The 129,230-nt window shown below is 40.7% G+C and overlaps 1 protein-coding gene across 9 annotated transcripts; it reads right to left on the bottom strand.

Moving 5' to 3' along the window:
• Window positions 1-8,443: 8,443 nt before the first annotated feature.
• Window positions 8,444-125,479, bottom strand: adgrb3 (adhesion G protein-coupled receptor B3). 9 transcript variants are annotated; one of them, XM_079560068.1, is made up of 31 exons: window positions 124,804-125,478; window positions 122,676-123,444; window positions 77,027-77,137; window positions 74,483-74,644; window positions 71,284-71,448; window positions 69,404-69,568; window positions 67,037-67,201; window positions 66,588-66,689; window positions 60,416-60,522; window positions 59,281-59,484; window positions 56,671-56,739; window positions 53,754-53,862; window positions 46,974-47,120; window positions 45,010-45,085; window positions 41,781-41,883; window positions 41,268-41,311; window positions 29,695-29,821; window positions 27,997-28,100; window positions 27,580-27,682; window positions 18,513-18,663; window positions 16,587-16,656; window positions 16,137-16,203; window positions 14,799-14,884; window positions 14,345-14,443; window positions 13,865-14,036; window positions 13,297-13,392; window positions 12,585-12,624; window positions 10,875-11,551; window positions 10,757-10,792; window positions 9,811-9,915; window positions 8,444-8,836 (listed from the first exon to the last, which is right to left on the bottom strand). In XM_079560068.1, exons 2-31 carry the CDS (start codon window positions 123,427-123,429, stop codon window positions 8,648-8,650), a joined length of 4,605 nt encoding a protein of 1,534 aa, XP_079416194.1. In that variant the 5' UTR covers window positions 123,430-123,444; window positions 124,804-125,478; the 3' UTR covers window positions 8,444-8,647. The 9 variants fall into 9 exon arrangements, with proteins under 9 accessions (XP_079416194.1, XP_079416192.1, XP_079416191.1 ...); XM_079560066.1 differs by having other exon boundaries at window positions 14,781-14,884; window positions 59,281-59,467; window positions 60,405-60,522; window positions 124,804-125,477; XM_079560065.1 differs by having other exon boundaries at window positions 14,781-14,884; window positions 124,804-125,477.
• Between the last annotated feature and the right edge of the window lie 3,751 nt (window positions 125,480-129,230).

The following is a 129,230-nucleotide window of genomic DNA, read 5'->3' as shown; positions in this document are numbered from 1 at the left end:
TAAATAAAATATGTACCAGTAGTCATCACCATGAAGATTTGAACTGTGAAACAGGACTGTGGTAAACTCAAAAGGCCAAACTCAACTAGTTCCCACTGTCATGGTTTGAAAGAGAGAGAGAGAACTGGGAAGAAAATCGGGTACAGGGCCTTTAAGCTTTTTCCTGGTGTTAAATTTTGATTCCAAAGCGTTGAGCACTGATATTTTGCATTCTTTGTTTGTGTTTGCTTTTAAAGCAGTACTAAGTCATAACTAGCTCATGCCCCTAGAGGCCACAAGTGCCACTGCAGGTGTCGTAGCATGTTATAGCTTTTTACTCATTAATTGTCCGTGAGAGTAAATACTATGCTGAGAGGGAGAGGGGGATTTTGTACATCCAATTACACGATGGAGATACTTTTTTTCACTCCAACTTGGCTGTAAAGTAAGTGGCGCTAGCCCACAGTTAGCTTTGCCCACTAGCCTGTTGGCTTCTTCGTGATTCCTTACCTGGTGCAGGGAAAGTTGCTATTGTGTATTTTTGGTCAGAGACACCAGGGGGAGATGAAAGACCCCCCAATCATCCCATCAACTTGAATTAGCCCCAGAGGGACTACGAACAGGATTTATTAAGGTAAACAAGTGACTTAGTACTGCTTTAAGCTAGTTGTCCCAATGCATTTCTGTAAGTTATTAAGAAACTCTATAGGACCAACTCTATCAACTTACTGTAAATGGTTATGCTTTGATTTAATGCTGTGCTTGTTAAGAACGTGGGTGTCCTTGTGGGATTGCTTGTTCAACCAATAAGGTACATACTATATTTTTTGCTGTCGCCTGTGAACATGGAAATAAATTGCCCTGTGAATGTGACAACATGATGGGCACTAACTTAAATGCACACTACTTAAATCTGTATCATCAAAATTACAAATTACTGGAACTACTACTGACACATTTGTGGATAGATGCATGAGGCATTTTCAAAAGAATAAAGTCTATGTATTATTACAGGTTGTACAACTTGTATGCCTTTTTTTTTTAACCATGCAACATTTTGTGAGGTTAACCAGCATTTAAATATATATATATATTATTTTTTAATTACTGTTGAAAGAGGTATTGAAGTAGTCATCTGTACTAGGTTTTTTTTTCTAATTGAACACTGCAGAAGGCTTCACTAGCTCAGATGTTTTTTAATCTGGTTGCAGGGTTATGCTCCTGCAGTAGGTAGGAGTCTGACTTGTCATAGGTTCTATCTTGTCCACTCTAAAATCTGCTCTCACATTGCTCTGATCTGAGTGTGTCAAAGTCTCATTAACACGACATTTTCCTCAATGTTGTGTTTTTGATTGGGAATGATTTAGGACAATTTGGGCCATTTAACATTTCAGAGTAAACAAGGTGGAGCCACTGATAATGACAAGTCTAACTCCTCCCTACCGCAGCAGCATCAAAGCCCAGCCTTTGGCCAGAAATAATCAATTGAGCTGACAAAGCTCCACTGAGGCAGCCATCGGTTAGAAAAGTCCTGTGCGACTGCGCTTACACAAACTTTTGCTGATTACTATATATCAACTTGAAAGCAAAAATTCAGACCTATGTGTGATTTGGGTTATGTAGACCAGTGTTTCCCAACCAGGGGTATTTGAGTACTTAGCAAGGAAAACTTGGAATTATTTCAAATTAAGAAATTAAGGTGAAACTGTTAATTTCAGTATTACTTTCAAATGAGGTTTTCCATTAAAAGGTTTGAATTTAAGAGTATTTCAGCTCTATTTTGAACAGAACACACTACTACATACTTAATAATTTAGTTGGGCAGTTTGTAATATTATATGCAGGATCCTCGATGTAGGGAGTACAGGGCCTGGACAACTTGCTATCATCGATGGAAAAGTGAATTCACAAGTTTATTAAGATATTTTGCAGAAAAACATTTTCAACAGAGTGGAATAAGTTAGTGAACCTTGTATTATATAGCTGGCTGACCCTTCTTTTGTAGCAACAAGTGCTTTCCTGTAGTTGCAGATTTCAGGATGAATCTTTCCATTCCTCTTTACAAAACTGCTGCAGTTCAGCGAGATTCCTGGGTTCACTTACTTTTTCCTCCCCGTCCTGTGAATGTTTACATGTTATGGCCATTAAAAATATGATAAAATATAATTGTTTGGGTGGTATTAGTTTAAGCAGACACTGTTGATTCATTCTTATGCTTTTGATGATGATAAGAAAACATTTTAGGACCAATTTAGGCTGAAATGTGAAAAAATTCCAAAGCGTTCACATACTTTTTCCTCCTACTTTAAATGAATTATAAAGGTTTATAAATGTATATGGTGCTTTATTTTTCATTATACAACAACTGTATAACGAGATGCAGGGACCCATTTCCAGATGTTGAGCCAGGCTGATGGTCACCTGGCTGGAGGATTCACCTATTCACTGGAGGAAGCCTACGCAGACATGGGGAGAACATGCAAACTCCACACAGAAAGGCCACGTCCAGGTGTGAATCGCACACCCGGGACCTTAGCTATGATACAGTGCCGCCGATTGACTAAAGGTTGGGAACCACTGATGCAGACCACTGATCTATTCCTCCTCTTTAATACTTCAGTCAAGTCAAAGTGTGTGATTCCTTTATTCACCTTTTAATAATGTATATATTACATCTGGTCAGTGGATATATGAAATGTTCTCTAATATTATTCTGACCCAGTGGTTTACAGTCGTGTTTCAAAGTGAAACAGCTTGTGGAGTGATGAGGGTATGTATCAAATGAAGCCGACAGTAAAACATGGATTAGCATAGAGGCGCTGACGGCTCGGTGTGAATGGATTTGCATAAAACTCTGCGCTTGTCCAATTAAGAGCCTGTAGTGCGCATACCTTGTCATAACTACTCCGCAGACCTGTTCTGAGTTAAGCCATTATGTGATATGCCACCCCCGCATGCACTAATAAACCAAATTAACTTTAAGCCAGAGAGACGCACAGGGCGAGAGCAGGAGGGAGTTACATCAGCTTCTGTAGTGTGGAGGTTCTCAAGACACACGCACAAGCACAGCTAATGGGTGACTAGGCCTTTGTCCAGATAATCGAGGCGAGACTGTAGTCCTGAGTTGTCCCATCGTATGGTCCCATCCCGTCCTTTGGTGCAATGCTTTTTTGGCTCCTCTTCCAAATGTTTTGAGAAACAAAGAAGGGATTATACAGCATAAATGACTGAGGTTAGCACAGTGTAATGCAATGTCTCATAGTGGGATCCACCCAGGGGTTATTTAGACTTAACACAAAGAAAGAACCCTGTTGAAACACTCGAGTTGCACCTGCGCACTTGTATGATTTTTCACCATCCGGGTAGTGTTTAAAATACAGCAGCCAGTGCATCTGATGGCCACGGAAAACTGCTCTGTCCTGAGGCTTCAACTTTTACTGAATGTCCTCTCCCGTCTTCACCCTGCACTGCTCTGTCTTATAAAGCCTACGGGCCAGAACATTCTTAAAAAGGAAAATACAGACTCATCCTTCATGGTAAAGTTGGCTAAACCTTATGATCTTACCTTTGTTTTGCAACCAATGCAGAAATGCCAACCGTTACTATTGCCACAAATACAGTATTACCTGCTGTGTCCAGAAATACCAAAGAAAGATACAGGCTATTTTTATTGGCTCTTTTGGGATAACTCATTGTCTCACTTAAGTAATGGAACGTAACAAAAATAAATTAATTTAGTGGATTTTTGTAAGAAAAAGACATTTAGAAAGTTGCCGTCAGGAAGGATGGTTGTGAACCTTTATTTGCTCTGTAAGAGTTGTTACACCTTTATTATAATGAACCCCTACAAGTATCTAATTAAATGTAGGATAATACATAGCCACATTTTGCTTTTTCAATTTGGCCCGAGGAGCATTACATTGCATTTGGAGGCACTTTAATACTCTTCAGAATTACACACCGCGGAAAGGTTTATTAAAGGGAATCTATCCCATTGAAAATGAGATGAGTCGGAGTCTGAAGTAGTGATTGCATGGCGCACTGGATATACCAGGGCTCACAGCAGCACAGCCATGAGGTGGTCCTGCTCCTCCACCATCACACGCTGTAAAGTATTTCGCAGCGAAAGGTAAGGCAGGGTTTCAAGCAAGTTGGTCTCCTCTCAAGTTTTCCCTCCTATTCCACAGCAACAGTCTTGCAACTCCTTCACCACTGGGGACTCTACTTTTCACAGGCACCATAAATATATGAGTATTTGTTTGGAAGTTTGGAGCATGGGCCTATTACTTGTGCTGCTTCTTGTCGGACACAATTTTTCCCCCCACTTTTTTGTTGTTGTGATTTTTGGGTTTCCCTTTAGTTTCACATCTGTTGACAGGAGTGCGTTGAACAAACATTTTGTCAAATCCTAGGAGTGCCACCCAAAGCCTCGCCGACGACTGATCAGTGTGATTACACTGATTTTGAAAATAACCCATATGCACATTCACCCTTCTGCCACTCTATTTAACCATTAAACTACATATATACTACATGGCCTGTTTTTTCCTACAAGGCTGCTCACCAATCACTTGAAATGACAGGAAAATACAATATTAAACGCTTGTTTGGAGCAAAAGGAAATCTTGATCAAATGAAGATGTATTATTAAATACTGGCATATTGGAAGCTACTTAAGCCACAGACATATTAAAAAAATATCCCTTTTCACTTGAAATGTAAGCTCTCTTTAAATCTTGAGGCCTTTAGTTTTAGCTGTGTGTTTGTCATGTCCCTCCAACAGTGAATCACCAAACTGACTTCATTCAGACAAAACCTTGTAGTCCCATAGGCAGCGGAGAGTTTAATTTAAATATCATAAGGACACAGGCCAGCCCTGTCTGGAGGGACATGTCTGTCCAAATCTCTCTCCAAATATATTAAGTATGCACCAAATCAGTTTAGAAGTCATGAATTAAGTGAACATGTTCTTGAGAATAAACATGTTCCAGGCTGAAGTCATAGACGACGCCAACTACCATATCGGGTTGAGAACATCAAAATGGCAATTGCTTTAAGATGCTTTGTAAAATATAATAGCAATGTCCAAGCAGTGATAATTATACTTCTGATGACAATTACATTTTTATTTGGAAATGTATTTGTATTGTGCTTTTCACAGACATAGTCACAAAAATTATTTATAAAGGAAGTCCGAGGCATCAACATTGTACATCTTTAAAGGCTTTTAGGTGTTTTGGGTTCCGAGCATTTTCTAAAATATGCAGTATTAAGGCAGACCCTCTAACTATGTTTCAATCCCCGGCCGGGGGACTTTCTGTCTGGAGTTTGCACATTCACGTGTTTGTGAAGGTTTTCTCCAGGTACTCCGGTTTCCCCTCCCGCTAAAAACATGTACAATAGGATGACTGTAGTCTGTGAATGAGTGGTTAGTGGTGGTCAGAGATGGCACAGATTGGCAGACTCGCTTCCAAGGGGCACCTGTGGCTACAATGGTAGCTTACCACCACAGTGTAGCGCTTTGAGAAACTCGGTAATACAGGCTTGTAAAGCGCAATACAATGCATATTTGAGACACAGCAGCATTATGGGTGGACAGCAGGACAGCTTTACTTTCCATCATGATGGCCTCAGTGACGCTCCAGGTTCAATTGACCTTTTGCATACCTCATAGCAACCATTGCTACCAGACGTTCCCTGGAAATCCTCCCATAAAAACGAATTGAGAGACTTCCGTTTCTTCACTTTGAAAGCCAATAAACGAGCTGAAAAACACTGACTGCTAACCTTTGAGCAAAGCTAATACTATCTGTCTTGTCGTTTGCCAGTTTCATGAGCTGTCGTTGCTGGACGTCACACAAAAAGCGGTTTCTCCCGTTGGAATATTTGGCACATTCACTTTTTAAATGCTACCCCGCAGTAAGAAGAGTCCGTCTTCTTGGGTGTCAGCTGCCTGTACATCTCATGTTAAATCTGCGACTAAAACTTACCAACTTATCAATAACCAGGGGCGGATCTAGAGAGGTGGCAAGACCTTTGCTGGGCCACCCTGTGCCACCCCACTGATGTCATGTGATGTCTTGCATCTGCTCTAGAAGCTACTTGGGTGCTTACAGAGGCTCACTCTCAGTTTTTGACAGGACAAAGACAAAAACTTATAGGCTATAGCTAAACTGGCTTTAAAAAAAATAAAAGTTACAATTTTACCTAAGTTAGAAATCCCCTACTTATATCATGGACATGGCTACTATTTGTATATTATTCTGGGAGGCTGAGCCTGCATGTAAAACGGAAAAAGTGCCTTGCGACAATCAAGCAAAACTTGCGTAACCACACTATAAACATCCAACGTTGTACAATGTGTTGCCACCCCAGAAATGATCCCTGACCCTGCTTGCCACCAGTGATTTTTTTTTCTAGATCCGTCAATAATTTATTATTGATATATTTCCAATGCTAGACTGGTTGCATTTGAGGTGGCTCCAGGTAGAATTAGCTATTTCCATCACACTGATTCTTTAGCCTGGGTTGTAGCGTCCTCTTCGTTGCATATTTGAATGCACATTGCAACCTATTTTGCCTCGATCTGGAGGGTATCTGTTCTAACTTGTTTTGACTGGGTTTTATTAAGGAATTTCATAGATTGTTGATGTTTATCTTATTTCTTGATGTAAAGCACTTTGGTCTGCCAAATGCTCTAACAATAAACTTTGATTGATTAACATTGTTAAAATTAAACTGTAACAAGGGTTTTACTAAATCTAACTGAGACTTAACCAGACTACAGCAAGAATCGACTAGGTCTAAACCTTCTCTACATCCAGGTCTAAAACAGGCCAGAATCAAGTGTAGATAATACTCAACAGAAGATGAACAGTTGAATGGGGAAAAATTAGGATTCAACAATAATGAAACTACGGTCATTAAGAATGCAAAACACTCCTGAGAACCACCAAACGCCTTATCGTAATGTAAATGCCACCACAGAAATCAATCCCCACACTGTATTTATCTCTGCTGTGATGCTGCTTCAGTCCTCTCATGTTTGACTTCTTCCCTTGTGGGCACTGTTCACAGGTCTCAGTCTCACCTCATGGACGTCCTGTTGGTGCCACATCTCCCTGTCCCATGGCTCACACAGGGGACACACTTTCATACCCTCAATGACAGACAGTACAATAAGACAAAACATCCTGGATATTCATTCTAGAGCCTAAAAAGATGAGATGTGGTATAGCTGGACTAATATTTAACTAAATAAACACATCAAATAAAGATTGTAAAATTAAACAACTCATATTGACAAACAGACTTGGAAGAGTAATAAAAAATTATAATAAAATATAATGTCCTGTTTCACTGCACTATGCTATACATGAAGAATTACAAAATGTTACATGACTATTTTTACATACAAGCCAAATTTGCCTTAAACAACCAAAGCTTTTTTTTTGCCATTAGCTCAATCTGAATTTCTCACAGTATGTATTTAAACCATACAAACAATAATAATCATTACATTTTTGTGTGTCTATATCAGGGGCAGGCAACGTCAAGCTCGGGTGCAAAATCCATCCCCCAAGATGATTTTGATAATTACTGTTTCTAACATCAGAGAACAAATACCTACAGTACACTATATATGATGTATCCACATTTGGCTAGTTTGGCTTCTGTTTTTGACATGGAAGGGAATTTGCCTGCCACCTCGCAAACTTGCCTACCCCTGGCCTGTATGCTTTCGTCATCAGACAAATTCAGACTCCACCTCCTCCACCTCCTCCACCAGATGAACTTGACACGACCCCTGGAGCTGTACGAACATATTTCCTCTTTTATTTACATTCCTTTTCAAATGTTAACATTTTCGCTATAACTTTTGATCAGGTTGGCATTTTTTCATTAAAATAAATTGGCACAAGTAAAACATATGTAGACAAAAGTTTATTTACACCATACAACATTTTGTTTTTAAATATTTTATACAGAGCTGCAGATGAGAGAGCTTGCTGGGATCCTTCAAGCAGATTCTGCAGTATTAAACTTGTGAAATATATTATTTATATAAAAGTGAGTATTATCTTTATTGCATTTAAAGCAATGAAGAATGTAGCTTGACAAACATTCATTTTAATATGACAGAAAAATCCTCTTTGCCTTCCATGTTTTATATTATAAAGTAAAAAGTGTAGTAATGGCCAAACTGACTGTTATAAACGTTTTTAAAAACCTGCATAAATATGTACATTGTGCTGCGTGGGTCCAGTTTTCTCCAATCAAAACTAGGCCCGACGAAGCTGGGACTGCGGCATGTCGTTTACTGTGAGGGGTTTCTTCTGGAGATGTTGGGCCAATTACTCCATGGATCATTTGAAACACATGATGGTAAATATAGTACACCAGGCCGTCCCACACTAAGTACACTAGTGAGAATACAAAAGTAACACTGATGTTTTTTTCCCTTTTTCTTTTCTCTCTCTCTCTCTCGTCAGTCAGTTCGTATATAGGATTGGCACATAATGTCCCTGCCACACACGTATAATCCAGATATGTATGCCAAGGCTGTTTTAAAAAAGTCTGTTGCTTTGTTCAGTGCAAAATACATCTGTTATCCAAGTCTTCCACAACAATTGCATTTTCTATAGGCCTCGTTCCTCCACTGCTCCCCTCACACCTCGGTCTGGAAGTCCCCCTCTTGGACGTCCAAGGGTAAGTTGACACACTTTTCCCACTCGGCTGCTGTCATCTCCAGAGAGTCCTTGGTGTTAGGTTCTAATACATTCATAGTGGCGTAATTCTGATACTCGCAGGCTGGATTGTAACTCTCCCATGGATTCTTGTTTGGCATCGCCTTGTCCTGTGCCCAGTTGGAAACAAGATTACTGACCTGAACTGCAGAGTAGCCGTGTCTACAAAGGTCCATTGTTACGCTATGCTAAAAATGTGAATACATGTTGTGGAAAGCATTAAATAATTAAAAATGGTGTTGTTAATAATAATAATGGTTAAACATGAGCATGCTTACAGTAGGCTAATATCATGAAGTGGTTTGGGGCTATTCATCTCACTGCACTCAAATTGATAATCCCAGAGAAACTAATGCAAATAAGGATATATCTGTTCTGTGAACAATGAATACTAACATCTGCAGTCAGCTCTGCAGCAAATTAATTTTAGGGAAATGTGCAGAAAAATCTACAGCAGTTGTCATCTTTCTGTACGAAAGCACTTTCTGTGGTAACTAAGCAACTGGCCTGATACTGTGGACTAGATTGAAATGTGAGTATTAGATGCAGCCAAAGACTCCTGTGAGACTGTCTGAGGCTGGATTTGGTCACCAGTCCAATTTCTGCTTGACATTCAGTACTGAAAACAATGTTCTCTTGAAAAAGAGAGTGACTATTATAAAACCAAAGGGTATTAAAACTACAGATTGACTTTGCATTTCTTGTGATAAACTGCCTCAAAACCCTTGAACAAAATTACACACAATTCCTGTGGATGTTGTAGATTATATAAGTTGCCATGCATTAATGGAAAAAACAATGGGGTTGCTAAGTAGATAAATGCATGTAAAGAAAAGTGCATTTATGGCCTTGCATTGAAATGGATGCACAGAAGTCTTTCATTTCTCAGACTGGCCTTGAGCTTCAGTGCTTTAAATGGGGCTGATGCCCCACAGCTGCTGTACGGGCCGTCACTTGAACACTAGCTACCTAACCGCTCATTTGCACAATCACATGTTATGTGTCCAGCACAAATCTAAATAGAGAACTGGGATGTTCAGCTCTAATTGGCTCACAGACTCCCCCCTGGTTTCCTGTTACTCACCATGCTGCCCATATTTGGTATGTCTCGAAATCGGTCCAGGGTTTGAAATTTCTGATTCAGTTCCTGGAACAGCTCCATGTGTCTTTTCCTGGTGTGCATGACTTTCTGCAATGGCAAGGGTTTTTTCTTTGGTATTGACAGCCAATAATGGAAATGCATCCCTCTCCACCCCTTCAATGCTAATCAATTAGTCAGTGTCATGGTAGTTTAAATAAAGGCCAGATTTAAAACAAATTTGCATAACTGCATATATATATCATTTAGCTTCCAAAATAAAGGACATTTTGGCTTATTTTGTTTAGAATTCTGGGGCTTAGAAAGCTAATCTGTCTAAATATTCATTAGCTGGAATACTTGGAACAAATAGCAAACCGGCTCATTTAGTGCTTTGTTGGCGTATGGGAAATCCTTATAATTAGACCTTGGCAGAAGTTTCCCATTTAAAAAGGAGGTGTACATCTAAGCTAAAACAAAAAGCTCCCCTTGCAATGCCAAACTCCCCCAATGCCAAGCTCCTCTATTACTGTTTCCTTTACTTTGAAAGCCTGTACAATATATATGCAGCACATTCCGATATAACAATGCAAAAGAAATACTGCCACATGTCAATAATAGAGCAGTTGGGACCAGGTGATAAAATCAGATGTGAAATGTGCAGTGACTTTAAAAGCATACATTTGGATCATCAGCGTACAGCTAATGGATGTAGGAGATGGAGGAGGATAAAATGTTGATGAGAACCGTTGCCCTGTTTGTCAGTTGAGAGCCTTGCTTTTACCTTAACTACACAGAGTGTCAATAAATCTTCAGTCAAGGCTGTGTAACTCCAATAAGCTTAAGAGGCAAGTACTAATAAATCAAATGACAAACACAACTGCAAAAATGGCGTTTCCCTGCATAAAGAAGCTAGATGCATGTGCTGAAGAAAAGTAAGTACAGAACGTACCTCAAAGTCTAGATCTGAGTATCTTGATTTTCGTCTCTGTTCAAAGGAAGATAGAAGATGTTACTATCGTTTTATAATGTAAAATCTACAGTGGTTTTGTATTGCTCAAGTACTATACCTCTAATGAGCTCATAGATACTGTGGACCCTGTTTCACTTCGCGACAGGCCAGCAGACTCCTCCATCTCGGCAAGGAAATTCTTGACTGCAGTGCGTGGCTCAAAGGGCAGGTTCTGCATCTGCTCTGGAGCCCTGGGATACTGCTGCTCCAGGTTCACATTCATGTGGTCCATTGCCTGTGGGCTGATGTTGAAGTCTGGGTTCATCTTGTAATGCATCAGCCGCTCGTGGGACAGCTTATCCATTGGGATGTTCATCTTAGTGTCGTCTTTGACCAAAGTGGGCATGTTTGAGCCAGACATCACAGCAGCGGCCGAGCCGCGAGGCATAACGATGTAGTCCGTCTCCATCATTTGCCCCTGTGCAGCGTGGGCCTCCAACTCGTGGGCCATGTCATGCTCACTCTGCCGCAGGGCGTCATCCGTACACAGGTAAACAGTGCGCCGCATGTCCGTGCTACTGTCGCCCAGGCACTGCTCCTTCAGCTCTCCCACGCCCATCGGCATGTGCAGAGCGGACGGCTGCTGGATTAACACTTTGGAGATGATGTTGCCAGGCAACGTGGAGTAGTTGAGGCCCTCAGGGGCCTTCTCATCCTCTTCATCATTCAGAGAGATGCGGGAGAGGGTGCCTGTGATAGTAGCGGCACGACAAGAGCCCATGTCTTTGTGGAGAGCTGTGGGGCAGAGATATACAAGGATTAGCTAAGAATTAAAGTGACTAAACTAGTGTCACTATTTGTGCTACATTTTCAAGACTGAAGGAGTCAGCTAATTCAAACCAATGTAAGGCAATTTTCAAGATTTACCATTGCAGACAAAACTGTAATGACAGGACAAATAAGTGAGTATGCGGTTACACAGACACAACACATAAATAAAAAGGCACGGAAAAGCAGCCGGTGAATCTCAGGAGAATGTAGGAGCGAATGGAACAGTCTGGTTTCATTTACTCCACAGCAGAACATCACACTCCAATTCAAACTTTATGATTGCTGGTGACCTTGCAATACCCCAAATATTCACCGGGAAAACTGCAGTTAGCTCCTCAGAAATACTCTGTGATTTAGAAACATATTCTGTGCCTGTCCTTGCATTCTAATGCCATCCTCATGAATCAAGAGAAATTACACTGTCTGATGACAAAGAGTCTGCAAGTGAATCTCAAGGACAAACTCTATTTTAGTCTAATTTAATATGCAGCACTGACTTGGGTTTTAAAACAAACCATGGAGTCCATAAGCTCTGTTTGTGACATGTGACTTTGAACGAGCAGAATAATCTGTAAAGTGCATATTGTGTGCCTGCTGCTCTCCTTCAGCTGAGATCATGATTTATGATTGACACCTGTCACTGCCTCTTGTTGAAGATCATCACTTTACAAGACGACACAGCCACTCATATGAGCTACAAGAGTCAGACAACAGCTCTACAACCTCTAATAAGAATGTGCTTTGAATAATACGTAACAAATCCAGTTATGGCAAACTGCAATTAGCGATTAAAACCATTACCAGAATAATGTTATCATTCAATGATTAAGGAAACATGCATGATTGTACTACCCGCACTTTCTTCACAAGAAAAATGTGTAGCTCAAAATAGTCAAGCATCTAATCATCACTAATAAGAAGAAATGTAGGAGATTCTGCAATATTTTTGTTTTTTTCGGCTTTGCAGCATTCAGACTTGTAGTGAATAGTTTCTTACCTGATCTGCAGGCAATGTCCACATCTTTCTCAAAATCAGTCTGTAGAAAAAAGAAAAAAAAGGCTTTATATTAAAGTAAACAGAATACATGTCTTTGAATTTCCTACGGCATACACACATTTAGTGTGTAACAACTTATCAATAAAACATCTATGAAATATAATCTTCTCCAGTAGCTGGTAAGGCTTCCAGGCTTGCTGCTAATGGCTGTATTGAACTTTGGGGCCAACACACCGTTTTGCAAGAAAACATTTTAGTGTGAAGGGCATTTGAATACTAATAGCAGATCATTGCTGTGATGTGCCAGTGGCGTAGCACTAGATGAATAGACTGGTGTCCTATTTGAGAGGTCAGCTGCAGACATTCCTCTATTCCCCATGAGAGGAAATGAGATGGATGCGCAGCAAACACGGGCTGCGAGTTCAATCAAACAGAAATAAAGGGACTATGCTGAGGGCATCAAGAAACTAAAGAGACCTAATGGCATTTATCACAGGGCTCAAATGTGAACCACGTGTAATTGCAGCCTCACCATATTGAGCTATTGGAAATAATGTCTTGTGTTTCAGAATGGGGATGTTAAAGAGCAAACACCTTCAGTGAGAGCAGAAGTTAAATTAAGGTCAAAGGAGTGCGGGTTGGTGAATGTGCATCATCAATAACACAGAACACTGGTTAAATTACAGATGAGAGTTGCTGCTTCTGTACGTACCATTATCTGAGCGTGCCCATTAGGGAAGGTTCCCGTTGCATCCCCACTGATAGGATCTTGGCAGTTTCTCAGCCGACATCGGAAGGCATCTTGGACCTGCAGAAATAAACAGTGTTGTCTTGACAAAGTAACAAAAGAACGTTTTGCCAGTGCTAATGTAAATATAATAAGCAGAACAATTGTTCCTGGTGTTTCATTTAGCAAAAATGAAACACCTCTTTAGACAAAAAGAGGTGCATTCTGGGAAGAAAAAAAAAACATCTTTTTGATGTGAAATTGCAGGCTAAGTTTCTAAGTTTGAGGCTGGTGTGTTATTTCAGAACAACAGGCCATGTATTTAATTATTTTTGTAAAAGAAAAAAAAGGAAAAGGGGCTGTGCAATGAAACAAATCTATGGTCAATCTCAATTATTAGCATGATGCTTGTAAATAAGCAGGTTTACAGCCCAATCCTGTGGCAGTAACAGCTCATTGTTGCCATTACTTCATTGTGGAGGAGTTGAATTTTGATGTGCAATGCACCATTGGAGTAAAACACATTCATTTGATGAAGTTTATATTCACATACCTCTCTCCTCAGAATACAGTGCACCATGACGATGACAAAGCCCTGCAGTGAGTCAAAGACGGCGAAGAGTATCTGAAACAGGATGGAGCGCTTGTCCGTCATAGCAAGAACCGCAGACATCCAGGTAAGCGCCAGCAGAGGCAACACCACACACGAACTCCACAGGGACGCCCTGAGAGCATACAGGAATCATAGGGTCAGTGTAAAGCAAACAGAGTATAGGATGCATGGCATGAAGGCTGTCTACAAAGAGGAGAGACTATCTTGTAGGTGAGACTGTTCTTGTAATAGGCACTAGAGAAAGTTGAGAAAGTGACTTATGTGAGTACTGTCAGGATATTGCTCTGTGAATACTGTAGAAAAGCCTGATACTGCAATGGACGGCAGCCTGGCCCCAAGTGCTTGAGTGGACACGACACACATGCTCAGACTCCCTGTAGCATGGTTCTTATTGATTGCGAGACACTGACAGGCACTTACATTGCGTTGCTCGCTGTAGTTGCTGATAAAGCAGTTGTTGATACCACACCACATTTGGCACACTTGAGAGTTAATCCTGTATGTGGCTCACTCATCTGTCTGTAGGACACAAATAGAGACAAGAGTATGATAGAGACAGCTAACAGACACTGCCCCGACATCCCGGACCCCCCCAACCCCCATCATTTTAGCGAGGCCAACGTGTGGCCGTTTCAATGATTTTCATCTTGCACTGATTCTGCCAAAGAGCTATGAAGCAATGCAATTCTCATGAGATCTGACCTCTTTAGGTTTATACATGTAATTTCAGTTCTAGAGAAAATTAGGTCTAAATCTCCATATGTAAAACACAAAAACAAAAGCACGAACAAGTTTACAAAGACAAGGACAACAGCACAGACGGAAATGTTAAGAAGAAAAGTAAAAAGGTACTAACAAGGATGTGCTGTCATACCCTGCACGGTGCTTCAGCTTCTTGTCCAGAATGCCATCTCTGGACACAAGCTTATTAAAAACCAGTATACCAATCACCATGTTGACCTGTGAACAAGAGCAAAGCAGAGAAGACCAGAAAAGATCATTTCTTTGCTATACGACAGTTAGCAGACAATATCTTCGCCCAGAGCCTTTCTTTTTCAAATGTCTGATGCTTTGACCTCCAGCATCTGTGTGACATGAGCCAATGGATGAGGCCAGCCCTGAACACTCAACACAACCGCCTGAAGGAAAGATCGGGATGACAAGGAACACTGGGCTACTCAAAGGCACCTTCTGCTATTAATAACACTGAAGGAGACTAGGCTGTGGTGTACATGCGCTTGGGTTAATTTAATATCTATGCGCAATATATTATATATGTTTAAAGCTTTTACGTACACACTGTATAACATTTCACCCAATAACTAATAAAACGGTTGTCTTTACTCCACAGCTTTGCTTGAACTACAGGTAAAGCTTTATTTTGATGTGACTGAACTAGAGCCCAATAACAGGGCAATACAGAAATCCATACCCATTGTTGTGTATGTAAGTGTATGGTTAAGTTTATACACATTAGGGATATTTGGAAAATTTCCCATAATACAAATAGAGGATGATTAACCCGCTCAGTTATTAGATTTGAGCAAATCTAATGCATAAATACTTAATAAGCTCACAGCCACATGGTGCAGCCCATTACAGAGAATGAAAAGGAATTACTCCAGCAGACACAGCCTGATGGGACACCATTACTGAGACTTTGAAACTCTGATTTGTTCCCTCTTGTTACTTTGATTGAAAAATGTGGAGAAGTATTGGTCTAAATGGCTAGTTTCTCCACCAATCTTCTCCCCAATCTACTGTGTAAGACATATGACCGCTTATAGAGAATGGATGATTTATGTTGGGGCCACCTGCACATTTCTATCCTCGATGTATGCTTTTTGTATTTTGCAGCTATTTCTACACATTGGATTGCACTCCTTTAAACTTTAAAGTAGTTAACACAAAGCATGTATACCAGAGTAAATATAATGTTTGGCGCAAGATGCAACTGACTCTATTCTTTCACAATCATTTAGGGGGAAAAAAACAACTGCAATACACAGTAAAATAATGTCTACGTATCTGATTAATCGAACAAAATGACTAATTTTGTATTTTAAACTAGTTTACAATGATGTGATTATGAAACATGTACTTAATTGTGTAATAGGCAAAGCATTTTTATAATTCCCTTTTAGTCTGGGCGTTCACAGTTGCATAAGTGAAGACTAAAAGTTTAAACAGGACATGTAAATTTGATACCCACCAAAACAACAGCAGCTGCAGGGCCGACAAAGGCATACAGGAGGCCACCCTCTAAAGACAACCAACAGCTGTGAGGAGACAAAACACACTTTAGTCCCGTGAAGAAGACATTAACAGTGCAGTTAACAGCGCACACCAGCATACAATAGTGTTCTGCTGCACTATCAGGGGACGTGCCATATGCTCCTCGTCTATTTCCAAAGTTTCATAGGGCAATAAAATGCTAAAGAGATTTTAAGCAGTGTTTATGCACTTGGGATCCTGCAGGGATACAACACGAGCGAAATTGGCCTCTCACTGTGCGTTTCTGAAATTTGATTGGGTTCATGGGATTGTGTTTATAGCACTGTTTGGACTAAGTAAGTCAACTGAATTGAATTACTTAAAGTACTATTGGTTTGGTGCTAAAAAAAAACCAACTTGCCGTTGTGTTGTGAAAGCAGAAACTTACTATAGCGGTGTCCCGTAGCCCTTTGTTTTAGTGAACCCCATGGAGATGGCAACCACTAAAGCTGGCAATCCTTCAAAAAGAGAGAACAATCAATAGTCAGGCAGCTCTGATTCGGGCCACTTCAATACAGAAAAGTCAGCTCCTCTGCCTCCTGGTCATTAGACAGAGTGCTGCTTGATGCACTACATTAAAGCTGGACTAGATGCTACCACCAACTGTCACAAAAACACTGTGTCTTTCAATATACCACAGTATTACAAACATTCACTCACCCACATTATTAAGCATAACAATCTTTTGACTCCCAAGCTCATTTCACTAGATCACCATTTTAGATATGCCACATTCAAAGTCAGTGCGATATCACTGTAATTGTCGTCTATGCACAGATTTAATAAGTGCATTAAAGGCATAGGTAAGCAGGTGTACTTTATAGAGTAGCTGGTAGGTTTTGATTGATGACGTCTCATTTGTTGTTGCTGTATGGCTTCATTTTATAGATTGCGATAATAGATTCAGTCCTTCCCAGCGTGTGCACGAGAATATTAATCTTTATTTATCTTCTAGGAAGCACCGACTGCAGGTACTGCTCATGTAATCACGTTCTTGGAGGCAGGAGGCAGGACTCTGTTGCTGCGCTGCGTGTGTCTGTGTGCAGTGCCGAAGAGGTGAGTGTACACAAGCGCGCCATAAATCATACTGCTACCAACGCACTGCCAAAGATGCGGCGCTACGACTTAAGAGACAAGCCCAAACTCCATGCACAATTCATCTTCCAAAAATGACCCCTTTGATTGACAGTGCATAGGTTCTTGTTCAGCACAGAGCAGGAAGCGATTCGCTAAGGCACTTTTTTCCCCCCACTGTATGATTGCAGAACTGGCTTTGTCCATTTCTTTTGCAGCCTGCAGTGCACCGCAATGACTAAGAGAGCCTTGTTTGTTGCTAGGTAACAGGAGGAATGAGTGTGGGCTCTTTCATAATCAAATTGATTTTAAAAGATAGATTTCTGGCCGTCTGAGAGATAAAAAAAAATTACTAATAAAAGAAAAAAAGAAGAAAAGATGAATTGGTCACAGTTTGTCCATCATTTATCAAACAAACTAAGAAGCTTTGTTTGTTCCTGTGTACAAAAGTCTGTTATTGCAGATTTACATATCAAATTTTACGGGTAAAATATACCCCAAATAATGGAAATGTTTCTGCTGGTTGTTCTTACCTGAATAAAGAAATGAAGTAAATGTGCTTGAGCTACCAATCAAAACATTTAATTGATTCAAAATGTACATCTTGTCTACTTTATATAAAAGAACTTCAAAATGTGGGACTCGAGATGAAAAAGTGTTTATGAAATATTTTATCTTTTTGTGCAAATGCGCTTTGGTTTTACACCTGCTTACTGTCATACCAGTTTGCGAGTGTGGGAGGCTCGAAAAACTCAATAACTAGACACACAGGGCTGTTCGAATGTGTCACAACAGCAGGTGAAAAAACATGTTTTGTAATTCAACTTGAATATACATTTTTCAGACACTTCTCTATTATGTATTGTATGCCCAGCACAGCAGCTGTAAAGCAAGACCCCTTTCATGCAGCTCCAGTAGCTCATGCACTTCTTCATACAAAAAGTAGGGTCAGTACAACCTGCTAAAGAAGAAGAATGGCATCAGTAGCTATAGCTATATATTTCTTCAGAGGCTGTCCCTTTAAAAGGCTGTACAGAGACCAGACTGGAGCACAAAAGTGTTGTGAGTGAAAGGGGAGAAAGGATGAAGATCTCGCAGCGAATGAGACGAACAGACTGAATAGGCCTCTTGCAAAAAAAATACCTTTGGCCTGAGATGTACAAAGCTGGGGCAGAAAATGGGAGCTTCTAAGGCACAGCGGTGGTTAATAGACAGGTTTTCGGGTGAAAGAGTCGCTTACCCCAGCCCAGACACAGAAAGCGTTTGCGGATCAGCCTCGTTCGAACCTTCCCTGTCACTGCCATGTAGGACTGCCAAGCCTCCGTGAGCACCCAGCAGAAAGAGGCCAGGAAGAAAAAGTGCAGGAAAGCTGTGGTCATGACACAAACACCCTGTGGGGGACAAAAGAGTGACAAAGGAACAACATCAATGAAAACGCTTGATCAGATTAACAATTATGTAGACATTATCAAAAAACCCAACTTCAGCAACCACATTGTTTTGAATTGTTAATTGCAGTGTGTATACAATTAGCCAAAGTAAACATACAAAGCATTATTTACTAATTTAATTATACCTGGCAAAACAATGCATTAGGTGGAATTACAAACCCAAGCCAAATTCAATTGTACAAGTAGTGATTTCTGTAAACAGCGAACTCCCTGCAGCTACACATCAATTTTATCGACAGTTTTTTTTTATTTGCTTGAACTCGTCTTGCAGCACCAATCACATTCAGCCGCCTAAGCCTGCCCACTGAAGCAGCCACTGAGACAGAGCATTGGAGATTGAAGCGCGAGAAAAGCGATGGCATTAGTTTGTCAGATCTAAGGAAGGGCGAGATGGCACACAATTCCATGGCGTTGCACTTCTCTGCGCTAGGGCTGATTAGTATGCTGGGAGTCCCACCTCAAGACAGGGAACCAAGGTCAGTGGCTTTACACAGACAGGAAGAGGACAACACAACAGCTGAAATGTTACAGAAGACACCTTTAAGCTTTGTGCTTGTGTTGTAGCACTTTGAGATTTTCCTTTAAAGTGCATTACAAATTAAAGGTATAATAATTATTACCTTTAAGCTTTGTTACCCTGTACATAATCATTTCATGGCAGTTGTGAAAAAAGTGATTTCATATATAGAATAGACAGGGAGTTTTCTGCAGTATTTGAGTGAAGTGGTGCAACATTATCACAGGAATGACCTCACTGCTGCTATTGGTTGGCTGGTAGGTAGGTAAGTTTGCATAGAACCTTAAGGTCATTCAGTATTTTACACACCTTAGCCTTGGTATTTTTTGTAGTATAATTTAAAATAAACTATGTTTATGTAGTTACACATAACTCCAGCAGAGGACGCTCTTTTGCTCTTGTGACCAGAGCAGCAGCGCAAAAGCATAAGTTGCGACAGTGGCGCAGACAGTAGAGCAGGTCGTCTTGTGATCAGAGGGTCGGCGGTTTGTATCCCACAGGTGCACACTGTCATTGTGTCCTTGAGCAAGACACTTCACCCTCCTTGCCTCCAGTGTCTGGTGTATGAATGAGCGAGTGAATGGGTGACTGGTTGCTTGATGTAAAGTGCCTGAAGCAGGTAGAAAGGCCCTATATAAATGTGACCATTTACCATTTAAATCATTAGCTGCTGGTAAATATGCTAATTTTAGGTTAGAGTTTAGGTTCCTAGACCTTAAAACACAGATGTATATTGGAGTTTAAGCAAAAAAAAGGGACTGAAACGCAGGAAAAAGCCACGAAAGAGCGACAAAACCGTGTAGAAAACATGACAAAAAAACAAGAAAAGCCTTAAAAAAGAAATAAGAACCAACAAAAACATGACAAAAAAACGACAAAAAATTTACAGAAATGCAGCCACAATGTGACAACAAAGCTAGTATCACTTTCGAAGATCTTAGCTTTCAAATATGAGGCATTACATTGTTGCTCTCCAGTCCAGTAGCTTTTAGATTTGTGTAAAGCTGAACTGGAGACAATGTGATGGGTTCAGGCGGGGGGTAGGGGGTTAATATGCATGTGCGAATGAGACAAAACACGTTCCAGGTATTTTTCAATTTTTACATGATATAGGCCAGAAGCCATGGACAAAAATCCCAGAGGTTCACACTGAGCCCTGGTGCAGTCCTCATCACTGCTTGCTCTAATAATCACAAAAGTTCTGGAAAGTAAATACCAATCTTGACATTGCGTATATTTAGCTGGAAGCATCCCTCCTGAGTTTGTTTAATGATGATCACATTTGCTTTTGTGAGATACACTCACAATGTGGCGCAACTAGTTATTATGAACTTGTATTTACATAGTCCAGAATTGGCCTCATTTTAAACAGAAGATTAGTAATGAGACATGAATGTTTAAGTTTAGAAGTTTTTGGGGAGGTGATCGTTGGTGTGAAGAGGTGGTGGTAATCTCAGTGGTACAAAGCCTATAAAGAAGCCGAGATAGTGGAGTGCATCATCTTTCCTGGGGCGACCGCGGCACACTGTGAAATCTCCCATACACTTGAACTTCCCCACAGAGAGTATGACAGAAAACCCATCCATCTCCTGGAGCGCCACTGGGGTTCACAGCAGACAGTAATCCTGCAGCACCTCACCACTGACACGGAGAATATTCACAAAGAATGGAGAATCATGTTGTGGAAGCTTAAGTGATTCATTCTTAATAAGACGGGTTGTGCTGCTCCTGACACGCAAGTATATTGTAATAACAAAAATTGCCACCAGGGAATTTGTGGGATTTCAACACAATGGTAATAATTTAAAAGGAAACATCAATTAAAGCAAACAAGCCTCGAATGTTAATTTAATGAGATTGCGGATAATAGTAAGAGAAGCACTTGTTTGTATGCTAAAAGATTCATTTCTGTTATATTCTATGATAAGGAGACTATCAATAGGTCGTTCTAACAACCGCTGTCTATTGTGCTGAAAAAGAGCCTCCTGTTTTTCAAAGAAACAGGTCAGTTACAACCATTATAGCTTATCCCACTAAAGCCTGCAGCCTCATTAGCAACAAGGAAAGCTAACATGAGCTTCTGAAAAGCAGGACAGGTACACAGTGATGGCACTAGTCGGACTTAGAAAAACGAGGGTAAAACCTAGAGTTTATGCTGCCCTTTAAAAAGGCAAATGCCGCCAATGTCGTGCGTTCTATGTCCGTCTCCATGGAAACAGGAGCCTAGGAAGGGACCACATTAAAACACAGAGGAGCTAATAGACGTGAAGGTGCAGGGCGCTGATACTTGTAGCCAGTTCATAATAAGGTCAGCGCATCAAATTTAGGAGTTTTCTGTCATGGGCTGACTAAGCTTTGACTGAAATGTCTGGAGCAGCCCCAGAGCTTTCTCAAAGCTTCAGAGCTAAAGGCTGAAATATGTAACGCACATGTGCTCCTTGTTGCAGTAACGGACAAGACAAGTGGAGTGGAAGGATAAGCAGTGACATTGGCATGAAATAAACCCAAAAAAGCCCTGCTCTTCTAAATCTGTTCTTTTCAAGGATTTCTAATAGAATTAAAGTCGTGTTACTGCCAGTTTTCTTCACGAAGTTGTTGCCCCTGATTATACACAGTATTTGCCTAACACAGCTTATTTTACTTTGATGCCAATTCTTTTACTTCCAATAATTTTGTAAAAGATGTGTTTGGCCTGTTTCTCTTAGGACAGTATAATTTATTGAACTACATAATGCTAATCATAACCTTCAATTTGGACAATTGGTGACAAAAGATTTGATTGGTTTTGATTGAAGCACAAGTGATCAACAAGTTCATGTATGTGCACTCTATAGTGTGCAATTCACGTTGGGCGAACACAGAATCTGTGGAGGTGAAGTCTGTTCCCTGAGACAAGCTTTGTAGGCAGCTATACGTTAAATTTACCTAAATAATCCCCCTTAATACTTGTACACTGTACACGTAAAATCCACTTGCAAACAATTTCACACATACATGACGGAAGAACAGTTGTAAATGTGCTCTGCTTCAGGTCTTGTTGCTAGGGTACAAGCTCCATTTGATTGTTTTGTCATGCTACAACAAATTCCTAGCTACTAGTGCAATAGTAAGAGATTATGGAATGAGAAATACTCAAGTTCGCGTTCACACCAAAGTCATCTGATTGTACAGATTATTAGATGTATAGAACTTGTGATTTTTGTTTACTTGTGAATAAACCGATGGAGATTTGTATAATTTATGTATATATTTGTATATAATTTGGCATGTTTACTGTAGTAGTATGGGCTTTTCTACTGGCCGATGCCGATATGCATGTCGATTTTTCCAAATGTCTGGTCTGTGTATGATGCTTCTAAACTGTATGTGTTGAACTGTGACAGCAAAGGCACTTTATTAGACGCACACGGCTGATTTATACAATTCATTTATTACATTCCTGTGTAGTAGATACTTCAGAGGGAGCTTGTTCTGAAGACAAAAATCCGCAGATTCCAAAACAAAAATCACAAGTCTTTATCTCTTGTGGTTTCGAAATGATATGCAAAAGTCTGCAACATAAAATAAAATATGATCTGAGCTGGGGTTGGGCTGGGCGATTTAGCCAAAAACAAAATCTCGATTTCTTTACTCATTATGGATAATAACGATATTTTTATTGGGAGTAAACTTGTTTCTGAAAACAGTCACTATGGAGCGATATAAAGCACACGGTGCATGCGAGGACATTGTCTGTTTTCAAAAGCATATCAAATTAATTCAATTTATCGCCCAGCTCTAATTCATCACGATGTGTCTCAATCAATCAATCAATCAATCATTGGTTTAGTATAGCCCAATATCACAACAGGAGTTGCCTCACAGGGCTGCACCAAACACGAAGGCAATAAAACAGAACAGTAAATAAGACAATGTAAAGTTCAAGCGAATTAAGTATCCAGGCAAACATGAAGTCCTAATAAGTGTCAGCAGCAGGTGGTGATGAGCCGCGTGGGTGTCCCCCGTCCTTGGACTCTCCAGCACAGCAAAGAAAAACTCAAAAACGCAGTGGAAGAACAGAGAAACCTCAGGGAGAACCACGGAAGGAGAGATCCACTCCCATAGACAGACAGGCTATAGAGACAGAATGTCCAGTCCTTGTTGGAGCTTCAGTAGGCCTCAGCTTCTCTGAGGCCAATGAAGTTGTGGGAGGGCTCATTTTAAGGCTCTGACTGAGCTCTTGCAAATCAAAAGGGGTTCCTATCACTTTCGCTTCCAGCCTTTAATCAACATTAAATAGCTGATATTGTAAAATACTCAAATATCGGCCCGATATATCGGTCGGCTGATATATCAGTCAACATCTAATTTAGAGCTCTTATAGTTGTTTCAATATGCATGTATGTGCAGTGTGTCTAACACGCAAAGACAAAGATAAATACATAAATAAATACATAAAAATATAAAATACTAATTCATTGAGTAATGACCCAGCAGCTAACAGAGTTGTTCCACAGCTCATTTCTCTACTTTTTGCTTGTCTGATTTGTTGCTAATGTTACAAACAATGTCTGTAAGTTCCCCCTAAAATGCCAAATTTCTCTAATAACAGTCAATTTATAACATTAAATCCCAAACTAAAGTCATGGCCCAGCAGTTCACACCGCTGCTCTATGGCTTTATGTGTTCACCATTGTATACTGTTCTGTACACTGCAATCAACAAACATGTCTGTAACATTCAATGTATGATGTCTGATCCTGATACCTAAACATCTACAATTACAATTACATAGAGCTAATAATACATCAAATCCCACCTAACTCACTCAGTTCTTTCATATAGTTGCACTTATAGTATGGGCCTTTTTTATGTTTTGTGGATTGTCAAAGTTGGATTTTTAACCTCTTCAAATATGCAAATATTGTCTCAGCATAATATTCAGTTCTGGCTTTTGCATTTGCTCCTTTGTTTATTCTCCCTCTTGTATCGAGCAATGAACACTGGCAACAAGGACAAAGAAAGCACTCAGACTAGGAAAGGTGACTCACTGACTTCCTGCTCCCAAAGGACCCTCCACGGCAAAGAGCAAAGAGATGATTTCAATGATGAAAATCAACACACACCGAAGCCAATTATATGGGTTTTCTTTTGGATATATGTAAGACTGAACAGGAAAGCGTGCGAGGCAGTGTCAGAAAGACTGGCAATTAAACCCACACAAAATATATTTTCTCCTGGTGTCGTCCTGGCACTCAAGCGCTGCGCTTCTACAGCAAGTCTGATCAAACACAGAGGAACGTAATCACAAGAAGAAAGCCAAGGAGCATAATGGAATGCCCTATATATTTTTCATCAGCAATAAAACCATATAACTACCTGACCCAGCAAAGGTTGCCACCGAAAAACCCTTGATAAGCTCCTATATTGTCTTGATTTATTTACATCCAGGGATACATTAGATTTCACAAAGATGTTGTATTGATGATGGGAGAGTCTGACCACTGTGCAAAGCCTTCGCCAGCAAATCTCACAGATTCTTAATGGGGTTAAAGTCTGGACTCTGTGGTGGTCTCATGCTCTGTGAATCACTCTTTCAATATTTCAGCCAGATGAATCTTGGCATTATCATCTTGAAATATGCTCATAATATCAGGGAAGAAAAAGATTAACTGATGATTTAACCAATGATAATATTACAGAGCAAAATCAAGACATAGGGCTGTCCTGATAATTACTATATCGACTTATCGTTCAATAAATAACAGAATAACAATACATTTTTGGGCTCAATATTTATCGTCACCTATTTTTTTCTTTGTCAAAGCAAATAGGGTTGCATTATATTTCTTGTTTATTGCAGCTTGTGTGGTATTTTAGGATATGTGCTTTAGAGTTAAAAGTATCTAGTGTCTTTAGAGTCAGTAGTATCGTTTATCGCTATATTTTCCTGCCTCAATAAATCAAACTTCTAATTTATCTAATATCGTTGCAGGCCTTTCAAGACATACTAGCACCATTTATGACTAATCTGTTAGATGGTCAGTCATCAGTCAAATAATCTATCTTTGTGGCTCTAGAATTAGATTGGATTTATCTAAGAAAAACAAACCATTGTCTTCTCGGCCTGTGTACTGTTTATTGTAAGAACAAGGCAACAATCTGAGTGTAAGTGCCATTTCATTCAAGGGGTGAAACCCCATGAACACGCATCTTTCTTCAGATTATGAATAAAATAACAAGCCATGCCACCAATCAGTGGGTACTTTTGTCACACTTGAGAGCAGAAAGATGCTCTTGTACTCTTGCGACTCATTCTAACAAAATGTTCACCGGATTTTAATTCAAAAAGACATGGAAAATATTTAAAATTAAGATAATTTTTGTATTCAAATAGAAATGAATGACGTCTCATTGCTAAAGCATATCTACAATGATAATAAAGATGTGAGTAATGCCCTGATTGAATCCGGCGTATAATAAAAATACCGTAGTCTCGGCTTCTCAAAAGGCCCTAGAGCTGTGTTCCTTCTAATGTATTAAACAGGCTCAAGCTATGAGCCACAGCTGGCTTAAGACATCAGCCAATCATGATTAATGCACTCTGATATTTACTGGATTAGCAATGTATACGTGATCACAATGTTTTTTTCTGTTATGCTTTGCTGCACTGGGGAGAGGACTAGATTCAAGCATTCATTATTTATGATCTAATTTTCATTGAACACAGGAAAATTAATAGGCAGAAGCATTTTGATTTATGAGTATAGCCTGGTCCAATGTAAGCGCTCTTGCTGCTGCTGGGGCCATCTGCTCCCAGAATAAGTCATACCTATAAACACGGTCTAAGTAGCCATGCAGCTCCGCATCAGCAAGTGCATTTGAGAAGGTACCCATAAATTCCTGTTAATGTATTGTGGACTTTTGGCTCAGTTTTACATATGCTATTATACATGGCCATTAAAATCTAGCATTGACGTAACATGGCCAAATGCTAAAGCGCAAGGGTAACGAGCCGACCCGCCAGAGAGGATGGAGAGTGTTCACGTAATGACTGGAAACTATTGTTGGTGGCGAAAAAGGTTTAATGAGAATAGGCTTACACAATATAATGTCTGTGCAATTGGACAATGTGTCATGCTGCATTGCTGCCAAATGACTGCAAAGGGCATTTGTGTGGGTAGCCTGTAGATCCACACCTCGGTTTGCCAAACAATCTTTTACATTAGCAACTTGTTTACAGGGCACTTTCAAAAGCAATGACGGAAGAAGGAATACGTGCATGATCTATTGCAAAGTATGTATCTGCAAAGCGAATGTTGCAGGAAACGCATTCAAATGAAGCGCTCCTAAAAACAGACACCGTTAAGTCTCAACTCTGCCTTATTATTCATATTATTTGTCATATTTGCCACTGAATTTGTCATTTGATTATCAACTGTTTCTTAATTTCCTCCACTATAGATAGCGTTGTTCTACAGCAGACTTTGTAGTGCACACATTACATCCAATCTGTAGACACTTTCCGCCTCCAATAAACTTTTAGAGGCTTAACTTTCCTGTATTGTAATCATTTCGGTGGGTTGTGCATCTTTCACTATGGCTGGATTGACCCGTGTGCATCATGTCTCCTGCTGCGCATCATGTCAGGCTCTGTACTCCTACTCTTGCATTTGTCAAGCTGCCTTAATTGCTAAGTAGTTCTGACATGCCAACAAGAGGAACACAGCTTTGAAACTGCAGCACAAAGTAAGGGCATTCCTTTTAGGGTCTGTTTCTTGTTTTGCTTTATGCAGAATTCCTCTTTAATGAAAAATGAAAGGTGTGCATGTCCCTTGAGTTAAACTGAAAGCATCATACAGTTTGGAAGGAGACGGGTCTGAAATAATACACTGAATTGAAGACACATTTTTTTTTTTGTGATGAACTTCAAGCCTCTTCTGCTGATTTGTAGGGAAATGTTTGGGTCACTGGGGTCTATTTGAGAAACTATAGGCCTGAGACATTGGTGAATCCATATATACTATCTATTACATCCCCAATCACAAGGATCTATTTTAATTGACCAATTCTCCACAACTGCCTTAAGCAAGACTGCCGATGCGCCCCAAATGTTAATCACACAACAAACAACATGCTCCAAATCCCGGGATTAATACACAAGGCGTTTCAGATTGTAGTAAATTCCAAAAGCTCAAAGATTAACTTAAAAAACTCCAGTATCGAGTTAGGGAGTAATAAACCCAAGGCTAAAATTGATGTTCATTTGTGATCTCTTTCAGTACAACGCAATACTTGTTTCCTGTAGAAATGAAGTGCTTTATCCTCACGAAATGCATTTTACTGTGCATATTACTTACCGCATTGTGTGTCTGGGTTTGTCCGACCAGGATCAATATGTTGGAGCAGACTATAGAAAGGCAGAAGTTTAGCAGGATGATAGATCGCTCTGAACGAATGTATCTGTGGTAAAGAAGAAGGAAGGTTTCATCAATATGAGCTGTAAGCATGTTTTTGATTAGTAGACAGGGAACACAATTTGGATTCATGCGTTTTGTGGAGATGAACTGTATTGTTTATAAAGATCACTTCAAAAGCAACATACTACAGATAGCACTATTTCCATTACTACTGTGGCCTGTTCATGTATGCCAACAATGTACAGAATTGTCTCAGTTAGGAAAGTTTGGGTAATTCGGGAGTAAACTTGACTTAGTAGGCTGCAGTAAGTATTCACTGTCTTCCTGGTACTAAAATGTTGTGTTTTGGGCTATTACCTCCATAGCACAGCATAGATTACTGCCAAGGTGATCAAGGCGAGACAGGATAGACCGCAGCCAACTATCAATGTCACAGATGGGACCCCTGAGTACTCCATGGTCTGTGAAGGAAGAGCAGAGACAGGCCAGTCAGTGGGAGGCTGCTCACCCAGGACAGTAAATCTTTATTGGTGCCCAGAGAGAGAGAGAGAGAGAGAGAGAGTGTGTGAGAGAGAGAGAGAGAGAGAGAGAGAGAGAGAGAGAGAGAGAGAGAGAGAGAGAGGGAGCTAGGGATGGGGGGGGTGGGGGGGGGGGGGGGGGGGGGGTAAAGATAGAGCACCAATCACAACAAGTGCATGCATCTCAATTGCCCACAGTGGCTTCTTTAATGCAGTGAGAGGTTTGAAGTGCACTGCGTGGGTTTGAAGGTTGTTTATATTCATGCTGAAACTTTCCATCTGTGGTATACAAATGCGCCGGGTTCAGGGAGAACGAGAGATGTGTTTTATTTAAATTATGTCCAGATCGGTTGGCCCTCATTTGCACTGACCACACGCATGTAGATGATTATAAAAACAATAAAAATGTAAACAAGTAGAAACCCTCTGTTCTCGACTTGAATGAGTTGCAACTACTTGTCAAGTCAAGTAACCCAAACATATTGATGTTTGGGTGCTCAATGTTGCATCACTCAAAACTCAACCATAATGTGTATGACATTCAATTCTGTCATTCTTCAAGTTCTAGTGAATTGCAAAAATAATTCACAGACAGTGTCATGTGTATTGTGGAAATAATACAAAGGGGGTTTGTGTTCATGTAAGCTTTTGTATGTACATGTATTCAGACCACACATATGGGGGTCAATTAGTAAATCAATAAAACTGTAATATATTTCAGGACATGGTCAATGAATGCAGCGTAGCTAAATTTGAATGCATGATGATCAGATATAATAGGATAGTACTTCTACAATAACAATGTCTATACTATAACAGATTATTTCTATCTAAAATGGTTTTAGTTATTTCACCTGGCCCACATGTCAATAGTGAACCAGTAGTTGTGCTGTATCAGTGCAAACACATTGTAGGTGCATTCAATCTTAGTGAAACTCTTGGCAGGTAGGCCTTCAGAAATATGGTCGTCTACTACAGTAAAATGGTTAACTGTATTCTGGGCACCACATGGTTCCAATGCCGGGTTTAGGGCATGCCAATTAAAAAGCATGCACTCCCAATGTGATGCTAAAGTTAATATCAGCTAAAAAAAAAAAAAGAATATAAAAAAAAAAGAAAATGCAGGCTTTTCCTCCCATTGGTGCAGCTTGGCCTTCATAGTATTACACGACCATAGCTATCAGTAATAAAAATGCTAAGCGTGATGACCATCTTCTTCACAGTCTGAGCTTGATGTGACTGATGGGGAGCCGCTCATGCACATGCACGCACACGCCCCAGCTCACGCACACGCACCGATTGAGTTATCTTAATCTATAGACAAACTCCAAATCTCTCATTACGGGCGAATTACAATTTTACAGGATTAGCACAGCAAAGATTCAATTTCCATCCTCGCACTGTCGCCTCCCTCTCTCTCTCTCTCTCTCTCTCTCTCTCTCTCACACACACTCGCACATGCACGCGGCGTCCTCTCGTTTACATTAGCCAATAAAGCCCACACAGAATAACAAATCAATAGAGAGCGCATACTTACTATTTCTCTTGGTTGCTGAGCCAAAATGGCGAAGGTAGATACGCGATCACATAAGCATTTTGTATGGGATGCATCTGTGAGCACGGTTTTACATCCTTTGGAGGACCAGGCTCCCCAAGAATCGTTCCTGCAGGGAGAAAAAAAAAAAAAAAAAAAAAGGGAGAGGAGATGGAGAGGATTTTTAATTTCAGCAGCGCTTGAGACACGACTCCTCCGGACTTTTCCACATCGCTTTATTTCATTATCTGTCGCTATAGATCGTTGCGTAAAGAGAACACATAAGAGAAAAGGGGGAAAGCGAATTGACAAATCGGCACGGCTGTGGTCACAATCATCGTTTGTAGCAGATAAAGACACAGAGGAGAGCAGAGCTGTCCACGCACATTGATCCGCCATACCCATAAGAATACCACATATCACAACACCATCGCTCCCACATGATGATTAGTTCGTATTTACCTGCGCGTCTTCCAGCTTTTCCGCCCCCAAACGACAGTATCCTTTTCTCCTGCGCTCGCTAAACCTCTTCTATCCTTAGTCGCTTGCTTAGCCGTTTTAAATTATCGCTTTAGATCGTTTTCTTAAGGGTATTTTCACCCTGAAAACGGTGGACAGCATCAGATTGATACTGTTCCTTTCTGCTGGCGTGAGAGAGAGGAGGAGGGAAGGGGAAGGGAGGGGTGACCGATACGATGGAGGAATAAACGCACCCCGGCGCAGGATGTGTTTATCAGCCTTAGAAACTACCCCAGAAACAGTGGGGCACGTTGAACGGCTCTTGAAAAGCATTGTACGCGCGAAAGTTCAGCGATTTTTTTATTTATTTTTTTTGCCTTCGACTAAAGCAGCGCGAGAGGAAAAACCACCCCGCGAAAGGAGCGCGAATGGTAGCAACCAGTCCCCACTTCACATCACTAGGTGAAATCAAACAAGCGCTTGTGTTCTCCTCGGCACTTGCATCGATGGCCCTCAAAATTAGACATCCAGTTTAACAGGCTTTAGTGGTGCAAATTGACTATGACTCATCTGATTTACTTTGATGGAAAAGACCACTCTGAAATTCATGTCAGAAATGATTAAGCCAAACACCTGTTGTTCAGGAGCATCCTGACACACCGCCTGTTTATCCTGTCCCCGTTAACAGCAGCATATCTTATCCTGCACAGGCTCATACCTGATTAAGGGGAATACAGGGCGTACTGAAAGTCTGATTTGTGAGCCAAGCTGCCTCTGCTGCGTGAGCCAATCCTGCTTTGTCATGAGATCAATATGGCAGCAATATTTATGATTCCTGGAAGGGACTGTGAGCCCAGCAAATTCACCCTTTAGAGCTTACTGTAATGCAACAATATAATCTTCTGTCTTCAATGCACAATCGTCCCTTTCAACTTCTATATCTTTCTTACAAAACACAAACAATCACAGTGTAATCTGTAACCATTCAGTTCAAACTTCGGTTAAAGGGAAAACAAGAGAAGCAAAACACTCACTTTTTTTTAATCAATCCATCTCTGAAAGCTTGTTAAGCCAATTTCAATGTTGCTCTTTGTGATGGCCCTCACTAAAACAACAATGGCTTTAACTTGTATTGTGCTTTACAAGCTTGACTTCTCAAAGCGCTATGCACTGTGATCATTGTTCCGTCACACTCAATGGTGGTGGTGAGTAACTATTTTATTGCTGTAGCCACGGCTGGCCTGGGGTTAGACAGCTGGAACCATTCACACAGGCAAGGTGGGTGAAGTGTCTTGCCCAAGGACACAACAACAGTCTGCAACAGTGAGTGCAGAGATTCGAACCACCAACCTTTCAGAATATAAATTGACCAATTCATCCATCACCCCTCTCTTAATGGTTCTGGTGCCCAAGCCAACTCACAGATAAGCACAGAGAGACACACATGCACCGTGCACAATCCACAAGCTCCATGCCAAAGGTAAGTGCCTATGAATTTATACAATCACAAAATGCAGAACATAAGTATATTATTAAAGAATAAATAAAAAAGACTGATAACACATTCAATTGCGGCCCCTGAACAAACTCCACATCCTCCAAATAGTTTCCCCTCTGGGATGAATGTGCAAAGGGTAGTGCAGCCTCTCATGGCCTTTTTCTATGTAATTCTCGGTTCGAGGAGAAAAAAAACCATCTCTGATAACCGAGCAACAGGCTTCACAATCTCCATTTGCCACCTGAGATTACTACTTTTGCTGCTGTGCTCTCCCAACATGTCCGGCACACGGAAATGGATATGTGCGCTGTGATATTCAAAGTTCTCTGATTCATTTTTTACAACATGCACCGTGTGGACATTTGCAGAGGAATTGTAGACACTTGTATCTCCAAAACATAAAAGACATCTTGAATAATGACATCTTTCCGCAGTTGGAGATTTTCATTCTCATAAATTGGAAAGACAAATTCAAGTGCAGGCTTATTCATCAAATATGACAAATAAGATTCTGTTTGGAGGTTCATCTCTGGGTGTAGTTTGCATGACCTCCCCAAGTTACGGTTGTTTTTCTTTGGCTTCGTCCTCCATCCAAGAACATGAATGTGATTCATAATAATAATTTCTCATGCTGTCATTTCGTCTGTACCTGAATGCATTTCAGCACATTCAAATATTAAGGGACGGAGTTGCTGTTTTTTTGCAGTTTACGCAAGAAGGAGGACAAAATCTGAACTTTAATTTATTTTATAAATAATTTGAAGCTTGTAAATAACAATTATTTTTCTAATCTACACAACTGTCAAAGTCAATTTCTCCGGGGCATCTTTTGCTGTTAACTGTTTATTTGCACATTTCATTTGCCTAGACCAGGGGTCTTCAACCGGCCGTGATTCAATCTGGTCCCTGACTTGTAGAGTATAGATTCACAAATTAAGCCTCTAGCCCGTTCCTGTGCGGAGTTAAGCATTTTTAAAGAAATAACCAGAATGCTCACTCCAGCCACTAGGGGAAAGCTTAAATAAAGAAAGGAAAGAATTCCACATGTGTCCAGCACAGTGCACTGACATAAGAAGAGATCACATTATAGCCACGTGGTAAATAGACAGTCTGCCCCTGGGCGGCTGTGGCTACAATAGTAGCTTACCACCACCAAGTGAGTGAATGAATAATGACTACAGTGTCGCAGAGACTCGTGACACAGGCTTGTTAAGTGCAAGTGTAAACTGAGGTTATAGTCAGGCTCATTATTATTCATTATTGAAAAAATAATCCTCAATAGTATTTTCCCAATCAAAACATATTTTACTGGAGCATTTGTTTATGGACCCCGGGAAGACACTTTTGATATATTTTGCCCCCCAGCTTAATTGACTTGGAGACCCCTGGCCTAGACATTACATTGTTTTGTTTTTTGTGTAACTGTTTTGATTTTTGGTGCAGCCCTGTGATATTGGGCTTTACAAAACAACTTGATTTAGTTTGACTGTGTTTAAAAGTATATACATTTAGGCCCCCTGAAACGAGGCCTACACCAAAGAGAGTGCTAAAAATAAGTATGGCGGCGCTCACAGCATTATCAAATCTCCATCTGGTGGGTAGACACTTCCTATTTAAACCCTGTAAAGAGGAGAACAACAGAAAGTCTTCCCACGTGGCTCTGCTTTCTGAGCCTAAATCTGATCAGTGTCGGTCTGCAGAAAGAACCATAACAATGTCAAAGAAGACTTGTGTCAAAAGAGAAAGCATTGGCGGGGAGGGAGGGGCTTAGGCCAAACAAATAGAATAAAAAGACAAAAAATGTGTTGTTGGGAAAAAAAAGAGAAATAATTTGCTGCGTCTGAGCATCCAAGCATTACCATCTGAATGTCTATCTTTTCCTTATGTCTTTACAGTTGGATTGATTGCCCCATTTTAGCACTGCAGAGAATATGAAAGAAGGACTTTGTCTGACTTGCGTATGAGAAATCTTTCAACTTTGCAGTATTTAGTTGCGTTAGTTACAGCCTATTTGGCTCGGTGCCTGAATCTCCAGATGTTTGCAAAACCTGGAGCTACGAAAGCTGTGGTGAATAGGCAATGTGTAAATCATTAATAAGATGCAACTCTTTTAGGAACTCCAGTGTTCCAATTACATTCCTAGTACAACTCAAAACTTAATAAAATGTGAAGCTTATCGGTGCAGTATTTGGTCAAGTTTTAGTGGTCAAAAAGACCGCTCGTTGGGACCTGTTGGGCAGCTTTCAAGACAATTTAGTTGAAAATGTGCTTTTTTTTTTCAATTTTGCCCGCAGTGAAAAGCTTTGGCTTAAAAGGTGAACACATCTATATTTCAGTCCAAAGGGATCGGGCCAGTTTTATTGAGTAAACATAGTCTTCTGGGCGCGTCAAGAGCAGTGATATTTGGACTTAAGATAAAAACTTTGACATTTGGAAAAAGGCAATATCAGCATTTGCATCAGACCTGTTTACCCCCGGTGCGCTGGAGCCACAGACTTGCTGAGTGATTATGAAAATGTTGGGTTGAGCAGAGGTCCCCAAACACAAGAGGTGCTTCTTGTCTGTTTATATGAAGGAAGTGTATAGATTTTGGGGGGAATTGTTGACAAAACTATACATTTTCGAGTTCTGGCAGCTCTGTCACTGTTGTATAATCAATTTTAAATCTGGTGATAGGCATAGTCTTACAAATTACAGGCCTATATCTTTGCTTTCTCAATTTTCCAAAATTCTGGAGAAGCTTTTTGTTAATAAATTTGACAATTTCCTTGAGAAACATTCCTTGATACATGACAATCAGTTTGGGTTTCGAAGCACCCGCTCAACAGCTATGGCTTTGATGAAAATCACGGAGGACATTACAACAGAATTGGGGTATAAAAATCACACAGTTGGAGTTTTTATTGACCTTAAAAAGGCCTTTGACACGATCGATCACGGTATATTGATATCTAAATTACAGACGTATGGTATTAGAGGTGTAGTGTTAAACTGGATTAGTAGTTACCTAGAAAATAGACAACAATATGTAGAGCATATAGGCCATGAATCCAAGTTAGAAACAGTACAGTGTGGAGTCCCTCAAGGCTCTGTGCTGGGGCCTAAACTCTTTACTTTATATATTAATGACCTCTGTGAGGAATCAAAGATTTTACGTTTTGTTCTTTTTGCGGATGATACAAATTTTTTTGTATCAGGGAAGAACTTAAGAACATTAATGAAAACTATTGAACAAGAAATGGTTCAACTTCAGAAATGGTTTAATAAAAACAAATTGTCCTTAAACTTAAGCAAAACTAAATTTATGTTGTTCACAAATCAACAATGCCCTGAAAATGTTACTTTGACTTTAAATGGAATAAGTATTGAGAGAGTGTCAGAATTTAGGTTTTTAGGAGTCCTCATTGATGATAAATTTAAGTGGAAGTCACACATAGCTTACGTAAGAAATAAAATTTGTAAAAACATTGCAGTTTTGAGTAAAGTAAAGTTTATGTTGAATTATAAGGCAATGAGAATCCTATATTGCTCCTTTATTTTGCCATACTTAATGTATGGTTTGGAGGTATGGGGAAATTGTTATGTTACAAATTTAATGCCCTTATTTATTTTACAAAAAAGGGCTATAAGAATAATTAATGGAGTTGCTCCAAGGGAACATACTACAGAACTGTTTCTGAGGTCAGGACTACTCAAATTGAAGGACTTGGTTTCTTTACAAACTTTATTAGTTGTTCACAAGGCAAAACACTGCCTGTTACCGCATGGACTGCAAGCGCTTTTTACAGTAAACAGTGAGACAAGCAGAAGAAATAATGACTTTAAACAACCTTTCGCAGGAAAAACCCTTAAACAAATGTGTGTTTCGGTATCTGGTGTGATACAATGGAACTCTCTAGAAAATGATCTAAAATGTTGTTCAAATATTCTTCAATTTAAATATAAGTATAAACAGAGGACACTTAACTTGTACAAAGACGAATGTGAAAAACGTTAAAATTTACAACAATAATGATGATGATGACGGTGGTGATGTAGTGGTGCGGCGGTGGTGATGGGGGCGGTGGCGGGACTGTCTGGTTGTGTGGCGTGTACCTATGCATGTGTATGGGTGTGTGTGTATGGGTGCATACGGGTATGCTTACAGTATATGAAACAAAAGTATATTTAAAAAAAAAAAAGTAATAAAGAGGAAAAAAAACAATAATAATAAAATCATTAAAGATTCTTTAGTGCAGGGTAAGCAGGTGCTGGGCAGCTGTGGGAGGTCATACATCTCTCAACAGCTGCCCACACAAACCTCGCTTTTTTAACACATCATACAGCATAGGGCTCATCACGAACATACACATCCTCCTCAGTATAGGGTAAGCAGGAGTGGGGGAATGTCCGGGGCGTAGCACCTCTGGACTTCTGCTAACTCCTGTCTCTTTTTTAAACACACCACCTATTTTAGGGCATATCACAGTCAATCACAAATGTAGGACAAGCAGGTGCTGGGCAGCTGTGAGAGGGTGAACATCTTTTGACAGATGCCCACTCAAACCTTGTTTTTTAATGCAATACACAGCATAGGGCTCATCACATATACATTCATACATCCTCTTCTTCCTTTTGTGTGTGTGCTGTGTGTGTGCTGTGTGTGCCCGTGCATGCCTGCCTGTGTGCGTGTGTGGGTGTGCGTTGTGTGGTCTGGTGGCCTTGTCGTTGTTTCCATTGCCACTGTTGTCACCATTGCATCACTGTTGTTTTAGCAAACAATCATTAATAATAATAGTAATAATAATGATAAAAATAAAAAAATAAAAAGTTAAAATCGAAAGTTGATTACATCTGTTTTTTGCGTGTGTATATGTATGTATATGTGTGTATTGTGTGTATATGTGTGTATATGTGTGTAAATGTATGTATATGTGTGTATATGTGTATGTGTATGTATGTGTATATGAAATTGTTGTTTTTTTGTTGTTGCTGTTTTTTACATCGGTTAGGCCATCTAGTTTGTAAGTTTTTCTTCAAGAATGGGGTTGGAGTTTATAAGATTTTTTTTCTTCATCCAACTCCTGTTCTTCTTTTCATGGAATGTATTGTTTGTTTGTTTTTTGTTGGATTGTTGCTTTATTTTAGGTTGCATTACCTTGAAAAAAGAATAAATAAAATGAAATGAAATGATGGCCTTGTCTTTGTGGTGTCTTTGTACATTAACTCTCTCATCTACTGTATAAGAATGACCTGAATCTATTGAGAAAATTAGAATATGATTGACAGATGTATTGGTCAGTGGATGCCAGACAGTGTGTCTCATTGGCAACTGTGATAGCATAGCTTCATCTGTTTGTTACTCCATTTTCTGCCCTCTGTTGCTGTAAGTACTTGTTGTATTCCCCGAACTGTTTTTTTTTTTTATCACATTAACTGCTAAACACTGGTGAGAAAAGATCTTGTCATGCTGTTTCCTCCTCCATTTTAACCCATGCAGAATCCTCTCTCTGCAAGATTAAGCTTTAATTAAGATTAAGCATTGACACTTAAACAAATATTATCTTTGCATAAAGTAGAACATGTCTGGTAACAAACGGCTATTATTAAGCTAGAGATTGGAGACTGTGCATGTTCTTATTTTAGCTCGAGTTGCTTACATGTGAAGAAATCCTTCCTTTCCGTTCGCGCCTTCTGTTAGCACGCAGGGATATTTGTGCCTCGGGTTCCCAGTCTCACGGCGGGAGCTAAGCAGTGCAGGCTCAGGTGTGGGATCTGACTCTGCCTCGCAGCCCTATTGTACTCACCCTCAATTCAAAACCTGCACCTGAACACAGTGTGAAAGTTGGAATAGAAAAAAATGCGCCGTGATCTGCAAAGCCACAAGTGTGCATCACGGAAGATCACAGCGGTCCTGATAGCGATTGTTTTGTTCTTTGCTCAATAAGAATAAGAAACGTTTAATAATGTCATCCAGCAAAGAGAAAATTTAACCGGCGGTTGCAAAACAAAAGGGGTTAAAGCAGCAACAAGTTTGAGCTTAGGGACTATATTTTGAAAAGGATTGTTAGAAAGAAAAGTCTATAATTCTGTGGGACGTTCATGATGATTCAAGCAGCCCTGTGATAAAAGTAAAGGGATATTGCAGGATTTTTGACATAGGGCCTCATTTCCTAGTTATCCAGAGTGTTGTTGATTTCTGGATGTATATATATTGTAATTCATGCAGTCCTTATATTTGAAGAGTTTAGTGGTGCTACGCTAGTGCTAGGCTAGTGCTAGGCTAGTGCATGTCTATGGTAACTAGTAGCCTGCAGTAAAAACAGTCTGACCCAAGCACAGTGCACCTGAGGAAAATCACTTATAACACCAGACTACCGATATAAATGTGTGTTTGAAATATAACCATTTTGCATTCAAAAGAACTTATATTTGAGCAGCATCAGCTTCCTGGTTGCAAGCTACGCTGCGGTGAAGTGATCTGCTCGGTTGCCGGATCTACAGTAGTTTGTTTACCTGCGGCCAGCATTACTGCATGTGGAATTCACAAAGGAGCTTTCTACAAATCAGATATGGCAACGTTTGGAGGACTACCCCATGATTTTGAAGAGGTTTTTGATGCAGGCTACTAGTTACCACTACCCTACCCACTACTAGCCTAGCACCACTAAACTCTTCAAATATAAGGACTGCATTAATAATAAAATAAAAAAAATTATATATATATATCCAGAAATCAACGACACTCTGGACAACTAGGAAATGAGGCCCTAAGCCAAAAATCCTGAAATATCCCTTTAAGTTTAAAATGTAATACCCTGAATGGATAAGAAAGGACGATAGGTGTGTTTTCTTTAGTTCGGGAGCAGGACCACACCTCTTGTACGCCTTTTAGCGAGAAAGGCTTTGTTCTCAGTTCTATAAATAAGTCCCAATGCTCCATGTTCTCGTTTCCATGTCACTCCCTTTCACCCATATTCCCCTGCTTTCTAGTCTCTTCTATTTATTTCGGGTATTTTGGGGATAAGAACGCGAGAGATCTTCATCTCCTCTGAGTCCACTAGGTTTGCCTTTGATCAACATCTTTGCTTGATTAGTAAATGTGTATTTAGTTCTATTTTGAGGTTGTGGTCATTGCTTGTGAAGTCACAGTTGGAGCATAATTAGCACAAACTGCAAAAATTAAGCAACAATGCTGTCACATTTTGTTCCAACCTGGTGTATTTTCTCATTGCAGGCACCATTTGGAGGACTTTACCATTCAGAGTCACAACCCAGAGCACCCTCACTCTTGTCTGAAACACTATCATTCTGTTAATTGTTACATTGAGCTCTCTCATTTAAGCCAACATTGATGACAGATGGTGTGTTTCCCCCTCTGTGTCCTCCTGAGAGATGGAAAAATGGAAACAAACATGATCATTTCACCATGCCATGTCAGTTTCTGGCCGTTAGATTAAAATTTTAAAAAATTGTGCAAATTTGTTTGGTTTGTGAAAGTCACGGGCGGAGAAGGGAGCAGAGTTGTCCCAGTTGTATCTTCAAAAATAGTTGCCCTCAAATACCATGATAGAGGACATGCACGATTCTCAAGTAAAAATAACATACATGCTGCAGTAATTTGCACACAGCTGCTGTTGTAGCAAAAGGAGACAATATTCCTATAAATGGAGTGTACCATTACATCTCAATTCAATTATCTCAATGGCATAGAATGACCATCACCTCCATCTTCAGGGCATACCATACCACTCATCAAACGGTTTGATACAAATGACATGAATCATACACTTTGTCCTTAACTGTCACTGAGAACATGGAGCAGGCAGTGGATATGCGTAGCCACATGAAAACCAGGCAGGCAACTTCACAAAGGCAAGATTGTCAGTAGAGGAAAATAGATTTTGGTACAAAAAAAAAAATGATTTGGCCAAAATAAAACACTTGTTTTCAGTTGCCAGGTTGTTTTTAGCAAAGAACATATTTCACACCAGAAAAGTGCTCGTACATCTGTTACCAACCTAGTTATTAAAGAGAGGGATCGGTTTCACTTAAACTAGTCTCCATCTGACATAATGGACATAAGCAAAATTTATTCATGTATTCATAGGCAATTCATGGTCGTTGTAAAGAAACACGAGGAGGATGATCAGATTCTGTATCAGGTTGAGAATTGAACCAACAGCCTTTGGACAGAAATGAACCAAGAAACCAACATAAATAAAATAGTATCAATATCGACTAATAACTGGGCGGGAAAAGTAGGGGCACTCACACTAAGGACAAGAAATATTAACAGTGAAACTATAATGTTTCTCTATTCTTCCTTGTTATCCAAGTTTTACAGATGACAATATATTACCAAAATAACTTCAGTTTTTGCAACGTGTGATTTGCAACCATTCACATACGGATTTTGATCAAATCGCAAAATCATCTCGAAGACTTACTCCTTAACGTAATCATTTAATGTAGCTTCTGATTGCGAGGTTCATGTCACTCACTTCACTTCTTGTTCTTGACACATTTCCTCTTTATATGCGCCGCCGGCTTCAGCGTATCATTATAACAGTGATTTTCTGTGTGTCACACAGGTGACTCACAGGCTTCTCCAAAGATTTAAATAAGTGTGCTGGCATATGCTTAACATGCAGGGCACAATAACCCTAAATGAAGGGCACTTAACATGGCGCCTTATTGTTGAGGAGATGCTTTCTCTGGAGTGCAACTTGTCTCATTAAATCGCTCCGAGGAAATCAGGCTTCAAGCATCGAGTATAGTGGTCTTTTTGGCACAAAGGTGTAAAAAGTATTTTAAAATTACTTGGACTTGAATACATGATACTGTAAATTGTAGTAATCATTGCAGATTAGAAATTATTTAAATTTGCAATACTAAACCTTTTTTTTTTTTTTATTGCAAAGGCTGTTCCAAGTGGCTGTTCCAAGACGGCTGTTATTTCTAGGAACCAATGGCTGCAATCTAATATGACACCCTGCATCCTCTACAACATCATGCAATCTCTCATGACAGTCTGAAAAACCCTTTGCTCTTGAAACATTCTTCCAAAATACTCTCTTGTCACCAAACAGTCTAGTACAGTACTTCTTTGAATCAACGTAAATTCACGGTGGACAAACAAAGGCTGTGTGGGCAAATGTGAAAGAAGAGACAGCCGACCTGCTCATTTTGTTTATGTGCAGAGACAGTCCTCGGTTACTTCTTGGAAGAATCTTTTAAAGCAGCTTCTTGCTCCTGTCTCACAATAACAGAACCACAGCAGCAAAAGACCTGGTCACTTCAGATACCATTTTGGATGTCCCTCCGTGGCACTGTGATTTGGATGTCCAACCTCAATAGAGCAGAACCTGAACTGTCTAACTAGGATTTAGTTCGGTGACCAACCAGGCTCATATTCATCAGCCCTGTGTGCCGCTCTCACTCCAGCCTCTTGGACTTTATCTACAAAACATTTAGCAGCTCCTTTGCTGTAGCTTACGTCTTCCTAATCCTATCAAACCCAAATGCTCCTCAGAATCAGCCTCCGGACTTTTCCACACAACCAACTCTTATTAAACAAATCCGATTTTTTACAAAACAGTGAAGTACATGCACGAGTACAAAAAAATCAGGTTCTTACATGATATTGCTGTCCCACAGCGCACAGTATGGATTCATGGTTCCCTGCAAGACAAAAGGACACTACTATTAGCAGGTGCATTTTGACAACAAGAGATCATCATCATCATCATCATCATCAAGGCAATCATTATAAATCAATAGCATGTTTGTCCTTGGGTTAATCATAGATTGTAACATGGGTCATAAACTGAGAGCTGACAAATGCCCTGTGTTGCCACCAGACGCAGGCTTCTACGCACTTTATCTTTGGGCAGAAAGAAAAGGCCTGCATCATGAAAGGGGCTGCTCTTGTAATTATCAGACTCCGGCGCGTTCTCCTGACACTGAGTGCTCACAAATTAATTATTGAGCCAATTAGGAGCCATTGTGAGGCAGTAATGGGAGGCAATCTGTGCTGCTGGTCATTGTGGAACACTCAGTCAACACAGCATACTTTTTTACTCAAGACAAAAGCGATTTTTTTTTTAGTCTTTGACTTAAATGTAGAGAGATTTGTCAGAAAGATACTTACGTTTGCTAAGTGAGCCAGTTCAATCTCCATGTGGGACTCTGTGGCTTTAGGCTCCGGGCGTACTGTCACAGCGATGACTTTAGAGTTTACAACAGTGTAGTTCCTGCGCAAAAGAATGACAAGATCAATGTGTAACGATCACTTTGAACAAGTCAGGTTGACAAAACAACTGAAAGTGACAATGATTTTACATATTCAGTGCCTCGCTTTATTCAGGCTTTTAAAACTACAGTATTTTAGGACACCTAGCCTTGATATCTTTGTAGTATAACTTGTGCACAACAGCAAACGTGCTAATCGATGCAGGTAAGAGAGTTTGGTTCCAGACAGGATTAGGACAAGTTAGGCGAATGCGTTGTATTGTTTGTAAAGCTCAATAGTGCGACTTTTATGGTTCATGTTATGATTCATTCATCTAACACCTCTCATATCCTGTATTCGTCATGTTGAGTGTGTGGTGTAGGATATGTGTCAAAGTTTTCTGTGTTCAAAGCATTATCGCCGCTGTTCTTGCAACCACCCAGTTCTTAAAGCTTATTAGCGTCTTAACATAAGGATTAGAATCAGTGGGAGTTTGGCTGGATCTTTATGGAAAGCTGGTATTAAAACTTAATTTTGCCCCAGACTGACATTTCTCAGCGTATATTTTGTGGATGTGGAGTGCGCCACGTCTCCTTCGGTTTTATCTGAAATTTGAAGTGCAAGTTAATTGAATATTTTGAAACCTTTCAGAGGTTATCTTCTGTGCCGCGGCTTCTTTTGAGAGCTAACCTCGGAAAATCTCAAGCATGAAGGAAAAGAGAAGTAAAAGCCGCCCATTAGAGGTACAGACGAGCATATATGTTTTTGTATGTTTGGCAGAGGCGATACTGAAAACATAAAAACAGTGTGATCAAAAGCTCCTGGGAATAGAAGTAAGACTCTTTAATAACGAGCATTATAGAGCCATGTTTTTCTTTTTTTTTTTAATGCCTCTCCAGCTACTCTATGGTTGACAGAATATTCTTTTTATTACAGGCAGAAGCACTTCCCACCAGGAGGAAAGCTGTCATGTTCACAAAGGAGCACAGAAGTGAGACTGCAGCTGCCCCTGTCCTCCCTGCACCACTCAGACACACTGTATTTCCTTCCAGATCCGTCAAGTCAGTTTCCTGTCCTATTAGAAATTTAAGAGTAGAGAAATCCATGGCATGAAGAAATATTAAAATATTTTAGAATGTTTGGTCCCAAAGTTCCTTTTTCCTCTTGGCCGCTCAATTCAAATCGCACTGGAACTTTGCAAAGGTTGCAGGTGGCCTATAATGACACTCTGCGTGTGCTTCTCAGGAGGCAGAGATGGACCAGTCCGACTGTTTTGTCACTGCTAGAATGAACACCCTGCATGCCACACTGCGGACACTAAAGCACAGTTTTATTTGTCGATGGAATAAGTCGGTGAATGCAGTAGTTGCGTCCCTGGTTGATGTCACCTGTAGTGCCATTCGCTATCAGTCGAGGATGTGGAAGCACTGCCTTTTTAAAGTGACTGTGTAATTGTTATGTTGTTGTTGTTGTTGGTTTTATTGTGTCCCCGGTCTCTTTGGACCTGTAATAAAGTTGAATTGAATTGAATATTGTGCGGTCTCAGGAGACACAGTTCTTTATTTGTTTCCCTGTGTTCAGTGCATTGCAAAGGCTTGAGAGGTTTAGAGGTTTAAAGGTTTAGAGCACATCTACAGTGGGAGGAAAAAGTATGTGAACCCTTTGGAATTTCTCCTGTGAATGTTTACATGTTATGGCCAATAAAAATATGACAACATGTAATTGCTTGGGTGGTATTAGTTTAAGCAGACACCGTTTACTCATCCTTGTGATTTTCATAAAGATCAGACCACATTTTATAACCAATTTAGGCAGAAATGGTAAGAAAGGTAAGAAATTCTAAAGGGGCACATACTTTTTCCTCCCACTGTATGCATGTATCCTCTTCATTGGTCTGCACCACAATAAATACTTCCATGACACTGCTACACTGATGCAAAGTTACAAAACACAACCTTTTTCTTAAAGGGACTGGATGCAAGTTGGTCATTTTATACTCACTACCGCCATCTCTGGTCATACTCGTAACTGCAGTTTCTATATTAAAGGGATATTTCAGGATTTTTAATATAGGGCCTCATTTCCTAGTTATTCAGAGGGTTGCTGATTTCTGGAGATATTTTTATTTTTGTAATTCATGCAGTTCTTATATTTGAAGAGCTACGTGGCGCTAGGCTTGAGCAAGGCTAGCGCATTTCTACGGTATCAGCTAGCCTGCATTAAAAACAGTCTGACCCACTCCACATAACTAGAAAATGAGGCCCTATCCTGAAATATCCCTTTAAGCTCGTGCATGACGGCACTTTGGACTTGAAGTAAAACCTTTTTGAGTGACAGTGCAGGATTTTAGAGGCAGTTGTGGTGAACAGGTCTGGGCTCATTCTACCTCTTAGGACATTGCTGGAACATGTAAGGGGAGGAAAATACATTATTTCAACATTTTTAAACTCTGTAAAGTCCCTTTAAGATTTTAAGTAAATAAACACATTCTTTCATCGCTCTACCTGGACAATGAATCATATCCAGACTGCAGGAAGGACCAGTGCTAAATCACACTGAAGTAAAGTACACGTTACATTTGTGGATAAAACGCATATTGTGTTATCATTGAGATTACACTATTGACACGTCATAACGCATTGCCTACTCCTTGCCCTTTTCTGAACAAAATCGCATTTGCTCAAGAGTCTTTGTGGCTATGTTCTACCTCAGACTCTAAGTAATGTCCATTCTGCACCACTGGCCACATGTGCACGGGGAGGACAGCTGGTCAGGGATGGTCCTGGGCTGACCGCTCTGTCCTTGGGGCAAGGGGTGCCAGGGACATGTGGACAAGGCTGTGACACCAGGTGTTTGTGTGACTCATCCCACCGCTTCATCCTCGCAATCATGTCAACTTTAATTAAGCCCATTCTTCACGCTGCAAGGAGTACGTCCACTGAAAAGGCGACAGGCAACAGACTAAAAGGTACCATCCGCCTTTGACTGCGCATATCGGATTCTGAATTTGGCCTGAAATCACATGTTGCAAATGTCAGAGACGGCCTGTTTTGGAGACTGCAGTGAATAATACGCAAACATCTGCGTCTCCCAAGGATCAAATCTGTCTCAGGTTTTCTCCTAGCCAGCAGAGATATGCTGCACTTACTGTGGTGACGGTAACATTAGTCCAAGCGTCTTGTACAGGACTGTTCCCAAAATGAAGACAGGGGATCCTTCCATATCTGCCAGGAAAAGAACAAGAACAGAGTATGTTCAAAAAAGTCCAGTAGCAGACGTACTATATAATTCAAGTACAATATTATGGTATCACTTTATTTCACAGCACCTTGATACATTGTAGCTACGGTAACTAAATTTAGTACAACTGTGTAATAACTTGTACCTATGGGTTAGATACACAGTGGAATAACTTATATTAGTACTTTGTTGTGTAAAAGGACACAAGACCTGGGTTAGGGCTTAAGGTTAGGGTTAGAGTTATGTCTTGTTACATTATGTACCTGCAAACTACAAATACAGTTCTTCTATTTCTATTGCTAATACCACTTTGTATAATAATACTACTACTACTACTACTACTACTACTACTACTACTACTACTACTACTACTACTACTACTACTACTACTACTACTACTACTACTACTACTAATAATAATAATAATAATGCTGCTTCGGTTTTATATAGCGCTTTTCTGGACACTCAAAGATGCTTTACATTGCATTATTCATTCATTCCATACTTGGTGGTGGTAAGCTACTATTGTAGCCACAGCTGCCCTGGGGTAGACTGACAGAAGCGAGGCAACCAGTCTGCGCCATCAGCCCCTCCGACCACCACCAACCACTCACTCACTCACTACATTCGCTAGGCTTCCTGGTGTTACTAAACGGTCTCCCATCCAAGCACCGACCAGGCCCTTCCCTGCTTAGCTTCCAAGGTCTGACGGGATTGGGCATCGCAAAGGCGGTATGGCCACAATAATAATAATAATAATAATTATAGTGTTGCTATTGCTCATAAATGCTCGGGCTATTATCCCAACTATCACAAAGACAGACAGACAGACAGACAGACAGACAGACAGACAGACAGACAGACAGACAGACAGACAGACAGACAGACAGACAGACAGACAGACAGACAGACAGACAGACAGACAGACAGACAGACAGACAGACAGACAGACACATAGAACATAGATACATAGATACATAGATACATACATAGATACATAGATACATACATAGATAGATAGATATAAATATAATATAGCTGTTACACATTACGTGCAACTGGAACGATGTAAAACACAGACAAGCCTATTCCCTCTGCAGACTTCACTCTTCATTAGAGTCAGCCTCTTGGTGTCTGTGTTGAGGCGCGTGCCATAGATTTAAAATCAATCCCGTTTTTTTTTTTTTCTGAGGCATATCCCACAAAAGACTGATTACACCAATTAGCCAGATTGTCGGCCTGTGTGGTCGCGGGCACACAGGAGACTGCTGAAAGGCGCTGAGTCAGGGGAATCTAGGAAAAGGCTAAGGCATTCTGAGGCTTCATTTACTCTCAGCACACCATTGCTAGAGGAGAATGGGGCTTTTTATATACACATTGTGCTCATCATTTTGAAGATTATGCAAAGCGTTTATTTATTTATTCTTTTGTTGTTGTTTTATTGCCTGCATTCAAAAAGTATTTTAAAACATAAGTTAGATGGCTCAGTTTAAGAGGTTGTGTCACTTTATGTATGTATGTATGTATCTATTATCGCTTAATTGGATTAATATGAACTAGTAACTATGAACTCTTTCTTTTTACTTGGGACTTGGACAATAAATATTCCGGCGTGTGCCCCCTCGAGGCTAGATACATTGAATTGCTGTAAAATATATTGACTTTTCCACAATTTCTTCCTCATTGATGCATACCGGCTACACTCTACATTTTAATACTTCAATAGCTCATTTCAGCCTTAAGATATATTAGCCCAGAAATAGGAAAGTCGCAGAGTCCAGTACATCATATTGTGGTGGTGTTTTGAGAGCAGAAGAGGGATGTGTTTCCTCCAGTGTTATACAGCACGGTGAGATATGCGCGCTGACAAACCTGCTGACTGTGAAACAAAGAGGCCCTTGGGGATGACCACTTTATCTTCGGAGTTCCTGGCCCAGTCGACCATGCCTTTACGACCCTTCATGGGGAAGTTGATGTCAGTCATCACCGATACGGCCGGCAGTCTCTGGATGCTGGCCACTGCGGGATAGGAACAAACGGAGCCGTGAAGAAATACTGATGATCAATAGGCCTCAGACTTTAGCGCCGCAGGTTGGAGGATTCACAGAGGGGGGAGAATTATGAGTAAGCGATTTGTGTGAGGAGGCGAATAAAATCTGATCAATTATGCATATAACTGGTTGAGGATATGGGCTGTGCTAATGCGGGGCACAGACGGCCAACATGAATAGAAGATGAACTGGAATAACTGCATTGTAAGGTAAAACATATTGCTTATCAAATGCTTGTGCGGCTGCTACTTGATATTAAGTATTTAACCTCTTAGCCCCCACCTGAACCGAGCACATTTTCCTCCAGTTTGGCTTTACCCAAATGTAAAAGTTTCTTGATAAAAAGTGTCAAAATATCAACACAAATAAGACGAAAAGAAAGGATGAAAATGCAACAAAAGGGCGACTAAAACTTGAGGAAAAAGCGATGAAAAAGTGACTTAAATGTGTGATGAAAACGCAACAAAACGTGACAAAAAAGTGATACTTAAAGGGACTATACAGAGTTTAAAAATGTAGTATTTTCATCCCCCTACATGTTCCTGCCATGTCCTAATGTGTAGAAGACCTGTTCACCACAACTGCTGCAAAAATGAGTTGTGTCCTGTTCACCACAACTGCCTCTAAAATCCTGCACTGTCACACAAAAAGTTGTTACTTCGAGTCCGAAGTGCCATCATGCACAAACTTATTAATATAGAAGCTGCAGTTGCGCATAAGACCTGAGGTGGCAGTAGTGAGCATAAAATGACCAACTTGCATCTAGTCTCTTTAAGTGACAAAAACGTGACAAAAAAGCCACAAAAGAGCAACAAAAAACTGACAGAAAGCAATGAAAATGTATCAAAAATGTTTTGAAAACCCAGCAAAAAAATAAATGTCAAAAAAGTGATGACAACGTGAAGAAAAAGATCAGTTTAGATGAGTTTTGTTCGTCTTAGCTTTCGAATGAAGCCTATAGGCTGTGACCTTATGGATTTGGGTAACGCTGATTTGGAGGAAATGTACTCGGTTAAGGCGGGGGTTGAGAGGTTAAAGACTCCATAAATAATTCAAAAACTAACACAAAAATAAAGTGCTGTAGGGCATTATGAATATATTACAGAAACAGCAACAGAAACAGTGCACATTTTCAATTATATACATTTTATGACATTCCTAAGCACTTTGTCTTAAAAAAGTATAAAACACAATCTGAGTCCGTCCATCTTAAGTGCACCTGGACAATGCCCCTGAAGAATGACTGTAAACACAATGTTGAGTAGTTTGATCAAAAGTTCAGCAGCAGCAGTGATGTGCCCTGTGGCCTCTTCCCTCCTCGTAGTTGCTGATTTGCTCCCTGCTCTGACAGCACTGCCACTCACTGGAGCTGCACTTGGATGTTTGAGTGGAGTACTATAGTCTGGGTTTTGAGAGATGTCAGCGAAATCCCTCCAGCTCTTAATGCATTCATTACACAGTGCCATAAAAAAGGGCATCACAGCGACAACTGACATGTGCCAAAGAGAGGACAGGTAATCTCCTTAATCACTGCTCCTCTCCGCACTCCACTTTGGAGCTGTGGAAAAGACCGGTCTGAGAGGCACTGACAGGAAATGGAAAAGACCACGACATTACAAGGGACAGAAGAAAGAAATACTATAGTCCTCTATGTGCTATCAGAGTGGTTTTTTGAGCGTCTGGTTGCAGCTCAAAATGTATTGCCTCAGCCATAATAAAAAAAAATAGGATAAAGAGACAGCCTGGAGAGGAAACAAAACTTCTTTAAACATAGACAATGCAAGGCCAATACTAAATACTAAAACAAGGATTAAAATAAAGGAATAAAAAAGTGATATACAGTAAGTGTATTGCTGGGGTAGGTGTAAAAGTATTTAACAGAGTATACCACTACTTTAGGGCACTCTAGCAGTATAACAAATGTTGTTTTATTCACGTTTAATATATTGTAAACTCTGATATGTGTGTGAAAAACACTGCCCATCTAAATACAAAGCATTTGCATCAATTTCATGAACTCAGGCTACTTATCAAGCATTTATGTGACAGTGACCCTGCAAAATGACCCTGCAATTTGTGAAATGTGCCTATAAACTGGTCCCTGTGAAGAAGAGGGATATTTTAAATATGTTTGAAAAGTTTCGATATATTAACAATTAACATATTAATTCTTCCTCTTTCATTGTTTGTAATCAAGCACTCATATATAGGGTCTTTAAATATATACGTAAATACGTAAAGTTAAAAGTAGTAGTAGGGGAGACTGGGGCTATTTGTCGCGGGGTAATTTGTCACATTGCTTTTTATAGCCACACAGGAGGGCACCGTACACTGGTACTGATATATAATATGTGTATTGGTATCCCTCTTGTCTTCCAATAATAACTTTCTCATTTGGACTGAAGACATGAGGACAGGACACATTTGAATTGTTTTTATGCCTTTTCCCAAACTTTACTGTTTGGGTTATTTCTGTAATGAGAGCTTTCCTTTTGTTAGTGCCTTAAACAAAAGACACTGATCTGAAAGACACAGATGTTAGCTTCGATTTGAGCTGTTTTAGAGCTAGCATGCTACAGCCGTTTGTTAGCTAGCTTACATTGTTCATAAAGTGAACACTTGGGGTTATTTGTCACATGGGGTATAACATGGTCGGACATTTTTTTCTTTTGTGTCTATTATGTTTTTCTGATCACTTTACTTTAACATCAGCTTTTATGTTTGGGTCAATTTGTACACCTCTTAAATAATTTAACAAATGTGTTCAAACAGTTTGTTCAAATGAGTGTCATGAACACATCTGGCATTGCATTGCAACTGTTTTAAAACGTATTTTGTCCTTTTATCTCAAAAAGCAAAAAAGGTACAAAGGTTTATTAAATTTCAAGTTAACCGAAACAACTCCATTCAAAAGAATAGTGATAACCAACCCCACGCCCTGTGACAACTTGCCCCGCACATGGTCACACATTATTATTATTATTATTGCATATTATATATGATAGAACAAAGAAAGCAACGTCTACTTCAAGTCAAGGGTTCAAGCTTTCATTTAATGCAGGTCTGACTCTTGTGGGATATTCTGTCAGCAGCAAACTCTAGAAAAAAAAAAGTGACAAATAGCCCCGTATTCCCCTATCATTCCATTTCTACAAATGCACAGGATTAAAGTTGTTCTGCCATGCAAAGTAAACACGTTATAGTATGTACCGTAGGTTTTACCATGTCTTGGGCCAGATTCATGGTCAGTAACTTAACAAATTGCTTAATGTGCATGTTTTCAGCCGCAGTTGGAGAAACACGGTGCTATTACATGCCTAGTCCTAGTCAGGCAGCAGTGGCTTGTCTTTTGAGCGAAGGGAATCTCCCGCTAATACCAGCAATGATGCCAAAGCCCTATTGTTCCCCTGTTCTTTTGGAGAATAATACAATTTGGATCTTAGTGAGATGATGGAGTGGAATGCGTCGCAGTGGAGTTTGACTGTGGGCTGGGAATGAAATTACGATGCCGCACGAGTCCTGACATTTGAGGAGGGGGGGAAAAAAACACTTTTCTGAGGAGCAGATGTTCAGAGGAGTAGAGGTATAAATATATTACATTTGTGGGTTTTTAGTCAAAGGGCAGACTGGGAAACACAACAGGGAGCACAGCAAACTGTCGCTCAGAATTGTGGGTGATTCTCTGAGCCAATGGGGCTTAGAAAGAACAATAAAAGTCTTAATTTAGCTCAGTGTTGTGTTTAAGTTTACTCCTTATGGCTGGGAAATGATGACATTACTCAATTTGCCTCCCAGAAGAGTCGACATTAGGCAAATTGAGCAAACAATGTACACATCTTTGTGTAAATTAGAGAGCCACTGTAGCCGTCATATACTTGTATAAGTGTTTTCAATCACAATTAACGTTGAGGCATCTCCGCGGTTGTAAAGTACATTGAGAGTCTGGACTGTAACACCAAAAGTCTGATGTATTGCACTGATGTGAGAAGAGTTTTAATTCCCAAATGTGAACTATGGAGCGGGAAACGGCATGCACAGAAAAGGGAGTTTTAATGCATTATATGGCAACAATTTCCCACAATCACATTGTTTCTGTGTGGTGGCATTCTGCATTTTCTTGAATTACTTTATTACTTTATTTATTCGTTGTGATCCAATTTGGTATTTATTTTTGGAAACACAATAGGACAATAATACATAAATGAAAAACATTTGGTTTGGATCCATGACTTCATTTTCCTACGGAGATGGGCTGCAGACCAGTCGCAGGCCAAGTCCCCTTTAAGCTTACAATTACAGCTTTGAAAAATGATTAACTAGAAATTGGGGCTTGAGGGATGTGGTTCAAATGGTAAGTATTGCAGCTTGTTAAGAATGTCTTAATTTCTTGCACTATGTCCTGGTATTGTCCTTCTAAGTGTTTGCCTGTGAGGAAACAGAACAAGCCCTGAGCACTTTGTAATCAAGGTTATTTGACTAAAAGTAGTAGGACACAGGACGCTGCAGCGGTGACAGCCAGTATTTATCTAAGTGTCAGGAGGCTGCCATAAATTAGTGACGAAATGATGCTGCAATATCTTACTGAGCCAGATGCTCTTCTCTTGGCCACTACCTTTGTCTCTCACAAAACTTTCCATTCCACTTTAATCAAAATGGCCGCAGTGCTGCGAGTGCTGAGAGCAGGAAGAAGAGAGACCCAGATCCTGTAAAAAAGACTATCAATTAACAATACGTTTTTAAATCACATGCGATTAAAATAAGGCTGCTTTTGTGTTTCTCAACAAAATCTGTGCAGACAGAAAATGGATTAGCAGCTAAAATCTGGAACAGTCTTGATGAGGCTGTGATGTTCAAATCCAGAATGAAAACTGTTATTTTTACATGTGCATAAAACAACTGAAAGTTAATTTTCATATTGATGTTTTATGGATTGATCTGCCTTCTTGTAAAGCACTTTGACTTGCCCTGTGTATGAATTGTGCTCTACAAATAAGTGTTTAAACTTGTGCTTTGATCAGAACGTATCATTGTAACATGACCTTTATCTTCCCAGGAAAGACCCAAAGAGCTTCAGAATCTTCAGGGGAGTCCTGGTCCCAGAGGAAATTTGCTTTTTTTCTGTGGTAGTGGAAACCGAATCACCCGGAGGAACCCTTTACAGAAACGGGGGGAACATGCAAACTCCACCTAAAGCTTTTAGTTGCCACCCACAACCTACAACGTGAATTAAATAAAGTAAGATGAACTAAAGCATGTATGTGTAAAAGTAATGGGGGGGGATCTCAATTCAATTGCAAATTAGATCCAAATGGTTACCAGGCCCACACAACAAGCCCAAAATGTTTCCTGGCTAAGCTTAACAGCAGTATGCATGGCTTATTCTGAGTAAAAGGCTTAGCTGTCAATTTGGAGCTGAAATGGCTTTCTTATTGTGTGTAAAGCACGGGTCATGTGTTAATGCTTTTTGGAGAATAAAGAGGAGGAGGCGGTGGCAATGAGATTGGATGGCTTCCATTAAGCCAAATTGGAATCAGTATGGTTTCAAATGGGAGCGCGTTACTGAAATACTCTCACGTCGATGCAGGAAGCCATTAATGCTCAGCTCATGAGAGGCATTCAAAGCTTATTTCCCAACATCCGTTACTTAATTATAACTCGCGCAGTGTCTTATAATAGCATTCCGATATCTATTGTATTTGCACTGTAGGGCCGATTTATCTCTCCAACGCACACACATACATTGGGCGTTGGACCGGCTCTAAATGGGTCAAATGTCAGGACGTTATGAGGAATGCGAGAAATGGACCTCACTTCTCCAGAGGAATTGCGAGGCTGCGCGGCTTTACATGCTCATATTCGCACGCATGAATAAGTCAAAGGCACACTTCTATTATTCCATCCCCGGTAAGATAGCATTTATGGCTGAGTAGGAAATGCAATACCGCAGAGACCAGCCTGGAGCCAGCAAGAAATGCGTCTGTGTGTGTGTGTGTGTGTGTGTGACAAAAGCTGAAAAAGCTAACAGGAGCATTAAGGGCGAAAACTATCCCCTGCACCCCGAGACTCTTTTTAAGCAACAAAAGCCAAATTGAGACTCCGTAATCAGTGGTGCGTAACAACAACAACAAAAAATGTCCCCAAACTCAGTGCTGTTTAACAGGCTCTAGTTTAAAATTGCTGAATAATGCTTTGCCAAAGGAAGGCCCTTAGTTGTACAGCTTTAATACTACCCACAAGATACAGTAAAGTTGAAAAAAAGGGAGAAAAAAAAATCTTAACAAAGCATTTAGGAGATAGTATGGTTAAGAAAAGACATATTTTTCCTCATCATAGTATTTAAGTGTTGCATATTGTTGAGTTAATGGTAGCCAGAGAGAATCCACCTCTCGCTGAACCCTAAAAATTGGCATTCATCATACGCATGAAGATCACACACTCACTTCTCATTAACTTTATTGATAGGCTGTAATTTTAACCCCACCACACACAACGTTTATCCTAATTTAATGATAGCAGGGAATCAGCAGCAGCAGTGCGCGAGTGTAAGAGTGCGCATTGTGCAGAAAGAGATGATAAAATGTGGTGGAGACAGGCTTCTTACCCAAGTTGCCAGTCATTAGATAGGCGTTGTGGAAATCTTTCATCCCCAGTCCGACTATGTGGATGAATTCTTCAATGACCTGCATGAGCTCCACTGCACCCGGGTAGATCTACAGGACATAGCAAGGGGGGGGGGAGACATGATGACACTTCAGATTTTCAGGATCGTGGCCAAGATTCGAGAGGGCTGACGGAAATCCGTCCAAAATGCAACAGTAAAAGAAAGATGAAAGAGACTACACTAGAGTCTGTCAGGACAGAACTACGCAAAAGGATGTGTGATGTGTGTGGACTGAGGTCTAAAATGAATCGAAAAGGAGAAAAAAGGGGGACATTTCAATTTGACCATTCTTAACGTGCAATGTGTGATTGTAGAAATAAAATGTACCGTTAAATTAAAAGGTTTTCTTCAAAGTTAACTACACTATGTTTTGAAAATATTGTAGTATGTAAAGAAGAAAAAAAGCATTTATGGTTTAGCCAGAATACTTAAAGGTTGTGACGACAAAAGCTCTTTACCCTACTACAGTGTGAGATTTCAGCACCATGGACAGTGCAGCTGGCTGAACAATAGCACCGCCGCTCAGGACAGCGTGCCTCTGCGTATCTCAGTCAATAAATCAAAGACCCCCTGATTCAATAAGTGACCCAGAACAAATCGCAGCATTATCCTTGCTGCTCATTTGAACGTGATGGGTCAGATCTAATAAGAGGTTTTGATTCAACTGACCTTTAACTCCAATAACGCTGCAATGACAGTACGATTGTGTGCAGTGTATTGAAATAAAACATGGGCCTATCCTTTAATGAAATCGAACATGTTGTTGTATCACATCTGACATTGTTGTGCAGGGACATAATGTGTCTGTGCTGGGATGAAGTCATGTGGCGGTAAAAGGACTTGAAGCAGTATTTCAAAATTGGCATATCCTTGAATGTTGTACAGTTCTGTGCTGTTTCAAAGTATATTGATTACTGAAAAATAATTGAAGTAATCATGAGCCCTTTGGTAACAAACAACAAATCAATTTCATGTGTGCAATTATCAGAGACGGATTAGAAAAGATTAGTGACACTATAAACAATCAAGATGACTTCTAGAAATCTCTAACTAAATCTTACAAGGTAGAACAAAATATCATTCTGTACAAGGAATAAAATAGAATGTGGCCTTACAATGATGAGGTTAGACAGATGACTAATGCCTTTGAGTGACATTTAGCAATTAGCACGTCCCTGAATGCTCCTATTCCACAGCCCTAGAGGCAGGTATTTCCCCCCATTGTGCAGCACCTACTGTAGCTTCACACTGTTTGGCACATGCCTTGACATGTGCCGGGACTTAGCCTAGCGAGCCATCACAGGAGCTGGAGTTGAGAGCCCGTGACACAGCAGAGTGAAAGCCATAGTGGGGGAGAAAAGCACATCACGTCTCCCCTTCCGGCATGTCTGACGCACAGTGCAGTCACGCTTGTTCGCTCAACCCGTCTCCATGGCAACGGCGGGATGTGAAAATGGCTGCGGTGTATTCGGCGTAAGGGTGCTCTTCCTCTCCTCGCCATGGAAACAGTGACAGGAGGTGAATATATAGTGATCTGCGAGTGCGGCTAGTAAAAAGCTCATAGTGAGGCCTTCATGTGAGCGTTTCAAATGTTCACACAGTCACACAGTGTGTGGGCTGCCATGAAGGCTCAGCTCAGGACATTCATTAATTCAAGAAAAAAAAGGAGCGAGCGAGAGAAATGTATTAGGGCAAAGTCCAGGCATCATCTGTCCAAATCAGGCGACAGGCCTGAGCCAGTGTCCACAAACGGGAGCCGGGCAAATTAAAAATGGCAGAAATAATTAACCCTGTCACATGGCTCCTCTTGGTGTTCAGTCACACTGGGCTTTTTTCGTCTCCTATACTCTTCTGTGATGTGTCTGCCTCGCTCTGATGCCTTCCTGAAGACAAAAGTGCTTACTGGAGAGCTCTGTTGAGCGACACTCTCCGTTTGGACCTGCCAAGCTAAAGCTGCAGTGAGTAAACACCTAATTACTGCCTGCAGAGACAGCCAAGACTGGCACAGTCGGCGCACTTTGAACTGCTCTACATCCCACCAGCTTTACCCTGAGATGCAGGGACAAAACGTGTGGAATCTGGCAGATTTAAGGACATCCCCTCAGTACTCCGTCGAAACAGGTGAGGCCTAATTTAAGTCAATTTAGCAGCGAAGGTGACAAGAGAGCAGCTGCCCTCCGCACGCTCAGTCATCACAGATGCTCTCCCTGTCAGAGCCGGCTGTGTGTGATTCAGGGTTCAGGGAGAGCAGACACCAGTGGCAGTTTGGAAAACAAGAGTTGCCACCTCTTGAGCTGAGAGATGTGTCCAACAGAGGACGTAGCCAGGAGCCGATCTCGATGGATAAACAGCCTGTCAGAAATCTGTTGCAGTGTACATTACTGCAAAGCTGCCACAACATTTGCCCTGCATCTTGTTTTGCGAATGACTCCCTGTCCAATTAGGGTGTAACATAAAATGCATAGGCTTCTTCTATTATCACAACAATGCAAGGCCTGTTTGTTTTTGACATACATCATTTTTATTAATACTGCCAGCATTGATTTGTATCATGACATGAAAGCTGTGTGTGTGTGTGTGTGCCTGAGGAATAGGCCTCGCAGCGTTAATGTCTGTTTGTGACTGTGCTGCTGCCCCCAAGTGGCGGTCTGGAGAAGTGCCAGTCCAAATGAGGCCAGATGTCGCAGCAGCATAATGACCGCTTCCAACAGTTCAGGGGAGTGTGACACACATCCCATCACCTCATTACACACTATTTACCTCAGTCTTTGCCACTGTGGAGCTGTTGCAGGTTATGACAAGATAAGACTGTGCATGCACCTTAAATTATTTACTGAGCCCACATGAACACACTTACCTTTTGTGCATCTTCCCATTTGTCCTTGTTCTCCTCCTCCAAAAGGTTGCTGATTATTTGAAAGAAGTTCTGTGGTGACAAAGAACAAAACTGTATCATTCCCTCCCTCCCACACACACACACACATTCACACACACGGATTACCGCCACTGCAGCAAGATGCGTTTGAATTACGGCAGATAAACACTGTGTACTTAAGGGCTGTTATAGATAATGCTGTGACTGCAGGGAATCACACATTTCTATAAGAGAATAATGACAATCCCTGCGGTGCATCGCACAACCAGGAAATTTGCCAGTGAAGCCATGATGACGCCGATCAGGAGAAAGGCTTAGGATCAGGGCTGGCAAAAACACACCTCACACCCCCCGCAGCGCACAGCCTACACTTGGTGCTTTAAGAGAAACGCTCAACTGCAATCAGAGGCGAGATGAAAGGGAATGTTTGAGCAGCCGCGTGGATTGTCTTCGGCGGATGTGAAACTGGGGCTGCTCGTGGGGTGCATGCCTCGAGTGGTAATAGGACCCCTGTCTGATCTTTAGCCTTGTTATTTTGTCTGGTCCACTGTGTGCCTAAAGCAGTGGCTCTCTCTCTTGACACAGGCTATCTTGTTTTCTACTTGAATGCTTATGCTCCCTCTGGTGGTAATGTGCCCACTTTAACACTGCATTAGCGCAGAGGCACACGGAGGGGGTGGGCTGGCTCAGCTCTGCTCTCCTGTCTGCCCACACACACCATATCGAGCTCATAATAACCCCAGACAGGATGATGCCACGCTCATATCTCTGATTTCCTATAGCGACAAAATGGCTGCACGGTTCCATGCTGTTTTATTTTAAATATCTCACACCCCCCTTCCTACGGGGATATGTATGAATGTGCACACTATACATATCGGGCTGCAATGAAAGCGCCGCCTTTACAGTTTGTGGTCCAAATACCACTGCACAATGACAGCCCATAATTAACTGAGGTAGATGTTGTGGCTGCTTAATTATGTACGTCTTTAGCTGAGGAGCAAGTTGTGTGCCAATTTACTCCACGTATATACAACAACTCATAGACGGTAAAATTGCTCGTCAGCCCAAGGGGAGGAGAGGCTGAGTATGTCCTTGAGATTTCCTTAAAAAATAGCCCAGCATAGAGCAACACTTATCAGGAAAGACTGTGGCCCAGGGAGGGGAACTTGGCTTTATTATATTTTATTTTATTATATCTCTAATAGTTTTGTGATATACTATGAGTAAAACTGCCTCAGCCCTTGCAAGTGGCATGTCCAATTTCAGTGGAGGTTTGGGCTAAGACTGAAGTATAGATGTATTTTTTTTTTACCTTTATTTAACCAGGAAAGTCCCACTGAGATTAATAATCTAATAATAATTAATAACTGCCATAATAATAGCACAATTGTCCATATACGTGAAGACTCTGAATGAGAGTTACACATTTTTTGCAGCCTTAACTAAAAGCACATGGTAACTAAAAGTATGCAGTTTTAGTATAGGCTTTCTAATTTGGTGCCCCTTTAACCTTGCTTTAGTCAGTATTTGTTTAAAAGTCTTGTTTGAAGCCAGATTGCTAGTCCTAGCAATATAGACATAACCAATGTGTTTTCTTTTTTTTTTAATGACATCATTGATAGCGAAAACCCTCTAACGCCATACAAATCAACTTTCCTAATTCCATGCCACAGAAACTCAATTTTATTTTTATTCCTATTGTGAAGCTAGCACACTCTGCCATGGCTCTTTTACTAGTCAAGCTGTTTTGCCATGTAGACACTGGCTGATAGTCTAGCCTCATATTGTTCTAATTTTATAGCACTGCCATAAAACCCCATTTCAGTTTATTTCACTCTAAAAACAGCATGATCGAAACACATGCCCAGACAAACTCACTCAGAGCGTATCATAACTGCAGAAGGGCAAATGGCGACACAAAGAATCAAAGACACTAAAGGGATATGTGGAAAGCCCATAAATTGCAGTATTGGAGACGGAGGTGGGGCTTTGGCCACATAATCTCCATCATCCTATTGACACAAAGAGGATCAAGAACTAGAGACGACCTCGATGTGAGATGACTCTGCGTCAGACAGGGGGGATATCCACAGACAAAAGAGATTTTAGCCTTTGTGCCAACTCGAATGATAAGAATTAAAGCTGGACAATGAGATTTCACTGTCGCTGTCCGTGGTGCTGAAACGGCGAGAGCTGTGCTGCATTTCAAACCACACTACGGACCAATAATAATAATAGAGATGCTATTGAATTGATTGACACTCTTGCCTCACAGCTACAGGACTCAGGGTTCTTCTGAGTTGAGCTGGCATGTTCTCCTGTGTCTGAGTGGGTTTCCTCCATAAGCTGCATTAGACATCAATCTAAAGCATACACATTAGGCTAACCCTCCTGGATATTGCTCCCCAATTGCTGCAATGCGGCCACCCACTTCTCCTGACATATTAGCTCAGTGGCTTTCAAATCCGGAAACGGAATTCACTGATATGACCTAATGCCTTCCACTGATATAACCTAATGCCTCCCCTTGAAAGCAATCATTCACAATATTGGATATAGTTCTACTAAATGAATGAAACCATTTATTACCTGTACATCATCAGAGGAAGGCTCATAGCTTGCTCTCTTGAATGTCTCTGTCACATTGCGGAGGATCTCCACAGAAGACAGCAGGTCCCCAGCGTAGAAGTTTCTTCTCTGGGTGAGGTCCAGCAGGTTTTTGGTCACCTGGGACATCCCGTCTCCCGCCAGCATCCTCTGCCCCTTCGCAAGATGGCTCTGAACCTCCAATAACAGCAGAAGACAAGAAACTTGGGGCATTGGTGTCCTTTGCCCATTTATTCATGCACACGCAACACACAACACTTGGACACACAATGGAACCAATGGGGTGAGAAAATGAGGAAGAAAGCATCTACTCTCTGTGGCCATTTTATGTGACACTTATGTCTAAGCCAGCCCGACCACATTGTGCCTCGCGGATGTTTTTGAAATGAGCCAATATGAATAAAAGAGGTAACTGGAGCAGAAGACATGCATTTAGGCACAAATTGCACTGTGGAATGACATCTCACATCACTGCGCATGGGTTTATGTCCATAAATACACATTCACAGGTGCAGGACTCGTCCTGCAATCTTAGCTCTTGGAATTATTTTATTTTTAACCAAAAGAGACAACAACTGGAAATTACCATTTCACAAAATGCTCCAATGTGTTTCAGGGCACCTAGCCACAAGTCTTTGATTTAATTTCTCCAGTTGGTTTATTCTCAAATCGATTTTTTTGAAAGTCAAAACCAGCTTCACTGGTAACGTATTTTACTGAATAGTATGTTTCACCTTTTGCCATCACGCAGCATCTTCACAATGTGGCCCACTTCAAACCCAAATCTTCTTTCTCCGGTTGCCCTCATTGATAGGATGTGCCCAAAAACTGTAAATTATTCCACCTTCTACACAAGTGCATTATAGGCTTCTGCAATGCATAAACAAAGCTGAGAAGTTGCCAGGAGGACGCCTAAATCGCTCAGACATTGGAGTGAGTATCCCTTACACCTCACAAAAATGGTGAAATTAGTGTTTTAATTTGCTCGCCTATTGAAAGCGGTTAATCTTTGGCTACAGTGCGATGATAATGGGGGGAACAGGGGAAACACACGGGGGAGGTAATTTATGATGCATTGGAAACAGAGGCGGTGGAAGAGAGCTGACTTTGCACCTACTGATTGCTGCAAGTATCTGAATTCAGTTGTTATGCATCGAGCGTAGCAGGGCTGCTCCCAGAAGGCCATACCGCGGTGATCCAAAGAGCAGCGGCGACTAGTGGTGCCTGCAGAGGGGACAGAAAAGGGGGAAATGAGGGGAGGAGAAACAGGATTAAGACACAGTTTTGGGAAAAGGGGAAGGAAATACAGTTTGGTTGTGGTTTGGGAGTTAGACATATAGGCAAAACAGAAGAGGAGAACGGCAAGAAATATATACATTTACAGATTCCCTTTTTTACTTTGCTTTTTCAGTTATGGTTATTTCAGTGCAGAATCACTCCCCTGTGGTTCTGTTGTCCATATATTCTGTTCTAACGGAACAATTTTGTGTGAAAAACTGAATCCATACTTTCTCGCAAAGTACATATTGTTCCTCTTTGTTGAGTGTTTTGAATGTGACACATACTGCTTGTTAGCCTGCATTGTACAGACTATACACTTAGGCCCAGCTTATGCTCTCCCACATAATAGACAGCGGAATGGAGTGAGATTGTTATACGAACCACTTTGATTTCTCTGTGTTTCCGTACAGCGCCCTACATACGGAGCCCTGTGCACAAGCTGGGGCTGTGATAGCTGTCAGGCATTTAAGCACCGCTCCAAAAATAGTCCAAAACCACCCAACCCACCAACAACATCTTCCACCCACGACCGCCAAACCCCTTTCCCACCCCCTCCCACACACACACACACACACGCCACATATGTACATCCTTCCAGCATCGCGCCCTGCCAGCTGTCCACTTGGTAGGTCTGCTCGATTAATTATAGAAAAAAATGATAATCACAATTATTTTTGTCATAATGTATATCACTATTATGTAAACAATTATTTGTTGCCTTTAAAAAAAAATCTGTATCTTTTTATTGATGAAAAAAAAAGAAGCAAAATATAAAAGTCAAACCACGTTTCTAAACTAATCCTCTATGAGAAATCTCTGTTACACATGCCCCCTGCTGGCCAACCCTCACACCTGCCCAAGCAAACTGAGCAGCAGCCTGATGACATGATCACATTGCGCTGTTTGTTTATGTCAGACCAAAGCATTTTCCCATAGCACGTGAAATGCGAAGGGGACAGAAAAACATCCGTTTGTGAGATCAGCGCCTGTAGAAGAGTTTTAGACTCCACACAACCAGCGCCTGGGCAAAGGATAGAGAGGCTTCTAAACAGCTAAAGGCGAGCACTTATCAGGTGGTTAAGAGCTGCATACAAATTATTCACATGTCCACAAATACAAGGCAACGCTCACGCAAACCGCGCAGGACGGACTAGCAGGGAGGCATCCTTAATAATCACCTTTTCTCGATTATGCTATTTTTGTAATCGTTTCATGTAATAATCAAAATCGTTATTGAATTTCGATTAATTGCACAGCCCTACGTCCCATGTGCTCAACATCCTGAAGAAAAACTCACACCACATTAAACATTTTCCCTTCGCATTTAACACCGACAAAGGATGGCAGAAGAGATAAATAATAAAAACAGTTAAATGATTTGTTTTAGGTTGTTGTTGCCATTGTTTACAATAAGCAAATAGCAAAAGTAATAAGTGATAAAGAAATATACTTAAACTCGTCAAATAGTTTATTGCAGGAATCCAACTTTTAGTAGCACAATTTCCACCCTAAAACATGACTAAGCGAAATGAAATTCATCTCTGTCCACAATGCCCTGCTATCTGTCATTCCTTTTGCCCACTCACACACTAACACAGGTACCAGGACTTTTGTCGTCGGGCCACACCTCTCCACGCCCATTTTCTCTGGACATTTTGACCCGCTGAAGCTGTAAATTCTCCCCCGCCATCACCCCCCCTACAAAAAAAAAGCCCAGACAGCCCCAAAGGCAGGAGGAGGCAGCGCTTCACACAACACTGAGCATCCGTCTGCCTCCAAAGTCGCTCCGCCTGGTCGCTTTTATTTACCTCCGTAATCCTACAGCCATATTGCCAGCACTCAAAAGAATATGTGAGAGAATTTCAACTCAACGCAAGAAGAAAGCAGCGGAGATCTCGATTTCATGATCATCATATCGCAGGCAATACTCAGGCACTGACATTCCTCAAAGGTTAGGAATACTTTGAGAAAGTGCAGCGGAGAGACAAACAAGGCAATAAACAGGGATGCAATTTAAATACTTATGAATCTTAAAAAACGCAAGATTGTAGATTCGACAGAGAACAACTAAATGCAATTTTTCATTTTTATTCATTTATTTGTAACTTGTTTGTGACCCACAGAGGCAGATTTCATTTGATGACTTTGCAGTCAGCAGAAGCGAGTAGGAAAAAAAAAATGCCCAAAAGCCAATTGCACAAGGAGCCCTGATCGAAGTTTGTCTATGTGTTTGTTTTGTTTGTCTTTGGTCATTCTGCTTTGCTTGCATTTAAAGTAAAAACTATTATAATATCATTGCTTATAATATTGAAAAAAGTGAAAGTTGCCAGCGAGAAAAGCAAGTATTTCTTAAAGTTTTTTTTCTCCTTTTGGAAGTCTTATTTTTTTCCTTAGGTCTGTTAGTAAGACATTCTGCAAATTTTAGATCTCAAAATACAGCACTTGCTTCCAGTTACAATTAATAATAACAGTAATCATTTTACCACTTAAATTCACAACTAATAGTGGTAGGTATTTGTTAATAAGTCTGAATATGCATAATGCCTGTAAATATATGCAAATTTAAATACTAAGTACCGAGGCCTTTACATTTTTACAAATGTGCTGCAGTTTCTCCTTTTTTTTTTCTTTCCAGGTTCCTCCGTGTGAACGCTATGGCGATGAAACAGTTACAGCTACAGTTGTCAAAGTCAGCTTTCCGATGTGATCCTACATCAATCTGTCGCCTGTCCTTACATCACCAGTCATCAGTGGGCATCGCACTTGAATATGGTTCAGCAACAGTGACAGAGATTATGTAAAAAAACCAAGAGCTGTGTGTACGCCGCGGAGGAACTGACCTGTCGCTGGCCACTTTCACAGCAGCCTCCGAGGGATGCGGATTAAAGGGGAGTTTTCATTCAAACGGGATATAGCATTACACAAGGACACCGATATGGACCGAAATATTGTACAAGCTGGGAACGGAATCTAGAGCCGAGAAATTAGGCTTCTGCACTTAGAAAAGTCTGTCATAGTTCTGGTTTTATGGATTCATCAATAGAAAGTCACGAGCAAGAAACTATTTGTGCCAGTTCCAAGTCAATAGGGGAAGTGTCTGGCAGAAAAAAAGTCTATTAACAATAATTAATCTTTTAAGAAATAATAAAAGAAATTCTAAAAAATAATCCTAAAAAAAGAACTTCTAAAATCCTTTTAAAATCCACACACTTCTTCTCAAAACAACAGTAAGTCGCACCTTTGTCCATATTTACAGGGTGAAAACACGAGCATAAATCCTGGCTCCTGTATCTACCCAGACAATATGCTCCCCTCTCCTCTGATATAAGCGCCGGCCTGTCTCTTATATTTTCCCCGTGTCGGTCGGAGCGGCCGTCATATGCCGTCACTCGTCATATGCGTGACCGTGGCGAGCCTCTCCTCCCGACAATGACCTTGGCGGTGTCTGTGACAAAAGCTGAGTAAGCTCCCGCACCCTAACATGTCCCGACACTTCCCCGGAGCGCATCAGCCATCTTGTCTCCATGCAAAACGAATCAATATTTAATCTGTGCGTGTAATAATGGCAGTTACTTGTGACATTTATTTCCGTGCATATTTTGTTTATTTGGGAGTGTAAACACTGATGAGGAGTTTCAAAGACAAACTCACGCAACCAAATTTGTATTATGAGTATAAAACCTAATACTTAAAGGTGCATTATGGAACTTTTATGTGCGTATTTGACTTTTTCTTGACCCCGCGGCTGCATGGGTGTTTTCCATCAATTGTGCTGGAGGTTTTCTGGCGAGAGGGACGTCCGCAGTGAAAACCTACCAGAAACTCAAAAAGCAATTGATCCTGGAGCATATTAGGGTCCACTGTATTGTGTTTTTAATCTGTTTTGGGCACCTCAGCATTTATTTATCATATTTCATATCTTAACATCAAAATCACGTCAGTTGATAATTGATTAGCATCTCGTAACTTGTGTGGAGTACCCTTCACTGGCAGCAGGAGGAATTACCCAAGGCAACAACAAAATTCAACGAGAAAACAAAAGAATAGATCCGCACAACTGTGATGCTCTCACTGCCGGTGAGAGCAATAAAAATTGGTGAGCATCACAGTTGTGCGGATCTATTCTTTTGCTTTCTCGCTGCACTGTTTTCTGATCCAGCACACTGGTTTAGAGGGGGTGTGCGTGTCTTTTCCCCTTAAAACTAAAAAACACAAATTAGCCACATTTTTTGCAAACAAATCAGTGATGCTGTAATAACTGAGAGCAGAACATCTCAGAACAGGTCCAATGATGGGTTATGAACTTTAAAAATGCAGAAGACACTTCCTCATCCTATCTATTAAACAACACAATCAGGGAAATACAGATTGAGTTCTTCAGAAGTTCAAAAACAAACGCCCAGAGTAAAACTGGTCTAGTATGTTTTTATTACATGGTTCAAAGCTCAAAAATTCGATTCTGATTTTGCATGATGACCATTAATAAAAAGCTGTCGAGCACTTAACTTTCCGTGTCTGGTTTCTTCTGTATATTTCAATTTCCTAGAATAAATGTCGCACCGTAGTGGGAAAAAAGAATAATTTTATTCATTAGTTATATTTTGAGCTAAGAATGTGGTACACTACAGTGAAAATCTGCTTCTGCACAGAGTTGAGATACTTCTTCCACCTCACATAATTACAAGTCATAGGTTAGAAGTCTTCAGCATTGAGCGTAGTTTTATTCGGTGCAATCCCTGCAGAGGCTCGATCAGTGATTAATGACTTGACAAATAAACTTGACCCAACCTGCACTATTGTCCATCACAGTCTTTTGCCTGTGGTCAGTTGACAGTGGGCTGATGCGCTGTGCTTAAAATAAACCACTCCTGGCATTCATTATTGCACTGTTTTATCTCATCACTTCTCTTACATGTCAAAGTTCACCCATACAAAGCCTTATATACTTGCAGGAAGAACAAAGGGCACTCAACCCAGCTGTGCATATGTTGCTCCATTTAGCAATGTTTATAGCGTTTTAATCTACACATGTAGCATTGCTAAGAGAACGGCGCTAATAAGGTTATCTCTCTGTAAAGTGGCCAAGTGCCTGACCTTTTTGCCTGACCTGAGTACAGAAAGACACATTCCAGTGTAAATTACGTGCTTAATGAGTAAAGGTGATAAATCCTCCATGTCTTATAGCAAAGGATACAAAAGCCTTTAGTGCTTGCAGGAAATTGCTTTATAATGCCAAAGCGTTATTAGCTATAAAAGCTAATGTCACGCAAGTAAATCTGAATTCTGCCTCAGGTGAACCATCTGTGGAAGACAGCATGTTCAGTGACTTCTAGTTGAGCTGTTGTTTTATGCTTATGAAAATATGTCCAAAAATACTTCTTCTTTTCGTGTTTAGCAAAAGTTTAGTCCTAATCCCAAGAGGGTGCTTTACATTGTTAACAACTTCATTATCAAACAGTGAATCAGTATTAACGTTATGTTGCTGATGTCCACTTTGGTTCCTGCTGTCTTTATAGATGGCTCAATAACAGCGATTTATTAGTTCAATGTCAAACTACCTCATATGAGTGAGACTCCAGAGAGACTTTACTGCATAACAAAATTATGACAAGAGTGCCCTGCAAATTATCACAGTGGTTCTGAACTGGCAACCATCAATAAATTAGAACATTGTGGAACTGTGCTCTTAGTAGCCCTATTCTATAAAGTTGTTAGATACAGACTTTCAGATTATAGCATTAGTTAAATAGCATTCAGCATTAATTGTGATGTTATGTGTGACAATTTTCAAATGTCTGCTTGTTTGATTGCATGCTGAATTCATTATCTCTTATCACTGTGTACTGAATGTGTAAATCATGCTTCAGATTGAAATTCAAATTCTGAATAAATGTTCTTTACCCCGGCGCTTTTATTCTGCTGTGCACCAAGTGAAGCCTCGAGATCGAAGGACACAGATGTCAAGAGCAAATAAACCCCAGTTGAAGTGCGTCGCCCGAGCTCCTTACCTGTGGCATTGGGAGGGCATCTGTTGAAGGCCAGCTCCCCTGAAGGAGTCCGTCTCCACACCATGGACACCGCGTAGTCCTCAGGGCAGATCTCATACGGAGCTGAAAGTACGAACATCAAATGTGACTGCGCACTGAGCCTGAGACATTTTTCAGCATAACTCACATGATGCAAACATTTCTCCATGTTACACACAATATGGAAATATAAGAGATCAAAGCTGCATGTTCAACATCAAGAGATGCTTTTTAGTATATAATAATAAACTCCCAGGATGTTTTATGTATGATGTGATAGAACAGAGTAAAAATAGTTGCTGCTTAAACATTTTAGACTAGGACTAGGATTTGTGTAGTTAATTGACATCTACTGTTGCTTCCTCTACGTTCTCAGAAGTAGATGTAGCACGACTAACAAATTACCTTTCACTTCACGTGTGGGTACTCACCTGGGCAGCGCTGGTCACTGCACTTGCGAACCTCCTCTGCGTTGCCGTCGCACTGCTGTCCCGTTACCGCGGCGCCCTGACACACTCGGACCCGCCTCTGCCAGCCGCCGTCGCACGACTTCGAACAACCGCTCCAGGGGCCCCACGGGTTCCACTGACCGTTCGCTGAGAACACACCGGAGACACGACAAGATAAAATGTTTACAATGATGGCAGAGTTCATTCGGATTTGGAAATGAAATGCCTTTTGTTGCTTGAGTACATAATATCACTACGCAGATTTGGAAAGCAAACACCAGGGGAATTAAAGAGTTTTTTGAAGCGTGAAAAATTGTTATGTAAGAGAGTGATTTGATAAATAGTCGAATGGATGTTGAAGGCAAAATGACTTATTCCTCTTAACAGATCTGGATGGTTTTTAACACACTCTATGATGATTTTAATGTATTCTTTATTGAGCGCGCTTCTTTTACTGTGTGACTACACTTGGAGAGGTCCAGGAGGGCTTTTAGTTATGCTTGAGTCCCACCAGAACAATATTTTTATAGGCTGTATGCAAAATTCAAACTGAGAATTGAATGTTTCATTTTTACTATACTGGAAAATTTTCAAGCACAATTCATACACAACTTCCAGGAATAAGCCAGTGTTTATTTGTAGCTAATTCTGCATATCTGAAGTATTATGGTGATATACAGAACTATAAGAACTTTATTTTGTTTGTGTTTATTGCTTTATCTTGTTTAGTTTTTTGTTACTACTCCTTAACTATTGTTTTTCCCCTTTCTGACAGCACCACAGCAACAACATGCTGCCCTTTGAGTTGTAATTACCCACTAATATTAATAGAAATGATGCTGAAGCTTCCAAAATTACCACGTTTCATGCCCTTGAAATGAACGCTAGATGTGCATTAGACCAACGAGGGGGGAAAAAAAAGAAAAGAAACACAGATGCTTCCCTTCAGCGATGTAGTAAATCACGTGCCCTTGTCCGAATGGAAAGGTACAATCGCTGTGAGCAGAAACACGCGGCTTCCTGGTTTTAACCTACACTTGCCCCTCCTTCACACGGACAGGCCTGTGCGGTGTCCTACAACTAACCTCTGTCAGCTGTGCCTGAGTAAGAATGAAACAGGCCGGCGGAGCCGCGACCTGTTGGGGGGAAATCTATTGGTGAGGCATTGATCAAATCCCAGTAGATTTGAGAGAGGAGCAGCTGATTGCACTGCCGGATGCATCCTCGTGTGTCTCTCAAACAGGCTCTCTGCACAGCCGGGGAGCTGCAAATCGCTGCAGTAGTCTTTGGTAGCAGATTTGCTTATTTGGAATATGAAGTTGGCAATGTAATACTCAGGGTTTTTCTTCTTCTACAAGAAAAAGAAACATGTAGATCACTTTTAAGTTTGCTTCAGGACTTTATGGTCTAATTAATAACGTTTTGAAATCATTGCTAATCTGTTGATCTTTTTCCACCAAAGCGTATATCTTTGTAAGCTTTTAATGTTTTGTTTTCTGCATGATGGACACCTCTGAGCTGTTTGATCAGTTTTTTTTCGAGAACAATAGAATAAAAAACTTTCTTTAATCAAAGTTCCCCCCAGATACGGTGGTTGAGAAGTTTTTTATCTCAACATACCGTGAAAAGCACGAGGTCTTTGTAGTACCCTGCTGTAAAAATTGCATCAGGAGATTATGGTTGTGTTGGTGATCAGACAATTCAAATCCTGATGTAGACGTCTTAAGCTTGACATACGTCAGTTCTCTTGACAGACGCTAACCCCGAATTATGTGAAAAGCATGGTGTATTTCTAACCGGATTTCACAAATCCATTCATATTGTATCATCTTAAATGTTCTTCTTAAATCTTGTGATCTGATTCTTCCGATCACACCAGCTGCCTTAAAAATGGTAAGGTGGAATAATTACAGGATATTTGTTTTTTTTTAATTGATAATTAATTGACATGTGAAATTACACTTGTTTTTTAGTGATCATGAACGATAAGGCTAAAGCTAATTGGAAAGTTAGAAATGCGTCACGAAAGTAAGGGATGGGTGTGTACCACAAATTAAAAATGTATGTGCTCCATCATTTCATTGTTTAAAACAAAAACAAAACAGGTCCTTTAAAGTTAAGCTGCTTGAACTTGAATTGTTCAATCTGGCTCCACATCCTCTTGAGTGAAACTGAATGGATGTTGTAATTTGTAATTCTATTCTAAATGCAGAGATTTCACCTCCCTTCCTCACAATTATTAGGGTCCTAATTTAAAAATGCTGCAGTGCTCTTAGACCGGCAGTCCTAATTCATCTGTCAAACTGAATGCCTAATGTGTAACCAGTGTCTCCATGAGGAGGATGTTACCTGTGCAGTCTGGATTATGGCATTCCCTGCTCTCAGCCCAGTGTCCGCGACACTCTGATCCTCCGTGGGCCGCTGCCGAGCACTGCCTGGTCCTCTGCTGTGTACCGTTGGCGCAGGTGACCGAGCAATCGCTCCAAGAGCTCCATTCCTGCCACTGTCCGTCCACTGAGGCCATGCATATCCCAGGGGGAGGGGAGAGAGAGGGACAGAGAAGGGTATATGTTCAGACGACTAATCTCTCTGATAAAAGCCAAGACATAAGGGCAACACCTAAAGGACAGATTCATTTTTTGAGAAACTTTTATTTGAACTTGCACTAGAGGTGCTTTCATTTACTTTCCATTGTTTGTCCCATTGAGGCAGATATTTTTCTGAGTTACTTTTTTTAGCAATCCATAAAAAAAAATTCAAAACGCTGCATAGCTTTGGCGTGTCAGGGTCGGGGGAAAGCCTTTGGGGTTGAGTGGTTCTCAGCCGAAGCTTACATTTAGAGTGAGGGAAAACTCATCATCATTAATCTGCTTAGCATTCACAGGGTATCGCCAAGTGATTTGGAGATTAGCTTTACAGTATGGACTCTTGACAGGGTTTGTCAAAAAACGCGATTGCTAACTGTGTCTGCTGCATTTATTTAGATGCTGCTCAACTATGTGTTCTAAGGCAGTGATTCTCAAACGCTGCAGAAAGTAACTAACAGGCTGCGTGCACATGGCATCGCAACATTATGAAGAGCCTATAGTTCTAAAATGACGGTGGTGGGCAGCTATGAATTATATGAAACAAAAACGTCACAATGTTCAGTATTTGCTCGTAAGTACATAAGGTCCAATTATTTTCTCAATATTCCAAATGATTTGCTTGATGTTGGTCAGTAGAAAGGGATTTCAGCCATAACATGAATATGACCGGTTTGCGTGTGAGTTAATTTTTCAACATTTGTCAATTTTCTTCTCAAGCACAGAGTTGTATTGACCCCCTGCCCTCCACCTGACATTATCATCACATTCTTGAACGTGAAAGCAACCTATTAAATGAGCTAACTCCTGGCATTACATTGGCAACCGATTTTAAATGAGGGGTTTGTAAGACTTTTTTTGGTGAATATCATAGCCTATTTGTGTTCCCAGATATGAGCTGTAAGGTTGATATTCGCAAATACAAAAAAATTGCTAAAATCAGTTGGGAAATGAACATCTTTAAAGCTCAGTGAGGAATATTATGTTCAGTTTACATATTCTGAAACTTGACTTTGACCTCAAAAGCGCTGCACATTTTTGTTTGTTGACTCTTAGATGTCGCATTGCAAGGCGTGAGGAAAGTAAAACCGTCTCCACTGTGCGATGGCGTGAAGAATAAATCGTAGCAATGACAAATGTTTGCCGGAGCAAGTTTCAGCGTCCAGACGGCGTGTGTTTAGCTGCGGCTGGCTCCGCTCGCTAGTGATGTTTATTTTTGTAGAAAAGTGCAGTGCAAAGTCCAGTTCATGCCTGGGCACTGTTGCTTTGACTCTGGCAGTGCGTCGGTGTTGTTCTTTGTTGACGCGACGCTTGACAGAGACTATAGCTGCGGAGGGAGGATGTCTCACCAGTTTTCCAAAACACCGGACATCTGTCTCACTGTATGACCTACAACCTGTCTTTTAAGCAACAAAATAACATTATCCCCATGACGAGTGATCTCAGGCAAAATCGTCCAGTGTGCTTTTGCTTCAGAGCACATGCCTCAGACATTACCTTAAACCGAGACAATAAAATATAATATTTAACACCACACCAATGTCCACCCAGTATATATGACTTCTTGCACCGTTTGAGAACCACTGATTGCTGAGTCTCACCTTATGAACTTAATGCTGTAGTATAAACCCGTGTTTATAGTACCTGGGCAAAGTGCTATGTTGCAAAGCTTAGTCTGGGTCTCGGGTCCGTCACAGGCCCGGCCCCCATGCTGCGGCGGGGCACACATCCTAGTCCTAGTGCGGTGACCCCGACCACACGTGAACGAGCACAGACTCCAGGGCGACCACTCCTCCCACACACCGTGCACTGCAGACACACACAGAGCGTTATGAGGAGGCTCCAGAAGTGAGTCTATGGCACAAGTGAACTGCTCAGAGCCAGAAATGAAATGAAATTAAACCAATGGGGCATAATTAGGCAACAGAACTCATGTAAATGAAACACTGAGCACACAGACAGCGTTTCGGACGCAAGCGTGAGGCAATCATTTAGGGTTGTTTCGATGCAGTATTAGCAAGGCTGCATGTTTAAAAGGTGATCGAACTTAGCATAAGGGTTTGTACACAAAAGAGCAATGAACCTGCTTAACTACCGTCTGTATGCCTTCAAATACTGCCCGGGCTCAGTGATTGGCACAACCAAAGCACACAGGATTCCTTGTAAATATGGATAAATGCTAAAGTAATGCGTTCCCAATTCACAAAATAAATGCCATCTACAATATCGAGAACACATTTTCAACCAAATCCCATGTGGCACCTTTTGTTATTCCTTTTCCTCGTTCTATTTTCCATCACAGCAGATTAAATCTCTAGTCTATTTGTCACTGTAATATAACACTATTGAGAACCGCTCAAAAGTGCAGAGAGCAGAAGCCATCAGTTCTCCCGACTCATGTAGAGCAATTTTTTTTTTAAATGCAGGAAGTGTTTGATACAGGGCCTGAGTTTTAACTTTTGAAATGGAAATGTGGAGAAACAAAAAAGCTATAGAAAAAGTTTGTCACTTCTAGCCTTGTCTTCGTGCTCAATACATTTCAAGTACAGCTGTCTTTGCTGTACTCCTGCATTTTGAGATACAATGAAAACGCTTCAGAACTCCCATACCTAATTCATTCCAAAGGCTTTGAAGAGACAACAAGGCCTATTCAATATACCCATGGCATGGATTTTATTATTGTTTGTTATGGTGCATAGCGTGATCGTGCTCTGTGGAACATAACAGACTTTCATTTAGGCAGCCTTTGAAAATCTGTTGAATTGATTCACTTGAAAATAAAAGAACCTGATTTAAGTGGTGGCTGCTTGGTTCTTGAAGCCTCTCAGAGAAAAATCTGGGTTTTTGGGAAATGGAGGAGATTCAGCTGATGGTCTGCCATAAGGGGAGGCACTGTCTGTCCCATGTGCTGCCTCTCGGCACCACTTTGATGCTCTTAGCTAAGTGTCCCATGGTGGTCGTAGCATTTACTTTGAAACATTTCAGAGTTCAAAGCAGGCCCAGTCACCATGGCTTGCAGTGATGGAATAGGATTCTGCATCTTTGAGGCTGTTTTTCTCTTTCCGAGCTCACCACAGCCAAAAGCAGCCCTCACTCCTCATGTTCAGACTCTTGAATGGATGTGACATGGGACAACAGGAAAGAGCTGTTCAACTGTGTTGTCATTAATTGGTAGTGAAGTGGGTTGGACAGTCTCAGCAGCCCTCATTCTCATTCTCTGAGTGATATTCTGGAGACAGAAATCCATACTTTGCCAGAAGCCATTGCTATGAGATATAAAATCTTGAAAAATAACTTTGGTGTTACATTGGTGTGTCATTCACCGTCTGCTGCCGCTGGAGGCATCAAACTGAGGAGATTTATTACATTCCTGAATAATCAGTCTTTGGGCGCTGACGATGTCTTGCTTGTCCAGACCATAAGAGTTTTTTTTTTTTACCTAAATTAAAGTCCCTGCTCAGTGTACAGTATTAATCACACCATTCACCATTCCTCATCTTAAAATAGTTTCAGACTTTTCCAAAGCTATTGTTAGAGTCGCAGACCAGAGCTGATAAATGCACACTTATCCTGTGCCCCGGGCCATTGAACTGTTGTTCTCATTCAATAGAAGTAAGAATACTTCTCAGAGTGAAAAAGTCCATGTGCCTCTCAGAGCGTTTGTTACAGATTTTCATTTTGTGTGGGACACAGTTGGGATGTTTTATCCCTATGTGCCACAGAACTGTAACTAAGTAAGCTTAGTGACAGCTTGCTGCGTGCATTTTCAATCGTGGAAAAAAACAAACAACCACAGTAGTGGAGGTTTTAAACACATACTTTTTTGTTTTCTTCAATAAATATTACAGAAAAACAGGACTTTTAATTTGAACTCACCTGACCATGGAGAATTTATTATTATAATAATAATAAATATAAGCTGCATTTGGTTATTTTAATCACTATTTGTCACATGAACATGAGTAACATTAAAGAAACTTCAAGATGTGTTTGTTACAGTGGGGGCTTGATAAACAACTTGTAGGGTCAGTATTCATAATACATTTACAGAACCTGGCTGTGTCAGTATAACTATTATGGTCAAACTTTGTGTTTTAGTAATTTTCTAATGCTTTATGACAGATACAGGCCTAATTTAAGATGGCTGGCATTTGGGTGACTGTGCTTTAAAAGTGACTCATGCCGCTAGCTCCTAGTGTCAACACACAAACCCAAAGACACTCTCAAAATGATAAACATCACATTTTTATAACGCCATTCATTACTATGAATCGCAAGTAGAGAGATATACTGTAGCGATGGCATACTTAATGCTTATCACACCGGTAGGAGTCACGTCACTGCGTCAGTGCTAGTTAAACAATCCTGTTCTTCCACCAGTCTGTCCCACTGTCAGATCCCAAACCGTGCCGCAGCTTGCATTCAGAGAGCCCTGTGATCCTGCTACCTGCCTGTGACTCATCTGTGCCATCATGGGTTGAGGAAGAAATGCCTCGCAGCGTGTTTGAAGAAATGCTGCCAAGCTATTTTAAAATGCACGGCTGACCTTCAAGGAAATAAATCGGACGACTACATCCCTATCGGCCGCTCCCCGGGCTCTTTGCACAGAGACATGTCTGTAAAACATCTCAATGCTGATGGATTGCTTTGTAGTTATGTGGGATGGGGAACAGAAAGGTGATTATGAATAACAAATATCCACATTCACAAAAGAACATTAGATGCAAGCGACAAATAATAATTATGGTTCTATATAAAAATAGTCATAACATATCATCAAACATTTCCATCAACAAATAGTAAGCATCAACATGAATATTCAAGAATCTGCGGCTAACACTACCTGGACAAGGGGCAGTGTTATTGCAAACCCTTGATTCTCTTAAAGGGCCGGCGCAGTGCGATCCGTATGGTGACACGCATGTTCTTGTTCGCACCTGCGACCCTTGACCGCAAGTTACAGAGCATGAGCTCCACTGGGACCACTCCTCTGCACCTGATTCACCTGTGTGGGAGAAGGCGACACTAGTTAAAGCAGCAATACGCTCCAGGGAGTGGGGCTGAGGAGGGGCGAGGCCACAGAGGGGCGGGGTCACAGGATAAAGTGCGCCAGATTCAGGGAGGTGAAGGTTATAAAGTATGGACCGATGGAAGTCTGCTGTGATTGGCTGTTGCAAAAATATATTCTTTAATCTAACTAACATTTTGACTGTTAGTATACTGGTGTGTCCTGAAGTACTAGTTAAACCTATCAGGTTGTTAATTTTAAGTACTCTTCTTATTCATATGACTTTAGCATTCACTCCAGCACTCGAACTCATTAACCAACATACCATATAACCTCTTAAATATAGCTTTGCATTTTAAATTAAGATAGTAGTAATAGAAGTAGTAAATTTAAATATGGAAATATAATGCTGTAAATTGACCAATCAAAGCTGTTAAAAGTGACACCCCCCCCCCCCTTCTTAATGGCAACAGCCAATCACAGTTTCTGCGGCCCATACTGGGGATCAGTTTAGGGTCAGTTTAGGACTGGAACACTACTTCACACTCTACATTGTCCTCTCTATGATCTTTGATAAATAATATATGAGCACTTTTAGCTGTTGGTCCTAAATTATTCAGTACAATACAAACAAAACTTTAATGCAATGTCACATATTTACAAAGACAACAATTTTCCCCCTATGATGTAAAGATACATATATGCAAAGATCACAGAGAAGGCATTAATATTACAGGAACAGTCTGGGTTGTCTAACTATTGTGCTTAAAACAAAGCATTTTTTTTTAGCAAACGCCCGACCAAAGGAAATTACCATAAGCAAACAAGAAGAAATGAAGACATGCAAAAACAAATCAGAAATCATATTGGGAATGTGACTTTAAATGGGTGTTAGTAGAAAGGTGGGAGAGAGATGAATTCCATAGCACCGCATGGGGTTTCCTTGACAACTGTGCAGTGTGTTTTTAGACAGCAGTTTCTCCAATCATTTTCAGATTCATCCTAACCTGTTAGCTACCAGCCGAGAGGGGGAAATGGAAGCTTTGCTCAGTATTATTCATTGGTTTGCCATTCTACCATTTTTGTGACGCTCCAAGCCGCTGTGGCATTGGTTTTAACGTTAGTTCCCAAAAGCATTTTTATTGCTTAAGTATCAATCATTTACACTGACACTCGTTCATGGTCTTTGTAAGCTAAAAGGACCTTGACATTGGATAACAACTGATTTTTCCTTAGTATTTTTCTCCAATTGTCAAATCTCAAAAAGCCATGAAATGTCAAATTAGGTGCATATTAAGCAGAAGGTGATTTTCAAAGCTGAATGAGAAAAGCAAATTTGATGAAAAGGCGAGATTTCCAGATTTGCACATGAAATTACAGCTGTGTAGTTTTGCAAAGTGTTCTGTGCTTTTTATACATAGAGCAGTAATTCGCCATAATGGGAAGGCATAATTTTAAATTGCAGCTCTGAATACATTTGAAATCACCCGATCGTATTCAAATCCCAGTTCCGTGTTGTTTAGAAGGAAGAACACAGTCTGTTCTGTATCTTCCGGCCAAATGGGGATCTAAGCCCTGCTCTTTTAATTTTGCACATCATAAACTAGACCAAAGGGTGGATCAATTTGTTAAATGAGGCAGCACAAGGGAGAGTAAATCGTGTGAGAATGAAGGGGAAACAGCAATGAGACTTGGACAAGGGGAAAAAACATACAGAGATTGCAACAAAATGGAGTGATGGTGTTAGTAATAGTAGTGTATGGCATCGATCACAAATCATATAGATGGGTAGAGCTTTTAAACAATGGATTACTTGCCATAACATGAAATGATTCCCAAAGGCGAAAAGAAATAATAATAATTAAAAAAAGACACATTATCTTAAACCCAGAAATAATAAGGCAAAGAAGATAATACATTTATTTTAATTTACTGGATTCGACAATTGCTTAAGCCACACTGTTATGATTATTATTCCTTAAGGGTAGCAGCTATCAGTTTGACATTTGCTATCAAGAGCATATTCCGTATTTGGCTAAAGGGGATGGGGTTTTTCATCATATTTAATTTATCGCGTCTTGGAGCGAATGATTAAGTACATCTGGACTTAAGATGGAAGCTGGCCGTTTTTTAATTAATGCTTCATGGGCGTATACTAATAATAAAATAGTGTCAACTTGCCAAAATCGCTAAACGCAAAAAACAAACACATTGTCAAAGAGGAGGAGATTTATCTTTCCGGGTGTCATAGGTGGCAGAAGAGTGCAAAACATTTCCACTTAAAAAAGGTGCAAGTACAAGAAGAGAGAGAGCATGCATGATGAAGAAATTAAGTTTAGATAACATCATAAAGAAAGATAATAATAACTATAGTATTACCAGTTTGTGCCATAAATTTAGCAGAATCAGCCTTCTCCTGCAGTGCCTTTGTGTCATGTACTGATCTTGGCCGCTGACTTTTTACAGTATGCTCTCCGATCATTCCATATTCTATGGGACAAAATACAGGATATGAATGCTATAGCTTAAACATAATAATCCAAAATTGTTATTATTACATAGGAGGAGATTGATTTTTTTCTTGATATTGGAAGCAATGGCTATAGAAACAAAGAACACACATTTACTGTCTAAATAGAACAATGCAACGGGTTTATAAAGGGTGAGCTGGAAGTATTAATTGTCCTCGTTGAAAGCACATTGTAAAAACACATGAGTAGAAACATGCAGGTAGAAACTCATGGCTATTTTTGTTTTTTGTTTTTTGTTTTTCATATTGAAATAGACCAGCAGCGCAGTCCCATCCCACCCTCCTGCATGCCCGAGGAGAAAAACAAATAAAAGAAAAAAAGAAAGGTAAAATGTGTGTAAGCCATCAGAAAGCCACAGAGGAGGGGGGTCATGGACAGAACATGCTATTGATCCACAAATCCTGCCGTCCTTCTGAGGTTTTTGGAGTTCTAGCACCCGTTATGGTTGGCTAAACCAGACAAATGTATTCTGAGCTGTATTTTTGCGTACAGTGCATGCCCTCTTTGCTTCCCCATACAGGGTCAAAGAGACAATGATGTTCTGATGCCACACTGGAGAAAGTGATGCAAGCGCAGACGTTTCTTGAATTTTAAAAGTTGATTCGTATTCGGCAGTCGCTAATGCTAAATGGTTTGCAATTGCGTGGCTAGCATTACTTTTGGCAGTGTGGGCCTCGATGAGGTGGTGTTTGTTCAAATTGGCAATGTGGGTGATGCACCAACAGAGTCACACAAAGCTTATGTTAGTACATTGGACAATACATCAGCCATTGACAAGGGAAATGTTCTTTCATGATGGTTATAGCCTGTATTTTGTAGCTGAAACCTCAAATGACATCTTCTGTAACTTCTGTTTTTACGTTTGGGTAAACGTCAGCTAAAGCTTGAGGGAAAATATGTCATTTTAAGAGACTGATATTATTTAGCATATGTTTTTGAGCATATGTTCTCAAACGTAGGACTAAGAACCACCTTCTTGTAAGTATCTTTTATGAAATGGAAGTATATTAACTCAGCAGTAGAACAGGAAATAACCCAGAAAAATTGACGGATAATAAGAACAAACAGAAGACCAAACCTAGACAAAGGTTGGACTTAACCAGACCAGAGGCGAAGAAAAAGGAGAAGACCTTCAGTATAAAACCAACATTTCCACAGATTCAGATCCACGGTTTTCATTTGGATATTTGGAAAAAAATCCATCGTATAGCGCCATTACAACATGAAACCTGTGATTTCAAATAGAGTCCTGTCCTAATTAAAAGAGAAACATGTCACGGCCGCTGATCTAAAAAAGGGCAGCAGGTAAAACGGCAACATCTCGTCCCTTTGATGCCTGTTGGGATGTTCTGAGCCACAGCTAACAAGCTTGAGCAGCGCGTGGAAAGGTCACACGTAACATCTATTTTGTTCAGTTTCGGAGCAGGAGGAGGGACAGGGTGCACAGTGTGAGGTGTGATCTGGACAGAGGGGCACGGGGAGGGGGTGGTGGGGGGGTTCGCAGATGGCCCCCGATAAACAGCAGGACTCTATTGTAATGTCCAGTCACGCAAAGGCTAACTGAGCCGCTCACGTGCTGCCCAGACAATGTTTAATGTGCTGGACCTTGCGGTGTGTTTGAAAGTGGAATAGGCCCACGGTGAGGCGGATGAAATGGATCATCTGAATTTTAACTGAAGAGCCTCAAAGGGAGTTTTAGCTAAACAAGATGTAGTCAGTAAAAATAAAAATGGAAAGGTATTCCAAATAATTACAGTTGACACTTCTTTTAACAATCTGTTGTTGGAGCAGCAAGCGTATAAAAGTCTTTATAGTGAGGTGTGAACATGTTACACAATTTAAAAGTAAAAAATGAAAGCAATACTCAATAGCGTGTGTCCCTAGAGGCCATAAGCGGCACTGCAGGTGTCGTAGCATAAAGCGTTTTTTTTTTACTTATTAATTGTCCGTGAGAGTAAATACTACGCTGACAGAACAGACAAAGGGAGAGACGGATATTGTACATCCAATTACACAATGGAGATGATTTTTTTCACTCAAACTTGGCTGTAAATACTGTTTAAGTGGCGCTAGCCCACAGTTAGCTTTGCCCGTTAGCCTGTTAGCTTCTTCTTCGTGATTCCATTAGTGTGTATTGGTGACTCCTACCCGGAGGCAGCGAAGTTGCAATTGTGGTTTTCTGGCCAGACACACCAGGGGGAGATGAAAGACCCCCCCAATCATCCCATTAACACTTGTATTACCCCCAGAGGGACTACAAAAAGGATTTATTAAGGTAAACAAGTGACTTAATACTGCTTTAAAAGGATGAGAATAGCATGGTAAGGCACATTTTAATTCATGGTAGATTGGATTTTCAGAATCCGAAACATGACCCTGTGTAAAGATAAAAATGACGAGGAAACATAGTATTTTCTAAGGCCTGGTAATAATATAGCGACGGGACTGCAAGATGCATCATCCTCCGTCATCCCCTATGAACATGCAATTTCAATCCTATCCTACCATGGTATTACTGTTGTATAGCCCGACCAAAATTATCATTTCTCGTGTGGCCTTTAGAGACACTGTATCATTTTCAGAGATTGTGAATACATGGCACAATGCTTGAGAATGTATCCCTGAACTTTTTTTTTCTAAAGCAAAACCAGCGATATAAATCTCCAAATGGTCCACATATTTATTCCTGTGTGTCTATTTTATTTTTATATATATATTTTATATGTTTTCCTCTTGAGACCAAACTGATGCAGTATGTCCCATAGAGTTATCCAAATGTCATATATGCCCTTTAGATTGTACACCCTCGTAATGATCTCTGAAATGCCTCCCCCGGCCCACTGTGTTGGTAATGTCAGCCCTGCAGTAAGCCACACATGATGCGTGCGTCACCCGTTTGTGCGCAGAGGAGTTTTAATCACGCCGTATTCATCGGATTTTCAGCCGTCAGAGTAGAAAGTATCTCTGCAGCGGATCTCGCGCAAACACGCCGGCGCCTAAAGGTAGACAGCGTAGAAGAGAAGACAACAAGCTCCACTCTCGAACTACTTTGATGCGATTCAGGCCCATAGCCACAGTATATCACAGTAAACATGAACGACAAAGCAGAGTTTTAATAACTGAGGCAGGCGGCGGGAGTAATTTGTCAGAGCAGCCCAAAAACAATGTGTCTTCGCTGTAATACATGGCAGAAAGCAGTGAGGGAGCTTGTAGGGTGTCATCATTTAAAACCACTTCAGTTTGGGGCCCGGTTTTCTCGTCGCTGTTTTTTTTTTTTTTGCAAGAGCATTTAGTAACAGTTTTGAGTGATTTGGGCGCAGAGAGGATGCTTTGTTTTTCTGTTTTTCACTTGGCTGTTATCTTGGAGAGGACACAACCGATAAGCGTTCACAGTTAAAACCATTTGTCACCTAACTCAAACAGTATAAAAAGTGTCATTATGCACATGGTCATGGTCTAGACCAGCAGACAAAACATCTCTTTTGACTCGAGACGTCTCTGTCTTTTACATCTTCACTAAACTACACCACGAGGCACTAGAGAGTAATATTACTATAGTTAAACAGACTTCCCTGCTCCAATTATGCCGATATCCTTTACACATGTACTGTAAAACAACATGCATAATCTTTTTGTTCTTTCTTCATACAGGGAACAGGACGAGGGAGAATTCTAGTTACAAATTGGGCTATTTTTTTGCAATATATAATTACTTGCTATATGTGTAGTCTGTCGTGTATTACATGGGGGAAAGGATACATTATTCATAATAGGAGGAACATATAGCATTAACAATTTAGACAGTGGGGTATCTTTCAGTCTGGCCATGCGTAAAAAACAGGGTCACTACATGCTTTATGAATAATTTTTTGACTGTAAGACTTCATATATCAGCTCTAAATTCCCATGAATGTAGCAGCAGTGACAAAGTAACAGCAGGCCACAATATACAAGGGTCCATACACTGCTTTTCTTGTGTTCTCCTCTTACGTGCTTTTGTTCATTTTCTTTGTTCAACTATGACTTAAGTATTGGTAATTTTAAGTTTCCGTTGTTTTCATTTCCGTTCACAAGCTAGTAAAGTTGTGAATTAATGTGTGAGAATGACACCGTTGGTGATATTTTCAGCCCCAATTCATAACATTTCGTACAAGTACCTGACACAATGTTCCCTTGTGACTCACACTACTTTCTCGACCATTTTAGATCGACTCCTGTGGTACTGGCGAAAAGAGCGAATAATTCTCTTGTTCCAATCAGCTTAAAAGTGGCTCTCTGGGGACAAACTGCCAACGTCGCTGTGAGGAGTGTTAATGTTTGTCCGGCAAAATGTGGCCTCACAAAAAAGGGCTGTGGATCCTGACCCCAGCAGGTGAAGCTAAAAAAGGGGTTTGGATAGAGGGACAGCAGGGAAGATGAGCATCACAGGCTTCACTGTGTCACAGATGTGCAAACATGGTGCGGCTTTGGCAGGATCTCTCTGCACACAACAAGCCACTTCTCAAAGATCGAGGAGAAATCTATGGGAAGGGAAAATGTACAGCGCCTCTATACTACAAAAAAACAAAAACAAATTACATTTTTTAAGAGGTCAGGGTCAAGGAAGTAGAAAACAATTCAAATAAACAGGGAACCAACATCTCAACAAAAGGACAAAAAAAATAAAAAAATCAGAATTTATATCTAAGTTCCAAGACTGTAGAGACCATGTACTGAATCTTATCACTTTTGTGAATATCCTCACAAAACAATAAGATAAAATGGAAGTTAACTCATTCAATGTAATAATAATAATAATAATAATAATAATAATAATAATAATGCATTGGTCTTATATAGCACTTTTTTGGACACTCAAAGACGCTTTACATTGCACTATTCGTTCCCTCCATACTCGGTGGTGGTAAGCTACTATTGTAGCCACAGCTGCCCTGGGGTAGACTGACGGAAGTGAGGCAACCAGTCTGCGCCATTGGCCCCTCTGTCCACCACCACACACTCACTCATGCACTACATTCGCTAGGCTTCCTGGTGTTCCCAAACGGTCTCCCATCCAAGTCCTGCCAGGCCCTTCCCTGCTTAGCTTCCAAGGTCTGACGGGATTGGGCTTAGCAAAGGCGGCATGTAGTCTGTAATAATAATTTGGTCACTTTGGGCAGACTGAGATGAGGTATCTCAGAGACATCTCTCTGACCACCACCACCTCCAGTTTAAATGCCAAGGGCAATTAACAAAGGTGAAACTGGGGATGAAACCATCAATTGCCCAGTTAGTGGGCAATACCTTGTGAGACTGTCGCATCCCTGTGGACTCAAAGCTTTTCTGACCCATCACTGCTCAGTAAGTTTAATTAGAGACCACAGTTACGGAGAGATTCGTGGCCAGATTAATTACTGCCCCACATCTAACTGCATGCAGTACACTCTGCGCACAAAAAAACAGACAGTGCACAATCAAAGGCAGCTAAAGTTCCCAGGGTGCATGACCTTTGTCGTCAGTGGCCCTTTGATCCACTGCATGCAGGGAATTTTAAGCTTAAGCACTGGTGGAGATCACAGCCGCGGAGAGCCACTGGAAGACATTTCATTTCCAGCTCCATCCGCAGCCGCAGCGACACGTTCCATGTGTAATTTTATTGAAAGGCAGTAAAAGCCGGCCCTGTGTCCAATGACTGATGTGTCTAACCTTGCATGAAATGAGCCTTTACTGGAGCCCCCCGTGAGCCGCTCCGATCAGCGGTGCAGTGCAGTGCTCGCTGGCCTCCTCCATGCCTCCCGCCTGACTGACTGACTGTCACAAATGTAGCCCTAATGAGAGCCACTTCATTACCACTGCACTTTGAAGAAGAGAGCAAGTTCCCAAAATAGAGACAGCTTATGGTTCAGTCCAGCCATAGGCACTGGGATATACTTCACACTAGAGGTTGATCAATTTCTCCACATTTCGGCTCCGGAGGCAAACCCACCAGCAGAAGGATTTTATTTGTCAGGCAACAGTGGATTAAAGCTTTAACTAGGTACAAAAAAGAAAGGCTGATCGATACAACAACAAATAAACAAAAATATATATGTTCTTTTCATGATTGTGAATACATTGTAAAGAAAAAAAAAAGACTTGATGATCGATTTGTTCAAAGGATTCAAATAATAAATAACATCTTTGGTTATTAGCAAATGAAATAATTCCTGAACATCATCATCATGTTACCCATAGCTCACTGTAGACATTTTCTGAAAAACAAATATCTTACAAACAATGTCGATAAATTCAGATTTGCAAAAATATAAAAAAGAAAATAAGAAAAAAAGTAAAGCTCTGTATAAAAGATACACAGAAAGAGTAAAGAAAAGTAGATGACAAACAACACTGTGATGATGCAATGAATATGAATCTCTTTTCAAACCACTTATAAAATGTTGCATCCGCGCAACAGGCCTATGTGTATCTTCTTCCGAAACATTAGACAAACCTCTGACTATTAGTGAGACCATATGCCCGCACCAATCAGAAAAACTCAATTAGACCTTCATTAGGAAAATGAGGGGGTTGCACTGAATCAGATACGAATTATGAATTGTCCTCAGAGACATACAATTATCCGTCACATTCCCGCCGCCATCTGCCTGCTTCCTGCTCACTTTGCTGATAATTCCAAGTCTGGCCAAATTAGGATGCTGCGGGTCTACCTCTGCACCTCGTGAAAAAGAATGAAAAATCAAATCTATGTGACGAAAATAGAAAGCGGACCTTCGAGAGGCTGTTTTGTAACAAGTGACGTCCATGGGAAAGGGAGAGATCCCTTTGCGTACGTGAAAGTTTTCAGCCCTCAATCACGCAGGGCCATCTATCGAGCAGTACCTCCCAAAGCAACCTAGATGGAGCTGTGACGTTATCAAAGGACTGCATGGAAGGGCACTGTTGCTATGTGTGCTGCAAGCAGATCGTCTCTTCTTTTCCCTTCTCTTTGCTCGTCCGCTCACTGCAGGGAATATGAATGCTTTTGAGCCATTACAAGTATAAATGTTATCTCTACACTCTCATGTGGGAATAGACAATAAGCTAAATAGAATACTGGCACAACGCAGGTTTGTAAGCATAAAGGGTGTACAGATTGTCACATAATAGGCCTACACAAAACTGTTCGAAAATGAAGATGCCCTGAAACTAACTATATGCTCATTCAAGACTACAGAGTGTACTTTTGCTATAAATAGTAAATCAGTTGGCGTAAATAAGTAGTTCTGTGCTATCTTGCGTCACAATGTGGTCGCTGCATAGTGCAATCAGAAAATGAATCTCACTACGGCCAAAGAGAGAAAGAAACGCCAGCAATGCGGCTTAACCCTACTCCCGAAAAGAAAAGAAAACAAAACAAAAACACCATGTTTTTATTATGAGAAGAGAAGATGTGGCAGTCCGAAGCACCCGTGACTAAAAGTGTGGTGCAGAAGTGAAAAGGGCTACTGTGCGCCGTCAGAAACAGAGATGGGGTTGGATTACTAATGAAAGCAGTTCACACAGATAGAGGAAGTCTGCTTACATCCACTGATGGCTATAGAAAGACTCCCCAAATCCTGAAATCTAGGGCACAACTATTATTCTTAATGTTTGAGATGAAATATTCTCTTTTAAGTCGCAGCCAATAACCTCAAAACACCCCCTCCCCGAAGGAACCTAATCTTGATTTACTGCCGCAGATTTGGGCTTATTATGCTTTGAGGTATGCCTTCAGTTATGCAGCCAAGATGCTGAAAATTTCACATCAAGAGCCATATTTTTGTTCACATGCTCAGATGTCTCATAAACATGTTAAATACATTTTTAATTGTAGTTGTTGCCTTAATGAGACATATTGATGCACACATGAATTCTGGTAAAACTTATAGAGCAAATAACCCCAACATTTGAAGTTATTTTAGTAATTACCAGCATGTAATTTATTTATCCAGGTATCGGCCCTTGCTTAAGGCTATTACTCCGATAAGATACCCAAAAATTGCAACACACCCGCGATAAAAAACACAACATAACCTAAAGTAATATTGATTAATTCATCTCATGCCTCTCTACAGTATTCAGCCTTTAGCAGAGGGATATGGGGGAGCTACAGTGGCTGCTCCTGTTGGCAGAGCCATAGACACACACACAAGCTGAGTAGATGACCTGGCAGTCACACACACAGCCTCCATGCCAAGCAATGCATCTGTCAAGTGAGAAACATGACACATTTTTTACCACCTTTGCGTCTGCGGCCAATTTTCAAAGAGCATACCTTGTCCTTTTTTCAGGAGCCATTTTGCTTGGCTTACCAAAGCAGTGACCTTCCATTCAATGGAACCCACGCTTTGACATCTGCGGATATCCCTATCTACAAATTGAATGTATTTTGATAGAAATACCCCCAGTTTAATTTTTTTTTGTGACAAACCAATTGCAAATATCAAATAACATTATAACAACTGTAACAAAACTTTTGTTACTGCCATAGGTCTCTATTTTAAATTAGATTAAATGTATCTGTATTAAAATACATATATATATATATATATATTCTTTACGTCACTTCTACTACATTCACTAAGCATTAGCGAATGTGCAAAATGGTTAATGCTGAAGTGGTGCTAAAAGCAGGCGCTGTAGAGATTTGTGCAACTAATAATAAATCAGGTGCAAACATGTATTATATTAAGTAGTACAACTTCGCACCTGCTTCATCTACAAAAAAAATGCAACAAAGTGCATTATCCCCTGTTATCACTGGTTATCTTGCTATTTCCATCCTATAACCATATTCCTGTGCAGTAAAAGGACACGGTACTGTGTAAGTAAGAAATCAGAGTGCATTGAGATGCCCACATTTTGTAGCTGATAAATCATTGGCAGCAGCCCCTAATGAGACTTTCATAATTCATGTTGTCAGCTCTTGCACTGCACCAATCAGATGTGATCCTGAGTAGAGCCGGGCCCCGCTGCCTCCGACTGCCACCCCGCATCTATCAGCGCAGGGAACATAGTGTCATACGCAAGTTAGTCATGAGGAAGATGCCTGCAACATGCCCCGTCTTGGCTCGCTGGCTGAGCTCATGCTAAAGCAAATATGCTCTCCAAAATAATTACAAGGACACGGCCGCCATGATGAAATGTCCCCAGACAAGAGCAACAACAGCGACGCAAGAGGGTTTTCATCTAATTCAATGTGATGCCAAGTTTGGATAAATCTGCTGAAGGGATTTGGATGGAGTATGTTTAATAACCCACTCAATGCAACATAAGACTGTCAACACAATGTATGGCATGTTGCTAACAGTATGTACAAACTATTGAGAAAATGGATTAGATAAAAACAAAAGTGAAAGGTAAAGGAATTTGAATTGGAAGTGAATCTAGAGCATTTGCATGTTTAAAACATATGTGCTGAACATACAGTGGGAACCAGATGTTTACATACACTTTATAAAGTGACACATATGCATTTTTTTCCTCCCTGTCTGACATGAAACCAGAATTTACTTTTACATGTTAAGGTCAGTTAGATTATTAAACGATAACTTCTATTTGCTAAATACCAGAAGAATGAGAGATAGAATTTTCTACATGGTTTTATGTTACCTTTTACAAAACCAAAAGTGTATACTTTTCATTAATATTTGGTACCATATTGCCTTTAAACTGTATAACTTGGGTCAAACGTTTTGGATTTCCTTCCACAAGCTTCTCACAATAGTTGGCAAGAATTTTGGTCTATTTCTCCAAACAGAACTGGTGTAACTGAACCAAATTTGTAGGCCACCTTGCGTGCGCATGCCTTTTCAGCTCTGCCCATAAAACTAAATTAAGATCAGGACTTTGTGATGACCACTTCAAAACATTGTCTTTGTTATCCTTAAGCCACTTTTGTAACCAGTTTGGCTGTATGCTTTGGGTTATTGTCCATTTAGAAGACCCATCTGTGCCCAAGCTTTAAAGCAGTACTAAGTAACTCATGCCTCTAGAGGCCATAAGCGTCACTGCAGGTGTTGCACCACGTTACGTTTTTTTAAATTCATTATTTGTCTGTGAGAGTAAATACTACAATTTTCTTCATGATTCCATTAGTGTGTATTGGGGCCTCCGGGTCGGAGCAGGGAAACCTGCAAGGGTGGTTTTCTGCCCAGAGACACCAGGGAGAGATGAAAGACGCCCAAATCATCCCATCAACACTTGTATTGCCCCTAGAGGAACTATGGCAAGGATGTATTAAGGTAAACAAGTGACTTAGCACTGCTTTAACTTCCTGGCAGATGTTTTGAGATGTTGCTCCAAAATGTTCACATAGTGAACTTTCTTCAAGATGTCATCTATTTTGTGAAATGAACCATTCCCTGCCGCAGCAAAACAACCCCACAGCATGATGCTGCAACCCCTGTATTTCAAAGCTGGGACGGTGTTCTCAGGCTTGCAAGATTCCCCCCTTTTTCCTCCAAACGTGACAATGGTCATTATGGCCAAACAGTTCAATTTTTTTTTTGTCAGACCACAGGATATGTCTCCAAAAATCTAAGTATTTGACCTTGTGTGCATTTGCAAACTCCAATCTGTCTTTTTGACGTTTCTTCTTCCTGGCAGAGTACCGTCTCGCCCATGTCCATGTCCATGTCCATGTCCATGACCCCTGAACTTAAAGCCCTCCTGAACCAAAAGAAAGGGGCTTTCAACTCAGGGGACAGAGAGGAGCAGAGGAGAGTCCAGCATGAACTCCAGTGGAGGATCAGGAAGGCCAAGAAGGACTATGGAGAGAAGCTGAAGCAGAAGCTGGCGCAGGGCAACGCACGGGACGTGTGTGGAGGGGACTGAAGAACATCTCCGGTTTTGGACAGAGTGCCAGAGGGACAGCTGATGGAGACCAGCGCGGGGCGGATCAATTCAACGAACATTTCAACCGGTTTGATTTTCCCCCCACTCCCTCCTCTTCACACGTCTCCAGCCCAGTGGACACTGCCCCAGCCCCCCTGCACCCACGTCTCCAGCCCCCACCATACGGACTTCCTCTAGCACATGCCCCACCCCCGGCAGTCCAACCCCACACCAGTCCCCCCCTCACTCCCCCCTCTCCATCACACCTGACCAGGTGAGGAGAGAGCTGAGGCGACTGAAGCGGAGGAAATCTGCAGGACCAGATAGCATCAGTCCCAGGCTGCTGAGGACCTGTGCAGACCAGCTCTCCGAGGTCCTCTGCCGCATCTACAACCTGAGCCTCAGCCTGGAGAAGGTCCCCGTCCTATGGAAGACCTCCTGTCTGATCCTGGTTCCTAAAACAGCGCACGCCAGGGAACCGGCCCACTACAGACCAGTCGCCCTGACCTCCCACCTGATGAAGACGATGGAGCGGCTCATCCTCACCCACCTCCGCTCTGTGGTGAGCCCCACCCTCAACCCGCTGCAGTTTGCCTACAGACCCAACATCGGAGTAGAGGACGCTGTCATCTACCTGTCGGAGCGGGCGCTCACGCACCTGGAGCACGCCGGGAACGCTGTGAGGGTCATGTTCTTTGACTTCTCTAGCGCCTTCAACACCATCAGGCCGGCGCTGCTGCGGGGGAAGCTGGAGGACGCGGGAGTGGATGAACATCTTACTGCTTGGACCATCGACTACCTCACGGGCCGACCACAGTATGTGCGGCTGCGCAGCTGTGAGTCTGAGGTGGTCGTCTGCAGCACCGGGGCCCCTCAGGGCACCGTCCTCTCACCGTTTCTCTTCACCATCTACACATCAGACTTCACATACAACACGGACAGCTGTCATCTCCAGAGGTTCTCCGACGACTCCGCCATCGTGGGCTGTGTGTCTAAGGGGAACGACCTGGAGTACCGGTCAGTCATCATAGACTTTGTGGACTGGTGTGAGCGCAACCACCTGTGCTTGAACATCAGTAAGACGAAGGAGATGGTGATCGACTTCACGAGGAAGCCACTACCGCACACACCGCTGAACATCCAGGGGGAGGGCATTGAGGAGGTGGACAGTTTCAAGCACCTGGGTGTTTACTTCTACAATAAACTGGACTGGTCCCACAACACCAACTCCCTGTACAAGAAGGGCCAAAGTCGCCTCCACCTTCTGAGGAGACTGAGGTCCTTCGGAGTGATCAGGCCTCTGCTCAGGACTTTTTATGACTCTGTGGTAGCCTCTGCTCTCCACTACGCTGCCGTGTGCTGGGCCCCGGGCAGCACAGAGCGGGACAAGAACAGACTGAACAAGCTGGTCAGGAGGGCCAGCTCCGTCCTGGGCTGCCCCCTGGACTCTGTGGAGGAGGTGAGGGACAGGAGGGTGTTAGCCAAGCTCACCTCCATCATGGACAACACCTCCCACCCACTGCACGGGACTGTAGAAGAGCTGTGCAGCTCTCTCAGTGGCAGACTGAGACACCCTCAGTGCAGGACGGAGCGCTACCGCAAAGCCTTCATCCCCACTGCTGTCAGACTGTACAATAAGACTGTAAAGTAACACTTAACTTCTTGAACGCCGACTGTAACAAGTTAATTTCTCCTTTGTGATATCAATAAAGGTTTATCTTATCTTTTCTTATCTTATCTTATGTCGGTAGAGTACTTGTTTCACTCTGAATAATGACAAACTCTTATCAGGTTCAGCAGCATCTTCACCAGGTCTTTTGCATTTGGTCTTAGATTAATATTCACATTTCAGACCACAGAACGTTCATAACTGGGACACAGAACCCTCCTTCTTTCTGATCTGTATGATGGCTGAACATTTCCATCTTTCTTATACTTGTGTACAATTGTTTGAACCAATGAACATGGCACCTTCAGGATGGCACCATGACTACAAGTAAAGGTGCCATAACCACTCATGCATTCATTAATTCATCCATTGGGTCACAAAAAGGTCAAATATGCACTAATATCCAGTTAGTTTGTTTGTTTGTTTGTTTGTTTGTTGCATAAAAAGTTGCATAATTCATCTTTACTGTAAGTACTGCAAAACAACATGACAACAAGATATTCTTCAGTTAGTTGTAATACCCAGTACTCAACCTTTTGCAAAGTTCTGGGGTTAAGGTTTAGGATTTCTCTAAAATTACAACAATGTCCCAAGAATATCCTCACCACACCATCCATACAAGGAATTTCTAAAGTGAAACGTCCTTGAGTTAATCAGCTCAGTCCATTTAAAATCTATACTACAATGGAATGTTCCTGGATGACTGACACAAACATAACGCCTATCTAAAATGTATTTAGAGCTTGAACGAATAATTGAACAGCACTGAAGAGAAGAGACTCAGTGGGAGATAGAGGGCTGTGGTCAAGAGGCTCGATAATCCCTAGATTCACACACTTCGTCAAGTACCGTGGTGTAGGGGCGTTTAAACATAGCGTCGCCTGCCCTTGAACATTTGTTGTTATACCAGCAAAAAAAAAACATATGTAAATAACAAATACAGATATTAAGAGGAAAGCTTTCTCTTTGAATTATTATTATTATTATGAGTTTTTAGCAAGAGATTCATCCATATTGTTTTAGGGTTTTAGGCTGGCAGCAGTACATGGTACTATAAAGACATGGCCTGGCATGAACTTGAAAAAGACCCATTATACGCCGATACTCTAGTATTTATTTTTTCTTTTTACCAAAAGCAAAAACAGTAAAAAAAAAAAAAAAAAACAAGTAGCACGACTCCATTTTAAACTGCAGTAATGGTTTCAATGGGGTCACTCGGGGTGTAGAAATTATGAAAGCCCAGAGAGGAAAGGTTGCAGATGTGCAGAGGCAAAGTAATTGTCTTAAATTATGACCCAATATAGATGTTTTTCAAAGCACGCGTATTACAGCTTTTAATGCCTGGATACAGACAAACAACTCTAGCTTTCAACAGCTAATTTCTGGGGGCGGGCGTGTCAACCAGATGCAAAGTGGAGTGGAGTGAGCACAACAGCTGTACAGAGGCAGTTGGCAGGAACAAAGCCACCAAAATAACACAGTTTGGGTAAAAAAAAGTATGCATTCATCATCAGAGAAAAGAAATCCCTCACGCTAATGACGTTGCTCCAATTTCCACTTCTGACTGTGACACCAGCAAACATGGCAGCAGCAGTATAGCACACTTCTTCACTGATCTTAGCTGCACATTGTGAAGGAAACTGGGTTAATGATACAACCATATACCCTGAATGTTGTGTTACTTTGCACTTTGTGGTTGCATGATAAAAAAAATATGCAAACACAGGTGTGGATAGATTACACTGGGTAACCAAAATTCTTTATCCAGTCTCTGTATTCCATGAGGCACATGATTTTTACTTTCTGTAATATACTGTTAAAAAACAACCCTAAAGTTACAACCAGCCCCAGCCAAGGGGCCGGTTTCAACAAAATATGTCTGTCATATTTCTTTTGGCATTTTTGGCAGTGAACTTACGTATCAAATAATAAAAGTGCCTGTATATAGTTTTTATAAATTGTTACAGACACACGGTAGTTTGTAAGCACAGCTGCTTTGTACCAAAATATCTGCACAAATGCATTGCAATTTCAACTGTATTACAACCAACCCCCAGTCTCCACGTAATTGTGGACATACAGGCACCAGACATTATAAAGACAATACCGGCTTAGGCACCAAATAGTGCATGGAACTTTCAAATAAAATGTTCTTTCTGGTGCAACTTGTAAAATAAAAAGCATTAAGTAGAATTAGTATTAGCAGTAGCTGTGAAGATGTTGGAGGAACTCTGCGATCACCCATTTGGTCTTAAGCATTTACAGCTCCAAATGTGTTTAGGGAAAAAGCGGAGGGGGTATTTCATCTCACAGCCAAACAGAAATTTTATTGCTGCCTAATACCTGAGATATATGCAGGAGGAAAAGTAGCACCGCACAGAAGATTTATTAGCATAACAGTCCAACCATGACCTTGTATTCTGCAGTAAGGCGCCTTGTATGATTAAAAGAACGTATGCAAAGTTTGTCCATAAGTTTGCAGTGTGTGATTGCATAAGTAGCATAAAATGACTTATCAATGATGACTCCTTGTTATACAGCCACAGAGTCAGTCAAGTGTGACATTAGTATTGAAAATTAATTGGTTTTTAATGTGCATGTCTCCATTGTCTAGCACCGCATAGCCATGCACCATTACTGTGGTCAATTAGCCATTCAACATCTCACCGTTGGCCAATGTATGGAATTGATTAGCACACCACAAGCTCACCCTGCAGTCTTTACATGTTCAGAATATTAAGTAATTTAAGAAAGGTTTGACAAAGAGAATTTAATCAGGTTTAACTAAAAAAGATTGCAGAATAATTGCTTCATGCCTGCAGGCGTCATCCAAATGAGCAACTACAACAGCTTGAGTATTGTTCTTGCATTGTACAAAAGCTCTGGCTTAAAACAACTGTAAAACAACCACTCTAGTTAATCATATTAAACCCCTCATTTTTGTTGCCACATATGTGAGGAAATAAAGTGCCGTCAAGCAGGCTCCTTAGCCTTTTGGGCTACGATGACATTAAGGATGATTGAAGTGCATTATCTGGGCACACAATGGCTGCTGTCTGTGAGTTGTGCTGCAAAGCTGAGCAGAGCACTCAGAGGCAGAGCTAAAGCCCACAGCCCCATAGCTGCGCCTCAATGGGCTGCCTGACCTATTGTGGCCAGTTCAGTTCATGCCGATGTACCTGTCAGATACACACAGGGCTCACAGGTAAAGGGCTTCAATGCAGGATATTTAAAGCTGCTCAGTTAACATGGTTAATTCATGTATAATCTATGATTGAATGTAAGAGACATACAGTACAGGGCTTGATTTTAAATGTGTTTTAAACCAAACAATTGTATCATAGATAAAGATTTTTTTTAAATTTAGAACACCCTCAATTTTCTTCACTAGTTTTTGAACACAGTAGATATTTTAATATTTTATCTTTCATATCATTAGGCATAAATTCAAGATTTCATGAATGTGACATAAAAATCCTTATTCTAAAACAGCATGAAATCTGTCTTTTGTGTAAATGCAAAAAGAAATAAACAAAAAACAAACTTCTAAATTTCAAAGTCTTATATACACAGAAATTATTGTGACGACAATAAGATATTATTATACATGAAAATAAAAAATATTCAAGCTATTTAAATAAATATGTATTTATTGGTTTATTTATTATTATTATTATTATGTTAATGAACACACCACACTGGATTGTAGCCCTGGGCTAATTTGCATCTGTTGTCCTACACTCACACACTCAAACACACTCTCATTCATCCTGGACTATTATACATGTCGAACCTGGGACCTTCTAGCTGTGAAGCACGAGCGTCAACCACTGCACTGCATGCTGTTAAAAGCAGCAACTATCTCAAGACCCATTCTTTGATTTGAGATAATCACAGGTCACATAAATCAAGTATATTCAGCCAGTAATTGAACCTCCATGGACATACAATGTTTTGAAATATAGGGTAATCAGAGAGGGCACAGTGTAATAGCTGTTCATCACCGCTGGAGAACTGCTTAAATAATACAGGTATACGTCCTAAGAAGAATTACAGAGATCATAGAGAAAAGTGCATTTAATAGGTGTATTGGTAATTAATCAACGACGGAAACATAAAAATTGCTATCTATCTATCTATCTATCTATCTATCTATCTATCTATCTATCTATCTATCTATCTATCTATCTATCTATCTATCTATCTATCTATCTATCTATCTATCTATCTATCTATCTATCTATCTATCTACCTACCTACAGAAATGCGAGAAGCCCAGGCCGCTCAATATTACTGCATTTTGAATGACACTTAGTCGATCTGCCCCTGAGAAACAATTTCAACAGACAAACTTGTGTTTGTGTAGGTAAAATGAAAGAACCCAGGAAGAAGGCTTTGATATGATTGAATTATTTGGCCATACGCACAAACGGCTATTGTGTTCAAATAAAATTGTCAGAAAAACTTTTTGTACTTCTTATTTGCTTTCAGCATTTATTTAGAATAATTGAGGCACGCATGTGTTTCAAAAGCAATGATTACGTGAAAGAAAAATATAACAAAAGATGGCATAACAGGAAATCATTGAAAAGCACTTTGGTCTACAACGCCGAAATTATTGTCCAATACATTTAATTTTCCACAAAAGGAACAAGTTTGAGTTTTCCTAATAACTGATCGACTGCGCTTTTGTGTTTGCTCCTGTCAAGTGCAATCATCTCAATTGCACATGCATGCGTAGGATTCAGAATGAAACTACTCAGCGAAAGTGAGAGTATATTTTCGCGTTATGTTTTTCGCTTGAGTCACAGAGTAGCATTATTCATTTGTTATTGAAGTCATGGTCCATATGTTAATGACGCACTCTTGCACATAACAGATGTTTGCGCTGAAACACGCAGCATACTGAGTGAAATTTCCCCAAAAAGCAGACGTTGTCAAGATGGCGCTGTTGCATCATACAGCGGGAGTGGGTGTCATTTTAAGGTTGAAGCTAATAGGGTGAATCGCTGGCTGATTGACTGTGTGTACCTAAAATAATCAATACTGTCATCACATTCATTGGTTTCTCAAATGTCAAAAGATTTCAATAAACCGGCTTTCAGCGCAGGCAAAACACCCCCGGCATTGATGGCCTTTCAACCAAATATCAGATTGACAGGGGTTGGCTTCAAGGACGATCGCTCACCCTGTGCCTGCTCAGCCCCGCTCTGTGTTATGAATGAGCGTTAAGTGTTCCCGGTCTTTACAGGACCAGAGGTATTGCCATTCTGACTATATGAAGCGGGGTAGTGAAGCGAGCAAGCAGAAGCACATAATGTCCACTGTAATGTGCATTTAATATATCGAGACAATATTTCAATACTTGAAATCTATAATCAAACCTTGACAAGGAGTCAGTAAAGGAGCAAAGAATGACTTTCGTACGGCCCAAACCCCAAACCTTGTTTTCTTAGTTGAGTCATTCTTTGATGCTATGGTCAGCTCTGACAACTACTGTTCATCCATCCATTTTCTTCCACTGTTCCGTTGCCGGGTTGTGGGGGCAGCTGTTTGAGCTGCCCAAATCACATTGCAACAGCCCCTTATGACTCCTCCTGCAGGTGGTGGGTCCACGGGAGGACGGCCTCACGAGTCTAACCGGGCCTGTTGGTCTCTCATGAGGGGCTTTTTTTTTTCTTTCAACCGTTTATTGAACCAGAAAAGTCCTATTCTACATAATTTCTCGTGGCATAGATAAACCACACAGACACGTGGAGAACATGCAAACTCAACACAGAAAGGGGAATCTAAACCAGGACCTTCTTGCTGCGAGAGCACCAGCGCTAAACGAATGACTTCTTTATATTTTCAACTGCACAGTTTCTAAGAGAATGAAATGTCTGTAGATGATTCATTCAAGTCCTCATGAGGCATTGCAGACATTTTTTTTCATACCATCTCCTACACAACTGCTATTGGCTAAAAGCTATTTGCACAAAACAGCTCTTCAGTACGAGCCAAATCATCAATGGTCCCCTGGCAGTTCATATGACTGACGGACTTATTCCCTGTGCACTCTTCGTCTGTTAAAGCATCTTATTGGGCCTGTGCATTTATATAAGTATGTGTTCATTTACATGTTCCTGCTTGCGAGAAAACCAAGTCCAATATTGACTAGTCAAATCATCGGCAATATGTGATGTGATTTGCTGCATGCTTCTGGCTTTAGGGTTTGATTTAGGTTAAATGTGAGGATTAAAAGGATTGTGTTTCCTTATCACTTCAAAGTCCCCATTTAATTTAATACATCATGCACCTCTGCAACCTTTGGCCTTTTGTTCCACACTTTTTTTTTTTAAACAATGTAATATGTTTGACTGTAAAACAGGCAGAATGCAGGGTGGCAGAGTGGTTAGCACTGCCTGCCTGTTCTTCCCTTCTCACTGTCCTCAAATTAACCATGTATTGTAGTTTTTAAGTTAAATCGAATAGTTGCCAAAGCACTTACACTAAATCTGTTTTTTCTCTGTCTGTCGTCTGCACGTCTGCCATCACAATAAAATTCCTATCAAATAAACCTGAGTTTACACCAGTGAGTTATGTCACGTTTTCCGTTCTGCTGCAGGAATACGTGATAAGTCTATTTTTGATGGATGACTAAGTCTGAATGAAGCTGAACAGACTCTTTTGAGCTGAACAAAAGAAAATCACGTCCAGTTTTCCTTTAGGCGCCACCTTGTATACTTGTTTCTGTCGGACACAAAGCAGGGCTGGACAACCAGTCTGACCATTTACTGCACCTCTCTTGGACATATTCAGCTGAAAAGAGTGAGTGCAGCCACCGCAGGCCGTGTGGGAGCGCATGGCTTGGCTTTTAACTTTTTATCTCAAACTGACGCACTCGACTCACGTACAATTGCACATCGGGGACAGAGAGCATGTTGCCTTCAGACCCTGGGTACATGGGGATGATGATCAGAGAAGAGAGAGGGATGAGGAGGAGTGGAGAGAGGAGTGGACACATACCCACTGGGGGCAGCATGTGCGGTGCACAGGTGAATGTATAAACACTGAACACTGCCACAACGAGAAGATAAAATGGAAGAAATGGAAAAAAGCTCATAAATTTAACTAAGAAAATAAACTGGTATGACTAGCATAAATGTGATTAAAGGCCTACATTTTTACTTAAAGACGTGATGGAAACTATGTTAACTAGTAGTTAATAGCAGTGAAAATGCAGTATCAAAATAAGAAAATGATTTTTTTTATTGCCATTGTAGGACTTTACTTAATTAGAATGTGGCAAATTACACAGATTAACAATAATAAGAACATTATTATAAGAGCCTGCAAGTAAATAAAATACAATACAATAGAACCATAAACTATATAAAAATATATATATATTTTTTTTATTATACTGTTACAGGGAGCAAAACCCAAAAACAACTGAATCCTTGTTGTGTCTTTCCATGCTGGGGACAACCATGCACATACCTTAGCTAGCTCTTCGCAATGCCATGTAAATATATAAAACTAATGAGGCGCGACACTTTCTCCATGACTATATTTATAAGTTCATGTAAAATGCAATACATTCATTTGAAGTTAGAGCAATGAGCATTTCCAATGTCTCTGGGCACCCCGCAGAGACAGGAGACAGGATTCATTATATGGTGCTCTTAATAATTCATTCAAACGGGCCCTTCCTGTTTCTCAGTAGTTTTGAAAGTCTTGGACAACTGCAGTCGGCACCGAAGGCCTCCTTCAGCATGGACGAATAATTAAAGATCTTTCTGGAAACACGTTCACAGCAACTGTCCTGCTCCTCTCACATCTCCAGCCCATGACACGCTGCACAAGAAACCTCAGTACCAAAGGGAAATCTCACCAGTACATGAATCAGTTGGAGATTTTCTCTCATTAACTGTCTCTCCGGAAGCTACGCTGCGCTTTTATTCACAGCAACACTTCAGCCTTTCGGGTCAGATCAGGGCAATTAGTGACAACCCAGCCCCTTATATTACTGAGAGAGAGAGAGAGAATAACATCTACATTTTTAAACAAATGAAATGTTTTAGACATAAATTCAAATCATTAAAGGAATAGGCCATAGTTTTTGCATACTGAGATATGATCTTACCTGAGCTTAGACAAGTTGATGCGTACCTGTCTGGTCTTTACGCGTGTGCTCAGTCATGCAAAAACACAGAATTTGTTGTTAGCATTTGGCCTCTCCTCCCTCCTCTATGGACCCAAACGGGGGTGAAGTTAGAAGCTCATGTAACCGTATTTAAATAGGGAAAGCGTGGAAGAGCTTGATCGCTTCTAACTTCACCCCCGTTTGGCCCCATAGAGGAGAGGAGGAGAGGCTAAAGGCTGACAACATCTTTGTGTCTTTTTGTGTGACTGAGCGCACGCACAAAGACCAGACACTTACACATCAACTCGTCTAAACTCAGGTAAGAACATATCTCAGTATGCAAAAATTGTGGCCTATTCCTTAAAGCACCAATATTGCATACCGGTAGTTATTTATTGATTACTGCACATCATTTATGTTCCATTACCACAGAATTGAAAACTGATGTGCTGTGTAATTACAAACAATGTAATAAATACTCTGTGGCCAATCTCAATCCACAGGACCTAGGATGAGCTTGAATTTTCATTAATGGTACTTCAGTGGAAAGCTTTTTTATTTTTCATGCTGGTCATTCATTCATTCATGAACCATATTAGTTATTTGTATTAGTTGTTAATAAGAAAAATAAAACAGTATTAATTGGTTGCATGAAAAACACTTGGAGCATAAAATAGAGATTCAAGAAGGTTGTTGCTAAGCTTATTAACTACTGCATATGTGGGGTGGAACATACAGCACATACACGTGGCTCTGATAATTGCCCTAATAAAGCTGAAAGAGTTCTCTGTGGAGTCTTATGTGTTAAAAGCATTTCACTTCCATTAAAACACCATTATTGACCTGCATGTCAACAACAACGGATTTTCAGAATACACAGAGTGCATTACGTCACAAACCAATCCAGCTGAGTATACATTAATCATTTCTCAGTGTGTCTGCCATTAACATCACATTTGCTCCAATAGAGATTCCATAACTTCAATGTATATTTTGTGTAGAGTAAGTTAAAGAAAGGTAACAGTAAAAGCATTCTGACAATACAAGTTTACAATCATAATAATTTAATTCTATGTTTTTGTCATAAAGTATGCAACGCTGAAAAGTATTAGAACAGTACAGACGCAACACCAGAGGCAACCAAAGTGTTTGCTTTACACTGAACAAGGAGACGGTTGTTTGAAAGGTCACTTGGTTTAAGCAACGTGACGTTTTCCAGATGCTTCATCTTTTGTTTGATATTGATTTGGGCGCATAAAACCCATACCTTACAAAAATATAAATCTTATACAATGAATTTTGGTCTAAATAATTGAGCCACAGCATGGGCAAAATACAACTCAAAGGAAGTTTATGTAAAAAAAAAAAAAAAAACACAATCTAAAATAAAACTGTTGGTGTCTGAAAGGGCATCGGACATAAAAAAAAAATGGCAATATGCTCACTACTGGACAGTGAAGGCGGCGGATGATATACTTTGGTCCGGCCCACTGAACCAACACAAAAACTCAGAACCGACCCAGTTAATTCTCGCACCAGTTTGGGCTTCCATTCCTTCAGATGTGTCCGCAATAAGACAAATAAACTCAAACCCAGCCGAGAAAGAAATCACATGCCAAGTGCCTTGTTACCAAGCAACCGAGTTAACCAATCAGCACCCTCAATCCTGCCCATTTCAAAGACAGGGTGATGGGCAGCGGGGTCCTTTTTTCATTTGGTTTGTTTATCCCTCTTTTGGGCTGAGCCTATTAGAGAAACAAACAACACGGACATGGACAACAGATCAGGTCTAAAGTGAGCCATTTGAAATTCCTCTAATGAGAATGTGTCTTGTTTCGATGCATTATTGAAGCTGCAGAGTTAATGCAGGCCGGGCCCATGTATTTGGCCGGTGTTAGTGGTTGCAGTAAATTTACTTTAAAACAAGGGAAAAGAGGACAGGCCAGCAAGGCAAACAAAGGGAAAAGGAATTGGGAGCTCTTAGGTTGCTCGCGTGTGTGTGTGTGTGCAGCGAATACAAGACTGCAGCGGATAAAGGAGAAATCAGGGAATAGCCTCGGGCGGTTTTGTGTCTTATTTGGAGAGTTTTAGAGATCTGTCAGACTAGACTAGTGTAGGAGAAAGGATCTCAAAGACACAAGCATTTAAAAGATGCATAAATAGAAATTATTGTGCATTTGTCAATCAAAATGTAGAGTGTGTGTATGTATCTTCTACAATGCTATAATTTGAAGCAGAATACAATGACTTGGAGGTAGTAGTTTACACAGCTATCATTGATTTAGATTTCAATGTGAAGAGTCGCCATACATATAAAAGAGGATACGGTAATAGCATATATATACATATTATTATGAAAATACAACTAAATTAGGGTCTACATCCACAATGACCATATTTACCATGATTACACTATTAGATACCCTGATATTTCCACCTTGTTACCTCTTACTGTGCAGCAAAGTGCTCCCATTTCTCTTTTTAAATCATCATGATCGTAATACCTAATAATTAGTTTTGGTTTTTTATTTCAGTCCTTATTTCCAAATTGTCTTGCGCACAGGAAGACAACTGGCAACACTTCAGTCTGGCAAGAGAGAAATCAACTAAATCTTTTCAAACATTGAGCCTTAATGCGTGACAATCCAATTATATAGTCCGTTCCATGGGCAGGAAGGGCAGCATAGGGTCAAATGTTTAACCTTGTACTGTGACTTACAAAGATTATCTATAGACCATACACGATTTACTAATACACAGCACATTCAGTGTTTGATATACAATGAAAGCCTGTATTTGGAGAAAAAAAATAAAACACTTTTAAATGTTCATAACAATGCCAAGAGGAATATCTATGTTCATTTATGGATTTAAATATATCTGAACACAATATTGCTTGTCAACTGTCCCGACAGGTAGTAAAAACCCCCGTCTGCAGCTGTGTTATGAGCACAATGAAAGCCTGCATCTGTCCTATTATGTGCGGCTGTAAAAAAAAAGAAAAAGAAAAATGCGCATTCACATCCAGATAACTGTTTACGGTTTCTGTGCTAGAGCCAGTGTGTCAAGTTCATTTGGGTTCATGGGCATGATGGCACCACCCACATCTTTATGCCCCCCGACAGGCCCAGTATATGACAGATAACTGACACAAAATACATCTGAATAATGCAGAAGCTGGAAACGTGCTGCAACACCAGAGCCAAGGCTATATGGACACAGACAGACGGAGCACTGTAATAACCCGCTGTATGTTGCACTCGTGTCGTCACTGGGTACTTGTGACTCCAATGTGAGGAGTTGTTTTCGTGACTGGCTTTGGTTCACGCGCTTTCAGGCTATACTGACTTCATCACTGGACATTAACAATGTTGTTCAGCAATTTGCACGGCTCACAAGTCCGATTTGCTCGTACGCCCACTCATAATGCTTCAACCAGTGAACTTTGTCCAGTCACAGTGGCTCAGTACAGCAAAAATGACAGCCTTTACAGTCAATCTGGGTGGGGTCAAAATGCCGCCCCTGGCCACCCTTCCAGCTCTGCCACTTCTTCACGCAACCATTCCCTATAATATCTGTGATTCACATCCTTCTAAGCAAAGAAAGTGTTCATGCTACAATTCAGACATACCAACCACCATTTGAACCATGTGAGTCACTTCTATGATCTATTTCAGTATTTTAATCATGCCTTTGATATTCACAGCAGAGGTGAATAAAGCACTTTTTTATCGGGCTTCCACTGTATCCATCCACACACTTAGCGTTGCTTATTTTTAGCCCCAGCACCTGCCTCCTTTTAATTCTACTCACAAGCCCAATCGAGTGGATGACACAATTACCACCTCTTGCATATTAAACTGTCCTTTAAGAACACAGCATTCACCGAAAAGAAGTTTTACTTGCAGCGGCTAGGTTTACGGTGCCGATCATTAAACCATTGGACTCTAAAGGGATGAGCTGTCAAGGCCTCTCCACACCATTAATCTAAATTATGCCACGACAAATATGCCATAATATTGGGAGTGAAATATGATAAATGAGAGCTTCGGTCCGGCTATAATTAAGTCTCTTTAGCCAAATGGCAAAGTTTCACATGGGAGAGCCACCGTGGGTCCTCAAACAGCAGAGGTGACCTTATGTTTTTGCACCAAACAAGCCACTAATAACACACGCTGCCCTTTAAAAGGCTTGACAGGTGAAAAGCCGGTGCGAGCCAAGGAAACACAACGTAAGGGAATGTTTTCCAACCAGGGACACTCATGGACCTGGGGGAACTTGGAATTGCTTCAGATTAAAAAAAGGGAGAAATCTATTTAAATTAAATCTAGCAGTAAAACACGACACATTGCCTTTTTCACAAATCAAAAAGAATTTAGTTAAACAAAAGTGACGCATCCTCGAGGTAGGAAGTGCTCGGAGCATAAATGAACGGCCCAAGGGGTACGCAAAACAAAAACTGTTGCAATAAAGGGTTGTTGCAAAAGCGTTTATCGATGATTGTATCGGGCAACGCTGGCAACAAATTTTGTTTCTCGCAAAATGGACATATTGTTATTTCAAAACAAAATATTCTGCAGTATCATCATAGCGCTCAAGGGCACAAGATCTATATGTGATCCATATAATTCTTGTTTTATTCTCTGCGTTCGCGCAATAGTGAGATAGGTCAATGGAAGTGCTAATTTACAGCCTTGTACAAAACAATTACCATCAGTGGTCTGCTACCATGGGTTGTGTATAGAGCTAATAAGTCATTGTGTGCCAAAGAGAAGTTTTCTAATTAATTTAATCCCGTTTTGAACCTTGCAGCTGGTTCAGAGGCTAAAATAAACACAGTTCAGCACTTTCTGTCAACAAATTATTGGTGTAATGTTCAAAAGGTTTCCAGATCAGCACCCATTACACAGCTAAGAGTTAGCTTGCATGGCTCCCAATTTTTACACATTACTCTTAGCTTTGAACGCAGCCAGCTGGATCCACACTGTTCATAACAAGAGCCACTAAAGCATAACAAAATCCGAATTGGACCTGACATCTTTGGGTGAAAGTCAAATTTTCTCCTCAGTGTTGCGTATACTGTAGGATCCAACGTAGCACAAAATCACTGGTCTGAAAAATGTTGTAATCCATACAACATTACAGTTATAGTGAATTTAAAGGATTAAAAGTATAGCGGCTGTAGAACTAGTCCTTGTAAAGTAGTAGCTGTTGTTAGTGTGGCTGGTATATAGTACAAAGTAGTAGTTTTAGTAGTTGCAGTAGCAAATAATACATTATAAGTTATAATCATGCTGTTTTTGCTCAGGGCACCCCACACCAAAAAAAAACCTTTGTTCTTAAGATGACGCATCAAAGCCTCAACAAAGTCTCAATTGGTTCTGTTGCCTAAGGGTACAAAATTCCTTTCATATTTCTGCACAGTATTCTTCATGAAGCCCCCAAAATCTCCCCAAACCCCTGGTCTGAAAAATATTGCTATCCTTACACCGACTTAACTCGCTATAACATTTCAAAGGCGTATCTCATGGCGGCAGGGCTCTTGCTTATAGCAGATTTTTCACAAGTTTTTTCCACAGTTGTCTTCGCATTCAAATCGCAGGCGGCGGTAGAGTGTGAGCCCCAGGTGCCGAAGCCCCTATACCTCGACAACAAAGCATAACTCTTGGTTGGTTTCGACGAGAGGCTGCGGTCTATAATGAGGTAGAAGAGTGTCCGCCTATGGCCAGCTGGGAGACGGTGAGTCACAGGCAGAGTAATGCGCACAGAGATGTATGAGGAGAGGCACGCTGATGTCACAAGAGCTTTCCGAACACGTATTAATAGGCCTTGTTCCAAACCTATCAGGCCATGGGTTGTCCTGGTCGGAAAAGAGCGTGTGAAGAGACTTGAGAGATTGTGAAAAAGAGCACACAGACAAGCACTTCAGTAGTTTTCTGTTCTGTCTATAGAGGTGCAGCGGGTTTCCGAGAATCTACTGGATACAACTCTATTTTAATTAATGAAACGTACTGTGGAAATAACAATATACTGACTAATTGACTGTGCATAACTTCAAATCATAACAACGCCGCCCAAGAAGTGGCTTCCTGCTTCGATTCAGCATGCCAAAATAAAAGCACACAACTCGTCTCATTGATTAGTTCAGCAGGTACTTGCAACATTACAAGAATATAATTAAATACACACATTTTAAGTGTTTTGTCTGTTAATAGTTAGGCAGAAAAAAAGTTGAACTAATGAACCGCTGAACAAATGAATTAGATGGTGCTTTTATTTTGGCGTGCTGGATCGAAACAGGAAGTCACTTCTTGGGCGGCGTTGTTAGGATTTGAAGTTATGCACAGAGTCAATTGTGGTCATTTAGAGCGTGTGCTTTTGTCCTTGTGAAATTTGCAAAAATCATTGAGTGCAATACAAAGTCAAATCCAAGAGCTCTCCTTGTGTTGTTTGTTTGCACAATTATTGGATAATTAATCAACAGACATCGCACCATCATGAGCCAGTTAACCGCGTGCCCACCAATAATGTGCACAATAGATTGAAAAGAAAATTGCCTTTGATTGAGCTGCGGTTTCTCCGTCCTTTTATTGGTGCAGTGTTTTAGTAATATGAGCCACTGCAGAATAATATATTTTGCTTGAAAGGAACTCGTCATGTTGCATCGCTAATCTTCTTTGGGGATTGTTGTCGCTGAGATGCTTTAGAATGAGGATGTGTGATCTGATTCTCCCATCGCTGTTTGGGCTTAGACAGGCCCATGCGGTGCAGAGCTGGTTCTGGCTGTTTCTCACAAAGGAGGAGCCCTGGGAAAATTATTACGAGCACACGACTGGAGTGTATACCAGAATGAAGTTATTGAAAGGTTTGAGGAGATCAAATGGGAAATGTAACATTCCCTGCGGCCTGTCTCTTCGGATGTGTCTTAAATCTTAAGAAAGACAAGAAACCAAACCAAAGCTAAAGGTATTCTGAGGTTTGATTGTATAAATATCAAAGCATGTGTGAAAACATTATTTAACATAAGTAGAAGTAATCATTTTCAGATGCACAAAGCTAACATACAGAGGTATCAGTGTGTGGGTGATTGCTTTTCCAATGCAAATATCGTTTCTCTCTGGTTCTTGAGCCGATGATTTTTGATTAATATTCAGAAATGTATGTTTCACAGGTTTCTGATAGCTGACTGTTGTAATGTGCGCCTTACAGCAATGGACACTAGGGGTGGGCCATATCGTATCGCATATCGTTGTCGCATATTGATATCGCATATTGATGTCGCATATTGATATTGAATATTGATATTGCATATTGATATCGCATATTGTTAGCGCATATTATTATCGCATATTGATATTGCATATTTATATTGCATATTGATATCGCATATTGATATCGCATATTGTTATCGCATATTTTTATCGCATATTGTTATCGCATATTGTTATCGCATATTGTTATCGCATATTGTTATCGCATATTGTTATCGCATATTGTTATCGCATATTGTTATTGCATATTGTTATCGCATATTGTTATCGCATATTGTTATCGCGATATCATTTTTTGGTTTGTCAACAGTGCAGTTACGCCTCCGTGTCCTGGTAGTTGCCAAGGCGATTGATTTTGAGTGAGATTGAGAGTTAAGTATGTTCTTTAAGCTAGGCGGCTATAGTTATCTGATCTGTTTAGGTGACGTTAACATACTTCGTTGTTTATGCTTCGTGTAGCTAACCATGATGTGTTACGTTAGCATACCGTGCGCCTGCTGTTTATTTCTTCATTAGGCAATTTCTGGCTGGTGCGTCTTATACTCCAGAGCTACTTATAGTCCGGAAAATACTGTTTATCGTGCTATAGATTTTAGGCCATAATGCTCTGCCCTAACGGACACTGCAGGTTCACGGCCACTACAAACATCTCCCCCGCTCCAATTTGCTATTCCCCTTTTGATGTCAAAAAACAATGTGAACACCATACATCAGTTTTTGTTTCATTTTTTACCCCTCTAACCCTTTGCCATATACGGAAAACCGATAGAGGGCATCTGCAGGACAGAAGCAAATGATGTACTCAAAAGATCTCTCCCTCTCAAGGAGAAATAATGTACCGGCGATTTTTATTTAATTTTAGCGGAACCTTGAGCCGAGACAGACATTAAGTTTTACAGCACTAACAAAAACCCTTTTAGCACTTTTCTCTCAAAGGCAGGAAACGTTTGGACTGAGGGCACCCAAGAAAAGATCTTGCCAAAAAATAAAATAAAAAGAGCAATTGAAAAGAAGTTTTGACGCATCACGGGAACTTTTAAAAGGAAAAAAATTAAATAATGACAAAATAAATAAGAAAAAAAGATAAGGCCCCGTCATCTCTTGTCTGAAGATTGAATCAATTTCCTCCTGCCGGCGAACCAACCAAGAAGCAATTAGCCATTAGCTGTAAAAACTTAAGCTCCAACAAAGCACAAACAATTTCTTCAAGCAGCAAATTAGACACCTTGAATTCAATCGAAAGATTATGTTTATGCCTATCCTCTCCAGATAGAGCAGCGCCACTACTGTATGAGTCTGACGCAACGTTTTTCTCCGCGCTGCCATGTTGTATGATCTTGTGAGGAGTTACGCTCGACTCGGCCTGCATGTCTCTTGACACTGGGTTCGTGTTTGTGTGCGTTTCACTTTGATAATGATCTATTTGGTAACATCCGCGCTCTGACTTGCACCGCTTTGTAAAAAAAAAAAAAAAAGAAAGAAAAAAAAAACTAGCTCGAAATCTGAATTGTCAAACATATCCGAGAATGCTCCAGTAAGCGCGGCGCAAAAAAGGAGGAGAGCCTAAGGAAAATTTCTGACGTAATTTAATCATAGTGTTACCTCAGCGAGTGCAAGCGAGACAGAAGCTACTGTAGGGGGGGAGCGCTCCCGGGGTGTAGCCTGGTTCCTGCTGTGTGCTTATTACACTTGTGCATATGCAGCTCCGCTCCAATTAATGTGCACTTGAGCTAATTCTGCCATGACAAAGCATCCTGATCACAGACCCACCGGAGCGTTAAATGACTGATCTGCAGTGACACATGAACGGCTTTTAAAATATAACATTGCGGTGAAGATGAGTGGCTCTCAAATGCAGTGGGTCAAGACTTATAAAGTGGATGCACAGGTTAAATGCAATATCAATGTTCAGCACCTTAGATAAATATAATGTTGGTTGAAGGTGTAAGAAATAGCACCTTGTAGCAAAAACCAACTCAACCAATTTGAACTAAAAAAATATACACGTTGTTTTCAGACAGAAATGAATAGAGCATTAAAGCAAATATTGAATTGTGTCTCTCTATTTTTTGTACCCAAACCTCAAATCTTTCTTCTTTGTGTGACTTTCATGACCTGTGTACAATAACATGAAGCACATCATAAACCAATTAAACTGTGATGAAATTATTGGGGCCCACAGTCAAATCAAAATTGACAATTACATTGGTACAATTTCAGAAATGGAGATAATTTGAAAAATGCACAGTATTTCAACTGTATTTCATAACTGACATTTTCACACTTTTTACCTTTTTATCCCCATGTATTTTTCAGTCAATCAGTTCACTAATTGTTTCAGCACTAGTTGTCCATGTAAATAATTCATGTGTTTAAATTTTTCCACTGGTCATATTGATCTATGGCTGCCCAGTGCTTGACCAATAATCTGTAACTCATTTCCATGTCCTCCTGTGTGCTGCTGTGTTAGCAACTTGTCTTTGGATCTCTCTATTGCGCTTCCTCTATGATGGACAAATCACACAGCCCAAACGAGCCATAAGGGTACTTTGGACTATATTTGAATGGAGATGTATACATTAATAAGGTCACACCGGCTCAGAGAGAGGCTGCAGTGATAAGTGCTGACATTAGATGGAGTCCACTCCGACCCTGACCCAGGCTATTGTAATACGGAGTCTGCTCACGGGACAGATAACAAAATCACCTGCACCGCGCGCCTTTCTTCATTTGTCAGTGTCCGTGGGTCACAGATATGAGGTAATATAGTGACCTTAAAGGGATGATTACACTGCACGGAGGTGGCCCAGTGTCAAAGAAGTGAGACTGTGGAGGAGAAAGGCAGAGCAATGAGCTCATATGTTAAAATGGAAATGCATGCACGACTTATCACTTAACTCAGGGTTTGCAGAAAAGATAGCAACGCTGCATCTCTTGACACCAACAGAGAACAATGTTTACAAAATCCTTCCATTTTTTTCAACAGTAAGGATGTGTGATTTTTCTTCCAGCCAAATGGCAAGCCATTCTCTCACTCTCACTGCTAATCTCTTCCATTCGCCCCTTCTTCTAATTGTCACCTCACATCAGAGAAAACTGCAATTATTGCACTTCACGAACTGTGAGACAACAACAACAGAGCCGAGCTGGACACTGCTGAGCTGCAGCAAAGGCAGGAGAGATACTGCGAGTCTACAGCTCCAAATGATGGCTTTAGACCAGAGCCTGGAGCAGGGATCAAGGTACTTCTAAAGGAATGGGCGAATACAAATTCTGATGTCGGGGGGACCTTCAGCACCATAAGCAGTAACGACTCATTGTTCACATCACTATATGGATACACCTACATTGAGATTTTATAAGAACCCCGATGGATCTGCCCTCATGGGACTATATAAAGTGCTCTCTTACCACTGTGTGTCATCAAAAATCACAGTCACACTAATCAAACTGAAAGTACCACCATATGAATTTGTAAGAGACTGACTTCAAATGCTAAATTGATCACGTGACATTTCTCCATCACCTCTACAATCAATGTGGAACATCTTTTGTGGAAGCCAAGGTGTTTTTCTGTTAGCCTTTGTGCTGTTTGTCGTGGTTTGCGGCTGATATTTTGTTGTTTGACCTGGAACTATAGTAGGACAATGAGCATCCTAGACTGTGTTTAAGTGATTGTTGTAGGATGAGGATATTTCCCTTTAAGTGATGATTAAAATGATTGCAGTGTATCACCGCTCAGTGAATACATGATCCATCTGCACTAGCGTTTCCATGGAGACCGCTGTACTTTGAGACAAGCACCGGGTATTGCAGCTACGCACTTCTAGGTTTTACACTTTACTAAGTGCAAGCAAAAGCAAGCTTAAGAGAAAATACCTATATTGCTATACCTAAGGAGTATTGCTGTGCCTTAGGAAGTGCATCAAGGGAACTTAGCTCCGTTGTTTCAGCTATAGTTGCAACTTGAAGAATTTACTTAATACTCTCTATATGTACCGTCTTCGTTCCTACCCAAAACATGATAACACAAATTTATAAAGCTGGGTGGGTGTGTGAGTCAAAATGCATGATAAAATAATAATGATTTAAGATCACCACAATCTATTGTAGGACTCATTTAGTCCTTAAGTTTAGCCCCGGTTTAGTCATTGTTTTGTTTAGTTCAGTAAAAGTTTAGTTGTTTAGTAATTCAATGCACAATCTTGTTTGGTCCTGATTTGATCTTGGTTACTCCGTGAGATAGACCTGGTTTCTTGGCATATAATCCTTGAAAACACTGATGTAAATTGCAACGCAGTAATAGGATGATAATTCTGGTTGTTATCGGTATCCACACATGAACACTTGATACAAGAGCTGCTCTTGCTCTTAGTTACACGCAGGTATCGTCCTTGAAACTGAAAACTTGTATTGGTGAAGAGCAGCATTACAATAAAGGAGCAGTGACTTTGTTGTAGATTGAAAAAAGAACAGCCAGCGCCATTGGATAAGATGGAAAGAAAACACAACAATGATGAAATATGTGTGGATAAATCTATTGTCTTTCACTGAAAAGGGACGCAGTGCCTTTCAAAAGACTAACTTTTGCAGTTACAGGAAATCTGGCTGTTTTAGTACTGGCTGGACTAGATTTATGTATTTATTTGGGACGGTGCATGTTAATCAACATACATGGGACTCATGTATGGAAATACGCCACACCAGATTGTAGCCTTGCAGTTAATTTGCATCCGTTGTCCCACAGTCACTCTCTCAAACACACTCTCATTCATCTTGGCCTATTGTACATGTTTTTAGTGGTAGGGGAAACTGGAGTACCCGGAGGAAACCTACGCAGACACGGGGAGAACGTGGAAACCCCACACACAGAAAGGCCCGGGATCGAACCATCTAAACATTTCCAGGTTTGGCTTTGTTAGATTATGTTCAGTCATGATGATTTTACTGTAATAATGTCTCATTTCAAATTTGAATATTAGGCTTTAATTAGGCTTTTATAACCACTTTATACCCCTTAGCCTTGATAGTTTTTGTACAATAATGTAAAGTTATCAAACTTTTTTTAAGTTTGATATTATGAAATACAGTTGTACAGGCAAGAAGGTGCACTTCCTCCTCTTGTACACCAGTGAGAAAATTAACTTTTAACTTATATAAATGTTTATCAGCAAGGGGAGGAGAGTTTGACCACAGACAGATTCAGAAAAATTTGGTGAAGGTGTCTGAATCTTAAAACATGCAGAAACATCATGGAAACCTCTGTGTGACGTTCACCATAGTGTGACCTTTCGTTTTGAGTAGACAATGGACACGGAGGCAGACTAACAAACATTGTGGATATTCATTTAACAATATAACAGTTAAAACCTCAAAATCGTAGATACTATATCAGCAAGGGGAGGAGAGTTTGACCACAGACAGATTCAGAAAAATTTGGTGAAGGTGTCTGAATCTTAAAACATGCAGAAACATCATGGAAACCTCTGTGTGACGTTCACCATAGTGTGACCTTTCGTTTAGAGTAGACAATGGACACGGAGGCAGACTAACAAACATTGTGGATATTCATTTAACAATATAACAGTTAAAACCTCAAAATCGTAGATACTATAGGACCTTCAAGTATATAAACATATTGGATTAGCACTGTTAACAAGGCAAATCACTTATTTCTAAAACTGCACAACTCCAATGCAATAATAGGAGAGGGATCACTTTAAGACCTCCACAGACGCTCCAGCTCATTAGAAGCACATATATAGAGGGACAAATGAGAAAGGATATTTTTGCAATGCTCAGAAGAAAATAACAGTTTGAGATGCTAATCAATAATGACAGAAAGCAAATGAAGCTCGGAGGCAAGCCTCAAATGACAGGCTGATTATTTTCTACATCATCCACTTTCTCTGTATTCATTAGTTTGATATCATACACAAAGACACTCACTAATACAGCAGCTGCGTGTCACGTGACCTTGCTTCATAGATGTACATTTCAAAGAGACCAAATCAAAGGCCTGTAGAACTACTTCACACATAGAAATGGTCTATTACTGTTTCCTTTTCGCAAAACAAAGGTGTCTTTGAATGCACAAAATCAAAGAGCCAGTCGATCACAGACAGGAGCAGCGATTGCGAGGCAGCCATCTTCCATTTACTTCATGCGCCACCATCACACGTCGCAGAATATGAGGAGAGTGTGATTAAAGTCATCTGTGGTTTGGAATAGTTTCAAACACGTGACTTTGATGCAGTAATATTGTGGTTGTCTTTGATTGATTACGGGGATCATATGTTGCATGTTCAGCTAATTTGCAGTGACAACGTCGTACCTTCTCTTTTTTCTGATCTCCATAATATCATGACGCACTAAGATCCCATTCCACTCACAGTATATTATACATTGCAATATTTATAGGAAGTTATAACAGAAAAGATACAATTTCTCTAATATGATGATAATAATGAATGGTTCCAGGTTACTGAGCATCAAGCATACGCATCACATTTAATCTGGTCTTGTCTCTGCTTTCAAGAATAAACAACTTGCCTTTGTTTTGTCCTTTGAGGTGAGCAGTGATGCACCCGTTCTGTCCTCTACAACAACATCAGCCAGTGCCGTGACCTTGCATTCGGACGCTTACATCACGAGGCACACCTTTATCAAGTCACCCACAATGAGAGTCTGCCACGCGCCCCCGTCTGAGTGCATTTGTGCATTTATCCCGGAGCGGCACCACCTCGCTCTCCCCACAAAATTACCTGAACTCGGATGACTCCACAGGACATCTGGCATTTCATTTTTTACATTTACTGCACTACTTCCCCTCTTTTTAGGATTCAGGTACGCGGTGCAGCCTTATGAAACCGTGATGTGCACAGATAAAAGCGGCAGAGCCAAGGCTGTGCTTAAGCAGAGGGTAGAGAGTGAAGAGACCATTTTGGAAAGTGCCCGGTGCTGTATTGATCCAGTAATCTCAAGTCACACCATGGGACCTCTTGATTTATCTGTCATATCTCATTATGACTCTTGTCCTCTGAAGCCTTACTCTTCCTGAGCACAATGCAGAAGAGGATCCATCTCGGATGTTCTTTGTAACTGTCGAAAACACCGGGCTGCCTGTACCGTAGGCTGACTTCGCTTGCACTTGCATCATTAGGACCAAACTTAGACCTTAGGCAGTGGAGAGAAGGGGGTGCATATTAAAGGTTTTTTTTCATGACATAGCCCCAAAGCACATCTCGAACATGTTAGTGTCGAATGAACCATCTTGAGATCTGAGGGAAAAAACTGGAATCTTCCAGAAGATATGACACAGGCCTCCACTTTGACAATGGTCAAATCCAGGCTGAAAACTGTCCAAAAGCTGTGCATAATATAACCACTTAAAGCTTTATCTGACTCTTCACCTCATTATATTACAGTCAACTCATTATATTATAGTTTAATGGATTTTATTTGCTTCCTTTTAATTTTATGTACCCCCCTGCTCCGCATAGCACTTTGAATTACTTGTACAGCACAAATTCAAATATTTATGAAAATGCTTTATTTATTTTGTAAATAAAGCATCTGCTGTCCTGGCGATTTATTCCCAAAACTGAAAAAGTATAATTACTTTTTTGCTTTCTTAAGAATTTACAGCAGTACCTAGTATGAAAGGTTGAGCATGTTTTAAGACCAACTTAAGTAAAAATGTGAACACATGTAGACACATGCAGCGCTGTGCCTTTACAGAATACAATTGCAACATAATAAAAAACACAAGCATCATGCCCAACGCCCTGCTATGGGAAGGACAGCATCAGCGGCATAATGAGCAGGAGATATGCATCGCAGTTGGAAGCCTAATCATGTGCTGGATATTATTTGTTATTCATGGTCTAAAGGACGTAGTCAATCACAAACAGGCATACAAAATACATTCATGTTGCATTTATTAGCCGTTTTCTCCTGTCTGTCTTCTCAACTGTACATGCATTGACCCCCTGACCTTGTCTATGAGACAATGAATATAACTCATTCCTAATGTTATACAGAGTATGTCTAATAAAGTGACCATTGCTGTGAATGTGGTTAACAGCACAGTCTGTTTTGGACATGCAGGATGTTATCGCTCGGAGACAAAGTCAAGTTATAATTTATTTAGACTCGGGGCTTGCTATTTTGAGCAAATGAAAATCTAAAATCCCCTAACAAAGGAACATGGCATTAGGGAGAGGGGGATGTGTTCGGCATGACAGCTTATCCTGCTAGGGGTCAAAAGGTCACAAAGGCAAAAATATCGTCAACAAAATATCATATGACTCAGCTATGACGTTCATGCTCTGCAGAAGCCAACAAGTCAACACTGTTTGAATGGTTGCCACAGGCCTAAAAATGAAAATAAATCAAAAATTATCTAATGAAATTCTGAAAAAACTATTTAAAAAAAAAAGAAAATTTAAAGAAACCTGGGTGTACTCTCTTCTCTTACACACTTGAGAAACAGTGAATGCAGCACGTAGCAAATACACAATCTATTTTATTAGTTTAATTAAAAGAAGGTCAAGTGGTCAACTACACATTTTGAATATCAGGCTTAAATCATAAAATATTACATCAAATTTATCAATAAAACAAAGTGTGTACTTTTATCTTTCCTCAATTCCAGTAGAACTTAAAAAGAGAGTGGCAGTGGCTGCTCGATTATTGAAAAAATAATAATCATGATTATTTCTGTCATAATTGAAATCACGATTATTCAAACGATTATTTGTTGCCTTTAAAAAAAAGTCTTTATTTTATTTAGAGATTTATTAATAGAAAAAACTATGCTGAATATTTTCTGTTTTCTGAACAGTCATAAAAGTACAAATGATTTCAAGAATGCCTCGATTAAGGAGAGGTCTCTGTTTCACACCTGCCCCCTGCTAGCCAACCCTCACACCTGCACAAGTAAACTGATGGCCTGATGACATCATCACACAGCACTGTTTGTTGTGAGGCAAAAGCATGAGCCATGGCACGTGAAATGCGAAAGAAAAGAAAAAAAAAAATATATATATATATATATTGGAAAAAAATATATCGGGTTTTTTTTTTCGATTATGCTAATTTTGTAATCGTTTAGTGTAATAAGCGAAATCCTAATCGAATTTCATTTAATTGCACAGCCCTAGCAGTGGCAATGAACAATTTCTTATTATTCTAATATTTTTTTCAATGCCAGTGTTAAGAACAGTCTTCCTTTGTCTGTCAAGTCCTCTCAGTCTGTTGGACTGTTCAAGTCTAGACCAAAAACAAACCTCTTCTCCCTGGCCTACAATACAAGTTCAGTGTATCTTGGTCTATTATCCCTCATTTTTAATGTTGTCTCTTTGCTGTTGTGAAGCACTTTGGTCAAGTTATTTGTAAATGTTCTATACAAATAAACTTGAATTGAATTGAATTGCAGAAAACACAAACTTTTGCTTAAGTACTCACGCCTCATCTATTAACTTTTTCATTTCCCAACCCATTTAGAAAGAACTGTATTCCTTTCCTTTTGTGACAGAGACAGTGGGTTTGAGTGACACTCTCATTTGCCAGGTTTGGATTATGAATGTTTATGCAAATGTCTCTAGCCTGTGGGCTGAAATAAGCGTCTACAGACACCCCCAAAAAAAACAAAACCAGCTTGAAATGCACAAAAATACAAAGTGAGGCGCTTAAAGTGATGCATCATCTACATTGAAATGACTGTCAACAGCGCTGGCACGACGGGGGTCTGACAGATCTTCACCACTGTTCGCCATGATACACAATAAAATGTAAATGTGTTTTTAGTTTGGTGCATTAAAAACATTACGTGAGCTGTGGAGACATCTGACAGCGTTATCTGTAGCAAGAGCTTCAAAGTCTCGCCTCGCTCATCACTTTGGGGCAAAACTGCAGCGGCCCCATGTGAATGCACTTTGTGTTTTCTAAGGATAAATGAGACGATTTTAGTGGCCCACGCATTCAGGACCTGTCATATGAGGAGCACAACAGTGGTTGTATTCACTTTTGTTTGCAAACGAGATAACGAACAGTCATTTGATAAACAATTTTAAGAAATTAAAACATAAAAGACAATGTAAAACTAACATTAATCAAGTTTACATGTAAGTACAATGCCCAGACCATAAAATTCCAATATAGTTTAAAGCAGAACTAATTAACTTGTTTACCTTAATAAATCCTTTCCGTAGTCCCTCGGGGGGTAATACAAGTGTTAATGGGATGATTGGGGGGTCTTTTATCTCCCACTGGTGTCTCTGGCCACAAAACCACAATTGCAATTTTGCCTGCACCGGGTCGGAGGCCCCAACACACACTAATGGAATCTTGAAGAAGCTAACAGGCTAACGGGCAAAGCTAACTGTGGGCTAGCGCCACTTAAACAGTATTTACAGCCAAGTTTGAGAGAAAAATAATCATCTCCATTGTGGAATTGGATGTACAATATCCCTCTCTCCCACTGTCAGTGTTGGAAAAAAAAACATGCTACGACATCTGCAGTGGCGCTTATGGCTTATGTAGGGACATGAGTTACTTAGTTCTGCTTTAAGTATAAATGGTCTTCCCATTGATGTACAAAGCCATATATCAGTAAATGAGTGGCTACTTGATCTGAGCACTGCACTGAATGCAACCAAGTTCACAGTTCTGTTGCAAGGCCATGAAGAAATAAAGTGGTGCATGTCACTTGTGTACAAAATTGGATACTGAAAATAAATTAAACTAAATGCAATAAGGAACACTCTGGATCCTGTTTACACAACCACAAAAACATCAAGAAACAGAATGGAGATGACAAGCATAGCACATCTAACACACTATTCTTGATTAAAATGTGTAAATATCCCTAGTAGTCCTGAATTAGAGATCAAGAAATGGTTCTAAGACAATTTAATCTAAAGATGTAATTTCTCATCTTCAGAGGCTTGTTTTGTTGCATTAATATAGAAACCTTTTTGAAGTCAGAGGAACAAGAGCCCCGTAGATATCGCTTTGATTTATAAAACACACTCGTCTTTAGCTCATAAATAAAGTGCTGTGATGTCAAAGCAACACAAGCAATTAAGAATGCAAATGTTTGGGGCTGCGTGCACGGCGCGTGCGTTACTGCTGCTGCCGCTGTTGTGATGAAGCAGCAGAGTTTCATAGTGCATACAGAGGCCCCCACAAAGACCGGCGTCAGCACAGGCCACACACACTACAGCACTACAGCCAACTGAGAGCAGCATGGACGGAGAGATGGAAAGAGAGAGAGAGAGACCTAATGCCACTTCCTGTCCCTACCCTTTACCACCTGGCAATTCATTCTCATCCCTGGATAAAAAGCTCAACGCCGGTCATCTCAGAAGCCTCAAAATGGCCCCCGGCGTCACTTGTTACTTTTGCATGATAGATTACACTCCGTTTTGTATTTGTGGTCATTGCTAGTGAAAGAAGTTTAGGTAGTCTGAATGATTCAATTGAGGATTCCAGTATATTAGCTGTGCCAGACGTTAATTTAAATGCATTCAGCTCGTAAGTGCTTTTTACACAATTCCCAATGGAACTGGAGACACAGAATGCTCAATATTTTGGGGCTCAATAATAGTATGTAAATATCATCAACAGCAGAGAATGGCATCATATATTGCATTTACCCTTTCACAACACACTAATGCCATTTTCCTTCAAACATTCAACATTCACAGAGCGAATGAAACAGAACGCAATTCAACATTGTCAGCAGCACTGGTGGAAAGATGGCGGTTCAGATTTACGGCTGTGTGTTATTTTTATTTAATAGGCAGAGCTCTAAGAGTTGAATAAGAGCTTGAATGCTACACCGGCAAAATACTGTATGTGGGATTTGCAGCAGAATTTATGGGCACTTGTGGGGAATGCATTGCCTCCTGAGTGTGTGCTCACAAATCTTGACAATATTTGGGGACTTATAAGCAGAAACATGCTTACTGTATAGGTGGATAGAGCATGCATATATAAAACCATGCCCCGTGTGAGTTTTACTGGTAAAGCAGTGCATACTCCAACATTATTGCGCTACACTAAAAGCCATTACCGTGATTGCCATACTAGCCATAATATGACATGGTTATGGGAAACAGGGCCTGAATGACATGTGACTTTACTGTGTGTTGTAAAGTTAAAAAGGTGCGCCTGTCACTCCGACAGAGATGCAAGAGCGGGTCAGATCTATATGCGCCATTCGAATACACAGAGAATGGCTTCATTAGCAAAGCACCATCAGGCAAATGAATGAGCCAATCATCACAGGACAATGACCGCAGCCATTTTGAATTATTGCCTCATGATGTTATTAAGGTTATGAATGCGGATGGCCATTTGTCTCTTTTGCAAACGGTAGAGCTAAAGGCTGTGCAAAAAAAAAATCTATCTATCTATCTATCTATCCATCTATCCATCTATCCATCTATCCATCTATCCATCTATCCATCTATCCATCTATCCATCTATCCATCTATCCATCTATCTATCCATCCATCCATCCATCCATCCATCCATCCATCTTCCCTGAGAATGAGCATGCAGCAAAACGTAAAACCACAAAAAGTATTGTACTTTGCAAAGACAGATGCGGCTCTTTTTTGCGTACGATTTGAATTACCGTAGGAGTTAAACGAGTAAAATGAAGTAATACACATGTGGGCTGAATTCAGATTTGGTGTTGTTGATCCGTGTGCGCTCCTCCACTGAGTTGGAACTAAAATGGCCTCCGAGTGTACAGAACAATGGGGCTGAGCATAATGCAGTGTGACTACTGAGTGACTTGACTGAGATCCAAAGTGAATAAAAGGGCTCTCTATGAGAACGCAGCGGCGGCAAGAGAGGGGCTGAGCTGCTGCAGTGCACGGACCTACTCGATCCCACACATTTCATTTGCCAATAAAACACGATTGCCATCTTCCACATGGAGCTGCGCAGAGTCAGACGGTGTCAGGATCAAACGCAGGCATCGACAATCGCGCAAATCGGCATCTGCATCGAGTGACAGACGAGGAGAGGAGACGCACTGTGCAACAATTATGACATAGATCCCCTGGTGCTGCAGATTCAGATGGAAAATCGACTGTTTGTTTTTTTTATAACAAACTGCTGCAACTTACACAATCTGTAGTATCGGAAACACTTCAACTTACACATGCGCAGATGAGCAACAGTAAATTTCCTCCCAACAAATAGCGGAAGCGCAAGTACACCAGGGACTTTTAGGATGCAAAGTGAATGCAAATGTATCTAACTTTCCACTGGTGTATTTAGGTCAGCCATTTTAATGACTCTGCTAAAATATTCAGCACGTACATTTTTCCTACAAAATGACCTGATGATACGAATTGATCCCACAACTTGTGTGTTTCCAAACCGCAGATCAAGACTCAAACTTGCGCCGTCAAAGTCATTTCCAGCCCACTTCTTGTACTAACAATGAATTTGGAGTCCTACTTTGGAGACTCATCAAATATTTATGGGAATATTTTACATACTTATGAGCTGCAGTCCTTTGGAGCATTAGCGAAGTTTGAAGTAAATTATATTGGCTGTCTTTATGAATGATCTCACCGCTGCTGCCTTACTGTCTCCATATTCCCCTGCGCTCGCTTATCTGCTAAGGCTAATTGCATTGGTTTGTCTGGCAGCTCAAATCTCCTTACTTGAACCAAAAGTACGTTTTTGTGAGTGTGTATGCACTTATAGCCACTTTAAAGAACTTATTTACTTAGTATGTGTTCAATTTTTGTGTGACACCTCATTGTAATGAATGGAATAATGATTTAGAAGAAATACTGCACTTTATCCGCAACTCGTGTGGTGCTTGAGTCCAGATTCCTACTTCTGTCTTTTTGTGGCCACAAGTAAAAACAGAATACTTTGTAAAGGCATCACTTAAAGCAGTACAAAGTAACTCATCCCCCTATAGGCCATAAGCGCCATTGCAGGTGTCGTAGCATGTTACGTTGTTTTACTCATTAATTGTCCGTCAGAGTAAATACAACGCTAACAGAAAAGACAAAGGGAGAGAGGGACATTGTACATCCAATTACACAATGGAGATAATTTTTTTCAGTCAAACTTGGCTGTAAATACTGTTTAAGTGGCGCTAGCCCGCAGTTAGCTTTGCCCGTTTGCCTGTTAGCTTCTTCTTCGTGATTCAATTAGTGTGTATTGGTGGCTCCAAATTGCAATTGTGGTTTTGTGGCCAGAGACACCAGGGGGAGATGACAGACCCCCCAATCATTCCATCAGCTCTTGTATTACCCCCAGAGGGACCACGAAAAGGATTTATTAAGGCAAACAAGTTACTTACTGCTGCTTTAAAAAAGATAGTTTAGACAATGGTATATTTTCCACTTGGGGCTCAGAAGGATGTCACTCCTTTGCAGCGTCTGATACAGCTGTGAATAGACAGATATCCTCCTCAACAGTCGTGACTCTTTGATCCTGCTCCGCCAAAAATTGGCAGGTTTCTACCAAAAGAGAGAGCTGGATATCTTTCACACAAAACGACAAAATGGCTCCTTGTACTTTTCACAGTCAAGAACAGACCCATGGTCTTCATGGGTAAAACACGACTGGGGAGGAAAGCTAGAATATTCACTTTGCAGGTCATAAGAGGCAGACAGAAGAGATAAATATCCAACACACACTCACTAGGCAAAAGAGTTAAAAAAATATATCTTGGATTAGACGTGTCAGACCGAGAGTACCACTGTGCCACTGAGCTGCTTCCTCCGTCTACAACTTTTACTCGTGAAATGAGAGTGTGACCGAAATAAAACTGCTTAAATGAGTCATCTGCCGCCTGGATATCATTGTACCAGGTCACTGCCAAAACACCACAATGTCAACAATGAAAGAGTTTGGCGATAATTAAGAGGATGTTACAAGTTCAAAAGAAATTCGAAATATATTACAATATTGGATTGTGTAAAAAAAATAAAAATACAATACAATACCAGACAAATGTTGAATGGCAGCTCAATTTAGTGGACCCAAAACCCTGGATAAGTGAATTAAAGCTAAAAGCCTTTCCTTTAAGTAAAATACAATTATTTATTTACAAGAAAGAGAGCAAAAAATGTATGTCTCTTTATTTCTGGATATGAGAGACTTCGCAACTTTTAATCTTCATTTGGAATGAAAATGCAAAACAAACTCCCCAAAAAGAGAAACAAATATTTGTACATATGAATTACATTGCCAAAGCACTGTAAAATATATTTTTAAAAGTTAGTTCTATGCAATATCATGCCTTTTGGGGAGACAAGGGTCTCTTCCTGCATTCTGTATTGATTTTCTGTGCCATGGTCTGCATCTGCATCTTTGTAAAAAATGTCAAGGCTCAATTGCCATTTTACATCAATACCTCCTACATTCAGGCTTCTATTTTTTTTATTTAACATGGCCCTTGCGAACGGTTTATATTGGTTTGTATTCTTTGTATGTGGCCACGCTACAGGAAAGAGGAGACACCGTGCTCTTTTAAACCTAGTGGTGATCTCTGCGTTATCCAGATGAAACGGATTTATTCAAACCTCCCATCCAACAGCCCTATAAATAGAGCTAGTAGCAAATCTTTACCGAGTAGGGGAAAAAATAAGCTGTGCTCTTAAGCTGATATTAACATGCTGATAGAAAAAAAATGTAATTTTGAAGCAGGAAGTTTCTATCTAAGCCCATGTGCCTTTGTGTTTTTGGTACTACCTAGTAACTGCAAGTTGCCACAGGCGAACCATTTACACTAAGTAAAGGATACAATGTCAGGGAGGGCATCTGACAACTCTTCATGCTGCTTTCAAGCTCAATACTGAACATTTTCGCATGCAAAGGGGAGGAAAATTGACAGAATAACTAATCATTTGGATTGTACTATGAAGCAATGGCATTAACGTATAAAGCTTAAAATTACACGTGATGTTAGTTGACTGCAGGGCGAGTTGTAATAATCATTTGCACTGTAACTGGTGAGCACGCTTTTGCTCAAGGCATCTTTGAGCCAGAGGGTATAGGTGTTCAAAATAATCTCCTCAGAAAATCAGAACTAATAACTTTACAAGTTTATCGAGGCCTTAGGTCTCTTACAGCAATAAGCCAACCGAAAATACTCCAATTCATTCATTTTGATTAAAACATTGCCACCTGCTCTCTACGCTATTATTATTATTCGGGTAAAAAGCCACAAGGGACACTATGCGGTAACAGTCTGTGCTATCACCGCCTCTACCCCCAAAATATATAAAGGTTGACTCATTATTTTTGGTTCAGCGTGCCGTGATGAATGCCCCTCCTTTATGTCTCACGGTGTTTCACCCTGTATGAAGTACGCAAGCATAATTCCTCTGGGCTTTTCCCCTTTTCCTATCTGCGCTGTGCACTAAGCAGCCGCGTGTCAAAGAGGGCTGCCTTTGTTATTCCAACTGCCTCAAGAATGTGAGGTCTACCTAGTGGCACTAATGATCACAATCATTACAGCGTTACATTATATTTATCATACGCATTCACAATTAAAAGATCATTGGGCTGTCAGTGTGTGAACTCCAGAAGGCGATAAGGGGTGCGTGTATGTGTTGAATGTGTTTTTCATGTGTGACAATTACCGATGCAGTCACCGATCCAGCCCCATTGTCGAGCATAAAACCATTACCTCCAGTGTGTTCATTAATGCTCACTTCCAACCGCAGTCAAACACGTTGCATTGCTCTATTGCAACACCAAGAACCATCTAGGGTTAGCCTTGGCGTTTCCATGTCATATTAAAGGGATAGTTCATAAAGACTTGTACATTTTACCTTAAGATGGTATTTGCGGCAAAGTGTACAGTGTAGGATTTACACAAAGAAGTTAGTCAGTAATCAAGAATTAAACACTATTTTGGTGAAGATGAATATACAGATTGAATATACATTAAATATATAGCCACTGTAATAAAAGGGGAGGGCATTTTACATTTAAAAAAATTGGTTGTTTCAAATAACTGAATGTTTTATGTGCAATCTTTGAATCTCTCACTTGCATGCACGCATACGCTATTGAATGAATACTATCGAAAGGATGAGTCACGTGCAATTTGCCTTATACATTGATGAGCAGTTAAGTGTTGAATTCTTTTGGAAAAAGCGCATAGTAACTATTTGACATTGTACCATGTATCTACAATAGCAATGGTAACACAATACATGAATAGTACTTCAAGGTCATCAATAAAATATCCCTTTAATATGCAGGACAGGTCATATAGTATAAAGGAGAATAGTAAACACCATACATCATTTAGATAACAAAACTGTTAAAACTGGTTGTAAATGAACCTATTTTTAATCGAAATCGGGTTTAATTTTGATGAGTTGGTTTTGTTCTAGTGCAGACTTTAGTGCACTCACAGCCACCCTATGTTTCTGTATATGTGTGCTCTTTGTTTCATGGGCCATCACACCTCAAACATGCAATAACAGGGCAGAGGGGAGTGACTGGCGTGCACAGGTCAAGTTAACAGTAATATATTAATAATTCTATTCATACAATCTTAGCTTATCAAAGGGAAAAAGGACAGGGAACTCACCTTCTTTAGTCGGCCGCTTCACTTCCGCACTCAGATTGCACACCTGCCCGGCCTGGAGCTGCGGTGCGAGGCAGCCCTCTGTCTGAGCATTTAAAGGTAAAACCACGTTGTTGAGCATCAGCATACTCTCGGATTCTCCATCGCCTAAATGCTGAGGACAAGTGCATTTGGTATACACGATCCCACACGTCTCCACTGTCCCTTTCTCCAATTTGAGGCAGTTTTCCAGCCATGTACAAAGCACCTGACACCCAAACTGGCTCGGACTGGCCTTGTTGAACACAAGAAACTCCACTATAGACTTCTCTTCTTCTTCCAGCTTCTGAAGCGTCAATCCGTTGTAATCATATGGAAATACTCTCCGGAGCTGAACAAAATTCTTGTCATATAGAAGGAATACATAAATATTCTTTGTATCACATAAGTAGACTATAGACTCGTTGACTCTGAGCAGCTCATTGATCTTCTCCTGTGAATAATGGTCAAACTGATAAGCAAGCAACGAGTATTCAGAGCAGCCCAGGTCTTGCTTGTATAATTTCAGGTAGATGCTGTATTTGGTTGGGTCTGGGTTCTCCAACGTCCATGTACAGTTTGTGTAGTTCTTAGGAAACATCTCAGTCACCGAATACGATCCATAAATGACCCCCTTCACCAGAGTGGAACACCAGTAATCTTGGGCACCAGTTAATCCGAACATAACCAGAAGATAGGTGGAAAATATATAAATCAACAGGTTTCGAACAGCCTTCATCCTATGTCATTTGGCCTGTGAGGAGAGACAAATATGACATGACTTCAGACTGATGGGAGAGCACTATAGGCCTGTCTTAAATTACTTTTAATCACATTTCTGAATGCTCTAAATGGAAATGGAGAAAAGGGCACACAAACCTCAGCAACATGTCTTTTCTAGCACCAGCCTCCCGCCTCATTTTGTGCAAACATTGCCACCTTGTGGTCACTGCTGCAATTATTTATATATTTATTTTAAATTTTTTAGTTGGTGGGTGCAATTAAATTAATCAGTTTAAGTGCGTAGCGGTTAGACACTGGAATGTTTGATATAGTTTGCGATGTCAATAGTCTTGATGTGAGAAGTGCAGCGCAGAGGAGTTTTGTAATCCGGGATGCTCATTTTACGCAGTAAATGACTGTTTTTGAATCAAGCAGCTGTCTGGAAGATTTCGCCAGTTTCCTTCGACGATACTTAAAGCGAAACGCAGACTGAAAAATGTCTTTCTGTGTCCGTCTGGTCACTTTGCCTGTGTGTCTCTCTCGGCGCGTCTGTGCATGCTTTTCGCTCACTATCCACGACCTGCCCGTCACCGAATTTCGGGGCTTGACATTTTTGACAATGCAATTTGATAAAAAGCCAGTGTGCGCGTGGATACTGCGTGGATGGCGCGCGCTCCCACATACACACACGGCGGAGAACTTGGGAGAGGGAGCGAGGGGGGAGAATGCAATGCGATGTCCTGATTGCTTTAATCCTACAGGCAATGCAGCTGTGAGCGGTGTCACAGCAGAGCGCGCGTGTGCGGGCGCGCGTATGCATGTGTGTGGCGGCTCAAACTGCGTGTGTATGTGCGTGTGTAGGCGTTGAAGTAGAAGATAGAGTCAAGACAATACATACACTTAATTTGCACTTGTATTTTCAACTTTCCCCCTTATCCTGGCGCCACAGGGGGATGATATACGCGTTACATAAGGATTTGGAGCAGCTTTAGTCGCGATAAAACCTCATGTGATTCCACCCTTCCGCAAGATTCACAACCAAGGCTACATGAAAATCAGTATTCAGCGAAGGACAGGGCACGGTTTTATCGCTGGGCATCTATAAGAGCAACGAAGGAAACGGAAGAGACAGTGGCTTTGCTTTTTATCCGATGCCACTTCGACGCATGGTGATCCAAAGTAATTTTCGCCTCTTTAAGAGCGGGTAACTTGTGTCACAAATGTAATAATTAAACAGGGCAGAATGTGGTCATTTAGCGCAGAATCGGAGGACAAGACGAGGCAGTGTGAGAGAGGGGAGGCGAAACTTTAACATACAGATGGCACATGAAATGAGCTCCCTGGCACCTTAACATCACCGCAATACAAAATGATGCAGAAATATTCTTACCTTACACTGCGGAAGCTATGGCTATTTTTCCAACATACTTGACCACATCCTTTTATAAACAAGTCGTGCAGCCCTCCAGTGATTCAATAGTCTCCATCCCCCACGACAGCAGAAGTCCGGGCGCAACAAGATGCTTCAATGGACGTACATTTGGAAAAACAGCCTATCTGTCCCTTACAATCCTCCGCTCCGGCCGTTCAGATCTTCTTCTGGGTTTTTCCCATCAACAGAAAGGCGAAGCGCAACAAACACACGACGGGAGAGAGAGCGGAGAGGAAATCGGGGGGGAGAGATAGAGACAGCCAGGGAGAGACAGAAAATTCATAGAGTGGCAAAGAAAGACGCCAAGAAGAAACCCAAAATTCTTACACCATCAAATAAATCGGCAGCCCTCCGGTGTCTCAATTTCCAGAGAAATGTTTTCCTCGGCAAGTTGCCTGCGCACACACACACCCCTGATGTGTTGTATTTTTTTTTTTTTTTGTTGAAGAGGGAGAAAGAGAGAAAACGATACCCCCCCCCAAAAAAGGCAGGCAGATCCGTAGTGGGTGGATGTAAAAGATGATGGGGGGCTACCCGTGAGTTAGAACACAGAGAAAGAAAAGAGAGGGAGGAATAGACGCGCTTTTCGCCTTGCTGCTTGCAGAGCTCCGGGAGCAGGCTGCAATATCACGTCACACTCTCTCAGCCGCTAAGATAAAGCACGTACGTACGCTCTTCGCTGCGTCTGGCACCAGCAGCACTTTCTTCCCCGCGTGCCCTCCCCTCGTCTATTCCAGATTTCCTTTTCTTCTCACAGTGTCTATCCCCTTGTCAAAAGGTGTAGCCTATAAACTGAATCAAACTGGATCGCGTGGTATCAGACTGCGTAATAGTCCTATTGAGAAATACTTTACATTCCATCAAGAACATAAGGATGCGCGTGTAAAGTAGACTACGTAGGACTCGTTTTTGTGTTGCTTTTGGGTTTCGACATCATCGCCAATGGAATAAAAAAGCTTAACAATGAGGCAACTTTAAACTTCTCTGAAATGTTCCTTCTCCTACCACACTCCACATCTTCTCCGCCATTGTTCACGCTCCCAGGGGATTGTTTATGGCATAATTGCTATCATAAAGGTAAGGCTAATGCGTTTAACCCAATGAGTGCAAACGAAACAGGCTAAGAATTACACAGCAGCGTGGGATTTCTGCCTCTGTGTCATGAAAAGGCATTCAAGTCTGCAATCGTCAGTCAATTAGTTCATGTATATAAGCTCTTGGGCCCCAACAATGCGGTGTCAATTACTGCGTCCTACTAACCTGGCTAACACCATGCTGCTGTGTGCGCTCGAATTATTTCGAACTGCACAACAGCCTGGGGACCATGGCCAAATCTCCGGTGGATTTGGGAACCAATCACAGAGCGAGGAGGGACGGCAAGACGATGACGCGCTATTCGATATATGGAAGCTTGTAGTTTATTTACGGATAATTTAAAAAAAAGTTTATTTACGGATCCAACATGACAGCAGCAGACACGATGGTATTTTTTGATCAAGCTTTAGACCTTGTTCTAAATAATTTAGCTCAAAAGTTTACAGCGGGTACGTCATACGTCATCTCATACGATGATATGATTGGCTGTGGCTACGTGCAGACGCATGAGACTTTTTTTTTTTTTTTTTCGTATCGCCCAATAAACGACTATGGACGATCGTAAACCACACCTCTCCTACGAGAAAACGAATTGGTGGTCCCCAGACTAAATATCACTTGTGATTTTAGTCTGGTGTTAGCCAGGCTAGCGTCCTACAAAGGTGGCTAGATTCTTGGTCTTATAATGGACAGAGGAGTGAGCATATTTCAAGGATCTGAATGTGCTACAAATGGTTTCAAGATTAAAAAATAAGGGCCAGTCTTTTGAGCTGATGCATGCATTAGGACGAGTCAGTTAATGAGAATTCAGTGACCTTCACACATTTTGAGTTCAGCCAATTTCCATAATCAAGATTTTTTTTTTGTATTATTATTTTTTGCATATTGTGAGAAAGGCTCCGACGACGCACTTATCTAAACCACTGGAATGGACATATGCACTTTTAAGATATATTATGTTTTCCATGATTTCTTGGGGATGGGTCAGCGGCTCTAATCACTTTGCTGTGCACAGTTAACTCCCATTAGCCTGGCCCTCTCTTTCAGGCCGCATCTGAAAGGGTTCCATGTGAACAGATGCTGCAGCAAGAGCCAATTTGTTTATTTATTTTCGAGGAAGTTTTTGGTGTGAAGTGGCAGCGAAAGAAGGCTCCTTCCCAAGGACAGTGCCAAAACCCGGCTTCGAATCTGAGACGTGTGTAAAAGGGTGTTCATATGCAGTGTTTACAACATGCCAGTCCGCTGCCAGACTTCAAAAGGAAAAATGGATTTGCAAGGCACAGTTGGTTGGCATACACTGGGATTGGGTAGACTTTCTAATTCTGATCTTCATCTGGGGTGACCTGATGGCAGTCCTCTTTCCAATGGGTTTATAGAAGATTACGGGTGGTGTTTATGAGATTTCAACATGGAGTTAGCAATAAATAAAATGCGTGGAAGCGTGATTTTTAATTCCCACTCCCACTGAAGAAGTTTTGCTATAAAGGTCTTAGACGAGATGAAAATTTCTCAATGAAACAAATTAGGTTCTTAAAGCAGTACTACGTAACTCATGCCCCTAGAGGCCATAAGCGCCACTGCAGGTGTCGTAGCATGTTGCGTTTTTTTTTTACTTAAGTGGCGCTAACCCGCAGTTAGCTTTGCCCATTAGCCTGTTAGCGTCTTCTTCGTGATTCCATTAGTGTGTATTGGTGACTCTGACCTGGTGGCAGGGAAAGTTGCAAGCATGGTTTTCTGGCCAGAGACACCAGGGCAAGATGAAAGACCCACCAATCATCCCATTAACACTTGTATTACCCCCAGAGGGACTACAAAAAGGATTTAATAGGGTAAACATGTTACTTAGCATTGCATGAAGCACATGGAGCCTTCACTTGTATCAGCAAGTGAAGGCTCCATGTGCTTCATTTGCTGTAGTATGAATACTACAGGGGCGGCAGTAGCTCAGTGAAAGCGTTTGCTCACTGATCCAAAAATTGACAGTTAGATACCAGCTCCCACCAGTGCTCATATTGCTATCAAGTCCTTGAGCAAGACACTTAACCTCTCTTGCCTCCAGTGTTGGTTAGTGAATGGGTGAGTGGTTCCGTGATGAGAAAGTGCCCACTTGAGGAAGTTATGCACTATATATATAAAAAAAAAACGCTTGCCATAAACTTCAAACTTTTGTCAGATAGGTGTAACAAACATCTTTTTGTATCTCTAATGACCCACTTTCCAGCTATGCTCAAATTGAACTATAATGATTAAAGTCAAAATTTCTCTGTATTCCGGTCAAAGAATTGCCGCTCTAGTGAATAATGTACCCAGAGATCAAATAGGAGTTCACCCCAAATGTATTTTATATCGCTATGCTGATATTATGCAAAGCTTTTGTGTTTTCAGCAATACCCTGCTCTTGAATTCAGCGTGAGTTGACTAGTCGCATACGCAGCAGCCATTTCTGTCGCCTGAATCTCTTAAACATTTGTGATATTTCTCGTCTAATAGCACTCGCAGAATCTGCCATATTATTCCGTCAAAACTCAAGAATCCGTTTGAGCACACGGTTTGGTGAATTATTCATGATTTCACATAAAGAATAGCCCCATTATCACCTGCTCCTGCTCAGGCTGGTGCGGCCCCGCTCCCATATGTTTGTGTGTCAGACTGCCAAATACAATAACTGTTGAATGTTATGGCCACTTTACTGCATTTGCGTCCATAACAAAAATGACATGTGATAAACACCAGTCTATTGGTGGCAGAACAAACAAACAGCTGACCCGAGATGCCCATTGCGATACATTTATTCATCAAATTCGAAAGCACACGCCTCGTTCAAGGGTTCAACTGCAGCCAGGGTCAACTTTAACAATCGTATGTCCCAAAGGATTGCTCGGTGGGCTAATACTCTGACCTCTATGCAAGAAGGTTGGTTAATTGATTAAACAAAGACAGTGTGATCTCAAAGTCTGTGTACACTCATAAATAAGCTATCAGTTCCTAGATACATAGTTTTTGAGCGGACAACTCTGTATTCAAATTTGAGTGTGTCCTCAAATCTGGTTTGGGTGACTGCTTTCAAAGCCCCGGTAGACTGCATGCCGGCAGTGTGCATCACTCTCATACCTTTCAGCAAGAAGGTCACGGGTTTTGATCCCAAGTCAGATCACTTTGATCCAAGTCTTCATTCTCTGTCTTTTCTGCTGTAATGAAGACATGCATGTGTTAGTTGCAGTTCATTAGAGCAGTGATTTCCAACCAGGCGTACCGGGACCCCTGGGCTCTCACAAGCACTTATAGCAGGG

Source organism: Gobius niger, assembly GCF_951799975.1.
Source record: "Gobius niger genome assembly, chromosome: 7".
NCBI lineage: Eukaryota > Metazoa > Chordata > Actinopteri > Gobiiformes > Gobiidae > Gobius > Gobius niger.
This window is presented reverse-complemented; position numbering and strand designations above follow the sequence as displayed.

Coding starts and splice junctions, on each gene's coding strand:
- adgrb3 (XM_079560065.1), bottom strand. CDS start 123,429: ATGAAGGCTGTTCGAAACCTGTTGATTTATATATTTTCCACCTATCTT. Junction 67,202..69,403: donor CCATAATCCAGACTGCACAG/GTAACATCCTCC, acceptor GTGTGTTCTCAG/CGAACGGTCAGTGGAACCCG. Junction 41,312..41,780: donor AACTGGCTCACTTAGCAAAC/GTAAGTATCTTT, acceptor TTTGTCTTGCAG/GGAACCATGAATCCATACTG.